The sequence below is a fragment of the Diceros bicornis genome, chromosome 22 (genome assembly GCF_020826845.1).
Source record: "Diceros bicornis minor isolate mBicDic1 chromosome 22, mDicBic1.mat.cur, whole genome shotgun sequence".
Taxonomy (NCBI): domain Eukaryota; kingdom Metazoa; phylum Chordata; class Mammalia; order Perissodactyla; family Rhinocerotidae; genus Diceros; species Diceros bicornis.
The window spans coordinates 15,137,863-15,282,041 of NC_080761.1; positions in this window are offsets into that span (position 1 = coordinate 15,137,863).

Consider the following 144,179-nt stretch of genomic DNA (forward strand, 5'->3'; position numbering starts at 1 on the left):
TTTTGCATCAATGTTCATCAGCGATATTGGCCTGTAATTTTCTTTCTTTGTATTGTCTTTGTCTGGTTTCGGTATCAGGGTGATGTTGGCCTCATAGAATGATTCAGGAAGTGTTCCATCTTCCTCTATTTTTTGGAATAGTTTGAGGAGGATGGGTATTAAGTCTTCTTTGAATGTTTGGTAAAATTCACTGGAGAAGCCATCTGGTCCTGGACTTTTATTTTTTGGGAGGTTTTTGATTACTATTTCAATCTCTTTACTTGTGATTGGTCTATTCAGATTCTCCATTTCTTCTTGGTTCAATTTTGGGAGGTTGTATAAGTCTAAGAATTTATCCATTTCTTCTAGATTGTCCAATTTGTTGGCATATAATTTCTCATAGTATTCTCTTATAATCCTCTGTATTTCCATGGTATCCATTGTAATTTCTCCTCTTTCATTTCTAATTTTATTTACTTGAGCCTTTTCTCTTTTTTTCTTAGTTAGCCTGGCTAAGGGTTTGTCTATTTTGTTTATCTTCTCGAAGAACCAACTCTTTGTTTCATTAATCCTTTCTACTGTTTTTTTGGTCTCAATATCATTTATTTCTGCTCTGATTTTTATTATTTCTCTCCTTCTGCTGGCTTTGGGCTTTGTTTGTTCTTCTTTTTCTAGTTCTGTTAGGTGTAATTTAAGGTTGCCTATTAGGGCTTTTTCTTGTTTGTTAAGGTGGGCTTGTATTGCTATGAGTTTCCCTCTCAGGACCGCTTTTGCTGCATCCCATATGGTTTGATATGGCATGTTATCATTTTCGTTTGTTTCCAGATAGTTTTTGATTTCTCCTTTAATTTCATCAATGATCCATTGGTTGTTCAGTAGCATGTTGTTTAATCTCCACATTTTTGTCACTTTCCCAGTTTTTTTTTCCTGGTTCATTTCCAGTTTCATAGCCTTATGGTCTGAAAAGATGCTTGTTATGATTTCAATCTTCTTAAATTTATTGAGGCTTGCTTTGTTTCCCAACATATGGTCTATCCTAGAGAATGTTCCATGCGCGCTTGAGAAGAATGTGTAGTCAGCTGTTTTTGGGTGGAGTGCTCTGTATATGTCTACTAGGTCCATCTCGTCCAGTTTTTCATTTAAGTCTAATATTTCTTTATTAACTTTTTGTCTGGATGATCTATCCATTGCTGTAAGTGGGGTGTTAAGATCCCCTACTATTATTGTGTTGTTGTTGATTTCTCCTTTTAGGTTTGTTAATAGTTGTTTTATGTATGTTGGTGCTCCTATGTTGGGTGCATATATATTTATAAGTGATATGTCTTCTTGATGGAGTGTCCCTTTTATCATTATATATTTCCCTTCTTTGTCTTTCTTAACCTGTTTTATCTTGAAGTCTACTTTGTCTGATATGAGTATGGCAACACCTGCTTTCTTTTGTTTGCCATTAGCTTGGAGTATTGTCTTCCATCCTTTCACTCTGAGCCTGTGCTTGTCTTTAGTGCTAAGATGTGTTTCCTGAAGGCAGCATATTGTTGGGTCTTGCTTTTTAATCCATCCTGCCACTCTGTATCTTTTGATTGGAGAGTTCAATCCATTTACATTTAGGGTAATTATTGAAATATGAGGGCTGAATTTTGCTGTTTTGTCACTTATTTTCTGGTTCTTTTGCATTTCCTTTGTTTCTTGTCCCATTTGTTTTGGACTGCCAATTCAGTTTGGTTGTTCTGTCTTATGATTCTTCTAGTTTTCTCTTTGTTTATCATATGTGGTTTTAATTTGATTATTTGTTTAGTGGTTACCTTGAGGTTTGGGCAAAAAATCTTCTGTATGAGATAGTCCATTATCTGATAGCCTCCTATTTCCTTATACTAAGTCAATTCAGTCACTTTCCTCTTCCCCTTCTAAGTTGCTCTTGTTATACCTTATTCTATCTTGTGTTGTGGCTGTGTGTTTACAGTGATGAGGTTAAATTTATTTTTGGTGAATTTCTTCCTTTGATCTTTGAGTTTAGTATTTAAGTGGTTGCTAACCTATTCCGGTAAAGATCTACTATTTCTCTGATTTTGTCTACCTACTTTTCTCCTTACTCCAAGCTTTGTGTTCCCTTTCTCTTCTTGTTTTCAGGCCTGAGGGCTTTCTTGAGTATTTCTTGTAGTGGGGGTCTCGTGGCCATGAACTCCCTTAGCTTTTGTTTATCTGGGAGAGTTACTATTTCTCCATCATATTTGAAGGATATTTTTGCTGGATAGAGTATTCTTGGCTGAAAGTTTTTGTCTTTTAGTATTTTGAATATATCATTCCAGTCTCTTCTAGCCTGAAAAGTTTCTGTTGAGAAATCCGCTGAGAGCCTGATGGGAGTTCCTTTGTACGTTATTTTTTGTTTTTGTCTAGCTGCCCTTAATATTGTTTCTTTGTCGTTGACCCTGGCTAGCCTTACCACTAGGTGTCGTGGTGAAGGCCTTTGTCTGTTAATATATATAGGCGTCCTGTTGGCTTCGCTTACTGGTATTTCCTGCTCCTTCCCCAGATTTGGGAAATTTTCAGCTATTATTTCCTTGAATAGGCTCTCTGTTCCTCTTTCCCTCTCCTCTCCCTCAGGAATACCTATAATTCTTATGTTACATTTTCTAATAGAGTCCGATATTTCTCGGAGTCTTTCTTCATTTCTTTTTAGTCTTAGTTCTCTCTCTTCTTCCATCTGGAGTATATCTGTATTCCTATCCTCTAAAGTACTAATTCTTTCCTCCATATTGTCAGCTCTGTTCTTTAAAGATTCCAGATTCTCCTTTATCTCCTCCATTGTGTTCTTCATCTCCATCAGCACTGATAGGTTTTTCTTTATGATTTCAATCTCTTTTGTGAAGAAACTCCTAATCTCATTTAATTGTTTGTCTGTGTTGTCTCGTATTTCGTTGAGTGTTTTTATGATAGCTATTTTGAAATCTCTGTCATTTAGTTTATGGATTTCTGTGTCTTCGGGGTTGATTTCTGGGTGCTTGTCATTTTGTTTCTGGTCTGGTGATTTCATATATTTTTGCATTGTGGTTCCTGTGTTGGTTTTGATTTTCCTCATCCTGGAAGTCTCTGGTTGCAATTTCCACCTGCCGCCACTGTCTGGTGGTAAAGGGCTGTGTAGTCTAAGCCCCCTGCGCTCTGCCCCAGTTTTTCTGCTGCGATCCGCAGTTTTGTTTTGTTTTGTTTTGTTTTTTCCCCACTGCGATCCACGGGTCCAGTCCAGTTTGTTCAGGTAGCCTCGGATCGCTAGATCTGGTCGAGCTGCAGACTCCGGGTTGCGGGGAGGGGGGAGCTCTCTCTTTTGCCCTCTGGGTCCCTGACGTGGGAGGCTTCTCGTTTGCCCCTCTTTATCCGCTCTCTGGGGTGCTCAGATGTTGATGGTAGCCCTGTGGCTCCTCTGAGCCCTCTGTGCGGGAGTTTCCCACTGGCTGAGAGAGCCCAAAGAGCTACAGTTTCCCGCCGAGGGCCGCCCCTCCCCCCTCTCTGGGAGCCGCGCGGACTGGATCGCTGATCTGATGGGGAGGGAGCGGAGTTCTCCTTACCTCTCCCCACTTCCTCCGGGGGCCCAGCACGTTCCGCTCTCAGATGTGCGGCAGTGTGGATCCCTCCACTCTAGCTTTTCACTGTCTGGGATTCCGTTGTTGGTCTGTGGCTGTTGCTTTTGTTGTATCTTTTGGGGGAAGAATTCACGGGAAAGCTCACTCCGCCATGATGCTGACGTCACTCTATTTTTCTAATTTTAATGCCTAAGTTTAGGCCTTTGGCATCTCTCATCTTTATATTTTATAGCTGAGAATGGATCTTCCTCCCATAAAATTTCCCTCAATTCAGTCCATCCTCCACACTTCAGACAAAAAACAAAAACAAACAAAAAATAAAATTCCCAAACCAGAAAACCAAAAGTCAAAAACCAACAAGAACAACAAGGAATGAAATCTAGTTATATCATGACCATGTTGGAAGATTTCATTGCCCCCTTAATGGTTATAGCACAAGGTACCAACTTCCTGGCATGGCAAATAACACCTTTCAATATCAAGCACCATACACTTGAGTCGAGCCAATTTTCTTCCTATTTACAAAGATATGATAATACCACAGATATTTTTTTCAAGTTTCTAAAAAAAAGAGGGAGGCGTGTTCTCCCATAACTTCTTCAATACCTGGGGAATAATAGACACTAGATAACTTATGTTATCAGGTCCAACTCGATGAATACATTCATTCAGCTCTTTAAGGCATACTCAGGCAGAGTGGTCTCTGTTATAGATTGGCTTTCTATCTCCCATAACCCCATGCAATTATTTGATTCATTTCATTTTGGCAGAACTGGGAGATGGTGGAGAAGAAAGGAGACGGTGGTTGCCTGTGATGAGTGGAAAGGTTTAAAACAAATTTCATTGGCTTCACGATTTCATTCCAGGTTCATCTGAGGACTCAGGAGTCACCATTTTGATCTACAAAAGGTGACATTTAATGATGAAAAAAATCTAGGTTAAGTGAGTTAGAATAGAGGTTGAAGGTAGCTTCCTTCTTTCTGTCCAACAATTCAGGAGAGGCCAGACTGAGATCTGCTACAGCTGCCAGGGCCTGAGCTAGTCCAGTTTTGCTGCCATCACGATAAACTCACTTTTACTGCAGATGGTGTTCCCTGCTAGGCTGTGGGGTAAGCTCAGGATATGGACAGATCATGACACAAGTTGACTTGAAGAGATCTAACCACTGGACAAGTCTGCCTTCTACAAACACAGATGGAAACTAGTAGAGCAGGCACGTGACAAAGTTGGTATTAAAGCAGCTTAGCCCTTTCTTTAATGAGTGTGTGATCTCATTGTATATTACCTCGTTAATCCTTGCAGATTTTAACGTGGTTCTACTTTGGATGTGATAAAGGCAAAAGTTTCTGTGAAGGCGATAAAAATGGACTCCCTTTTAGGGCTGGAAGAAGAGAGCTTTGGCGATTGCCGTGGACCTAGGGCCAGGCCAGCTCTTCATTGAACCTCATCCTCCCGTTTCTCAAGGCCCAGTGAGGAGACATCCCTTGCTTCTCTTTTTCCCTTTTGTGTAAACAGACGACTTAGCAGCAAGTGTGTTGGGAGGGGAACTCACAGGAGGCTAAGGAACCCTAAGGGATGGCTTTGGGCTTCCTTGCCTGCAATTTAGTCCCTCTTGTTCTGTTCTCCTTGGAGACAGCACATAACTGCTTTTTTTTTCTCTTGTGATCTCACTGGGTGACTTGAAAACCTTTGTTCACTACACTCAGCCCTTCCTGACTGCCTAATTAACCCTCCTTTTCAGTCTTCTCTCATGGGTGCTGGCCCAACCCTTTAGTCACTGCCATTTGTACTTCCCTGGATGCTCTCCAAATAGCTCGGGCACAAGATGGCTCACAACACAACGGCTTCCCCAAGGGTCACAGGCAGCTTGACATCTCAGTGAGAGAAAGAAAAGAACAGGACAAGGAAACCAAGGTGCACAGGCTGCCATTCAGGGCAACAGCTTCCTGGTGAGGATCTGATCCCACATGACACTCCGTTGGCAAGGCTTGGCTATTAGGCTGACTGGGATTTTGTCCAGAGCTCCCTCCAGGTGAAAAAGCAAGGTTTGCTTCAGGCTGAGGAGGTGCCATTAAGTTATTTTCCTATTGCCTTTCAGATCAGCTTTGAACTATAAATAAACCAAGTGCCCAGGAGGAGCTACAATGCTTGCTGTAAGGTTATTTGCATCCCTGTCTCTATCTGAATTCCCTTTATGCCAACTCTCCCTTTTAGAAACCCCACAAGGTTGGCAGGTCCACCACTCCTGCTGCCAATGTCAGTGCATTAGCACTTAGCTTAAGTGAACGCATATGCCAGGCAGGCTCACGCCTTCCTCCTCCCGCCCTTCCTAATGGAAACACTTCAGATAAAGAATGACACCACTAATATATTGCATATACTTATTGTATTGATCCTATTTTAGACTACTAGCCCTTGAAAATAGTAACTACGTTAGCTAAGATGTTGCAGAGTGACCAGCACAGGCACATGTGGTGGCAGCAATGAAGACATTGGTGATATAATAATAATAATAGCAGTGGTAGCGGTAGTGGTAATAATAATAACTTAGTGCTTACTGAGTGCTCCTACTGTTGGTCAGACATCAATACAGTGCATTTTGTATTACACTTTATATGTGTTGTTTCTAATCTTCACAATAACTCTGAGAGTTGTTCCTAATCTTTAGATGGAGAAAGGGAGGTTTGAGGCAGTGAAATTACTTGTACAAAGGTCCATCGGGGACAAGTAGGACAGTCTGTCGGACTCCAATGTCAAGTGGCGTTTCTGCTCTTCGCAAGTTACCTCTCTGTTTAACTTCATGTGACAAGGAAAGCCAGAAGGGTGTAATTTTTAAATTCATTCAAAAAAAATGTTAAAGCAGTTTACATCTCTTAAATTTCACTAGAAAGCCACAGAGACAACAAATTTCAAAATGTGAGAAGCTAAGGCCACCTTTCAGTAGATTAAGGTGGGTTTTTTCACAATCATGACAGCCTAAAATTAGAACATTTAATATTCTCTCAGCTCCATTGTCAAAGGTATTTACTCTCCATTCATCTCTTTTCTTGTAAGCTCTAGAGGTGTCACTGGTAATATAAAGAAGACAACATTGCAAAGGCTTACATGAGTTTAAAACTCCGTTTGCTTCTCTTTGACAATTTTTTTCAGTGTGGAAAAAACTGAGTTATTTTCTTAGTTAATTTCTTTGACTTCATGGATCCAGAGGATCTGTTTTTTGTTTTTTGGTTTTTTTTGTGGTAAAACCTGAAGAGAAGGAAGAACTGTAAACATTTATATGACCTGTGTGAACTTGTAAAAAATTATCATTCACATTTTGACCATAGATGGAATGCACATGGATATGACAAGAGCAGATTATTAACCCAGTTACCTATCCAAGATTTTCTAATCAATACAATGTCCATTGGACCACTCTGCATTTTGCCACCTTGGTTCACCAGTAAAATATTAGACTTGCTAGTGTCCAAGGCTTGATAAGATGCCTGGCGTCTACAGAAGTTAAGGAACTTAAACAATATCATGTCTAAAGAGGAAGTATTGGCCAGGAAAGGAGATTCTCTAAATGTTGCCTTCTAAAAATTAGACTGTTGACCATGAGGTCACTCATGTGATTTTGTGACTGGAAATATCAATGTTTAATATCCAACAGTGTGGTTTGGAAAGGGAATAACCAAGATTTATTAACCATCTTTACTAATTGCTTACTATGTACTAGTCATTCTTCTAAGTACTTGACATATATTTGCTTCTATTGAATCCTGACAACAATCCCATGAACAGTTGTTTTCATCATCCTATTTTATATGTAACGAAACTGAGTCACAGAGGAGTTAAATCACCCATCCAAAGTTACAATAGTTGAGGAAAGGTCAAGCTGGGATTGGAACCCAGGTGTTTGGGCTCTGAAGCCTCCGCTTCCAACACTCTTCCATGCTTCAAGTATCCACGGAGCACAGAGTGTGAGTTCAGGTGATCACAGAGGTCTCAGCTCTAGTGAAGTGCAGGTGTTGAGCTAACTCCAGTCTTCCTCCGTGTGTGGCAACAAGGTGCCTGATCTCAGAACACCCTAAATTCACAGCCTTGGCCCTTGAGCCCCTTGAAAATCTCATCAACATCTTCCCATGGGATCATTTGGCTGTCCTACTGGGCAGAGCCATTCTCACCCTACTAGGAATCCAGGATGATGGGACATCCCCCAAATCTATAGTTTTCTCAAATATTCTTTCAATAGATTTTAATGGGATTAAAGATCACTGATTTATTAAGCCTGATTGAGAAGAAACTGAATCCTGAGCTTGCAGATTCCGGCAATGGACTTCTCAGGAACACTGAGCAGTTCTTCTTGGGAGAATTGGTCATCCTCAATGCCCTTATTCCCTTTATATAATCACACTAGACCACCGACAAATCCTGGGGGCAGGTGGTACCCTTTAAATCTGAGGTGACACGATCCTAGCACATTACCTTCCCTCCGCCAAGTCACCTGCTCCTTGCTCCAAGTCACTAAAAGAAACTGTTTTCAAAAAATAACTCCTTTGAGTTTTTTCCTTCACTAATCAAAAAGGAACCTCTCATGGCCTTCTGCATATTTTAGCCTTATGACAACAATCTTTTTAACAGCCTTTTTGAAGCTTTTGTGCACTTCAATATGTTGTGCACTTCAATAACAAAAATATGTTAGAAAAACATATTTTTAAACTGCTATCTATGAAAGGTGGACCCATCTCATTATCAAATGAGGAAGACTTAACCATGACACACTCACTCCAAAGAATGTTGCATTTAGAACCTGCGAAGAAATTACAAGATGGCTTAATCAAGTCTGTGGTGCCGTGATAGCCATGGATGAAAAGGGCCAGAGAAGCACAGACTATCATTTATAATTTAGCAACATTATTTTATTATGATAACCTCTGCTTTCCTAGGTTTGTCTCACATCCTCCTTGGCATTTTAAACAAAAAGATGCTTTCTTCCAATTCTCCTTCTGTTTTTTACCAGGTCATGTTATGTCTTGTCATATCAAGTCATGTTTGATGTGACATGACACGGGGTGCCATGTAACTCAACCCAATCAATAGAGACATCAAGAACAGCCTTGGTGGATCTTTGCTGCAAACCTGGGGTCCAGGGCTGCTGACTGGTCTTCAAGACCCCCACAGTTCTTTTGGTACCCAGCAAGGACAGGGGTAGCAATATCCTCGTAGAACATGACAATGTTCTATTTGTTGTTTTCGTTTTCACTGCTACTGATTACCTAGCCAATGAGGCTGTGGATAAAATATTTTTCATTTGGACGTTCTCTAACTAGACAGCTATATATTGTCCATGTGGGACTGGCTACCTAATTTGTGGGACCCAGTGTAAAATAAAAATGCACATCCCCTTGTTCAAAATTATTAAGAATTTCAATTTCAAGATGGCGACATCAGAACATTTAATTAAGCGTGGAGCCCGTCTGAGCGCAGGACCCTGTGTGACACAGGATACATGCCTCATACACAGAAGGCTCTTGGATTTGGGATCATATTCAGGGGTCTTCTTGTCTTTAGAAAGTGTACCCTGCACGACGGTGCACATTTCTGATGATGGCCTATCGTGCCAGACACAAGAGGGAGAAGAGGAATGTCATTATAACTGCATTCAGGGATATTTCAATCGGTGCTGATTGCTACTTCTCCTTAAAGCACAGCAATTTGCTGCGCAGATTCTGTAGTGGTGAGAACAGCATTCACCTCTGTTTCCCGCCTCTGTCTGCCTTTCCTCTTTGCAACAGTTCCTTTATTCTCTTTCTTTCTGTTTTGGTTTGGATCGTAATGCTTTGGGCAAAGATTGCTTCCTTTACATTTTACATTGCAGCTTTTATTCGGAACCTAATCTATCTGCTGCATTTTGTTTTATTGGTCCTCTGCAAAATGGCAGCAGTGTCTTGCACATTAACTGGTGCAATTTATGGACTCAAAGAACTGACCCTTTTCCTTTGACCTTTAAGTTGCCTGTGTGAGTGTTTACATTTACATCTACACCCAAACACCTTTTGCAAACTGCTAATGAACTAGAACATATTCATTTGGTATATCAACACGTGGTTTTGAAGTTTGTTGAAATCTCTAAAAGTGCAGTGTACATGAAACAGGAAAGAAAAAAGAGAGAGAATGGGAACAGAAGAGATCTTTCACACCAAATATTTTTCCTCTTCAAACAGGTTGGCATAATAGACCCAAATCTCTGTTTTAAAACACATTAAGTAAAATCATTTTAAAATCCTAAAAGATTCAGTCCATGAATGAGGTCCTGGCTCCTCAGAATTGCCAACATTTTAACACCAGCTGGCACCAGAGGCCCTGCTCTGAGGTGCCTTTGACGCAGCAGCCCTGCTTTTGGAGATCTAAAAAAGAAATTACTCCATTAAGATGTAATGGCCCTCCAGCCTTCCCAGGCTGTGAGTGAGAGCAGGCATATTTGCAATCACAGCACACCGTAAAGTTTTATCTAGTTGTGCCAGATCAGCAGGGCTAAATTAGCCAGCCCTGTCCTGATGTGGAGCGCCACATGTGCATATGCAGACGAGGGTTGCAGGATGTGTGACCAGATGGGTCAACCTGTCAGGGAGAATTAGGAAGATGTCCACTGGACATGGGCTTGGGCTGAAGAGGTATTGGGATGGAACAGTGATGTAGAGTTTACCCAAGGGGGTTATTATTTGTCTCCAAAGAGATTCCGCTGAGCGAAAGCAAGATTTTTTTAAAGCATTATCTAGGCTGCATAGATATTTTGACACATTTTCTAGTAAAATTAACACTAATTTTTAAAGATTCATAACACTTTGAGTGGTTCTAAGATGACTTGGTTTTAATCACTTTTTATTTTTACCACGCTTCCTGAGAAAATTTCATTTTTTTCAGAGCATAAACGTTATTCATGTTTAGGAAGCCTGGAGGAGCAGGTCTGCCCCTCTCAGCAGAGTCTTCTGTTCCTTCAAAGGTCAAGGATGGTGTGGGAAATGGTCTAATTACTCCTCAGAATCTCTTTTTCTCATTCTTCTTCTCTGTCTTCCCCTTCTGCCTTAACAAGATCAGGGAAATGGTAAACAGAAACAACTCCAACCTTGTAAAAAGGCGGCATTCAGTCTTTTGCTTTGGAAGAGGACAGGAGGACAGGAGCACAGTTTGTTGTGAATGCAGTCCGTTCAATAATCCAAGCCTGCGTCACGCCCTCAGTTTACCGTTCAGGCCATTTAGGGGCCTTGCTCCACTGAGACAGACGACAGCAGCAGCATCTGAAAGGGGAGGGAGAGAAGTGTGGCTGGACGATTGTGCCCCATGGAAACACAGTGAGTGCAAATGTGAGTGTCTGTGAGTGTGTGTGAGTGAGTGTGCAGGAGTGGGAATGTGTGTGAATGTGAGTGTGTGTGAGAGTGTGAGAGTGAGAATGGATGTGTGTGAGAGTGTGTTTGGGTGAGTGTATGTGAGTGCATGTGTGAGTGTGTGAGAGTGACTGTGTGAGTGTGTGTGAATGTGTGTGAGTGAGTGTGTGTGAGAGTGTGAGTGTGTCGGGGCAGGGGAAGAGAGGAAGAAGAACAATGTGGGAGGGAAGAGAAGGGCACACAAGCAGCAGAAGCGGCTGCTCAAACACTCTGCAGGGGCCTCAGCTTCTCTGTAAGACCGCCAGTGTCTTACCAACCCGCATTTTAAAAGTGAGATTCTCTAAACCTCCGTCCTCCACTCCAGTAGCCACACTCACCACATGTGGCTACTGGGCACTTGACATGTGGCTGGTCCAAATGGAGATGTGCTCTTCTGTATAAAACACATCAGATTTCAAAGACTTAGTGTCATAAAGAGAATGTAGGCTATTTCATTAATGTTTACATCACTAATGTTAAACTGTGAATAGTTTGGATATATTGGGTTAAATAAAATATATTCTTAAAATTAATTTCACTTGTTTTTTTAATACTTTTTAATGTGGCTCTAAGAAACACTTAAACGACCTATGAAACTTGCATTATTTTCTATCGGACAGTGCTTCTCTAAATCTTTCAGTCCCTGATGTGTGTATGTGGGTGGGTGGGGGGATGGAGTGAGTTTTGGAGGGAGGGTAGTGAGTTTCCATCTACATATGTATAATTCTTTGATCTTGGTGTGCTAATCAACCCGAAACTTCTCACTCCATTACCCCCAGCCCAGGAAGATATGACACATTCCAGAAAGAACTATCTACAGTTGTCAGTTTCTCCATGTCCTGTAATCCTGTAAAGGAAATATATTTACAAGGCACTTACGCCTGGCAGCTCTCTTATCTTTCTTAAAATATGGGTGAGGGACTGGTTCTGTGATTGAGCACAAAATGAGAGCTGCTCTTTCGCGCCATCTTCCATGCAGGTGGTATTATGTGCCAGGCTATTTATACAATGAGTCCAGAGCCCAAACAGAAAGAGAGGAAAAAAAAGAGAGAGAGAGAGAGAGAGGAAAAAACTTGTTACCAAAAAATCCCTGATTTCTCCAGGAGCACACAGAGCAGAAAAAGACATTTGGTGTCAGCAGGAGTTCATTATCTAAATCCTTTGTAATTACTCTAAAGCTACCGTTAAAGATAAAAAGTGATTATATTATTAACGGTATCTTCTTGTATTTGTGTAGCTCTTTATAATTTAAAAAGCATGTCCTCAGCTATCATCTGATCTCTTGTGATGACTCCCATGACTTAGATGGTTTTATTCCCATTTGCAAATGAGGAGACACAGGCTGCATGAGCTACTGAAGAATATATAGAGTTAGCAGCAAGCCATGAGTAGAACTCCTGTCTCAAAACTGATTCTGAGAGTATTTCCCCTCAGTTCCTCTTATACTTATGGTTTGGTTCGTCTTGCTTAAACGTACTTTAAAATGTTCTTCCCTCCAAACTCTGTGAGATTCATAAGATAAGAATGATTAAACTCTTAGGGGGGTGGGGGCGGCACGCAGATCACTAAAGCCACTTGTCATAGCTGTGTCACTTGAAATCAGTTGGTTTCATTCACTATTGTGGATGTGATCATCAGAATGGGCTATTTGAGAACAAATTGAGGTCCAGAACAGTGGTCCTCAAATAACAAGCATCAGAATCATCTGAAGGACTTGTTGAAACACAGATCATTGGATCCCATCTCCAGAGTTTTTGGTTTGATAGCTCTGGAGTGGGCCTGAGAATTTGCATTTCTAACTCGTTCCCAAGCGATGCTGATGCTACTGTTCCAGGGACCACACTTAGAGAACCACTGCTCTAGGATATTAACTACATGTCAGTGATTCACGGGGACAGAGGACATACAATTTCAGTGACAGGAAGAAGTCAATGAAAACGGATGTTTAGAAGCTGAGCTGGGTTTTCTTGGAGATCCTTTTTGGATACGTATACCTTACACTAGTGAATTTCTGGGATATAGGCAATTTAGGAAATTGGATCAAGAGGTAGCAGGAGGTAGATGACAGTAAAGAAGAGACAGAGACAGAAAGGAGAGACCAAGAGGAGAGACACAGAGTGACAGGCAGAGATAGAGAAAGACACAGAGAGAGACTGATTTGAAACAAAGAACCTTTGATCACCAACTTACCAGAGAAGAATAGAAGAGCAAATCAATACCACAGTTTCCTGTTGTACACATATTAAGAATAATCAAACAATAAAAAGGTCATTAGTTGGCTATTTAAATGTTTGCAGTGTTTTACCTATGAAGGGAAATGATCATTTATCATGATGGTTGAAGTCACTTAAAAAGTCTAAATACACAGTTATCCAAACTGGCCATGCCGGCAGAATCTCCGGCCTCTCCAAATCATGATCAGGCAGTAGGACTTCGAAACAGTCTTTTATATAAAATTCTGAAAGGGAATTACCATTCAAGAAATGCAATTAACCAGAGGTCTTTTTCCTATGACATATCGTGGTGTTAAGTAAATAAAATAGGTAACCCCAATGTTTCCCACCACGACTCCCCAGAGCAGGACAGGGGAGAGTCTCCCATTCTTCTGAAATGTCTTCTCTCATCTTCATTTTTCCTCACACTCTCTCATTTGTTTTGTCTGTATAATTCTAAGATTAAAAAAATAGTGGAATGAAAAGTATTACGTAGCAATGGTCAAAAATTAAATTACCCAAAGCACATTAACAAAACTCCTTGCTTTAAGAAAATCACTTTCATTTCAAATCTGGGACAAATGAAATTTTCAGCCAAATGGTTTTTGAGGCATTAAGTTGTTCGTAGTGACAAAGCGAAACAGCTGGATAATTATAAAGCAGTGTGTCACTTCAGAGAGTAATTTTCCATTTAAGAGAGAGCACGAAGCCGGTTTTCACAGGAAGTGCTTTCTGATTTGGTGCTTTGGAGGAAGGAAGTAAAGTGGTGCCTGGCTCCCGGTTGTCATGTATACATACCTGAATACACATTGCCCGCACTTGCACGGTCTCAGCACAATTTTGGAATGGGCTTCCCTTTTGCCCTGCTTGGTTAAAAGTTGGAAGGACTGTAGCCGTAGAAAGCTATGGCTAGCACATTTTTTTATGGGTAAAATTTATAGCGTAATGTATCTACTTTTAGCATGACTATTGTTAAACCTGGAGATCAAGCAAAGTGACACCGAGTATATTGCTTTATCAATTGGATTCGTTCGAGTGAGAAATGCTGATCAGGCCATGTCTATCCCTTGGGTGCAGAAACCCTACTTCAACTCTTGAATGGTCGATACATAAAAGTCAAATTCATTATAATTTGTTGCTTTTTTTTTCTTGAAGGAGCACACAGTTCTCAGTACATCAATATCAACTCTTAAATCCACATCGGACGGAGAGAATACAGCACAGTAATTCAATCTCTTTACACTTAATATGGTCAGGAAGGGAGAATGAAAACAGCCTCTTGTAAAATGATGGAAAAAACAGGATGCAATCACTCTGATGGAGCAGCGCAAAGGAGTCATTTTACACCATCCGTTACCAGGGCAACAAAATACAGTGAGCCCTGTACATCTCACAGGTGACATTTAGCTAAGAAATTGCTTCTTTGGTATTTTTTCTGTCTATGAAAAACAATGTTACCAGCGTTTTCACTTGTCATGTACTATAGGGCAACATATTCCTGCTGACAGACCCATAATGGAAAAATCGAGCAGTTAAATAGTATTACAGTCTAACTTTTTGGATACATGTTAATATGCTCTTTAGAGAGATTTCAGACATTTTCAAACACCCTGGAGATTCAGGGACTGGAATATTCTGCATACATCCATGCATTCGACTTGGTTTTTAGATAAGGGAAAAAGTACTTAACTGTGTTTCCAGAATATGGTGTAAAGTCCTGGATATACTTTCAAGAAAAGTAATTAATATAGTTGTCTCACAGCATGAGGCCCACTAGCTTGCAAACTTGACGTATTATGCCCAAAGCCCTCTCTTAAGGAAAGAGTAAGAAAATGATGTTTTCATAGCAGAATAGTCTTTTCTTTTCAGCTTACCCCAAAAGTGATCTGGTACAGAAAAAGTAGAAAATGGGGAAATTAATTTCCTCAAGAAGACCATATAGAGTTTTACAGCAAGTAATGTGACTGTTTTCTCAAGTAACTGAAGGAGATGATCACTTTTCCCCCCCAAAAAATCATGCACTGTGGTCCTTAGAAAATATGTGTTAGTCCTCCCTTGGATTTTGGTTTTTGCCCATTGTTACTGCCCCAAAGCTACTCTGGTTCCTCTAGGCTGAGATTGCAAAGGGAAACATTCCAATTTGTGGCTGGGTCATCCTTTGCCCTTCTCATTATGTTCGTTCAGAACCACTGATGTAGAAGAATAGAAATTGAAAGCTAGGATAAAGTTCAGGGAATATAGTACAAACTTTCCTCCTCGTAGATCAATAAACCAATGTTGGAGGAGGGCAGAGAGGTAGAAATGGGACTAGAATCCAGGTCCCCTAAGGCTGGGGCCAGTGCTTGTCAATTACTGCAATGTCATTCACGAATTTACTGAGCACCTGCTACATCCCTGCCTTCTGGGATTCAAAATGGAATAAAGCACAGTCCCAGCCTGCCAGGAGTCCACAACCAGATGGGGGTGACAGATAGTTATAAATGCAACAGGCTAAGTGCTCTAATGAAGATATCACCAAGGCACTGTTGGGAGTCAGAAGTGGGAAAGCTCATGTTTATAGCAAAGGCTATACGTTAACTATGTGGCAATTTATCAGCTATCATAACTAAACTGCCCAATTATTGGGCTCAAATGGGGAGTGACATAGAAGCCAGAACATCTGTGTCAAGGATCAGAAATATCTTTTTTCTTTTTAATTATTATGATAAAAACACATAAGATTTACTATCTTTCTTAGTCTTTTCTGGCTGGTATAACAAAAATACCATAGCCTGGGTGGCTTATAAACAACAGAAATTTATTGCTCACCATTTTGGAGGCAAGAAGTCCGAGTTCTAGTGATAGTCTTCTTCCAGGTTGCAGACAGCCTACTTCCCACTGTGTCCTCACATGGCAGAAGGGGTGAGGGAGCTCTCCGGGGTCTCTTTTATAAGGGTACTAATCCCATTCTTGAGGGCTCCACTCTCATGACCTGATCACCTCCCAAAGGCCCCACCGCCTAACGCCATCACATGGCGGTTATGATTTCAACATATGAATTTTGAGGGAACACATTCAGTCTCTAGCACTATCTCACCTATTTTTAAGTGTACAGTTCAGTAGGGCCAAGTATTCACACTGTTGTAAAACGGATCTCCAGAACTTTTTCATCTAGCAAATCTCAAACTCTATATCCATTAAACAACTCCCTTTCTTTCCTGTGCTTCCTCCAGCCTCTGGTAACCACTATTATACTTTCTGTTCCTATCAATTTGACTACTTTAGATACCTCATATAAGTGGGATCATACAGTATTTGTCTTTTGTGATTGACTTATGTCACTTAGCACAATGTCCTCAAAGTTCATCCATGTTGTAGCATGTGACAGGATTTTCTTCTTTTTTTAAGACTGTATAGTATTCTATTGCATGTATATACCATTTTGTTTGTCCACTCAGTCAGAGGACATGTGGATTGCTTCTACTTCTTGGCTATTGTGATAGTTCTGCTATGAACATGGATGTGCAAAGGGGTTAGAAATCTCTTAACAAGGAGAGAGGCCAGACATGGCAAGGAGAAAACTCAGAAAAGAGGAGGAAAAAGAAGAAAAAAAAAAATGTGTATATGTGTGTGTGTGTAGGTAGGTAGGTAGGTGAGATAAAATGTCCAAACAATTGCCTTAAGAAAATAATTCTCTCACTGCAAATTTGGGATAAATCAAATTATCTGGATTTCATCCATTATGGTCCCACCAAGAAAAGATAAATACTGAAAAATTAAGGTGGCAACATTCAGTAAATAAACATGTAGTAGTTTGGGAAAAGGAAAAAAGAAGGAATTTTCTTATCTTATAGTTTATGTTAAATACTAAGACTCCCAAGAAATAAAAAGGACCAAGAAATGTAAAATGCCTGAGAGAATCTGAAACGCAAAGAAATTGTGTTCTGATAGAGGAAAAAAAAAAACGGGTAAAAAAGTGGAACATTTTAGATAAATTCTCAAGCATATTTTGCCCTCTGTGGGCACTGTTGAAGTCACCAGTCTTAGCCGCTGAACATTATTTGACTACGATACTGCTGGTTATGTCACAAGGAATTAGAAATAATACATAGATAGATGGATATAGATGTGGATATATAAAACAGGACAAGAGAAAGTCAATGGATGCATTATGAAGTTAGAATTATACGGAGGAGAGAGAGAGGTTTACTGGGTTGGGGCCAAAACTCAGAAACTCAAGGAATAGTTATGTATGATTACAAACGAGAGCATGTAATAAAACCCAACTAGACAAAGATGCAAATTTCTTCTTAAGATTAGAAATAATTAAGTACAAAAGTAAGAAGGAATATATACTATTTTTGTGCAATTTTCCAAGCTGTGTTTCTATCATTTTCTGGAATGCTCTTTTGTGTTTCATGTGCATTTAAGTGGCTGACCTAACATGAACGCCTGTCTTCCCTGTACGGTAAAAGCACCGAGCTGTAGGACTATAGAGGTCTCTGTGTTCACAGCATCTGTAGGGTTAATGATATCCGCTCCCTCGGCCCTAAGGCCTCCCTGGAGGTGGTGGCTCCTGGGTAGGTGTCTGTCCTGTTTAGAATCACACATTGTTACAGGAGACTGATGGAATTGGCAGCCCTTGGATAAGCTCCAGAACCACGTGCTGAGTAATATGTACAGCAAATAAATGTAAAGTGATTTTTCCCCAGGGTAAGAATCCAGGAGGCAAGAATTTGTGTTTCCTGAATTTTAAACCACGTCAGTCATTTACCTTTTGTTTTTAATACCTGATTTAGAAGGTTTAAGTAGTTTCAAATTTTGAGCTTACAAACTTGGATGATTTCATTAAAATAAACAAACAAACATGGACAAAGTAACCTAAAACAACGACAAAAAATGTTTGATGAGAGAGTTCCCAAAAAAGGACTTGGAAAAGAAAGATGTAAATGCTAAAATAATTCCTATATTGTAACAGGTATTTTTAAAACATTTTGTAAAATTAACAGTATCAGAAATAATTTTACATATTTATATTCATTTGGTGTACGCAGTTTTTTTTAATCCAGCTTTGTTTTTCATATTAAAATCTATGGCTTTCATGTGTCGTTATGAAATCTTTAAAAATATTACTTGTCAGGTCTACAATATTCTGGGTGGATTATAATTTCTTTAATCTATACTGTATTATTGACTGTTCTAGGATTATTTTTATATTTCTCCTATTAAAAATGATGCTGTGGGGGCTGGCCCAGTGGCGTAGTGGTTAAGTTCATGCATTCTGCTTGGGCAGTCCAGGGTTCAGATCCTGGGTGCCAACCTACACACTGCTCATCAAGCCATGCTGTGGCGGTGACCCACATATAGAGTAGAGGAAGATTGGCACAGATGTTAGCTCAGCAACAATCTTCCTCAGGCAAAAAGAGGAAGATTGGCGATAGATGTTAGCTCAGGGCCAATCATCCTCACCAAAAAATAAATAAATAAAATAAATAAAAATGATTCTGTGGCTAGGTGTGAAGTTTATTGTTTTATTTTTGTTTTTTGATAGCAAATAGAAGCTATTAATTGCACAGTTAAATCTATCAATGCTTTCCTTTGGGATGTCCTTCATTGATCCTAAACTTGGAAAGTTCTCCACATTTCCAGAACTATAATAGGCATTCACTGCCTTTTCTTTTAGTTTCTTTTTAATAGTTTTGAGAGTTTTTTTTCTTTCACTCTGTAACTTTTTATGTATCCTGTAAGGTATGTATGTAGACAATCCTTTTTTCCTAAATACATAATAAATTTTCAATAATTTTTTATTGAATAATCATTTTCTCCTATTGATTTGTGACATCACCTTCCACATTTATTTAATACTAGCAAGGCCTAGGGTCTTTTTCTGAGCAAAACAGCTGCACTTTGGATAGTCATCAATCTGTTCAAAATATAAGTAGGAAGAAATTATGAATGAGATAACATAGCTTTGTGTGTTATTAAATGAGAATCCTAATTATCACTCAACTAGGTTTTAAATATTTTTTTTTTGTATTTTCCTAAGTAAACAGTAATTTTACAAACCTCCATTTGTGCATTTGTGAACTCGAGTGATAAGCAGTACCTTGTCTTTCAAGTTTATATTTTTTAATTTTAATTTTTTGAGGTATAACTCACAGTCCTCTTAGGGTTCTTGTGACTAATGATAGATGAAATGTTCATCACATATTCTGGTTATAAAAGGTTTTATGAAATGTAATCTATAAAACAGCAACAACGAAATCTGTGATGAGCTATAGGGAAATATGACCACAGCTAATGTGAACACCAGATTGCCAGTATAGTAGGGAGAGTGGAGTACTATTTAACCTATTATTCTTCCAAGTTTTTTAAGTTTCTCAAATGAAAGCTGTGAGTGAAGTAACAAGTGCTGTAGTTAGAAATGAAGATGATGCCAAAAGAAGGGGGTAACTCATAGACTATAAATCAATTCCTGTAACAGTTTGATCACTGATTTCCTGACCTTTTCATTTTAGGTGGGGGGAAAGGTAGCAATATTCACGGAGGAAAAAGTGAGAGCAAAAGGTGGGCTACTATCTTTAAATTGTACGTCAGTAAAATTATATTTTTTGTCAGTATGTCAATAAAAATATATTTTCATATTGAAATTTTAATTCTAGTAAAATGTATGAAGGATGCAACCTTTACTTTTAACTTTCATAACAAATATATAATTTTAGTTGGCCATATCAACAATTATAAAGAATAAATGATAATTATTTAAAATTAGACCACATTTTTCTCCTTTCCTATACCACTTTCTTTTCTGTCCAATTTCAACTATTAAAAAAGAAATCCTACCACATTAGAAGACAAGTAAAGATGGATTAATCCTTAGCGACTATTTTAATAACCTCCTTAACACTAGTGCCCCTAACACTCTTCCCATTTGCCTCCTTCTTAATCATCTTCCATTCTGCTAACAGAGTGATCTTATAATTCACAGATCAGTCACTATTCCATTTATTCAACAGAATAAAGTCCAAACACCTTGGCTTTATGTATAACATGACCATTAGTTACTTTTCTATCATGATCTCCAGTTCTTAACAGCCTTTCTGCTCTATGCACTCTGAAAACCTGGTGTTCTATGGACAGATCTTTCTAAACCCTGTGCCTTTGCTTATCTTTCTACCTGGGCTGCTATTCTGCAAACCTGTGTTCCTGGAGAATTGCTGATGGGATGTAAAATGTTTTTTAAAAAGTCTGCTAATGTTGCATGAGAAATAGACATAAGCAAAGAAAAGCCAGCCTTGCCAAATAAGCTGAACCCAAAGTACAATGACAGTGAAAAAAAAAGTCAAGTCAGCTTAACCTCAACTGGCATTTACAAGATTAACAATATAGTTTACAGTGCACTTGGAAGGAAACCAACCAGCTTTCAGATAATTAAGTGCTACCATCAAGGAAGGACCATGCAGGTGCCACATAAGTTTGTCTGGGACACCAAATCTCTCCCTATCTTACAATGCCATAAAAATATGAAGAACTTGAAGATGTGAGGCCCTAACAGTGTTTGTGACACTATAATTCTGACTGAGGCAAGACTTAGATAGAAACCTAGATGGAGGAAAGAGAGCAAACAAAATGAGGAATACAGGTTATTATATCTTTTCATTTTAGTACGTAAATCCAAGCATGTCTTCAGTACTGAAGACCATTTTATTCTCGCTCTGGATCTTATCAAGTTAGTATAGGCAATAAATCCCGTAGCTGTCCATCCACATTGCCTTACCTCTTCTACAAAAAAGACACTACAGACAGGAAGGAAAAAGTGTGCTCTTCTGGTTTGAGAAATGAGAACAGTCTTGTTGGCATACCCTTACCAATGCCCAGGTGGGTGGGGTCCACCCAGTATGTATGTGCAGTGGAATCAACTGCTACTATCTCATTCTTTAGGGCCAGCTTGAAAGCCATTGCTCTCTGGAATTTTAAAATTTTTCTTTGATTCTTCCAGAAAGGTTTATTTGCTTCTTACATTTGTCTGCAGCACTTTATACAAACCCACAACGTAATAATTTGCATTATATACATAAAAGAAAAACTATTTGAATTCCTTAAGGGTGGGATCTAGAGCTTCATCTTTTTATAATTTCAATGCCTTGCATACAGTCTGCATTAGAAAAATGTTTTTTAGAGTGAATTGTCAAATTAAGCTTTGAATCTGTAAGTTTCTAAGTGGCGTTCTATCTTCTTTATTCATCAAGTTTATTTCAACAGTTTCATGAAGCCCTTTTTCGTACCACAGCCTGTGAGCAGCGACCATCTTTGTCTGAACTCGCATTGAATTTATTCTTTTTTTTCAATTATTTTATTGAGATCATAATGGTTTATAACATTGTATAATTTCAGGTGTACGTTATTTGTCAATTTCTATATAGCTTGCATCATGCTTACCATTAGAAGTCTAATTTTTATCCGTCACCATATATATGTGCCCCTTTACCCGTTATGCCCACCCCACAGCCCCCTTCCCCTCTGGTAACCACTAATCTGTTCTATTTATCGATGTGTTTGTTTATCTTCCACATACGAGTGAAATCATGCAGTATTTGTATTTCTCTGGCTTATTTCGTTTAACATCATACCCTCAAGCTCCAACTATGTTGTTTCAAATGGGACAATTTTGTCTTTTTTTATGGCTGAGTAGTATTCCATTGTATATATATACCACATCTTCTTTATCCATTTATCTATAGAAGGGCATTTGCGTTGCTTCCACGTCTTAGCTATCGTGAATAATGCTGCAAGGGACATAGTGGTGCATAAGTCTCTTCGGATTGTTCATTTCAAGTTCTTCAGGTAAATACCCAGTGGTGGGATAGCTGGATCATATGGTATTTCTATTTTTAATTTTGTGAAAAATCTCCATACTGTTTTCCATAGTGGCTGCACCAGTTTGCATTCCCACCAGCAGTGTATAAGGGTTACCTTTTGTCCACATTTGTTATTTTTTTTGTCTTGGTAATTATAGCCTTTCTGACAGATATAAGGTGATATTTCATTGTAGTTTTGATTTGCATGTCCCTAATAATTAGTGATGTTGAATATCTTTTCAAGTGTCTTTTGGCCATCTATATCTTTTTTGGAGAAATGTCTGTTCATATCCTCTGCCCGTTTTTTGATCTGGTTGCTTTTTTTTTTGGTTGTTGTTGAGTTGTATGAGTTCTTTATATATTTTGGAGATTAACCCCTTGTTGGATATATGATTTGCAAATATTTTCCCCCAGTTGGTGTGTTGTCTTTTCATTTTGTTCCTGGTTTCCTTTGCCTTGCAGAAGTTCTTTAGTCTGATGTAGTCCCATTTTTTGTTTTTCCTTTTCTTTCCCTTGCCTGAATAGACATGGTATTCAAAAAGATGCTGCTAAGACCAATGTCATAGAGTGCAGTGCCTATGTTTTCTTCTTTATGGTTTCATGAAAGTCTTACATTCAAGTCTTGAATCCATTTTGAATTAATTTTTGTGTATGGTGCAAGACAATAGTTCACTTTCATTCTTTTGCATGTGGCTGTCCAGTTTTCCCAACCATTTTTTGAAGAGACTTTCCTTTCTCCATTGTATATTCTTGGCTCCTTTGTCGAAGATTAACTGTGCATAGATGTGCGGTTTTATTTCTGGGCTTTCAATTCTGTTCCATTGATCTGTGTGTCTGTTTTTGTGCCGGTATCATGCTGTTTTGATTGCTATAGCTTTGTAGTATATTCTGAAGTCAGGGATTGCGATGCCTCCAGCTTTGTTCTTTTTTCTCAGGATTGCTTTGTCTATTTGAGGTTTTTTGTTGTTCCTTATAAATTTTAGGATTCTTTTTTCTATTTCCATGAAGAATGTCATTGGGATTCTGATTGGGATTGCATTGAATCTGTAGATTGCTTTAGGTAGTATGGGCGTTTTAACTATGTTTTTCTTCCAATCCATAAGCATGGAATATCTTTCCATTTCTTTATATCTTCTTTAATTTCTTTCAATAATGTCTTATAGTTTTCAGTGTATAGGTCTTTCACCTCTTTGGTTAAATTTATTCCTAGGTATTTTATTCTTTTATTCTTGAGATTGTAAATGGGATTGTATTTTTGTCTTCTTTTTCTGCTAGTTCATTATTAGTGTATAGAAATGTGACTGATTTTTGTAAGTTGATTTTGCACCCTGCAACTTGGCTGTAGTTATTGATTATTGCTAATGGTTTTCTGATGGATTCTTTAGGGTTTTCTATATATAAAATCATGTCATTGGCAAACAGCAAGAGTTTCATTGCTTCCTTTCCAATTTGGATTCCTTTTATTTCTTTTTCTTGCCTAATTGCTCTGGCCAAATCCTCCAGTACTGTGTTGAACAGGAGTGGTGAGAGTGGGCACTCTTGTCTTGTTCCTGTTCTCAGAGGGATGGCTTTTAGTTTTTCACCATTAAGTATGACATTGGCTATGGGTTTGCCATATATGGCCTTTATTATGTTGATGTACTTTACTTCTATACCCATTTTATGCTGAGTTTTTATCATAAATGGATGTTGGATCTTGTCAAATGCTTTTTCTGCATCTATTGAGATGACCACGTGATTTTTATTCCTTATTTTGTTAATGTGGTGTATCACATTGATTGATTAGCAGATGTTGAACCATCCCTGCATCCCTGATATAAATCCCACTTGATCATGGTGTAAGATCCTTTTAATGTATTGCTGTATTTGATTTGCCAATATTTTGTTGAGGATTTTGCACCTATGTTCATCAGCGACATTGGCCTGTAATTTTCCTTCTTTGTGTTGTCCTTGTCTGGTTTTAGTATCAGGGTATTGTTGGACTTATAGAATGAGTTAGTAAGCATTCCGTCTTCTTCCAATTTTTTGGAATAGTTTGAGAAGGATAGGTATTAAATCTTTGAATGTTTGGTAGAACTCTCCAGAGAAGCCATCTGGTCCTGGACATTTGTTTTTTAGGAGGTTGTTGATTACTGTTTTGATCTCTTTACTTGTGATTGGTCTATTCAGATTCTCTATTTCTTCTTGATTCAGTTTCGGGGTTGGTATGAGTCTAAGAATTTATCCATTTCTTCTAGGTTATCCAATTTGTGGGCATACAGTTTTTCATAGTATTCTCTTATAATCCTTTCTATTTCTGTGGTATCCATTGTAATTTTTCCTCTTTTATTTCTAATTTCATTTATTTGAGTCTTCTCACTTTTTTCTTAGTGAGTCTGGCTAAGGGTTTGCCAATTTTATTTATCTTCTCAAAGAACCAGGTTTTTGTTTCATTGATTCTTTCTATTGATTTTTTAGTCTCTATTTCATTTATTTCTGATATAATTTTTATTATTTCCCTCCTTCTGCTGACTTTGGGCTCTTTTTGTTCTTTTTTTACTTCGGTTAGGTATAGTTTAAGATTACTTATTTGAGACTTTTCTTGTTTGTTAAGGTGGGCTTGTATTGCTATGAATTTCCCCTTAGGACTGTTCTTGCTGCATCCTATAAGAGTTGGTATGTTGTGTTTTCATTTTCATCTGTTTCCTGGTGTTTTCTAATTTCTCCTTTGATTTCTTCATTGATCCAATCGTTGTTCAGTAGCATGTTGTTTAGTCTCCATATATTTGTGACTTTCCCAGCTTTTTTCTTGTAGTGGATTTCTAGTTTCATAGCATTGTAGTCATAAAAGATGCTTGATATGATTTCAACCTTCTTAAATTTATTGAGGCTTGCCTTGTTTCCCAAGACATGGTCTATCTTTGAGAATATTCCATGCGCACTTGAGAAGAATGTGTATTCTGATGTTTTGGGAGGGAATGCTCTCTATATGTCTGTTAAGCCCATCTGATCAAGTGTTTCATTTAAATCCACTATTTCCTTGTTGACTTTCTGTCTGGATGATCTATCCATTGATGAAAGTTGGATGTTGAGGTCCCCTAATATTATTGTGTTGCTGTTAATGTCTCCTTTTAGGTCTGTTAATAGTTGCTTCATCTACTTTGGTGATCCTGTGTTAGATGCATATATATTCATAAGTATGTCCTCTTGGTGGACTGTCCCTTTTATCTTTATATACTGCCCCTCTTTGTCTCTCATTGTCTTTTTTATCTTGAAGTCTGCTTTGTCTGATATAAATATGGTAACACCTGGTTTCTTTTGTTTGCCATTTGCTTGGAGTATCATCTTCCATCCCTTCACTCTGAGGCTACATTTGCTTTTAGAGCTGAGATGTGTTTCCTGGAGGTAGCATATTGTTGGGTCTTGTTTTTTAATCCATCCAGCCAATCAATGTCTTTTGATTGGAGAATTCAATCCATTTACATTTAGAGGGATTATTGATATATGAGGGCTTAATACAGCCATTTTTTCTCTTGTTTTCTGGTTGTTCTATATTTCCGTTGTTTCTCTTTCTTTGTATTTTTGACTGACATTTCATTTTGTTGGTTTTCTGTGGTGGTTTTCTCAGCTTTCTCTTTTTTTATGAATTGTGGATCTGCTCTGATTTTTTGTTTAGTGTTACCGTGAGGTTTGTATAAAAGATCTTGTTGATGAAGTAGTCCATTTTCTGATAGCCTCTTTTCTCCATTAACGTGAGCAGGTTCCATCCCTTTCCCCTTACCCTTCTGAGTTAATGTTACAAATTATTCCATTTTGTATTGTGAGTTTGTGACTAAGTTGAAGTGTTTATACTTACTTTTGATGCTTTCCTTCCCTTTATCTTTTAAGTTATAATTAAGTATTTGCTACCCTGTTCTGAAAGAGTGCTGCAGGTTTCTGATTTTGTCTATCTATTTATTTCCTTGCTCAAGGCTTTATAAACCTTTGCCTTTTTGTTTCAGGTATGAGGGCATCCTCGATCATTTCTTGTAAGGGAGGTCTAGTGGTGATGAACTCCCTCAACTTTTGTTTATCTGGGAAATATTTTATTTCTCCATTGTACCTGAAGGATAGCTTTGCTGGGCAGAGTATTCTTGGCTGAAAGCTTTTGTCTTTCAGTATTTTGAACATATCATTCCATTCTCTCCTAGCATGTAAGGTTTCTGCCAAGAAATCTGCTAAAAGCCTGATAGGGGTTCCTTTGTAGGTTATTTTCTGCTGCCTTGCCACCCTTAATATTTTTTCCTTGACATTGACTTTTGCCAGTTTTACTATTATACGCCTTGGAGAAGGGCTTTCAGCATTGATGTAATTAGAGTTCTATTGGCTTCATGTATTTGTAACTCCAGTTGTTTCCCCAGGTTTTGGAATTTCTTGGCTATTATTTCCCTGAACAAACTCTCTGCTTCTTTCTCCCTCTATTCTCCTTCTGGAATACCTATAATCCTTATGTTGCTTTTCTTAGTTGAGTGGGATATTTCTCAAAGAATTCCTTCATTTTTTTTTTAAATGATGGTTTGTTCTCTTCCTTGACCTGAAGCATTTCTATATTTCTATCCTATAAATCATTAATTCTTTTCTCCATAACATTGGCTCTATTTTGTAAGGATTCTAGATTATTTTTTTTATCTCATTAGTTGTGTCCTTCATATCCAGAATTTCAGCTTGTTTTTTTTTTATAGTTTCAATCTCTTTGGTGAAGTATTCCTCCTTCTCATTAATTTTATTCCTGAGCTCATTGAACTGTCTTTCTGAGTTTTCTTGTAACTCATTGAGTTTCTTTATGACAGCTATTTTTAATTCTCTATCATTTAGATTGTAAATTTCTGTGACTTCAGGGTTGGATTCTGGAGACTTGTAATTTTCCTTCTGGTCTGAATTGTTGCTGTAGTTTCTCATGGTGTTTGATGAACTAATCCTTTGCTGGCACATTTGTGGTAGCATCAGGTCACATATTTCACCTGCTACCACTGGGAGGAAGCAAGAGTCGTGTGTCTGATCCCACCCTTCCTGCTGGATGTTGTGGGGGTACGGTGGGCACTTCTACCAGTCGGGAAATCATTTGTGTGTGAGATCAGGGCTGCCGTTGCCTCTTCTTGCAGTCACACCAAAGTGTGTTCCCATTTATGGGGCCCATTATGGTACTATGGGTGCTCTTGCCACCTGGGAAAGCATTTGCCCATGTGTGGAAATCTGCCACCACCTCTTCTTACGGTAGCACCAGCCACTGTGCTCAGTGGGCAAGGCTTCTTCACTACGGCAAAGCCTGAGCCACTCATTGGGACCTCAGCAGTGTGTTGGGTTCTCCTGCTGGCCAGGAAAGCATTCGTGTATGGGCTCAGGGCCAGTGCCACCTCTTCTTACAGTCTCACCAAGGTGTGTTCCCGCTTGTGGGACTGCAGTAGCACTGTGGGCTCTCCTGCCAGCCAGGAAAGCATTTGCGTGCATGCACAGAGCTTCCAGGGAAGGGTCAGGAAGTTCTCACCTATCTCTGCTACTTCCTGGGGGCCCAGTCCATGCATATTCAGATGTATAGCTGCATGGGTCTCTCAGGCATCTTATTGTGCTGTGTGAGTATCCTCCACTGGTAAGTGAATGTCCATTTAGTTGTAGTTCAAAGGCAGAGAGATAAAGGGAACAACACACTTTGCCTTGTTGTTGATGTCATTCCTTCCTGAATCTTTTTAATGAACCATTCACAGCCAACTGCCCTGACTTAAAATCCTACAGAAATCATCCCCTGCTTTAGTTTTGGTTTCTTTTCTGCAGAGGAAGCATGACAATATTCAGTGTGTTGTGAGGAGAGCCAGCAATTTGGGGTTTGGGGTAGCATGGAGAATCTGCAGCTCTTTGGCTGGGGTCACCAGGAGCCTTCCTCTCCAGCCCCTCTAGGAACCTGTTCTCAGCCCCTAGGTGCAGCCCTCCTTGAAGAAAAGAAGCAAGGGCAGAGGAGATGTAGGGTTGATCATAAGCCCTGTGTGGCAGCTTTGTCCTTCAGATTCCTCAGGTCCAGTCTCAGGATTGGTGGTGGGAAAGGGCTCCTGGAGGATCTCATGGAATTTAGTCTTAGTATCTCACAGTTTATAGTGTAATTATTTCTCATAAATTCATTCTCATTTCTTTGGTAGATAATTTGATTCTTGAAGATAGCACCTACATTTTATCCTAAGAAATGTCTAGCACAATACTGACATCTGAGAAGTATTCAGTAGATACTTGTTGATTGGTGTACTTAGGTCAATGTCCTAGTTTTCACCAAATACATTAATATCTCACCTATAAATTTTAATAGTAATGGTGACAACAAATAACCTACACATCACAGTCAGATATTATGAAATTCTGAATTGCTTCCTCTGCTGGCATCATGGTTAACAGCAACACTCTGGAATCAGACTGACATTGACCTGAATCACATCTCTGCCCCTTGCTACCAATGTGACCTTGAATTTAATCTTTTTAAATCTCAGTTTTCTTGGGTATAAAATGAGGATAAAAGGCAATATGCATGATTTTTCATTTGTAACTTCTCTTTTTTCCTATCTTATTTAAAAAAGAGTTGAATAAAACAATTATAAACCTCTATTGATGGGCACACAATGTGTAAAGATGTAATATGTGAAAATAACAGCTCAAAGAAGGGGAGAGAAAAGAACTATATAGTATATTGAATATTATTAAAATTAATTTGGTATTAATCTGAACTCAATCTAGATGTTAAAATTAAGTTGTTAATTGGCAATAATTAAGAAAATAACAAACAATGTAGTAAAAGAAACAAGGGAATTAAAAAGACACACTAGAAAATACTCATTTCACTCAAAAAGAGGCAGTATTGGAGTAATTGAAGAACAAAACAGGTATAAGATACAGGAAACAAATAGCAAAATGGCAGAAGTCCTTTCTTGTTAGTAATTACTTTAAATATGAATGAGTTAAACTTTCCAATTAAAAGGCAGAGATTGAGGGAATGGATTAAAAAATCATCCAACTGTATGCTTTCTACAAAAGACTCACTTTAGATCCAAAGACACAAATAGGTTTTAAGTGAACGGATGGAAAAAGATATTCCATGCAAACAATAACCAAAAGTGAGCTGGAGTGGCTATATCAATAATAAACAAAATAGACTTTAACTCAAAAATTATTACAAGAGACAAAGAACATGATATGATGATAAAAGGGTTAATTCATCACATAACAATTATAAATATGTATGCACCTAACAACAAAGCTCCAAAATATATGGAGAAAAACTAACAGAATTAAAGGGAGGAACAGTTCAACAACAATAGATGAAGATTTCAATATCTCATTTTCAATAATGGATAGAACAACTAGGCAGAAGATCAACCAGTTAATGGAAGACTTGAGCAACACCATTAACCCAATAGGCCAATCAGACAATTATAAAGCACTCCATCAACAATAGCAAATAAATATTCTTCTCAAGTACACATGGAACATTCTCAAGGTAGACCATATGTTAGACCATAAAACAAATCTCAATACATTTAAAAAGACTGAAATAATACAAATATGTTCTTTGACCACATGGAATAAAATTATAAATTAATAACAGAAAAATTTAAAAAATTCACAAGTATGTTAAATTAAACAACACAGTCCTAAATGACTTGTGAGTCAAAGAAAAAATTTCAAGGGAAATTAGAAAATACTTTGAAATGAACAATTAAAATAAAACATACTAAAACTTACAGGATGCAATGAAAGCAATGCTCAGAGGGAAATTTATAGTTGTAAATGCCTACATTAAACAGAATTAAGGTGTCAAATCAATAACCTAACCTCCCACTCTAAGAAACTAGAAAAAAGAAGAACAAACTAAACTCAAAGCCAGAAGAAGGAAGAAAATAGTAAAGATTAGAGCAGAGACAAACAAAGTAAAGAATAGAAAAGGAATACAAAGAATCAATTAACTCAAAAGTTTGTTCCTTGAAAATATTTTAAAAATTGACAAACTTTTAGGTGGACTGACAAAGAAAAAAATAGACTAATATCACTAAAATCTGGAATGAAAGTAGGGACATTATTACCAACCTTACAGAAATAAAACATGATTAAAACAAACTACTATAGACAATTGTATGCCAACAAACTGGATAACCTAAATGAAATGGACAAATTCCTAGAAACACCCAAGTTACCTAGACGGATTCAAGAGAAGTAAAAAAATCTGAATAGACCTATAAGAAGTAAAAAGATTGAGTTAGTAATTAAAACACTGCCAACAAAGAAAATCCCAGGACCACAATGATTCAGTGGTAAATTCTATCAAATGTTTAAAAAATTGACAAATTCAAACTCTTCCAAAAAACAGAAGAAATGAGAACACTTCCTAACTCAATCTAAAGGCCATATTATCCTGATACTGAAGCCAGAAAAAGAAATCAGAAGAGAAGAAAACAATAGACCAGTATCCCTTATAAATATAGATGCAAAAACTCTCAACAAAATACTAATAAACCAAATCCAGCAGCATATATTAAGCCATATGAACCAGAAATCTCACTTTCATGTATCAACCTAAGAGAATTAAAAACTTATATTCACACAAAATTCTCTATTCAAATGATTGTAGCAGCTTTATTCATAATTGCCAAAAACTGGAAACAACCAAGATGTCCTTCAACTGGTGAATGGATTAAAAAAAAAACTGATACATTCATACAATGGAATACTACTTAGCATAAAAAAAGAATAAACTATTGATTCATGCAATGAAATGGGTGAATCTTAAATGCTTTTTCTAAGTAAAGAAGTCAGTCACTAAAGGCTATATATTGTATAGTTTTATTTAGATGACACTCTGGAAAAGGCAAAATTTGAGGAAGGGAAAAGGTGGGGTGAGAATGCGGGAGGGGTTGTGTATAAGGCAGCAGTGTGAGGGAATTTTAGGGGTGATGGAACTGTTCTGTACAGAACTGCAGCAGTGGACACATGACTCTAGGCATTCATCAAAACCTGTGGAAACGTACATCTCAAAAAGTGAATTTTAGTGTGCGTAAATCTTTTAAAAATCAAGCAGGATATTGAGGAAAGATGGACCACAGATTGTGACAAATGCATCTAACTGTATTGCAGTTGATATAATCATACTGTGGGGATGGAGAAGAAAGGAACTGGCCTAAATAAATTTGGAAAGAGTATTTTGACTGTATTTTTTTTAGAGACAAAAAAACCTGTATAAACATTGTACTTTAGTTTTTAAGTTTATTTCTCACAGAGATTTGGGTATGGATTCTGAAACTACTTTGTTTGTATACTAGGGTTGAACAAATTAGTATATGTATTATAGATAATGAGAGTCAGATTTCTCACTGCCAAAAAGAGAAGTTACAATTAAAGAAAGAGACAAAGGAAGAATGAACCTTGTAGTGCTGGATTGGAAATTAGAGGTATTAATATGGGCTCACAATAGGTATGTGTATGCATGTGTGTGTTCACGTGTGTGTGAGTGTACACAATCTATCCTCATAATTTGTGGATTCTTTATTTGCAAATTTGCCTATCTGCTAAAATTTATTTGGAACCCCAAAATCAATACTCATTGTGCTTTCACAGTCATTTTAGGACATGTGCATGAGCAGTGATGAAAAATTTTCGTCTCCCAGTGCACACATTCCCAGCTGAGGTTGAACAAGGCAATATTCTGCCTTCTTGGTTTTAGCTCTGATATTGCAAACAGGTGTCCATTTTGTGGTATATTTAGTGCCACATTTTCTTTTTTGCATTTTTGGGCTTTTTGTTGGTGATTTCGCTATTTAAAATGCTCCCCAAGCGTAGTTCTGAAGTTCTGTCTAGTGTTCCTCAGTGCAAGTGGGTTGTGATGTGCCTTATGGAAAAAAATGAGTGTGTTAGATAGGATTTGTCCAGGCATGAGCTATAGTGCCATTGGCTGTGAGTTCAATGTTAATGAATCAACAATACCTATTAAATAAGGTGTCTTTAAACAGAAACACACACAAAACAAGGTTATACATTGATCAGTTGGTGAAAATGTGACCAGAGGTGCACAGGAACCTAACCCTGTATTTCCCCTAGAAGCAATGATTCGGTGTTGTTGGGGCCCAAGTCAGGCCACCCCAAAATATCCCACAAGACATATTGATTATTTTGAATTAAAGTTACCTGAGAAGCAGCCAATGCAAAAAGAGCATTTCCCTCACCTCTCTCTGTTGCCCCTGAAAGCAGGAAATATATCTCCTATGTTAAAGGTACTCTCCCCTCACCAGGAGGTAGACATCCTTATCACTAGAGCTAGGGAATTCAGGGCTGAGAAGCCTCATAAACAAACCTGCTACTTTTACTAATTGAGTAGGAGATGGACAGTAAACAAAGTAAACAGATATGGAAATAAGACAGTTTAGACTGGGGTAAGTGCTAAGAAGAAAATAAAATGGGAATGTGTAATAGAATGAGAATGACATAATTTGAATCGTATATTTAAAGTAGAGGTACTCAGTCCAATTAAACTTACCAAATGCTTAGGGGCCAGCCCGGTGGCATAGAGGTTAAGTTCGCGTGCTCTACTTCAGCTGCCCAGGGCTCATGGGTTTGGATCCCCGGTGCCAACAGATGCACCACTTACCAAGCCATGCTGTGGTGGCATCCCAGATAAAGTAGAGGAAGATGGGCACGGATGTTAGCCCAGAGCCAATCTTCCTCAGCAAAAAGAAGAGAATTGGCAACAGATGTTAGTTCAGGGCTAATCTTCCTCAAAAAATGAAACAAAAAAACAAATGCAGGGGCCCGCCCTGTGGCGCAAGCAGTTAAGTGCACGCGCTCTGCTGCAGCGGCCTGGGGATCGCAGGTTCAGATCCTGGGCATGCACCGACGACACACAGCTTGGCAAGCCATGCTGTGGCGGCGTCCCATATAAAGTAGAGGAAGAAGGGCACGGATGTTAGCCCAGGGCCAGTCTTCCTCAGCAAAAAGAGGAGGATTGGCAGATGTTAGCTCAGGGCCGATCTTCCTCACACACACAAAAAATGCATATAGTACTCTAGTTATTGAGGAAACTTGAAGTGTAAAATGCGATGATCATTTAGTGATGTCTGCCACAGCCATGAGAAGGGGATCCAACACTAGGACTTTGTATTTCTGGCACCACACTAGAGGGGGATAAGATCTATTTAAACTCGGAACAATACCCTCCATAAGCATGTTATTTAAAACTATTCTCAAAATTCTTGACATTGGTACAAAAAAAGAAATAAATATAGCTTTTATTGTATCATCATCTGTAGATGATAAAATTATCTACCCGGAAAAGCCAGAAGAATCAATGAGGGAAAACTATTAGAACAAAATATTTTAATATGGGTTTAATGCAAAATAAATGTATAAAAATTAATAGCTTTTATATATACCAGTTAGAAAACATAATGAATCAAAATATCCTATCACATTAGGATAGGTAACAAAGTAGGAACGATATTAACAAGAATTATATGAAGTAACTCTCCTATGCAAGCAAAAAGGAAATGATTGAGGAAACAGGCCAGGCTCCTGAATAGAAACGGTAATGTCACTAAATATTTTCCATAAATTTGTCATTAATCCAGTTCCAATTAAAATCCCAGAAAATTTTATAGAAGAGATTCTGAGGTACATTTGGAAAAATAAACAGGTAAGACTACTCAGGAAAATTTTCTGGGGAAAAAAAGGAGAAAAGTGGACATTTCCTACAAGCTATGAAACCTAGGCACACAATTACCGGAACGATGTATTTGTTCTTCAGGAATCCACAGAGAGACCAGTGAATCTCAATAGGAAGCCTAAAATTCAAATGTATTTTCATGTAAAAATTAAATATGTGATAGAAGTGATATTATAATTAAGTGGGAAAATCAATCTTCTTTTCCCCTCACTTCTTTGTTCTGGCAAAATTATTCAGAATTGGACAAAAACAGTGAAGACAGGTTCACACCTCACAACATACACTAAATTAATTCCGAATGACTTGAGGAGTCAAGTACAAAAATGAAAACAAAGAAAAGTAGAAGATGCAGACAAACCTGGAGTAGGTCTTGCAAGGAAAAAAATATAAAGCAATGGAAAAAGCTACACATTTAAAAAGCTGTTATATTGTGTCTATCTACAGAGTTTTAACTTTGGAATGCAAAATGGAGACCATAAAGATACTTAAAGGAAATTTACAACATGTAGTAAAATATATGCCACGAATTTGACAAGTTAATTTGGTTCAAGATTCCTGTGATATCAAAAAGAGCTCTTAAAAGGAAGAAAAGAACATAAGATGCAGTAAAAATTGGTCAACATATGAAAAAATAAATACAAATTAAAAATGATAGACAAAAATATGAAATTATTTAACATTGATTCCTTGTTCTATGAAAGGACTAAGTACAAAGAACTAAAAGAGGTTTCTGTCAGAAGGTACCACCAGAAGGACAAGGATCATAGGAAACAAAAAAAGTTTCACAGTGTTTAGCGTCAAGCAGTAATAACTTACAGGTAATTTCTGGCTCTTAGCATGGTTTTCATCTCAGACGACATCAGATGGTCTAGAAGAATATCAACTAGCATGAGAGTCATCACAACAAAGAACTAATACAGAACCACACGTAATATGTCTTCAAGGGAGGGACTCGGTAGAAACCTGGATAAATTAAGGAATGGGAACACAGGAAGAAGATTTTTGGTGTGTACCATGGACCCTCAGTATCTGCGGGGGATTGGTTCTACATAAAATGGCATAGTATTTGCCTATAACCTATGCACACACCCCCATATACTTTAAAGCATCTCTAGATTACTTATAATACATAATACCAATGTAAATGCTATGTAAATAATTGTTTTACTATATTGTTTAGAGAATAATGACAAGAAAGAGAAGTCTGTGCATGTTTGGTACGGATGCAACCATGGCAGGCCTTTCAATCCGTGGTTGGTTGAATCCGCTGATGTGGAACCCACAGATACCGAGGGCTGACTGCACAAATATGGGAATCCAAATATGCCTATTTGGGAATTCTTGGTTTCTCACATTTCTTGTCTCTCTTGTAGACGCTGAGCAGTGTAAACCATCAAGAAGTTGCAGAACCACTTCTCCCCAACACCACAGGTGAGAAATGGTGGACAAGGAAGCCATGAAGGTAACCTCTTCAGTGCTCTGTGACAAAGACCACAGGTACTTATGTTTCTCCCTCTGCTCTTACCATTGCCCTAGTGTGGTACGAACTCCAGAGACAGGCCTGGGATGCTGACTGAGTTTTCTTGTTGCTAAAGCAGAAATAATCCTACTTTTATAATTTGTATTTTTCCCACCCCCAGACTTCACTACTGTTCACTAAAATAATAATTAAAATAATCATGTGTCACTTTTCCATATAAAACTGGCAACAACTTTTTAAAAATATACTATACAGACTTGGAAAGTGTGCCTAAAAGCAGGCACTTCAGTATATTGCTTGTTCAAGTATATATTTATATAAGCTTTGTGATGGAAAAAGTATATCAAGAACTGTATAGAGTCAAACCCATAATACTTCCTAAAGGAGGAATTTACTCTAATAATGACACCTGCAATAAAGAATGATGTTAAAGCATTTGTGTTTTTAATAATAGCAAAAATACTTTAAAAATGATAATACAATGAAGTATATTTAAATATGCCCTACAGAAAAGGAGAAAAAGGTTCACCACAAAACTCATTGCATTTTATCATGTACATACAATATTTTAAATTTGAAATCCCTCAGTCGTGTTGCCTTTTCTCTCTCTCTCCCCAGTGGCAGTTACTATCATGAATTTTGAGTTTTACAATTTAATACATATATAACTCATAATAAACAATAATTCATAAATAATATATGTAATTTTATTTTAACTAAATTACATGTAATAAACTACCTTACTTTGTTATTCTATATTATATTTTTGAGATCTAACTGTATTGACACATATAGATCTATTTATTTTTCACTGCAGTATTCCATCTGATAAATGTATCACAATTTATTTACCCTTTTCCTTACTGTGAACCATTTGAATTGTTCCTAAATTTTCACTATAACTGTATCATAACAAACATCCTTTGTTATATGATGCTATTTCTGTAAGATGACAGTTCACAAACTTTTTGTTCCAGGACCCCTTTACATTCTTAAACATTCTTGAGAACACCAAAGAGATTTGTTTACGTGGATTATATTTATCAATATTTCTGTATTAGAATTTAAAATAGAAATTTTAAAAATATTTATTAATCAACTTAAAATAATAAATTCATATATCTTAACATAAGCAGCATATTTTATAAAAATATATTTTCCAAAAAAATAGATGAATGTAACTTTTCACACTTGGCAAATCCTTTAATTAATGTCTAGCTTAATAGAACACAGCTAGGTCATAATACTTGCCCTGCACGTAACCCTGTAGTGATACGTAACTTGGGTTGAAAGAAATCCCATATTACACAGACGTGTTGTTAGAAAGGGAAGTATATTTCAGTAGCCTTTGAAAATCATTTTAGATCTTCTTCTTTGATGCTACACCAAACCTCAACAAGTGGTAGTTTGTTATGAGAGGTTCGGGGATTCGATCGGAGACGTAAAAGACACTTTCCATTCCAAACAAATGAACTGAAGGTATATTTTATTATATAGTATAGTAAAGGCGATAGTCTGCAAACAGATCCAAATAGGTCAAATATTAAGAGGGAAAAAACATCAGCTCGACTGGAAAGGGAAAACATCCACATCGGCTGTAGAGAAATGACACAAATCAACCGGAAAGAGAAACACCAGGTTGACCGAAAAGAGAACCCATCAAATCAATTACTTCACATCAAATCAATTACTTCACATCAAATCAATTACTCACAATATCCACGCCCCACTGCCGGGAGAGCCCTGTCAATCGACGCGGCTGGGCAAGGATCACACGTCCTGGGCAAGGCATCCCTTCCACAGGTGGAACTCTCATTAGGTCTCAGTTTCCAGCAGTTTTTATACCATCAATAATTTTCAGAGTAAGCAATCACAGAGTTTGCAGAGCAAGCATTTAGTGTCTCCAGGCACAAATGGTTATCAGTGGCGTATGTGCACTGAGCCCCCTGGCTAACGTCCCAGCCCAGTAATTGTGTACGTGCATTGTTCTCTTTGGTTATCGTTCTAGCCCGGCACAGATAGCCAGTCCATTCCGGGCTACGACGCTCCAAGAGCCTTGAAATGTTACAACTTGCAACTCTCTCTGTGGGAGAAAGGCCAGTTCCCGGGAAAAGGCCAGTTCCCACCACACAGAAAGCAGCTTTATATTTCTTTGTGTGCTGGTGGCTGTAGGTCAATGAAGCGGCCAAACATGGCTGTACTCATGTAAAGACATAGTTTCTAAAAGATTTATTGCAATATGGAATCTGAAAACATATCAATGAACTTTTCATACTTTGTTTTATTAAAATCTATTGGTTTAGCTTGAATGTTGAATTGATCTTTTACCCATGGAATGATTTTATAACATCAGGCATTGGTCATTTGGAAAATATTGGTTCACTGAGTTTGCAGACCTTCCAAATGAGGACATGTTTCATTATACAACATTAAAAAAATCGCATTTGTTAATAACACCAGTCTCATCAGAAAAGCTTGTAAATATTAGAAGGCTATTAAGCTCACAGTAGCTAATACAAGTTTTTCAGAATTCTAATTTTTGCCTAGAAACTTGAATTTTATCGTTGGCACAAATATTATCAGTTGTTTTCCTTGAAATGACAAACTCACTTTGTTCTTTTTCATGAAAGTGTCTGCCAGATAGATTCTTGAATAACTATAGGTTGTCTGTCAGTCATTCTTTCAAGTAAAAATGGTGTTCCATAAATAAAAACAGCTATTTCAGCTCATAACTCAATCACACAGTGTGGTTCTTTGCTCTTCAGTATGCAGCAAAAATACTTCATGCTTAATTGCAATTTTATCACACAGAATATTAAAAAGATATGCACTCAAGAGTCAAGAAATTTAATACTTTTCAGTGATTTATCAAGGACATTCCTTTCTTTCTTTTTTTTTCTTTTGAGGAAGATTGGCTCTGAGCTAACATCTGTTGTCAATCTTCCTCCTTTTTTCTTTTTTTCTCCCCAAAACCCCAGTAGATAGTTGTATGTCATACTTGTACATCCTTCTAGTTGCTCTATGTGGGACGCTGCCTCAGCATGGCTTGATGAGCAGCCCCTACATCCATGCCCCAGGATCAGAACCAGCAAATCCTGGGCCGCAGGAGCGGAGCACGCAAACTTAACCGCTCCGCCACCTGGCCTGCCTCCTCAAGGACATTCTTTTTGTAAAACTAGCTTTCTATTTTTTAACTGCAAGTGCCTGGTGGTGAAGAATACAGTAAGGACACATTTTGATGCTTCTGCCTTGATTTGTGTTAAGGCATCAGCAGTTTTATCTTTCATTACTTTTACACGATCAGTGCCAAAGTCAACACGGGGGCCAGCTCGGTCATGTAGCGGTTAAGTGCACAGGCTCCCCTGCGGCAGCCTGGGATTTGGGGTTTCACAGGTTCGGATCCCAGGCGCACACCCACACAGCGCTTGTCAAGCCATGCTGTGGTGGCGTCACATAAAAAGTAGAGGAAGATGGGCACGGATGTTAGCCCAGGGCCAATCTTCGTCGGCAAAAAGAGGACGATTGGCATCAGATGTTAGCTTGGCATCAGGGCTAATCTTCCTCACCAGGAAAAAAAATAAAGAGTCAACACAGACAAAAAGACAAATAAGGTATTATTATTATTATTATTATTATTATGATGATGATGATGATGAAAGTAATTTTGACTTGCAGACACCCTGGAAAGATCTCAGGGACCCCCAGCAATCTGTGGACCACACTTAGAAAACTGCTGCTCCAAGAGGTATACCTAGAAAAGAAATCATTGGGATGGAGTGAGAACTTGGTCAGCTTTATTAAATTTGCTAAACTCATGTTTTTCTCCTAGCAGCCATGCTTGAATATTCCCTTTTTCTGTCCATCCTTGATAGCAATTGTAATATCATATTAATAAAATTTTGCCAAGCCAATGGGACTATACTGGTGACTGTGTTTTAATTTCATTTCTATAGTCACTAGCTTTTGATAATTTTTATGTATCTATTTTACCTTTTGGTGTCTTCCGTGAATTTTGTGTATATAAACACTTTGTCAATTTTCCTTCTTTGTGGTTTGTTTTTTTCCTTAGTTATCCATGAGGTTTTGTATATGCTTTTGTTACTTCTAGCCCTTTGCATGTTTTACATTTTGAAAATATATTCTCCCAGTATTTTTCAGTGTTTATATTTTTATTATATCATGGTTTCTTTTGTTTTACAGAAGTTTTAAATTTTGATTTGATCAAATTATCAGTCTTTATCATATAATTTCTATTTTTTAGAACTCATTTTAAAAACCTTTTTGTAAGACCAAATTCATAAACATAATTCCCTTACATTTTCTTCTAATAGTTTTAAAGTTTTGTTTTGTACACTCAGCTCTTTAAACCAACTAAATATACTTAGTAAATCAGCCTACTAATTATTTTATCCAAACTGTCTACATACTTAATAATTTTTTTGTCTGCTCTCTCTATTAATTTTGGTAAGAGCAATGTTAAAATCATCTTTATTTTTGGATGCGTTTTGGAAAATTTGGAATTTTTTTTTTATTTTTGGAAATAAATTATTTGGAATTTTGTTTCTTTAATTCAGTCAGCTACTGCTTTATACAGTTCAAAGTCTTGTTGTCAGGTGCACAGAAGTTAATGATTCTTATGTCTTCTCGGAGGAATGCTTCTTTTTAACATTATGTGTGTCTTGACATGAGTACAGCCATGTCTGGCCGCTCCATTGACTTACAGTCACCAGCATACAAAGAAATATAAAGCTGCTTGCTGTGTGGTGGGAACTGGCCCTTCTCCCACGGAGATAGTTGCAATTTGTAAGAATTTCAAGGCCCTTTGGGCATCACGGCCTGGGGCAGACTGGCCGTCTGTGTGGGGCTGGGACGATAACAGGGAAAACAATGCACGTACACAACTGCTGGGCTGGGATGATAGCCAGGAGGCTCAGTGCACGTACGCCACTGATAACAATTTATGCATGGGAGCACTGAATGCTTGCTCTGTAAAAGCTCTGTAACTGCTTACTCTGGGAATTATTGATGCTATAAAAAACTGCTGCAGACTGAGGCCTGGTGAGAGTTCCACCTGTGGAAGGGACGCCTTGCCCAGGACGTGTGATTCCCACCCAGCTGTGTCGATTGAAAGGACTCTCCTGGCAGTGGGGCGTGGATGTTGTGAATAATTGATTTGTTGTGAAGTAATTGATCTGTTGTGAATAATTGATTTGATGTGTTCTCTTTTTGGTCAACCTGGTGTTTCTCTTTCCAGTTGATTAGTGGCATTTCACTTCAGTCGATGTGGATGTTTTCCCGTTCCAGTCGATCTGATGTTTTTCCCTCTCATTATATGATCTATTCAAATCTGCTGCTATCTCAGTCGACATGGATGTTTTCCCTTTCCAGTCGAACTGATGTTTTTCCCTCTTAATATTTGACCTATTTGCATCTGTTTGCGGACTATCGCCTTTACTGTCCTCTATTTAATAAAATATACCTTCAGTCCATTTGTTTGTAGTGGAAAGTTTCTTTTACATCTCCGATCGAATCCCCCAAACCTCTCATAAAAACGTGGTGCTCCTCTTCATCCCTGATAATACTTTTGAAAAGTATTATTGTTCCACCCACCTGCTTTTAGTTAATATTTGCCATATTTCTTACCCTAATTCAGTGACTTGTACTCTGTTTGTCTGATGTTAGTTTGCCTCTACCAGGCCATATCTTTCATTAATTATTTGCTTGGAATATATTCTTTGCCTTTTATTTTCACCTTTTCTGTGTTCATATGCTTTCTATGCTTCTCTTATAAACAGCATATAGCAAAATGTTATGTATGTACACGTACATGCTCATCCAGTCTGGGAATATCTGCATTTTAATTGGTGAGTTAAAAGACTTTGACTGTGAAATTGACATTTGTAGATTTATTTGTATCATTTTTATTTAGTTCTTCCTATATACCATGCATTTTTATGCTTTTCCTCATGTATATAATCTGCTTTGCAGTAATTTTTTATTTTCTGCATTTTTATGTTTTCATTCTAATGTCTGCCATGATTTAAAAGTTATACAAGATATATCTATTCCTTTAAAAGTAACCTTAGACATTTTAACAAAAATATTTAATTTAACATACACATGTGGAAGTTAGTCAATATACTTAAGTTATAAACAATACAAGGATCTTAAGAAGTTTTTTTCCCTCATCTGCTGTGGTATTAAATGGTATTTTATCCAATATTTTGGTTCTATCTTGATTAATAACTCTCAGATTATTCAATATTGTTATTTTATACAAAGTTTGTTAGACTTGTCAATGTTGAACAGTTTCTTTAATAACGATTTTTTCTTGAAACTCAATTCTTCTTTCTGGGTCCAATTGCTTTCTTCCTGAAATACATATTTTTGTAATTCCTTCCCCAAGTCTGTTGTTAGTAACATCCTTTGGTATGTGTTTGTCTGAAAATGATTTCTTTTGGCCTTGTCCTTCCTTGATAGTTTAGCTGGATATAGAATTTAGATTATAGGTTATTTTCCCTCACCATCTTTTGGTAAAATTTCATGATATTCTGGATTCTAGTTTAGTTGACATTTAGATCTCTGGTTTTTGACTAATTGTTGCTTTTTGAAGGGCATCTCTTTTTCTGGTATTACCTTTAAAATTTTTTCTCAGCCTGTGTTACAGAGAGAGTCTAGGAGCACATTTAGTTTTCTTACACTAAGCAATAATTTGTGCTGTTTAAATATGTTTATTTACGACTTTTCTCAACTCTAGAAAATAATCACTTTATAACTTCTCTCCCATTCTCTCTGTTTTGTCCACTAAGAAATTTCATGAATATATATTGGATTTACTTCATATATTCTTCATATATGTTAATCTCTCTTTAATTTTTTTTTTCATCTTGTCTCTTTTCTGTTTTGCTTCTGGGTAATTTCCTAAGATCTGTATTCATGTTTACAAATTCTTTGTTCAGTTGTGCTTAACCTGAACAAAGTTCAATTTTAAATGGTTCGTTGAAGTTTATTTCATAAATTGTGTTTCCCATTTCTGAAAATAATCTATGCTTTGTCCATAGATCTTGTGTTTTTCCATGTTTTTATCCTCTTTTCATAGTGCTAATCTTTTTTTACACATTTATTTCATAGATTCTATTATCCGACATTTTTAGGGGCCTAATCCTGCTGTTTGTTATTACTTTCTTTTGTTTAAGGTGAATTGTTTTTGCTTATGTTCTCTGATACTAGATAGTGAGCTCATTTTAGAAGAGTTTCATCAAGTAAGATCTTGTGAGGGGTGTTAGGGCGTAGCCCTCCAGAGCAGTTTTAGATTTAATTTTTCCAAATGGTCTTGGTGTATTACAAGCCTGGGACACTTTTGGTTGGTTAATTTCTTAGATTGTGGATTCTACATTAAGATTTTAATCTCAGAATCACATGATGGTAAGCCCTTGGTTATAAAATCTTACGTGGATTTCTTCCCCTACATAGAACCCTAGCATGACAGATAAACTTCTTCAGTGCCTTTCTGAGCCAGCAATGGGTAGAGGGGTTTAGCCTTTCTTTTTTACTGAGAGTACATTTCTTGGATTTATGTGAGTTTTCTATTTAAATTCTCCATCTTTTCTGACCAAGTCCTCATCTCCAGTCATTTTCTGCACATAATTAAGTCTTCAGAAACCACACCTATTTCTCTTCATTGCTTCTAAAACATGATGCTTATCCTCAGGCTCCTGATTCTATTTTGGTTTTGGCCCCTAGAGATAGTCCTACTTATGAGTTCTACTATGTGTTTATGAAGATGCTTGTTATACTTATCTGGAATACATATAAATGTTGTTTTATAATTGGGGCTTTTTTGTATTACCTAGTATTGCCTCTTAAGTATGTAAAATTATTATTACTTTTAGTCAACAATTTATTAGATTTATAAACATTTTCCAAATGTCCATGCTTATCATTGTTTTATTCACTCCATTTCTTTTCTATATTCTTTTTTTCAAAGCATATTAATTCTTTTAGCATCTTTTCAGGATTTGTAGGAAATTTTATTCTTTTAGGTATGAAAAACAAATGGTCATTATTTTACCCTCACTCTTGAATGACAGTTTAGCTGCATATTTAATTCTAACAGTTTATTTTTCCATATACTTTGAAGATATTACTGCATTGTTTTGGGCATCTACCATTGCTAATAAAAATCTGCTGTTGCTGTAATTGTCATTTTACTATATTGTGAAAGAAAAATCAAGACATAAAAACTGCATTCATAGTGTAATTCCAAGTTTCTGAGAATATATGTGCAAGAATGTTTTGCTATCTAATTACTACATTCTCATAGTGAGAGTTCAGATAGCAAAGGATACTCATTATCTGAATTCATTCTGTTTCCAAGATTCACATTGTAACCAGTTTATATTTACATAACTTTCTGGAAGCCAATTTAACAATGTGTCAAGGGCCTTCAAAAAGCTTGACCTGATAATTTCATTTGTAAGGGATACAGATAGACACTTATTTATAGTTACTCATTGCAAGATTCCACGTCAAAAAATGGAAATAGTATAAAAATCCATGCTGTTTTATTAGAATATTATATAGCCTTCAAGATAATCCTTTTGAAAAATTATTTATATGCAGTGGTATTACATTATATTTAAAGTCACTGTTAAAATTTTATTAAAAGTATCAAACAATATCTTATGATCACATAGAGTTAAGGCCTAAGTGCGTGTATATTTCTATGCGTGTATCTCTACAATTTGTTAAGAATGTTTACTGTTGAATTTTGGGGTTGCATTTAACATTTAGTTTTTTGTAATTTTTTAAAAATTTTCTAAGTTCTACATAATGAAGAGATATCACTTTTATAATCAAAAAATGAGAAATTATTAAAGTATATGCTCATAATAACCCTTGATACTAAGTAGCTTAGAATGTAATATTGTTTGTTACATCATTAAATGATGGCAATGGGAATGCAGTTTCTCTACAAATTTTTTTTTCTCATACTCAAATGAATGCAGGCTTGCAATAGTGCCTTTATGGTGTTTCCACCCATGCTAGAAGTGCGTGGCCCATTACATGCCCCCTTCACACAGATAAGATCCTGAATCCCTGTCTCACTCTCACTTGTTCCGTGCCTTCTTGCTTGATCTATTTTTTGCTCCTCCTGTTACATAATCGTTATGTTACCTTCTACCTTTAACTCCTTATTGCCTCCATTATGTTCACATGCCTGTCCTTCTCGGCTAAGACTGCCCGTCTCTACTTGGCTTTTATTTTTTCTGTATTTCTGGTTCTTCTTAAGACAATCCACCTCCTGAAAATCAGACTGTCTAGACCATGCTTGTCATTTTCTACTCCCATTTTCATCCCTTCTCTCCCATCCACTTGTCTTTTCAGCAGCTATCTTTATAGAAGGCTATACTATACATGAAACCGTTATCAACCAAATGTTTTTCTTAATTAAATGCTTTTAACAATTAACCTAAAGGGAAAATTACTTCACTTATGTGTCTATATTTTTAAGAAATCTGCAATGTCTTAAATTTTGAAAGTGCTCTTTCTTTAGTGAAATATATAAATGGAGTGAAAGATTTTATTTCTGTTAACATTATGAAACTTCTCAATTTTCTTTTTGCCAAGGTGAACTGATGTAATCCAGGATTTTCTTCTTTTCAAGAGAAGATGAGCAACTTTATAAGAAATCTTAAGGGAGAAGGAAAAAAGCCTTCTTGTATAACAAGTACAGCTTGGGTAACCGATATTTTTACACGAGGATTTTTGGCTCAATCTAAGGAAGAGGATTTTATAGCCCCAAATAGCAATCTGAAATCCTTCAAACTCATATGAGCAAGTTTGAATATTAGGGATTCCATACAATTTCTTTTTAGAACTAGACAAAATTGAATTTTGATATTAATTTTTAAAAAGTAATCTATTTTGAGGGAATACCAAACAATTATACCCAAACTGTATATACATCTGAGTGTTTCTATGTTTCCTACTAGAAAACTGCATATGGTTTTGATATTGATGATAAGACTAGAGATGCACAATCTGGATTCAAGTTTTGGCTTTGGAACCTAGTTGTTATATGTCCTTAATCTTTCAAGGTGCTTCTTTAGAAGGGGATATTAGTGTCTATCTTGGCTTTCTTACAGCATTATTGTGAGGGGGAAAATTCAGACAATGCATATAAAAATGCATCATAGCCTTCAAGCCCTCTATTGATCCATGATTGATATCCAGATAGGACACCCTTGCTTATGAAATTTTATGTAACAATAATATACCTCCTCCATGTCTAACCAATTCTCCTTGGCCAATAAAGTTTTTATGCATCTGGCTTTAATATTCAAACACTGATCTTCTTACTAGAAATATTCTATTACCTTCTATAGACCAAGTGGATTCTCTTTTAGCTGTCACTTTTCTGCTTCCCAAGTACTAAGATAATTGGTGACAGCAATGCCCCGAGGCACCAGGATCACCCTATAATATGCCCAGTGATGACATTAATAGTCACAACAACAACAGTTCACCTTTGCTGTGTGCCACCTGTGCTTCAGGCACTGTCCTAAGCACTTTTACAGGTATTATTTTATTTAATACTCAAACTCAACCTATGAGGTTGGCATTATAATTACCCACTTTCACAGAGAGGAAACTAAAGGCAGGTTCATTCATTTGTTTATTTAAAAAAAGTGCGTTGAGTGCCAAGAATTTACCAGATACTGAGCTAAATGGGGGAGAAATAGCAGTACCCAAGCACCTATAGAATGTATCTTATGGTGGAGGGAAAGACAAACAAAGAAATATATACATCTCAGAAAGTAATAAGTACTACGCAAAACACCGAAACTGAGTGGCTACTTGAGAAAATGGTTAGGGAAGATCTTTCTCAGGAAATGTCCTGGAAGATAAAGCCTGAATGACAGGAAGAGGGCAGTCATGTGAAGAAGGTCAGCAGAGAGTCTACTGGGCTGAGAACGGTAGGTAGCAAGTTCCTGAGATAGGAATAAGTTTGAGATGATGATAATAATGGAGAGATGTAGACAGAATTGGGATATTTTTTGGAATTAGAATTGATGAATTTTCTCCTGGATTGGAGATGGGGTGAGGGCAAGAGATGAATCAAGGGTGAACACTTTGTTGGTTTGTTAAGATTAAAATAGGTTGTCGATGTGCTAATTTGGGAGAGATGTCAAGGGGTGGGCAGGTTTGGAGAAAGATCAAGAGTTACCTTTGTTTTCTTTTTAAACATTTTTTTAAATTCTGGTAATATACATACAACACAAAATTTCCATTTTAACCATTTTTAGCACACGGTTCAGGGGCATAAAATACTTTCACATTATTGTGCAACCATCATCATCATCCATCTCTAGAAGTTTTTCATCTTTCCAAACTGAAACTTTGTACCCATTAAACAATAACTTCTCATTCCCCTCTCCCTCCGGCCCCTAGCAACTACCATTCTATTTTCTGTTCTATGAATCTGACTACTCTAGGGACCTGGTATAAGTGGAATCATACAATGTTTGTCCTTTTATGATTGGCTTATTTCACTTAGCCTAATGTCTTCAAAGTTCATCCACACATCAGAATTTCTTTCCTTTTGCTTTCTTTCCTTTTTTTTAAATAGACTTTATTTTTCAGAGCAGTTTTAGGTTCACAGCAAAGTTGAGCAGAAAGTACAGAGTTCTCATATACCACCTGGCCCCCACCCCCCAACACACATATAGCCTCCCCTGCTAACAACATCTGCCACCAGAGAGGTATATTTGTTACAGTTAATGAACCTACATTAAGAGTTGCCTTTTAACTTGATAATCTCAGGAAGCCTAATAATGGCTGATGCATGAGATACAAGGTGTGTTGTGAAAGTATAGCTCAGAATCAGAGATGATATTCAAAGCTAAGGTCTGAATGAGATTACCCAGAGAGTGTGTAAAGGAAAGAAAGGAACTCAAGATAAAAAATTTGTGACATATCTGTATTTAGGAGTCAACTAAAAGTGAAGCAGAGACAAAAGACACAGCAATAAAGACAGAGAAGAAAAGGCAAGGTATAGTATAGAAGAAAAGCCAGGAGGAGAGGAAGTGTCAGGGAAACCAAGAGAAGAATCTCTTCAAGAAAAGCATCACCAAATGTAGCAAATGCCAATGAGAGGTCGTTGAGGTGAAATTTGCAAGAGAGGAGACCACTGAACTTAACAATATGGTGATTATTAGTGACCTTGACAAGAGCAAACTCAGTGGGGTAGGAGGGATGGATGCCCAATTTAACCAGAGGCAAATAGCTAGTAAGTGGAAGAGTGTGATTGCCAATATAGGTAGTCTGTCTCCAGATCCTATGTACTTAGCCTTTCATAATATAACCTCTCAAAGATAGTGTATTATTAGTGGTGAGCACACTCTATTGTAATGCTCTTTGAATATCAGTACCTAGATACTGTGTACAGAATATCTGAACAACCAGAACGTGAACAATCTCTCCGCATATGCTCAGTATTGCCTTGGGTACTTCTCTGACAACTGTGATTTTGTTTGCCATTCTGGAAGAGGTTCCTGTGCTGTCCAGTTAATCTCCCCGAATCCACGGCTCCTTTCTGTGCTGCAATGAGCATTCTCCTTCAGTATTTCATTAAGATTCCCACAGATTTCTCTCATTTTTCTTTTTATTCCTCTAGTTGTGATGGAGAGTTTCAGTTGGCTCTCAGCTCCACATTTGCCCATTTCTACCACCAGAACCGAAGCTTGCAAACTACGTTGCCCAGACTCCTTTGCCAGCTGGCTTCCTGCTAGGTTCTTCCCATGGGAGATATGGTAAGAGACTGGAATTGGGAGGGGGAAAGCCACCATTTTCTTTCTTTCGTCAGCACCTGCGGGAGTGACAGCCCAGAGCGGGCAGCTGTAGGGGGCTGTGGGCTCCACCGGGGTCGGTGGGTTTGATCATTGTTATCAGGGTTACAGTGGCAGTGGGATGTGTAGATTCCTGGGATGCAGCTCAGAGGGAAAAGCAGATTCCTAACCTTTTGACAAGAGCATCCTTCTCTCTTTTGCTCCTCAGTCTCACTTTCTAACAACTTTGTAGTCAGTTCCCTGACTGTATTCAATTCCTCTCTACTGGAAATATCCAGATTGGCTTCTGTATTCCTTGTACACACTGACTTATAGACCAATATAACAACATAATAGAACACTAAATTTTAAAAAAATGGCAAAAATCACATACTTGCCTTGACGACAAATAAAACTATTTTATTGTCTCACGTTTCCTTCCAGGTTTTGTCCATAAGACTGAATACATTTTAGACGCTCATTTCTCTGATAGTTATAAACTTTACTTTAGAGATCAGTATATTAACTGGTTGGTGGTAACATTCCCAGGGATACACATGCCTCGGAGTCCAGATTATTATTTAATTCGAACCTTTTATTTGCGGTACTACCTAAACAATATACGCCCATACACCATCCCTAACTACTCACTGTTCCAGAATCCATAGGGTAAAAAAGATAAAGAAAGACAAGTTGAAGTTGAAGCTCTATTTGTGAAGACTGACTATCTCGATTTCTACAGCACATGGACACATGGAAGAAGTAGCAGTCATGTAGGTGTTACGAGCCAGTGTGTAGATTTTCCCCTTCCAGCGAAACATCACTTAAATTAAGGGATTAAAAATAGCAAACAATTTTTTGCTTCTTTCAGGTTTTAGATTAGGAAATTCCTGCGTTTGGATACCTGATATATTTTTAGCTCAATGACTTGAGAAACTTACTTAATGCTCTCATTCTCAATTTCCTAACTAAAAAATGGGGATAATAATGCCTAGCAATGGGATCATTTAGAGAATTATGTAAGATAGCTGTGTGCCTGGTAACTGGTATAATTAATAATATCATAGTTCCTCAGTTCTAAATTGCTATTGATTTTAAAATGCATAGCTGCACTGAAAGGTTTTTAGGACTATGAGGTGGTATGAAGAACTCCAATACAGCAAATGTATACATAAAATACAAAAGGGATCATTTAAGTATCATTCAAATATAGAAAAAATAGTCTTTGGTGGAGGGCAAGATATGTGTCAGTTACCTTTCTGGAGGCAAACATCTGATTTAATTAACTTAACTTTGCTTATTTTTGCACCTCCTTTTATGGAGGACAAACGATTCTATAGGTTAAAAATTATTGGGTCTCAATGGGAATGTAGGAAGAGGAGAGAAAGATAATTAATAACATCTTAGTTTTTTCTTTCTCTAGACCAGCTCTGTCCAATGTAGTGGTCACTAGCCCCATATAGCTATTAAATATGTGGAAAATGGCTAGTCTGATATGCTATAAGTATAAAATAAACACCAATTTTGAACATTTAGTAAGAAAGTAAGAACAAAAAATGTTGCATTAACAATATTTTCTATTAAGTAATTGTTGAAATGATAATTTATTTTCATTTTTTAAAAATTGTAGCATAATGCACGTAAGGTTTACCATCTTAACCATTTTTGGGTGTACAGTTGAGTGACATTAAGTACATTCATATTGTTGTGCAATCATCACCATCATTCCTCCACAGAACTCTTCATCTTGCAAATCTGAAACTCTATACTCATTAAACAACTCCTTATCCCCCCTCATAAGCCCCTGTCAATCACCATTCTACTTTCTATTTCTATGAATTTGACTATTCTAAATTAAAATGATACTATTTGGGGTTTATTGGGTGAAATAAAATGTATTTTTAAAATTTACTTATACTTTTTATTTTTGTAAATGTGGCTATTAGAAAATTTAAACTTACAATATATTTCTGTTGGACGGCATTACTCATCATATATGGCTATTTAAATTTAAATTAATAAACTTTAAATAAAATTAAAATTTCAATTCCCCATTTGCACCAGCAAAATTTCATGTGCTCAGTCACCACATGTGGCTATTGGTTACCATATTGAACAATGCAGATATAGACTATTTTTATCATGACAGTAAGTTCTGTTGGACAGTACTGCTCTAGAAAACCCAACTCAATAAAGAAAGAACCAAAGAAAAACGAGGAAATCTGAAACAGGTCAGGGTGGTTGAGCAAATAGTTCTTGTGGCCAACTAGAGAAATGACAAATAATTTATTATGCAACAATCGAAGAGTATTGTGAAATTTGCAAGCTGCATTATTTATTCTAAAACACTTGGGCAACAACAGACAGCATCAGATGTTTCTCCCATGAAATTTTAGATGTTGCCACCAAATGTACAACACAGTACTGTGTACTGTCACAAGTCAGCTAAAACACATGTAAACATATGTCACATCAGTCATTAAGAAGAAGGGTATAATTACACTTTTAAATGTGGGAAAGCATTTTGAAAGTAGTGTATAATTTTCTAGAGCAGGAACCTTTGTGAACATATCTTTCCCTGAGTGTTTGTACAGCCTGACATCTTCAGGTTTGTTCAAATCAAGAGTCCCACTGTGAACAAGCCAGCTGCAGACAAAGGAAGCAATTTGTTCTTTAGATGCCATTTCATTGAGAGAACCAGAAAGAATAGTGAGGTAGGCATAAGGCACAGACAGACAGAAAATCAGGACAGGAGAGGATACTACCAGATTAGAGCAAGCAGCTGAAAGCTTTTTAAGGTCTGCTTATATTAAAAGGAACAAATTTTTAATAATTGCTTGTAACCAAGATGCTGGCATAACAAATATGTAGTTCATCCTATAAAAGTTGATATCTTTACACCTTTTTTATAGTTCTATTGAGGTATTATTGATACATGCAAAAAAACCTGCACATATTTAACGTATACAATTTGACGAGTTGGGACAAATGCGTATATCTGTGATACCATCATCACAAGCAAGGTAATAAACATATCCAACACCTCCCAGAGTTTTCTTGTGTCTTTTTGTCTTTTGTGTGTGGGTGGTAAGAACACTTAGCATGAGATCTACCGTTTTACATGTTTTTAAGTGTACAACACCGTATTGTTAACTATAGGCCCTATACTGCGGAGCTGATCTCCAGAGCTTATCCATCTTGTATAACTGTAACTTTATAACCACGGATCAACAACTCCGAATTTCCCTGTCAGCCCCTGGCAACCACCATTCTATTTTCTGCTGCTATCAGTTTGACTATTTTTAGATCCCTCATATAAGTGGAATTAGGCAGTATTTGTTCTTCTGTGACTGACATCTCCCTTAGCATAATGCCTTCCAGGTCCATCCATGTTGTTACAAATAGTAGGATTTCCTCCTTCTTTAAGGCCAAATAATATTTTATATATATATACGTGTGTGTATATATATAACATTTTCTTTATCTCAGATTCCTCTGAGGATACTAATTATATTTTTGTTGTACTTCTTCTATACTCTCCTTTGGATTAGATTATAAATTTTATTTTCCTAAAGTTTTAGTTCTCCTGCTTGTATTTCCCATTCAGTCTAATGTTTTTCCTAAAATGTTTGTGATTCTTCATCACATGCTCATCTTTTAATCTAAATTGAGGATGGCATATGGCACTTCATATTTCTTTTCCCGTTAGAGCACGGCCACTGAACCAGACAATCTTGGGTTTGAACCGTGACTCTACTAATTTAAAAAAATATGTAAATTACTATAACTTTTTTAGAAGAAGAAAGTCAATTTCATCAGTTCTAAAATGAACCTATAAGGAGAACAAGACTAATTATTATAATTTGAGAATTTGAACTTATATTCATTTTCTGATACATGGAACTATGAAGTGAGAATAATTGACTACTGGAGAAATTCAGAGAAGTATTTACTATATAAGTCCTTGAAAATTATCAGATTTGGTTAGTAGAAATAAAGTGAATAAGTAAAATAATTAACAAACAGGTACTGGAATCCAAGCTAGATATCATTAAATGGAGACAAAACAGGAAGTGAGAACAGCCAGAATTGTGGAATATTTTGTCTCACTGATGGCAGGAATGAAACGAGCCAAGTACTCATTGGTACTTTTGCAAAGTGACTTTAAGGTTTTAGTAAAGCTCGCACCACACATGAATCAATCCTTTTATCCCTGGAAACAGGGCCATCTCTACAGGCTACAAGCATGTGAATGAGAAAAAAAGATATACAAATTAAAGAAGCAGTAATTAGCGGGGGAGGTTCTTTTTGGCAAAAAATCTGGGGAAGAGTTTGGGAAGAGTTTATATCATGTAAGGAAAGTCATGAGGGAAAGAATTTAAGTCATGTTTATAAGGGTTAATCAGAGACTACAGACCTGCCAAGTGTTGGGTTTGGTACATATCTTGCTTGAACCACGTGGTTGTACTTCATTGTGGTATTGTCTGTTCTGTACATTGGCACAACTGGCTGGAGGGAATCAAGTCCTGAGAAATGGGAGCACTCACTCTGCTGGTGGCCTGTAGAAGTCATCTTGAGCTAGGTATGCTTGTAGCAATCCACTAGACGCACTGCTCTTGCCCTCTTGCCTTGCAGCAGGAAGATTGCCCCTGTCTGGGGTATTGGGAGAAGAAGAGGGCATAGAAGAAAGAGAAAGAGAAAAGTCTACCATAGAAACCAAAAGTTGCATAATACTCTTCAGTCTACAGGCAAGAATTTAGAAATACCTTTTCTTTCACAAACAGTATTCTCTTGACCTTATCTATCAGACATTAAGATTTTACTAAGCTATGTAATCACACCCCAAAATTTCTAAATACTACTTCAATGTTGTTAGTCCGATTTTTGTTCGAGAACAAATGACCCTCCTCAACTTGAAGAATGACTTCCACAAGCATTCTGGTCAGAAACCTGTGGGTTTTGTATGTAACTGGATTCACAGCTTAGGTCATGGCTTACCCTTGGGGAGGTCTGTTCTATAAAAGACCCCTAGAAGCACATTTTATTATCTATAGTGGCCAAAGCACCATTGATACTTGTGATGCTTGGAGCATCTTCACGGATATGTCAATTATTGCAACAATCTGCATAACAATAGGACCCTTTGCAGAGATAAGTAACTGGATTATTTGCAATTTAAAGTGCATGGGGGGCCGGCCACATGGAGTAGTGGCTAAGTTCTTGCGTCCCACTTCGGTGGCCCAGGGTTTGCCGGTTCGGATCCTGGGTTCGGACCCTCTCACCACTCATCAAGCCATGCTGATGCAGCTTCCCACGTAGAAGAACTAGAAGGACCTACAACTAGGATATACAAGTATGTACTGGGGCTTTGGGGAGGAAAAAATAAAAAAGAGGAAGATTGGCAACAGATGTTAGCTCAGGGCCAATCTTCCTCAAACAAAACAAAACAAAATAAAGTACATGGGACTATCCTCTGGAATACCTCCCTTCTTTTCCCTTACTTTGTCCTTGGTTTTCTAGGGAGGCCTGAGGTATCGTCATGACTACCTAACTGATATTCCTCCATCTACTCTCAATCTTCTAGATTAATCTGTTTTTATCAGGTGAATCTGCATTCAACAACCTTCAATGGTTCCCCAATGCCTACAAGATAAAAACCAAACTCCTTGCTCTGTATTGAAGTTGCTCCCTAAAATATACGTCTCCAGCTTTTTCCCCTAGGTGGCTTATAGTATTTTCCCTCCTTGCTTTTCCTGGTGCAATTTATTTGAGTGGAACACTCTAATGCATCCCTTCCATCTATGGAAACTCTACCCACACATTCAAGCCTATACCTTTCTCTCTAATCACCTAGGGAGTTGTGGTCTCTGCTGATCTCTCTTTCTATTTAATTGAGGTATAATTGAATACCAAATTATATTCGTTTCAGGTGTACAACATCATGATTCAATATTTGTATATATTGCAGAATGATCACCACAATAAGTCTAGTTAACATGCGTCACCATACATAGTTAAAAAATTTTTGTTTCCACTGATCTCTTTTAACACCATTCCACGTAATACTTATTATAAAGAGCTTAATAGAGTACTCATTAACAAAATTCTTGTAAACAGCCATGTTTTCTACTTTTCTCTCTTTATGGTTATGTGTTCTCAGGATCATCTTTAACTCATCTTTGAAAGAGCACAGTATCTAAGCCAGTGCCTACTCAAGGTAGTTCCTTAACAAAGATTTATTAAACAACTTAAATAGTGCTATTTGCTATTCACTGGCAATTGTTTATAGATTTTTTTTCCACTGGCACAACTGGAAAAATATTTACGAGAGCTATCTGTTCATTGAATACATAGATAGATATGGCTTTGCTGCTGGCAACTAGGATTGCCCTTTGGTACCAATTCAGTATATTGGTTAAGTCATAATAGCCTTTTTCTTGGCTCTTTCTGTTATTCATATTTCATCTCACTTAGCTTTTGGCTCCTTTAGCATCAATTCTGTTCTCTTCGTATTCTTGCCTCATTCCTTACAATTGATGCCACTCTTTTCTCTCCAAGAAGGGCCTTCCTCCCTCCCAATAAGGATTTAGGAGAACTGCTCCTTTTTTTGCCACATTTACTATATCCTTAACACTCTTAACATCCCCCAATCCTTGTTCTCCCAATTTTATTCCCTCCGGGGACTCTCAACCAACTTCCATTGTCCAGAGGTGAGACTTAGTGATTTGATAAACTTGGGAGAGCCTTACCTTTCCATGTCTCTCAAAGAGGAATATACATGCTTTGTTTATGTCATAGAAATATCAGGGGAAATAAGTAAATCAACGTGTAAATCAATGTGTAAGATAATGTACAAACTCTAAATTCAGAGTTATACAAATCCAGGCTTATACAAATAATTAAAATTATGCCATTATACATATTCCTTGGTAGCATATTTTCTGCAGCACCTAACAATGCAAGTTATCTTTAGCAAGAAAAATACAAGAGATGCAATTTTTTATCTTGCAATGAAGTTCTCTGCTTAGTTTTGTCTTTCTTGTATGGCCAGGCCTAGGCTATAAAATTGGCATTAGTCAAGGCAGTAATGACAATTAGAGAAACTGAGCAAGAAAGAAAGAGTCCTTTTCCCAGCTAGATTAATGGGAGAAAGCTTAAACCTCTGAGGGAAAGATTTTGAAAGTGTACGTGAAAGTCCCTCTTACTGGGTCACCATTACTCAAAGAAAGGCCTGCTGAAAATAAGAAATTCACAGCTATCCTGCTGACATGGAGAGAAAGAAAACTTCAAAGTAAACCTTGAAGAAACGATTTTTAAAGTAGTGGAATTGAGGCTTGACCCAGTAATAGGTTTTGAAAGGGTGTTTGGTATCTCAGTGGTTAGCCGGGATGCCCAACAGACAAGGCTCCAGACCCGAATACAACAAGGCTGGAGGCACCTCCACAGTGATATTGATTGACTATGAACAAAGACAGACGAAAATAACCAGGAGAGCAGAGAAAAATGTATTTTGGGAAAAAAGGTTATTATCCTCCTTTGGGATAACTAATACTACAGCCATAGAAATTCATTTTACAACAAATATTTTTTCAGATCCTACAATGTGCCAAGCACTGGATACAAGACACGTTTCTAAGCCTCCGGGCATTTTCAGGCTAGGTTATGTGTTGTAGGGAGGTTGGTGGAAGGAGGGAAGAATCCACCACCTATATACAAAAATCAAACCTGACACTTTAGCATTGTCAGTACCCCACACCCTATCAAATTGCTCTGAAAAAAGAACTATATCACACAAAATGACTCTCATTTTGTTTCTGTCACAAAATAGCTGGGTAACTTAGAGCCATCACTTCACTTTTCTGCGTCTTAATGTCTTCTTGGCCAAATACGAGGCAGGGAGGGGGGAGCAGGGGGAGGAGGAAGACAGTAAACAGAAGTTATTTCTAAATCTTCTAATTCTATAACTTAAATTTGGTTGGGAATTGATATGCAACACAGTGTTAGGATGTGATCTCTAACGATCTCTGTGAACAGAGTCCCTGTGACTCTTTGCAAGAATCAGTTTGCACCAAATCTGTTGGTGGAGTTATTGACGACAGGTGGGGGTTTGCCGCAATGTCACTTTCCTTATCACTTACCCCGGTTTCAGGGTTCCTGGCTCTGAGATAGATGGAAGTAGCCCGGCTTCAGCCTGGGGAAAACGTGGAGGTGAGTGAAGCCTCTTTTCCTTTGTTTCCCCTGGATGGCTATTTTCCAAAGGCTGGGATTTAACTGGTTATTTTGGAGTCATCCAATCTGGAGTAACTCTAGGGCACAGAATACTTAATGGCTGCTGGGGTTTCTCGTGATCTGTGCATACAGTTGCCTTCCGGCCCTTGCAATGGTCTCCTGTCCAATCTGCTGTAGCCAGAGGATCTCCCCACCAGCACACTGGGTTAAAGTAGAGAAAAACCAAAAAACCTAGTTGGAACCACTGTCTTAAAGAGGCGACCTTGTCCATTGCAGACACTTGGGATTTCACAGTCACTCATCAACTCAAAAATGCTTAAGCACCAAGTATATAAGGCAAGTAGTGCTCCAGAGCTGAAGTGATAGACAGTAAAACAAGACAATTGGATCTTGCAATCTAAAAGGTGAGAGAGGCAGTACACACATGTTAAACAAAAAAGTAACTTCAGGGGGCAGTAAATGCTGTTATAAATCACAGCTCCACACCTGAATCTGGCTATGGCTGTGGCAACGGCTTCCATGCAAGCTTCAACCAGCTTCATACAAGCACAGCTTTCTGGTGCCTCCTCTTGGGCCTGATGCCTGCCCTAGAGCTTCTCACCTTGGAAGCCTATGGGAGCCTGCTAGGCACTTATTCATGGAATTGCCACCCTGAGCAATGGGCAATGGAAGATGAATGTGGTTCCCATTTCATCTCCATGGAGGAAAGTTCTGAGATGCATTTCATTAAGCACTTCAGAGTGTTCCACCTATTTGAAAATGCGTTCTTGTATTTGCTTTCCTTCCCTACTTCACTCTCCTGTCTCTCACTCCTGCCCCTTGAGATCCTTCCCAAATAAACTGCCTGTATGCAAGCTTCTGTCTCATGTTCTGCTTTCTGGGGATACCTAGGCTACTGTACAACACAAAATACTTGTGCTTCTGCAACTTTATCTACTGATGTACTTCTTATGGTAGTGCAGAATATACTGAGGGCAGGGTGGGGGGAGAGGGAGGTACAGCGAGGGGGCTGGAGGAAGAGATGTGAGAATTATGTTACAAGTATAAAATATTTTGAAGTCAGGTGATTTATATTAAAAATTCATGTGAATTTTGCATTCTTCACAGTATTTCCATATATTTTTTAATATAAAAGTATTAGCATTGTAACATCTCCGTAATAACTAATGTCCTACAACAGCTTATTGGCCGGCCTCACTGCTTCTAGTATTGCCATATCCAAACCCTGCTTCATAACATTCTAAAATGCAAATTTGATCAAGTCATTCCTTTGCTTTTACTTATAGCTTTAAAAGGGACAGACCATTTGATGAAGTTCTGATGAAGTTCAAACTCCTTAACATGATTTATGAGGGCTTGCATAATTTGGCCCATGCTTATGTCCCCAGCCATTTGCTATCCTCTCCCTGACATTTATCATCCAGCCATAATGAATTTCTTTGAATCCCTTAAGCTCTCCATGTTCTTTTGCCTCCAGGCATTTGCTCATTCTGTTAAATCAGTTGTAGTCCTCAACCCACTGCTCTACAATCTGCCCTTAAATCAGGTCTTCATTCCTCAACTTCCTCCTAGAAAAATGAATCCCCATCTGAGTCTGAGTTAGATGCTCATCTGTGTGCTTCTGTTACATCCTAATCTTCCCCCATCATAGTACATGTTTCACCCTCTTGTTCTTGCCTATTAGCCTGGATCTCCCATGGAACAGAAGCATAGGGCAATAGGTCACTCCCTTGGTCCCTGTTGACTAGTGCCTTGTACAGCACTGAAAACAAAGCTAATGACAGTCAAGTTAAGGTCCTCAGAGTCACTGAGTTCAAATATCATTCCTCACACCTGCTAGCTGTATGACTTTCAGCAACTCTTGCAGGCTCTTTTAGTCTTAGTTTCTTTATCTGTAAATTGTGGGAAATAATAATATCCTGATTATAGGGTGATTAAGAATAAATGAGATAATTCATGCAGTTTAGTACGACTGACCCATAGACAGCACTTAATAAATGACAGATACTATTATTCTAATAATAATAATTATTATAGTTATTAGGTATTCAATACATACATATGAAATGACTGAATTAATGCAAAATAAAACAAAAATATTTCATATTTTTTCTCACTTTTTAATGAGCAAGTTAGTTTTTAATTGTCTATCAATTTACTAAAAAACAGAGCTGAACTTAAGAAGCTAATAAAACACATAAGATTCAGCATCCTGGAAATTTTTCTTCACTGCTCCATTGTCACAAAGGCAGACACATATGTGGATATGACTGGCATTAGTTGTTTCAGCCTCGTTATAACTAGGTAATTGGGATAATAACAAAGGAGAGTGTGGTAGGCTGAGGAACTCTACCTCCCCTCTTGCCCTCCAAAGATGTCCATGTCCTAATCCCTGGAATCTGTGGCTATGTTATTTTACACCGTCAAAGGGACTTTACAGATGTGATTAAATGAGGGATCTTGAAATGGGAAGATTATCCTGTATTATCTAGGTGGGCTCACAAGGGTCCTTATAAGAAGCAGGCAGGAGGACAGAGTCAGAAAGAGAAGGCGATGTGATGATAGAAGCAGGCAGGTGGCAAAAAGATGATGTAACGTGAAGCCAAGAGCCAAAGAATGAGGACAGCGTTTAAAATCTGGAAGAGGCTAGGAACGGATCCTCCCCGAGTCTCCAGAAGGAACCGGCCTGCTGACACCTTGATTTTAGCTCCATAAAACTCCTTTTTTCAATTGAGATATAATTGACCCATAACATTATACTAGTTTCGGGTATATATAAGAATCACTTTAGACTCTAATCTCCAGAACTCTAAGAGAACAAATCTGTATTGTTTTAAGCTACTAAATTTGAGGTAATTTGTAATAGCAGCAACTGGAAGCAACCACAGATTTGAGATGTACAGAATATTGACTACAAAGTGGTTTAAGATGGTATGTATGGATTTCTGAGGATGGGGAGATTGGCAAGCATAAATTTATACTGAAGAGATACTCTCTTATGTGAAAAGTACGGAAGACACTCTGGAGACAGAATTCCATGTTTTGTTGGCTATTTAAACCAGTGACAAGTGCTAACCTTTTCTTATTCTAAACTCCAGTATACATATTGGGATCTGTAACCATGCCATTTTAACTACTGTGGCTTTGTAATATATTCTAATATATGGTAGGACTAGCCTTAACTCATTATTTTTACTTTCAAAAATTATCCAGCTACACACATTTGTGCTTCCAGGTTAATTTAGGAATATTCTTGTCATCTTAAAATAGTAGTATTTTAATTTTCTTTTGGTTTTAGTGGACTTGGGAGGATTTTTAGGAAGTATAAGCATCTTATTTTTATTGAGTCTTCTTATTCATCAATAATGTATATTTATGCATTGAACTAATTTTTCCTATAAGTACCTATTAGAATATTATCTTTTCTTCAAAATCAGTCTGCATATTTAACACTTGGTTTATTTCTAGATGTTTTGTTGTTACTCTTATGAATGGAAGCTTTTCTTCCATTGTCACTGCTATAAACTGAATGTTTGTGTCCTCCCCAAATTCACATTTGAAGTCCTACCCTGCAATGTGATGGTATCTGGAGATGGGGCCTTTGGAGGATGATTAGGTCACAAGAGTGGAGCCCTCAAGTGATTATTAAAGCTCTTATGAAAGAGACCCCAGAGAACGCTCTTGTCCCCTCCACCACGTGAAGACTCAGTGAGAAAACAGCCATCCAGCTATGAACTAGTGAACTAGGAAGTGAACTCTAACTAGACACCAGATATGCTGCCGCCCTGATCTTGGACTTCCCAGTCTCCAGAACTGTGAGAGAGAAATTTCTGTTGTTTGTAAGCCACACAGTTTACGGTATTTCACTATAGCAGCCCAAATAGACCAAGACAGTTACATTGTGTTTTTCTTAGCACTGACAGCTTTCTTTTCATCTCATTTTGTTTTCAGAGGAGCTCATGTGTGATCTCTTCCTTTTCTACCTTAGTCTACTACCTTGCATCATCTATGTTCTCTTTTATTTCCATGAGAAATGCATTTATTGTCCACAATTTTCTTTTGTTTCCTGGGATAAATATTTTGCTAGAGTAGATTCTTTCTCTTTCTCTTGTATGCTATATTCCTTTCTTTTTTGCCTTTTTATTTCTGAAGAAATTTTGCCTTCAGTGCCTTGGTCCATTTTTTAAACAAGGAGTTTATTTATTTCTGATGGGTGCAATTCTGAGCATTCTGTTTGCTCTCTGAAGTGTCTGGTTTTCCTCTTGACTTCTCCCTTAGATATCATACTCCATTGCTATCCTTCACTTAAAACAAAACTTAAGAGATGGGCTGGGCATTTTTTTTTCCCTCCAGATTTCCAGCAGCTTGGGAAGGGCAAGGTTGGGCAGAATAGCAGAACTTGGCAGCTGCAATTGGTAAAACAGACTGTTTTCCCCAGACGAGTAATTTGGTATTAAAAGCCTTGTTCTGAGATATCAGATTATGGAAGGCATGTGGAGCTCTGTTCTCACAGCTCCAACTACTGAGGGTATCGGTATGCCCCCACCATTAGTGGGATCATACCATCCCAACCAATCACAGAAGACCCTTGGCTCCTGGCTTTTACCACATATCTTTACATGACAAAGTAATAGTATTTTAAACTTTTATTAAAGATTTATTTTTTCACCTGACAACATTTTTTAAAAAATAAAATGCATTTGTGTTACTGCATATATGAAATTGAGTGAAGAACATAAAATTTTGTGCAGATGCTGTGCCATAGTTAGTTGCTCTCACTAGCAAAGTGACTTTCACACAAACTAGCATCTCAGTCTATGCCAATTTAATTTCTTGTTGCAGCAAAATTATCAAGCACTCTATGTCATGGACCTTGAGTCTTCTGCAAAGATAATCAAAGTTGTGAATGCTGAATCTTGATTGCTGAGGGTTCACTATATTCACTGTAGCTTTCCAGACTTCAAAATTGCAGAGATAGGTAAGATTTTCATGATAAGCCCTGTAATAATGCCAGTTGAGATCATTTTGTAGATAGCAGAGTTTTGAACATAAATTTTATCATTTAAGGTAAAAACCATTATACATGCAGAGATAGCTCTCATATAAATATAACTTGGCCCTCCTGAAAAACTCCTATTCATAAAATAGACCCCCTTTTCCATGTAGTTGTGAGGAAAATATCTGAAATATGGCTTAAGAGCCCAAAGACTAAATTGATATGGTGACAGACAAGATGGGGGAAGTTAGAAAATATTTAGACTATGTAATTTTTTCGTGTTGGTATTGAAGTGTTCCTGTTCACAGACCCAAGGAAACCACTCTTTCCTGATACCTCATCCACTCAGATTTGCACATAGAGCTAAAATAAGCCTGGCAGAGAGAGTGTAAAGGTCAGTGAAGGAGAAAGCCTCCAGCATTCAGCTCACTGCACAGGACCACTGCTTAACTGCTTTCCTGTGTCACTGCTAACAAGTTTTGAAATCCCACATCTAAAGGAAATAAAAGGATTCCTGAAGAAAGTTTTCCTTTGTTCCCCTTGGAAATGATACTGCACTTATTCAAGAACCCAGTGTAGTAGGTATTTGAGCAAAGTTACTACAAAGAAATAGTCAATGGAATAGGACAGGCGACATTCAGTAACATCCTCTGAGACGTTCAGTAAGAAGGCAAGTTTAAAGATGACCATTTCAGCTTCAAGGAGGCAGCCAACTAGTTTTTAAGTGCTGTAAAATATAGAAAAATGTACCCCAAATTTTGATGTCATCTTAGACTTTGTCCTGCACGTGTAATCTCTCTCACTCCTTAAACATATCCTCATTCTCCTTTATTGCGTGCTAAAATAAAAACACGTCTCATTCAACACAAATGAAATCCCCTGCAAATCTAAGAGAGACTGATGGTTATAAGCTCTTGGACATCGATTCCAAGCATCCTGTTACGCTGTAGGAAACCTCATTGCTGGAGGAAAAATTATTGCATATCAGCAGGCGCCATTTTATTTGGGTGGGAATATCCTTGACTAAGTAGATACTTGCAGTTTTCTGAAGTACCAACCTGACAGCTGCTTCTGTGACCTTCAGTTCCCTCCATGCCATCCACAGTAGTGCTATTTTTTTGACTCCCAACGTATTCCATGGTTGTGCTCACCATTGACAGATCTGTATGGATATATGTCTTCCTTCACTTCAGAATGAAAAGATGAATCTTGAAGGAAAACCCTCTTGAGTTGACATTTAAACAAGTAATTTGGTTTGGGGAGAAAAAATAATTTTAATTTATCGTCATTTTGAATCTGTATCATCCTAATGAAATTGACAGCAAGGCAAGATAAAGCTCTTCAGAGGTTATGTGTAAGAATGTCCTTGCTTTAAAGGATGACGTGTACTGTATTAAGATGGTTTCATACATATGTATACATGTATCTGAGTATATATGTGTATATATGCACATGATTATATTTGTACACCTATAGAATGCATACATATGAAGAAAAAATAGGAAATACTAACAATTGTTAAGCCTAGGTATGGATATGCAGGAGTTACTTGTATATTTATTTCAATTTTTGAATGCTTAACATTTTTGTATGATTAAAAAATTTCAAATACTGATATCCATATTAAAATTTCAAGGCACAAACAATTTGCATTAAGATTTTTTCCCCTTTATGTAAGGCCGTGAACTGTAGAATGAAAGATACATATTAAAATCAGGAAAGCAACCAGCCAAACCAGTTTGCTTTTTGAAAGAGGCTGCAGCATGGCACGGCGGGACTCAGGATCTTGAAACAGCAGTCAAGTACACACCCTTCCTTTCTTGCCTCCTCGCTTCCTGATTCCGTCTGCTGCCTGCTTCTCTGCAGTCACAGCCAATAACATGCTTGGGATAGAATCGGAACTTTTCTCAACTGGAGTCTCCCATATGTTCATTACAGAAAATGTGTTTGCATTTTCACTGCAACACACCGCATATACCGACGCTGCCTGACTGCGAATTCATAGCTGGGAGAGAAGCGGCACTGGCAGATGAAGTGAAAGAAAGTTGGTGAGAAGTAGAATTCCAGCCCAAGAGAGTCGCAGAGTTTCACAGGACTTTCTGCTTGGCATAGTTCTTATTACAGAATGCCTTGCCGTTGTTTACCCGCCCCAGGGCCCCTTTCCGTTTAGACATGGCTATAATTTCATCAGTTATAGCAACACATGAACTTTCTCAGCGTGAGACCCTAAGTGAGACAAATGCGTCTAACTTCTTATTGGTTGAAGTCTGTCTTTAAAGTGATTTTCTTTTTTCCTAGCCACTGATAGTATTGATTCTTATTTCATGGAGGCCTTTAGATTCACTGTCACTAGCATATTCCACTTTGTAGAAGGGATAAATGTTATGTTACGTAGATGGATATTATGTAGATGTATACATGGATGGATGGTTGGATGGATGGATGGATAGCTGAGTGGATGGAGAGAGAGAGATTGAGAGAGAGAGGTAATCATATTTTTGTCTTGCTCTTGGCTGATCCTAGAGCCTACTATTAGAGAACACATGGAAAAAGTCTAATATGCAAAGAAATGAGAAAACTTTATTTACTGAATCCACATTTCTGTGCTGCTTCCAATAGATAGCTGTTTGGAGCTTTGCAGCACCTGTCTTCATAAAGTCCATGACCTTCCTAAGGTTTCTAACTCCTGTTAGTCAGACCAATGTTGCCATATTAGGACCAAATTTATTTTGTCATGGATTAATTGAAATTTTCAGTTGCCCACTATATTAGTTTGCTAGAGCTGCCATAACCTAGTACCACAAACTGGGTGGCTTAAAACAACAGAAATATATTCTCTCATGGTTCCAGACTAGAAATCTAAAATCAAAGTTTCAGCAGGGCCACGTTCCTTATGAATATTCTAAGAAAGACTCTTTCCTTGCCTCTTAGCCTCTGGTGGTTGATGGCAACCCTTGGTGTTCCTTGGCTTGTAAATGCATCATTCCAGTTTCTGCCTCTGTCTGCACATGGCCATCTTCCCTCTGTGCATATTTCTGTATCTTCACATGGCCTTCTTATAAGGACACCAGTTGTTGGATTTAAGGCCCACCCTAATTCATTATGACTTCCTCTTAATTTATTACAGTTGCAAAGACCCTATTTCCAAATAAGGTCACATTTTGAGGTTCCCAGTTGCAATGAACTCTGGAGAAACACTATTCAACTCCCTCCATCCACCAAGAGATAAATATATTAAAGGGATCAGTCTTTGGCCTCAGGTTCTCTGAGTCATCTCCCAGTCACCATTCTCTACCTGTGTGACTTTAGAGAATTTACTTAGCCTTTCCTGGGCCTTGGTAAACTGAGGATAATAGTATCTATTTCTGTGTAAATTGCTTAAAATAATGCTTGGCACAAAGCAAGAAGTCAATAAATATTAGTTCTCCTTTGTAAGCATCTTCTTGTTTGTCCTGTGGTTATTGGTGAACAAATGTGTATGCTCCACTAGGCAGGGAACTATTGGAAGCCAGGGTCTGTGCTTTATCTATCTTAGCATGCCATATGCCATCAAGTACATGCTTGTTATGTGGCTGTGCTCAGTACATTTTTGCAGATTTGATAGAAAAAGGAACACTTTTCAGATTCTGTCTGAATTCTTAACTAATACGACAAGTTTTCTCTTGTTCTCTAATGGAGTTCTGGTAGAAAACTTTTCCATCTGCAGAGATCACATGTGAGATACACAAGGCAAACATTTTGTGCATTTTCTTTTTTGATGTGTACATGAAAGAATGCTTTTAAGATAATTGTAATATCAGTAAGTTTTCATTTATTAGATACTTAATATGTGCTAGGCACAGATAGTACGTTATTTCAATTTCTCATCCTCACAAGAACCATGTAGTGTGTTTGCTATTATTCCAGATTTACCGAAGACAAAATGAAGCTCAGAGAAGCTAGGCCAGCTATGATGCAGAAGGCCACAGCTATAACAAGGGACAAGGCTGAGATCTGAGCCACCTTAAGCTGGCTCCAAAGTCCTTAATCTCCTCCCTCTATTGTGTTGTCATCTTTCTTTTTTATTATAACATTACAAAAAACTTGAGAAGTAAGGGGAGGGAATTATCTACTATAATTCCAACACCTCATCACAATTTCTATATACATTTTGCGTATTATCTTCTAGTCTTCTCCATTAGTCTATTTTCTATCATTGATATCGTGGTACACCACGATTTTGTGACTTGCTTTTTTCAGCATCTCAAGTGCTTTTTCACTATGTATTTGCCATATACCATGCATCAATTATCACCATTTTTCTTTTTCTTTGAGTGGTAAATAAAATATGTGGTCAATCAAATAAAAATCTTGGTATGTTATTCATACTCGCTATGTCTTGACCTAATTTGGAAGATTTTGGCGGGGGGGGAAGAAGGAGAATTCAGAGGGAAATTCAGGGAAATCACAAATAAGAAAATAGCCATAGATGGAGACAAGGTAATTTTTATTCTGAACTCTGAAGGGATAGTTTCCTATCATTGTCTGAATAATATTTTCACCTGTTAAACACTTCTGGGTTTCATGCTCTACAGAAAAGCCAAAACAGAACAAACTATCACATAGCACACATACACACACACACACACACACACACACACAGACATTAAGATCGAGAGGGAAAGAAAGAGGGGCCAGCCCAGCGGCATAGTGGTTGAGTTCACACGCTCTGCTTTGGGGGCCAAGGGTTTGTGGGTTTGGATCCTGGATGCAGACCTACACATTGCTTTATCAAGCCATGCTGTGGCAGTGTCCTACATACAAAATAGAGGAAGATGGGCACAGATGTTAGCTCAGGGCCAATCTTCCTCACGAAAAAAAAGAGAGAAAGAAAAAGAATAAAGATTCCCAACAAAATTTAAAAGAAAAAGGTAGAAACTACTGAATCTGTTGGGTTAGCTCTATTCTAAAATTAAACAGGAACATAAATTATTAGATGCCCAAAAGGAAGAGAAAATCTTAACCTGTGTGGCAGGTAACTTACTGAATTATTTTTGACTGATATTCACTATTATGAAAAAGAAAATCAGGGGGCTGGCCCTGTGGCACAGTGGGTAAGTTCGGCGCACTCTGCTTCAGTGGCCCAGGTTCCTGGTTCGGATCCCAGGCGCAGACCTACACCACTCGTCAGCCATGCTGTGGCAGTGACCCACATAGAAAATAGAGGAAGACTGGCACAGATGTTACCTCAGGGACCATCTTCCTCAATCAAAAAGAGGAGAATTGGCAACAGATGTTAGCTTAGGGCAAATCTTCCATAGCAAAAAAAAAAAAAATCAGGAAGACTGAGTGTTCTCTGTATTTTTCCTTTTTTCATGTCAAGATCTTGATTAGACTTTTGATTTAGGGGCAGTTGGAAAATCAGAAGATATTTGAGACAGACCCTTTTCTAGGCTTGGTAAAAGCCTAAATCTATGGAAGACATTGTGCCAGGAGACCCAGAGAAGAAGAGAGAGAGGCAGAGCTCTGTGGGGTGCGTGGAGGGGAGAGCGGTGCTGAAAGCCAGAGGATGTGGAGAGAGGGGAAGGGAAGAAGAGAGAGAGGGAAGGAAGTGGGATGGAGGAGGAAGGAAAGGAGAAGATGCTGCCTTTGTGGTTCTCTCCTTTCTTTTGAGTGGCTCCAGTTACTGAAGAGCAAAAAATGTTCTTTTGAAAACTACATATGTAATTTTAATTTTAATTTTCTAGTAGCCACAGTAAAAAAAAGGAAGAGGAAACAGGTGAAATTAATTTTAATAAGATATTTTACTGAACCTTATATATTAAAAATATTATCATTGCAGCATGTAATCAATATACAAATTATTAATTAGATATTTGATATTATTTTTGTCATCCTAAGTCTTCAATATCAAGTAATGTAAGTTTAAGTGTAAATGTAAGTGTAACCTACACATCATTTCAGTTCAGACTAGCCACCCTTTAATAATCATCTGTGGCTAGTGGTTATTTTATTGCCACACAGCTCTTTGTAATAGATATTTGAATTTTTAACTCTTGAAGTTACCCTAAATATTCTTTTTTTTTTTTTCTACTGAGGAAGATTAGCCCTGAGCTAACATCTTTGCCAATCTTTCTCTATTTTGTGTATGGAACACCACCACAACATGGCTGATGAGCAGTGTAGGTCCACGCCTGGGATCCAGACCTCAGAACCCGGGCTGCCAAAGCAGAGCTCGCCGATCTTAACCACTATGTCATGGGGCTGCCCCCCACAAAGATTATTCTTAATCTAATTATCACACTTTAAAAGTGAAGTAAAAAATACTTAGAGAAGTTCAGCAAGGAAGATGAAGCAAGATAACCTAAATCTGAGAGTCTGGGGCTGTTACTACACAAGTGGCTCCAACCCCGCAGTATGCCATATTTGCTTCTCTTTTGTTAAATGCTGCTAGATGCCTACCAAATATCCATTCTCTTTTTTTTTAATAACTAAATATAATATTGAGAGAAAGAGGCATTAATATGATCAGCATAAACCTACATTTCTCAGCTTCCCTCGTGTGTAGGGCTGTTCATGAGGCAGTTCTGGCCAATGAGTTAAAAGCAGAAATATGAAGGCAATTTCAGGGTAAGATTCACTTTTCTGAAGTAATGGCTCGTCTCGTGTTCTTTATTGTTTTCTTTTTCTAGAATGCAGATATGAGACTAGAGGACAGGCTGCCATCCCATGACACTGCGATGACCAGGGGAATGAAAGCCACACTCTACAGATGATGGACGAGAAAGATGGAAAGAGTGTTGATGACGCGGAGCTGGTGTGCCAGCCAGAAACTGTAAACTATCCAACTTCATATTATGGAAGTATAAGCCCTTGTATGGAAGTTACATGCAGCAAAGTGTAATTCTTGACTGATATTTTCATTTCAAACATCATTAAATTATTTCATGATCAATAGACTTTTAAAGTAAAAATTTCAACTAAATACTGATAATTCTCAGCAGGCTAATGTTTATTAGTAAATATACCAAATATAGGAACAAAAAAAAATAAGAAAAAGAGAAAGATGTATTATTTTCCCCTTATAATGTACATAGGTCCTGAAAAGCATTTTTTTAACCCTCTACATTGCTATACAGTTTACCAGAACGAAATATGTTTATATCATAGTCATGGTACAACACCATGTTCACATACGTTAACGACTGTTAAAATGGAGAAAGAGCTGTCTTCCGGGCTGGTGATGTACTAGGAGTTACGAGGTCTTAGTTCTTTTCATGCTTCTGTCACAAACAAGTTGTCTTTGGGCAATTCAGGTGTAACTCAATTTTCTCATCTGTAAAGCAAAAGATCAAGGTAGTGGAGTTCTGAATTCCCGGGCAGCTTTAGCATCCCGCACATCTATAGCAGCATTTCTTCCAGGAGACAGGATTCACAGCCTGATTCCCTCCCATGTTTGGCCTCTGGGGCTGTGCTAGTTTAAATTGTTAGATTAAATTTTTGGCAGCGGTAACTCTTAACCATCCACCATTTGCAACTCTGACAGTATTCCTTCTGCTATGGAACCTACCCTTTTAGAAGACTCAACTTATTCAGTATTGCACGAAGCACCTTCACAAAATTTCAAGTGAAGAGGATTTCAAGGAAGTCAGATTTAGTACCTATTTTCTCTTTCAGAGATGCTGAGAAATTATTTTTGGTGAGCTAAGAAAACAGAGACTATTCATACAATTGAACGTAATCTGCATGTGTGTGTTTTAAAATATTAGAATCCGTTCCTTCATTCTATTTACTAGTAGGCATTATTGAAAATTCTACCTCTTTTCATTTGCTCTGAAAAAAAAAACCCCAAAGAGTCTTTTTCCAATTTTAAAACTCTTGGCTAAATACCGGTGCTATTTTCAACTTAGAGTAACTGGCAACTTCACATTTTGTAAAGTTCAAGAAGAGCAGAAACTCAGCTTCTGAATACGCCACTCTGTCAGCCAGTTAGAATGAACAGGAAGCAGACAATGAAAGGCAAATTTCTGGAAGCCAAACCCTCCTTTCCTGTGAAGAGCAGACTCAACGAAGACTGGTTTTCAAATCTCATCCTTCAGATGGTCATGTAGATGGGTGGATGGGGCCCACTTCTATTCTTTCGTCTTCCATCCAGGTCATTTATTAGACCTCCAACTAAACCTTCTATTATACTTAAAATCATTTGTAATACTATTGCTATCAAAAAACATGTATTCTACCTCACAATATGCCTGCAAACCGTGATTCCAAGGAGGCAGTGTTGCCTAATGGTTAAGAGTGGAGGGATAGTAGAACACCAGATCTGCCACAATGAAAAAGTCACTCACTCTTTACTAACCCTTAGTTTCCTGTTTTCCACCGTAAAATGGGGATAATTAGAGTCTCCACCTCATATAGGAGGATTGTGATGACCATGTTAGATAATAATGTGTGAAACATTCAGTTGCTCTTGGTCATGGTCAGTATTCAATAACTGATAACTGTATGTCAGTATTATTACCTTCATCATTATTGTTTGAAGTAGTCATAATATTAATAGCACTAACATTTCTTAACATAATTTTCCTTGGTGATAGCATTAAATACTCCCTCTCTGCTGTTACATAAACTAAGTAGATTTCTAGAGCCATCCCAATATATTTAATTTTAATGGTTTTTATTTATTGATTGATTTATTGATTTCTTGAAATAGTCTATGCAGGATTCTTGAGAGTAAAGATAAGACTGTATTCATCATTGTATGTACAATGTCCAGTGCAGTGCCTAATGCATAAATGTTCATGGAACATATCACTTTTGGATGACAAACAACAGAAATGCTTTCTGGTGGCAGCTACCTGCATTTTTACTCTATATCATAAAAAAGCTATCTATTGATACTAAAATAACAAAATGTTAAATGGGACTCTTTCATTGTCTTATAACTGATGCAAAATCTCTAAACTGAGAACAAAAGATATCAAGTACCTCCTCATTCTTAAGAGAGCAACGATCCTAAAAACATCCTTGCAATTCTTATTAAAAGCAGCAAACCTGGTGCTGTGACCATTACTGCCCATCCTCTCCAAGCATCTGTAAGAGACACATACAGAGAATCCAAGGGAATGTTAAAGGCTTGAGTCAGAAAACTAGGACACGTGTACTTCCACGAGGAGGAGGGTCCACCCCTCCTAATAAGCCAAGGGAGAGGTCTGCAAGAGAATTACTTGCAGAGATTGATGTTTTCAAGAAGGTGAAGTTGGCTTCTCATTCCCTGATATGTGTCTGCTTAAACAGTGGACTTTCTGTGCCTTCCTCTGCCCTGGAAGAGAGAGAGAGAAAAAAATTAGTGATAAATTGCAAGGAAAAGTGAGAGAGGTGAGGAGCAGACTCCACTATCACCTTCTGACAAGATAAGGTGTAGGAGTTTCCCATGGGCCAAAGAGACCCCTAGAAAGTGGCCCACCCTGAGCCATCTGCTGATGCCTCACTCAGGACGGCTCCAACAGTAAAAATTGAGAGTGGGGAGTTTCTCAGTGACCTGGAGCTGAAGAGGGTGTCTGAGGAGGTCAGCTGGAGAACATATTCACAACAGGGTCCTGCGAAGGAAGTGATCAGTCTGAGGACCGCGCACAACTGCCCCAGTCAGAGAAAGCAGCGCTGGGATGCTGCCCCGAGGAGGGCACCAGGCAGAGAAAGACTTTGGCTCTTTGCTTGAATCTTCCCTATCCAACTCCTAATTCAGAGGGGCGAGCAGAAAGAAAGGAAGAGGCAGAGCAGCCGAAGGGCATGGAAGGGAAAAGTCTCGAAGTGGCTATAAGATGGAAGTTTTAAGACCGGACTGGAGTTTTTTCATACTTCAGTATAAAAAGATCAAGATAAGACTTAAACCAAGGGTAACTGGTTCCTTATGGAACATGCTCGGATGTTATCAAGGGATGTGAAAAGAAAGTTTGAAAGAGCAAGAGTGAGGGCAGAGATGGAAGAAAAAATAAATCTCTTTCCCATGTGCCCCTATGTAGAAAAGGCTGTTCATTGCATCCATTACACTCACAACCCTGTGGAGTAGCTGGGTGGGTAGGCAGGTCGGTCAAGGTTCGCTGTTAAATGTGTCCCCTATTGTTACAAAGTAAATGAGCAGAAGTGGGGATTCTGAAGCAGAACTTCTGACCGTGCCAAGTTCTCTTTCCGCTACAGGGCACTGCCTCCTGTAATAAGCGCTTCCGCTTATATTGCACCTTGAAATTAACAAGCACTTGGGTGAACCACTTCCTTGCCAAGAATGTTTAGTCTGAACAAAATTCCGTTGAACAAGGTGTCAAAACAACCATTAAAGATGTTTCTAAGAGCATTATCTTAGCACTGCAGGGAGTTGACGTGATGTAGAGAAAATACAGGATTGGGAATCCGGAGGAGGCCTGCATTCGGGTCACAGCTCAAGGAGGAGCATTGCAGAAGGGGCATGGCGTTTGTAGTCAGATTGAGATCCAAATTCTGGCTCTGTTATTTAGCGCTGTTGTTAACCTCTTTAATGCTCTGTTTCTTCATGCATAAAATGGGAAAATGGCACCTATTTATAGAGCTGCTAAGAGGAATAATGAGATAATATAAAGGCATAGGAAAGTGACTGGATCTGAACCCAGTAAAGGTCCAATAAAGCATGAATGTTATCAAATCTTCATCAGTACATTTTCTGCTCTGCTGAGCTAAGAGAACTCTTGTGATCATGAAATACAACAATATAAATGAGAAAAAACTTTTTAAAGTGAAAGTTATTTTAAAATATTTATTTTTCTTGTTCTTTCCCTGGGAGATGTCTCTCTTCGAACTCCAGGAACACAGGGTGAAGATGAAATGGGGAAATTCCTTCTCCTCTTCTTAGAAAACAAATTCTAATCTCTCAGAACCAATTTGCTCTGTATTTCCTAGGCTACAGTTACTTTTATTAGTATTTTTATATATACCATATCTTCTCAATTATAAAAGACACGCATATTCATTGTAGAAAATGTGGGAAATATTACAAAGTATTTCCTTTAAGTTTTTTCTAGATAAGAATATTTTTAAGAATCGGGCTTATATGCATATACAGTTTTGCATCCTGCTTTTTTAAAGTTAACCTTATGCAATAGGACTTTTTTATTAGGATCCTTTGAAGCTTGGTTGAATAGCTGAGCCAGTAAACAATAAAAAGCAGAATTGTAATTCATTAACAAGAAATAGAGAATGTAAAGAGAGTCCTTTAAAGGTGTTTATTATTGCGAATAACAAATACTCACAGAAGAAAATGCAAAATGTATGGGTACAATTTATAGAAATATAGGAAACCAAACACCCTGTGTAACTATCTCACAGATTTAGGAATAAAATATCTTTAGCTCTTTAGAAGCCCACTTGGGTATTTGCTCCCAGCTGTATCCTTCTTCCTTACAATCCCCCGAGACGTAACCTCTTTCCTCAAGAGTGAGATGCAAAATGTTTAATAACTGTGTGGCATGTCATTTATCACAGCCAAGGGCGTTTTCTCCCCATCCAGGGTCTCAGAGGCCAGAGGCACCAGGGTGTGGGAGCCGTCTCCCTGCCACTTTTCCTGTATTTTGATTTTGCTTATAGGGTTCTTTGCTATGTCATTTATTTAAACTTCATATTTAATTGAATTTAGCTATCTTTTCTCTTATTGCCTGTTTTTTTAGGGATAGCTAGAAAGTCTTTCTCCACAGCTAGGTTATAAAGGAATCTATTGATGTTTTCTTGTAGTACTCACATGATTTCATTCTCTACATTTAGATCTCTGATTGGTTGGCAGTGCTTTCTGGTATATGATGTGAGGTATGGATCTAGTTTTCTTTTTTCTCAATAATTTCAGATGACACTTTTATTATAAATTAAATAGATTGGGTCCATTTCTATGTCTTTTTTTATGTTCATTATCGTGTTTGTCTATTTGTGTGCAAACACCACACTGTTTTAATTATAGGGACTTGATGCCATGTTTTAATGTCTGGTAGAGCTAATCTCCCTTATTGTTCTTCTTTTTGAGGGCTATTCTAAGTGATTTTTCAGGTTTATTTTCCATGTAAACTTTATAATCAAGTTGTCTAACTACAAAACAAAACCAAACAAAGCAAAGCAATACATGTTTGTGTTTTATTGGGATTCCATTAAAATTATATATTAACTTGGGGAAAACTAACATCTTTATAATGGTGCAACGCCCACTAAGAACAAGATAAATCTTTGTATTTATTCAAAGCTAGTTTTGTGTCTTTCAAAGATATTTTGAAGTTTATCTCTTATAGATTTTTGTCTGTTTCATGTTAACTTTATTACTAAGAATTTTGTCACTATTATGCCATAGGGTTTTTCTTCTATTATATCTTCTAAATGGTTATAACGTATACATAGTAAGGTTATTGATTTTTTGTTAATTTTACAGTATGCTACTTAGTGATTTGTTTATTGTTTCTGTTAATTTTGTCATTTATTCTCATGGATTTTCCAGGTGTACTGTCATCCCATGTACTAATAGAGATAGTTTTACTTCTTTTCCAATTCTCACACCTCTAATTTTTTATACAGTAGTAAAGATAATCAGTATCCTTGCCTTTTTGTTGACTTTAGGAAACCATTTCTAGTGTTTCCCCATTAAATTAGATGCTGGCTTTAGAATTGATAAAGCTAGCTCACACACACACAAATCTGCATACCAATCTTAGATATATATGTATGCAAAATTTTTAAATAAAATATTAACAAATGGAATCGAACAACACATTGAACATGTGTATTTTTCTAGAAATGCAGAGATGGTTCAAATACAGAAAATCCTATGACATATTTACCATATTCATAGCGCAAAGAAAAAGCTCATGTGATTAGTTCTCTACATGCTGATCATAAGTTCAACAAAATTCAACCATAATTCTCAATAAAAAAACTTAATAAAAATAGGAATTTATGAATACTATCATAACATGATTAATCTGTCCATATCTATAATTATATTCACAGATAGATATAGATAGATAGAGAAATAGAATTCAGCTCTAAATGCGGAAATACCAGTTTTCAAGGCAGAAAGACCATGGACATTTCCTTGAAGTCAAGGATTATTGTTTAACATTGTGTTAGAAGTATAGCCAATGCAATCAGATGGGGGTTATGATGTTATTTAAGCCTGAACAACTTGAATTTATGGAAACGTGCAATTATGACTGGTTTGCCTGTGGGTTGGTTATAGCTTGGATGATACCCATGTGAGTAGTAGTAGAATGGGGATGGATTTTTTGTGAAACAAAGGGACGTTTTTACCTTCCAGAGATTTGAGGAATAGCTTATCCTGGGATCTGAATCACCCAGGGAGCTTATACATGTCTGCTATAGAGTGAATGTTTGTGTCTGACCAAAATTCATGTTGAAACCTAATTCCTAATGTGATGGTATTAAGAGGTGAGCCTTTGGAAGGTGATTAGGTCATGAGGCAGAGCCGTATGAATGGGATTAGTGCCTTTATACAAGAGATCCTAGAGAGCTCCCTTGCCCTTTCTGCCATGTGAAGACACAGCATAAAGACAACTATCTACGAACCAGGAAGCAGCCTCTCACAACATGCCAAATCTACTGGCACCTTCATCTTGGTCTTCTCAGTTTCCAGAATTGTGAAAAATAAATTTCTGTTTTTATAAGCCACCCAGTCTATAGTTTTGTTATAGCAACTCGAATGGCCTAAGATAGAAATTGGTACTGACAAGTGGGATGTTGCTATAACAAATATCTAAAAAATGTGGAAGTGACTTTGGAACTAGGGTAATGGGTAGAGTCTGGAAGAGTTTCGAGGTGAGTGCTAGAAAGGTCCTACATTGCTACGAACAGGACTTTAAAGACAATGAGCTATAAAGCATCAACTTATTAGAAAATGCCTAGGTAATCCTGAACAGAAATATGGATCATAAGGCTATTCTGATGAGGTCTCAGACAGAAATGAGGAACATGATTGGAAACTAGAGGAAAAGTGATCCTAGATATAAAGTGGAAAACCATTTGGCTGAACTGTGTTCATGTTCTAGTGTTTTAAAAAGGGTAGAACTTGCGAGTGATGAAATTGGATATTTAGCTTAAGCTATTTCTAAGCAAAGTGTTAAAGGTGTGGCTTGGCTCCTCCCGACTGCTTATAGTAAAATACAAGCAGAGAGAAATGACTTAAAGATGGAATTGTTAAGCAAAAAGCAAGCAGAACTTAAATATTTGAAAAATTCTCGGCCTATCCATATTGTAAAAAATGAAAAAGCATGGCAGGAAGAGAAGACTAAGGGTGTGGCCAAGTGACCATCTGATAAGGAGATTAGTGTGATCAGCTGTCTCAACAGAAGCCAGGAACTATTCTCCAAGACAATGGAGGAATGACCCCAAAGACAATTCAGAGATCACCAGGGCTATCTCCTTGGTTTCAAAAGTGGGGCACCGTGGCCTCGTTTTCAACAGACCAGATAGCCTCCATCCAAAGCCAGGGGGGCAGGGCCTCCCAGAGCCTTGAGGGGCCCAACCTCTGCCGGGCAAAGCTGTGGAGGCAGAACCACCACCCCAGTCGGTCCAAAATGTGGGACCTGCACCACCATGGGTCTGAGCCAAAAAGGATTATTCTTGAGCCTTAAGATCTCATGGAGTTTGCCTTCTAGTTTGGACTTACTTGGGATCAATTACTCCTTTCTTCTTTCCTATTTCTCCCTTTTGGAATGGAAATGTCTATCCTATGCCTATCTCACCACTGTATTTTGGAAGCTCATAACTTACATGATAGTTTCACAGGTTCACAGCTGGAGAACAATTTGCCTCTGCATGAATCATACCTTGAATCTCATCCATACCTAATTTAGATATTTAGTTGAGACTTTGGATTTTAGACTTTAGAGTTGATACTGGAACGAGTTAAGACTTTTGGGGTTGTTGGGATGTAATGAATGTATTTTGCATGTGAGAAGGACAGGAATTTGAGGGACCAGAGGTGGAATGCTATAGAGTGAATGTTTGTGTCTCCTCAAAATTCATAAGTTGAAATCTAATCCCTAATGTGATGGTATTAGGAGATAGAGCCTTTGGGAGGATTAGGTCATGAATGTGGAGCCCTCATGAATGGCATTAATGCCCCTGTAAAGGAGACCCTAGAGAGCTCTCTCACCTCTACTGAATTGTAAGCACATAGCAAAAGGCAGCTGTTCATGAACCAGGAAGCTGGTCCTCACAAGACACCAAATCTGCCACCACCTTGATCTTGAACTTCTTAGCCTCCAGAACTGTGAGAAACAACTTGCTGTTTTTATAAGCCACCCAGTTTATGCTATTGTTATAGCAGCCCCTAACAGACTGAGATAACGTCTATGTATCATATATCTCTTTTATCTGGAAGTGTAGATTTCCAGACCTGATCACTGAATAAGTAGGTCTAGGACGCTACTTTGGAAGCTCTGTTCTTGCTATGAGTATTTCAATGGACAGACACAGTTTTAAATAACATTATTTTACAAAGCTTTACTTATTTGATTGATTGTTTATTTCCCACCTTGTTTCAGAATGGATTTAAGGTGGCTTACTAGAACACATAAAACATAGCAAGATCGATTCAAAGTAAATTTAAAAAGAGAGAGAGAAAAAATTAAAACTAGGAAAGTGAAATGTTGGCATAGATGAAGCTAATACAAAAAAGTCCATGCCAGTGAACTAGAAGCACCAGGGCTCTTTGCAAAGGTTGAGACACAAAGCCAATCCTGGGGTGTTGTGTGGAGTAAATTACATTGCACTCTCTCTCTCTCTACAACTTGTAGTATTTGCATGTGCGTAAAATGGTTGAAAACAAAAACCAAGAGCTGCCATAAGGAAAGAGGTGGCATAAAAAGTTTATCACAGCCTGAGAAGTGCATGTGCAAAAGACTGGTATAAATCCCCAAACCTTGGTTATTAGACAGGGGTCTGGAGCCTGGATCGTGTGCATAGCACCTTAGATTTTTATGGAGTTAATGTTTTAGCGTGGGTCAGCAGGGTCAACTATTTTATCTCCAGGGTCTGTATCTATGAAGCTTTATTTATTATCTATGCCTTATGGATACTAGACAGAATTTAAGGAAGGTTAAATGACAACAAACACACAGACACATGTATGTATATATACACTTACAACACAATTCACATACAGATGGAAAAAGCAATCAGAAATCATTAAGATAGGGAAAGACAGACACATCTACTCGATACTTCTTATACAGTTTTGACTGCAATTGATTATTATATTTAGGTTTTCATTGACTAGCCACTAAAGCAAAAAAGGAAACATGATAGAGATTGTTCTTCTCTGATAAAAAGAATCTTGAATCTCTTTAGGAAAGAGATTCTTTTCCTGCTATTAAATTCTAAGAGAAATTTATCGAATGGGGTGATCCTTGAACAGTATTGAGTCATAATTCTACAGCCTTTACCACCCTCCAACATTAGGAGATTGGTTTTTATCTCACTGGTTTCTAGTTAGGGCTTTAGTTAGTTTCTTACATGTGTTTCTCCTTATTTAGATAAGAGCTCTGTGAGAATCAGAATATGTCTGTTCATCTTCCTGATGTTTCACTTTTCTTGATATAGTGGCATTAATAAATGCTTGTCAAATGAAGGAATGAATAACGAATGAATAAATGAACAAACAATGCTTTTCATATCGAACCAATTGCATTTCTCAGCTGTTACCCAAAGATCTGGGCTTGGGATCGTTATTTAACAGCTCATTGATTTAACAAGCATTTATTGAGCACCTACTATATGGCAGGCACTATTTTTAGTATTGGGATATGGACAGTAAACAAAAGAAGTTTAAAAAATCCCTTCATCATAGTGCTTATATTCTAAGATGGGTTGGGTAATAAATAAATGATTAAAAAATATAACATGTTAGATGGCAAGAAGTGCTTTGGGGGAAAAAAACTGACAATGCAAAAAAGAAGGATAAGGAGTCCTGGGCTCTGTGAGAGAGAGAGAGAGAGAGAGAGAGAGAGAGAGAGAGTGTGTGTGTGTGTGTGTGTGTGTGTATGTGTGTGTGTGTGTGTTTGGAGACAGAGAGGGAGAGAGAGGTGTGGAATAGAATCCAGGACAAAAGGCATTACTTGGGCATCCTGGCTTCTTAGAGAGACTGATCTACATAGGAATAAAAACATAATGAGTTAGCTCTAATTGTTCCAAGGCAGGTAATAGTATTGATGGAAACAAATTTAACTTGTGTCCAGAAACACAGAGAACTACAGGTATTTCTCTACTTCGTTGCACAGAGATATTTGGGGTACATTCGAGTCATACCAAGCTGGTTAAGTGCACGCATTTTGGGGGAATGGGCTACGAAGAGTGGCTGGGGTGAAGGCTAAGAGGAGGAAGAAATTCTTGGGCATGTTAGGAAACCCTGCAGCACTGCAACAGTCATGTTTTTCAGGAAAGGACTTGAGAATTAATTTCCAATTGGAAGTCTAAGTGTAATTTAGGCAGGCAAAAAGTAATTTCCTGGGTTGGATTTGGGCCAGGGCATTGGAATTAACACCTCATCTCTTACAAAAATTGCCAGGGGATCTTTAATAATCACAAGCAAGGCTGCTCAGATTTACAACTCCCCATGTAGGCTGATATCTTAAGAAGGCATCTTCACTTAGCGCTCTGAACAAAGTCCAGGTGATGAACAACACCTAAATGCCGCTTACTGGTTTACATGCACTGTGTTCCCAACAGCCCCTGCGTTCTTCTAGAGAGCTCCTGTGCCTAAGGATGACCAAGACTTTGCTCTGTCAACTAGTACAAGATCAGGTCAATTGATATTAAAGGATCTCTGCAGCCAAGAAAAATGAAAAATAAAAAAATAAAAATAAAATAGGTCAAGAGATTCTTGCTTTGGTGACTCATGTTTAAGCAGGTAAATATGTCAGTATGAATATTACAGAAATCATACAGGTGGTGAACACTGAATTACGCATCCCAAACCGAGGTTCGTCTCTCCAGCTATGACACCATGTAAACTCCAGCAAGTCACCTCACCTCTTGGAGCCTGAGCTTCCTTGTCCATATACACCCAGGATGAAATCCAAGCAAGTTCCTTGTCCTAAAAAACACCACCTGATTTATCACCTGATAGTCTCTCTAACTTTAAAATCTGTTCCTATTCCTCTCTTCCTGTGATCCCAGCCACATTGGCCTTCTTTCTGTTCTGCAAATCCGCCACGCTTGTCCGGAATCAAGCACTTGCTTTTCTTGCCATGTGAAGCTCTGCTCCCCGACAGCTTTGCATGGCTGGCTACATCCCATCATTCAAACATTACCTTCTCAGAGGCTCTACCTCATCACCCAATCTAATGTTGCTCCTCGCTCCATTAATTTTTTCTCTTATAGCATCTCATTTTATTAACTTCACTTTCCAAAATTATCTTTTTATGTAATTGTTTACCTGTTTAATGTCCATCCACAGCCCTCCTCCCATAGAATCAGAGTTCCCATTAGGAAAAGAGTCTTGTGTATCTTTTCCACCAGTTTATTCCCAGGATTTAGACAGTAATTAGTGGAGAGCAGATCCTTAGCAAATACGGATGAATAGAGGAGACTGGACTCAATGATGTCTTGGGCCAGCCCCACTCCCACAGTCTGGGGCCCACACATCTCTAGCTAGGATAATTCTCAGCTCCAGGCAATACCATAGAAGCTGTTTTTAGTGTCTTTCCCCACCTCTCTCCTCCCCCTACCTATTCTAGATATAACCTCTTTCTCCCAGAGACACTATTCTCAGTTACAATCACATAGAGAGGAAGATTATGGGGTAAGGGTAATATGAGATGGAATGAATTAAAACACCCAAAACAGTGCCTAGCTTGTGGTAAGCACTCAGTGTTTTCCTTATTTCTCCCTACTTAGCAATGGTGACATTTGATATAAATTTTAAATAAAATGTGGTGTAGTTGAGTATGCTTTAATAAAATAAGAGTGAAAACTTTGATTATAATAAACCTTCAAAATAATGAATTTCTAATAGGTGATTTTCAAATGCCACACATTCCTCACGACAGTATGGGAAGGACAGGGCTTGGGGAAGAATGAGTGGGGTTGAGATTGAGGGACAGGACATAAGGGCAGAAGGATATTAACTGACAGGGGTGGTGGGGTAGGACCCATGAATCCACGAGATTCAAGGCAAGAATGTGACTGATCATGGTGGTGGGAAGAGTGGCAGAGAAAAAAATGGGAATATGGAAGATGGGCAGGGGAGTGCTTCTTGCCAAATGGAGCAGTCAATGAATAAGTCTCACTCTGGCAGCCCAAAGGGCCAGATTTGGCAACAGTTGTGTTTTGTGTGGCTCATAAGGAGTCATTAGTTTAAAAACAAAAGTTGAATGCCTCTAGTCAAGGCACATTAGTTTATCAAGATCTCCTCCACCACCTTTTCACTGACTTCCGTTATTTTTTATGCCCCAAAGTTATTTCAGCTTGTAACTACATGGCTTGAGGGTGATGTGATGGCAAAACAGCAAGAAGCAAGAGTCTTACTGTCTTCAGGAACCTCTGAAGGCTAGGGATGTTGAAGCCGGGAGGTAAGACCAAAACTGGTCAAATACAACAGCCACTATTTGCATTAATGAGATTTCTGGAGCAATGCTGTCTTTTTAAGGAGTTGGTCTGAATATCTAGACTTACCTCTGTTCTGTCTAATGTAATGTCTAAATTTGCCTCCTTATTCTTAAAAAGGCACTAATATCAGATGGGTTCTAACAGATTTAATGTGAAGTCACAAGAGACATTTTGCAGGGCATAGGAAAAAGAGCTTTGACTGCACCTGGAGAACTTCTTCGGCGAAGAGAACTTCCATGTGCGTTTTATGAGGCAGAGATCATCTGGGAAAACAAAGCTTACCACACCAGGTAATTCAATAGGGTTAATTTAATCTGAGTAATTGGGTACCACGGGTTAGAAGAACTAGAAGATGAACCAAGAGAAGATGAGGCAACACAGAGGTTAGCAACCGCAGGAAGCTGCTACCACCTGAGGCCTGGAGAGTGGAGGCAACTGGATGCCAGGAGCCTGGGCCACAGGTGGATGCTGGGACCATGGCGGATCTGTGGGGGGAGCTGGAAGGTGGGCCAGAAATGTTTGGTGCTACAGCCATTGTGGGATATATGTCTGAAGCAGAGAGGAAAGGAAAAAAATCTTCTGATTTATATCTTCTTCCTGCCTTCCAGCCTCCAGCCGTTATTTCCCATTGCCCTAAAGGAGCCAGAAACTCATTGGTAACAGAGACTGGGAAGCATAGTTTGCAGGCAGTAAATCCCTGAGATGCAGTGGAAGAATAGGAAATGGACCTGAGAGCTACCAGGTCCCACAACAGCACAGGAGAGGGCTGAAACATTGGCTCCAGTCTACCAAAGCATAGTTTGCCCACAATTGGCTGTTCCATCACCCCTCAGGTGTTCTCTTTCTTGTTTACTTGTTTTCATTTATGAGACGTTCTTTATGGGTACGCTGTCAGCACAATATTGCCATCTCACTTTAAAAGTTTCCTTTTCACATAAGTGAAACCATTCAAGCCCATTCTACCTAGATAGGTAGTTTCTTTCAATGCCAATTTATTTTCATAAATATATATGCATTTGAAACCAGGGAAGAAAAGAAAAGGAACCCGTTTGAGAAGAGAGTGGAGTACTAACACAAACCAGAAACCCATTACAGTATACTTTGCAAATACTGTAGGTAATTAAAGACTTTTAAGGGCAACTACAGTATTATGTACTTGACAGTGGAATTCTTACAGGCTATTATGTAAATACACATTGAGCACATTTTAAAAGTGCATGCTATTTACTATTCATAAGTGTTGTTAATATGTATTTCATTTAACCCTAAGGAGCCATTTCAGTCTCTTGTGTGAATTTACATTTATGAATGTTTTTATAAAATGCATATTATTTACCCAATAGGCAGCTCTGCCACAAGAAATGCTAGAGCTGATTGCCAATTTAACTTCACATGCATTTCCATGCAATTGTTCCTTAGGTCTGCCTGCATGGTTGGGCATCACTAAATAGCCCTTCCTTTCAGATTCCTGCACGTCAAGACCCATGAACTGTTCAAATGAAGGAATTTTCCAGTCTGTTTTGGTGGTTCTGGGTATTTTAGTATCACATAAAAAAAGGCCAGGATATGTTTCATCTTAGAAAAGAAAATAAAGATTTCAGCACTGAAGATGGCAGTCTATAAAGTATATGTGTGTGATCACCTTGTTTGCTCTGTGTGCTGATGTCAATATCCACAAAATAAAGATGAGTGGGCTCCAGAATGAGATACTAAAAACATGAATTTCCTTCCTTCCTTCCCTCCCTCCTTCCTTCCCTCCTTCCTTCCTTCCTTCTTTCCTTCCTTCCTTCCTCCCTTCTTTCCTTCTTTCCACCTTCCCCCCTCCCTTCCTTCTTTCTTTCTTTCCTAACAGGATGGAATCCTTCCTGCCCCAGTCATTTTCACTGAGACATCAATATGATCCCCGACCCCCATCCCCCACACACACACCATATGCAGAATTTACAAAGGGAAGAAAGATTCCCTGCCAATACACACACCATATGTGGAATTTACAAATGAGATCTGTTCCACGACTCCTGTACCCCTCAGCCAGATCAAAGACATTAACAGGGATCAGAAAAAAAATGAAAGAGAACAGACTAGTGAAAAGATTTCTTAGGAGAGAGTCTCTATAAGCTGAAAGTCCCTGCTCCTTCCTTTGAGAGAAGAGTGGATGATAGTAGCACCTCCTGACCCAAAGCCTGGAGGGACACGTTGAAAGCTTTGAAATTTGTTTGATTGGGAAAAACAGAGCCTTGGTGCTATTCTTATGACCAATAAAGCTAACATAGGTTGAGAACAGAGGTCTGAGTCCCAGCCAGGAAATCTGGAGGGCAAGAGACAGGCTGCTGGCCCGTTTTGGTGGCAGATCCGGGAGACTGTTGCTGTGTTGAGATGGTCTTGCAGTTCTGGAATTTGTCAGAACAAAGACATGGTAGTGTATTCTATTGACCTGATGTGGGCCATGCTGCAGAGAGAGGGCAGGCAGCAGGTTGTCTTGGGTTCAATTCAGGAGGCTGGAGCTATAAAACTGGATGCCTGGGGCCAAGGGAGAAATTATAAGCAGCCACCCAGACTACAAGTGCATCTGGCCAAGGTCAAGGATGAGAGACATCTCTAGTAAAAAGAACCACTGTAGGGGGCCAACCTGGTGGGGCAGTGGTTAAGTTTGCATGCTCTCCTTCAGTGGCCCAGGGTTCGTGGGTTGAGATCCCAGGCGTGGACCTACACACCATTCATTAAGCCATGCTGTGGCAGTGTCCCACATACAAAGTAGAGGAAGATTGGCACAGATGTTAGCTCAGGGCCAATCTTCCTCACCAAAAAAAAAAAAAAAAACAACCACTGAGGAAAGCATGACTGTGTCCCATATGAGTCAACTTTAACATCTGCCAGATCCAGGCAAACAGAAGCCACCTAGCTGAGTAAACACCCATTCCTGCATCTCTCTGCCCTCCTCCTTTTTATGACCCTAGCAGAGAAGGAATAGTAGCCAGAGAAATGGAGCCGATATGAGAAGGCAAAAATATTGAATAGAAATTCAAATTCTTTGTGGTAGATTGTAAAATTGGCCACATATCCTCCCCCTTGAAATGCAATATTGCAAATCCTCTTATCAAAAGGTAGAGTCTGTTTCTCCACACCTTGAATCAAGGTTGACGGGTTGACTCGCTTTGGACAAGTCTGGTAGATGTGTAAAACATTTGCTCGTTGGGGGCTTGTCCTCTCTTGCTGGTCTCGGAAATCCTGTGACCACCACTGCATGAATGAGCTTGAGTGAGCCTGTTGGATGATGAAAAATATGTATCACAGTGCCCTGGCCAATAGTCAGCCAACAACAGGATGTGTAAGTGAAGTCATTGACCACCAGCTGACTGCTGACCCATGAGTGAACTCATCTGAGAACAGTAAAAGAACCACATTACTAAACCTCACCCAAATTGCTGATCCATAGAATTGTGGACAAGTAATGATTATCGTTTTAAGTCCCTAGGTTTGGGGTGAATTTATTACGCAGCAGGAGTTAACTGATAGAGCCTCTCTCCCTCAGGCAGATTTTTAGTCTAAAGCAAGCCTGAACTGGGAAAGAGAAGTTCAAAATGTTTGTGGGCCTAAATATTTGAATTTCTCAATTGAGACTGTGTTAAGACTTAACGTGACTGTAGGAGCATCTGTTATCTAAGAATCATTAGCCTGCACGAGTTTTCGTCTATGCACAGGAAAAAATCACTGCCAGTGAATACAGTTTAGAGTTGCTAAAACATAAAATTGCATTTTGATCAAAATCCACGTGAGTCTTGTTTAACGCATTGATTACACTTAATAAACAGGTGTTATACTCCCAGTATAATATATTCTGCATGACCTCAGAACTAAACACATGGCATTTCAGAACTTCATTAAATTCAATAACTTCATTATTCATTTACTGTTTATCATATGGACTCAAATATGGATTTTTTCCAAAGATATTGGAATTAGAATGGACTGTATAATATTTGACATTAAGGCTTTATAGTTTATTTTCTGAGTACTTGGTAACAGGAGAGGTACCTCTATTAACAGCTTTTAATGTAAGTATTAGAGTAAGCTCTATGAAATTGCCATTTTTATAAATTAACAAGGTGCAGACATTAGAAATTTTGTATTGTTCAGTCTAATATAATACTCACATTGCTTAGGTTGACCAACATGAGAAAAAATAGAAAAGAAAAAAAAATAAGTGAAATTGGGCAGACATTGTTAATTTGTTGATTGGTAATTCAACACTTTCCCTATATTTCTCCACCTCCTCTCCCTCACACTTCCTACAGAGTTTGGAAAAGAAAATTTACCTTTTCAGCCATAGTCAAGTATAGTCATATGACATTTTTCTGACATATACAACCTAAGCTGGGGCTTCTGGAAAGACATTTGTTCTCTTAATAAAAGGGATGGATGAGGCTGGTACCACGCTGTCCGTTCTCTCTTCTTCCTATCCTGAGTTTGATGCTGTAGCTGTCAGCTGGCTAAAAGGTTAAAAATGCTATCAGAAGGATAGACAGAAGCTGGGTCCATGATCACATCACAATGCCATCACACCTGCCCTGGGCTTTCTACCTCCAGGCTATTGACATGTGAGAAAAGCCAATCTATATTTACTTAAGCTAGGCGTACCTGGGTTTTCTGTAACATACAGATGAAAAACAATCCTAACTAATACAGTAGTAAACATGAATATGTATGTAGACACACACAAGAAATCATGAGGGCCTGGGTAATAAGATTTTCTGTTAAAAAATCCTATTACTGAGAGTTAGCAATCTTTATTAGAATTTGTTTTAAATATGTCACATTTCTCTGCTTTAGTGAATATAGAAAGCACGATTTGACTGTTTTTTTTATAAGATATTTCAACCATACTTTAGTGTCATGGGCTCATCTTTCTGAACACCAAAGATTACTAGTAGGTTAAACCTTATAAAATAGCTGCTAGTAGCCTCCTTTTGACCAACGTCGAGGACAATTTCAGAAGGTTCAGCATAATATACAGCCTATAGCTGTAGGTGTAAGAAGTTTCTGAGGTTTGGCAGCAGCTGTGTGGATCCCAGGACATACTCTGGAGGTAAAAATTTTCCATTTTATTTATTGAATAAACTAAAATTTTGAACTTCACTTGTTTTTCTGAAATTTTCCTCTTATGCAAAAGGGAAAGTTTAACAAAACTTCTAATTAATTATGGTTTGAGATCTCATAGTACTCAATATAGTACACACACACACACTGGATTGTGTTCAAATCCTCAAAATATTATTGATTGAAAACTGATAATCAGAGATGGGTTTGTGTATCTAAGCATATCGCACACACATATTCACGCTTACACACATATAGATCTTGTATATTTTATAAATATTCTCTTTAGACCAAATTATTTTAATTTTCAGGCCACACTAGAATTTCTTCAAAATAAGAATTTAAAAACCAAATCTCATATTATGAAATGCCAGTAATAGTGACACCATCCTTGATGAGAGATTAGGAGTGTTTTATTGGTTATTTATTGATTTGTATTAAAATATAATAAATATTATTAAAGTGAGTTTTTTAAATAATACATTCAGTTTTGAAAGCTGTCTGGAATGTCAAACATAATGCATTTTGCATTAGTTCTATATAAATTTTCATTGAATTCAAACTTTTAAATAAATCTTCCAATATCCAATGTATCGTATTATCAAAGCACAAAAAAACCATTATATGATTATAAGAAGAACCTCAGAACTCACTGTCTTCAAATTTAATGGACTCCCAATGCTTTTTTCCCCCCTGAAAAGACTGTTTTTAAGACATTTCCCAGTATTTTATACATTATAAATGGATTCCATTCTTGGCTTAGTAATTCACCTAATGGACAATGGATACAAAAAAGCTGTAACTCCAGGGACATTAAATTGGTTCTAAACTCTGAAAATTACAGCTTTTACAAAAAGAAGAAAATACTAAAAACATGTCTAATGCAACACTGCATCTAATTTCCAACTACCTCCAGATTGTGTCTAAAAGCTCCTAAACTTCTTAATGACACAATATGTTAAAATTGTGTTCCTGTATATTTAGATCTCAGAAAGATCTCATCCATTTTATAACCCCAAGGAAGGCTTACCAGCAAGAAGGGTGTGTGTGTGGTGTGTGTGTGTGTGTGTGTGTGTGTTGGGGGGCAGAGAGAGGGAGGAACAAGTGTGAGATGCCACATTGATCCCAGAGATGGTGAATTAACATACTGAGGTAGGAAACTAGCACCCTTGTATGGCATCCTTTCACTCATCAAGGCAATTACAAATCCAGATTCCTATTTTAAGCACTGATCAATGGTATTTCAGTAAAGGAAGAAAAGGGGAACACAAGAAAATGCTTTTCTAGATATACCTAGTGATCAACTTTAAGCCTTAAGACTACCCTCTCATTTGATAATTCTATCATTTAGATCCTCATTCATTCAGAGAACATGAGCATTTCTCTGAAGCTAAACAATGCATTCTAGCAGTGAGGGTAGTTATTGCATTGAACTTAAAAGCAAAATGCTTCACATTTTGTGAATTCACATTTGACTAGAATAAAATATGACTAATGTCTGAATGCAGAGTCTATGAATTGGCACAGATTTTAATAATGCTTAGCATTGGGTTAGTTAGCTAAGTTCTTCTACAAGTTCTGATTTTAAAGAGGATACTTCCCCACCCCCTTTTATCTCTCCCTGATGAAGAAACAAGTGATCAGAATATTTTCACTGTAACATAAGTCCCTCCATTTAATCCATTTATCTTTTTCTCTACCTTATTCTGGGATTAGGAAGTTTCTTTCTCCAAGTAATTATTTTTTTGTGGATTTCTCCCATGTCTTCACAGTTGACATAGGCACTGTATGGAGAGATGCCTGTCTTAAATGTTCCTCTGATATCTTGAGTGTTTTACTTTACATTGATTCTTTGTGTTTTAGAAAGTGCTATTTCGTTCAAGCTTTCACTAACTCCTTTTTAACTGCTGATGGATCTATGATAAAGTTTGCACATTTTTTATAGAATTTGTGTTTCTTTTAAATTAGCACCTTTTGACCATTTAGGTAAATAAAAACTTCTCTTTGACTAACACCTTTTATTACTCCAAATCTGACCTATTATAACAGAAATTTACCTAGTCTAGGCCTTTTAGTTGCCTTGACTTCAGTATCTCATCGTCCTTGTAATATGTGGATAGTTTCCTAATCTTTTTTTCTTATGCTAAAGAAAGAAATCTTGTCAAGCTTTAATTCCCAGCTTCTCTTTTAATTTGGACCTATTCTTTCTTTAGAGGCCACACACCACTCTCCAGTTCTCAAGGACAGCTCTTGATTTTAATGAGAAATCACATATTTTTGTTAGAGACTTACTCTGTTTTTCCCTTGATTTGGTCTGCGAGTTTGCCCCAAATGAATTCTTCGTCTTGTGTCTTGAAATTTCTTGGAGATCTTTCATCATCAGTCATACACACCACAACTTCATGTTATGTGAGATAACCGTGGCAAGCATTTCCCACCATTTTTATAAAAAACATATGTGTGAAAATAGATCTTAGTTTCTCTGTGTTCTCTCTGTGCCCTTTGTTCCTGAATTCACCACCTATCATTTAACATTCCCCTGGATGCTATTGAATCTAAACATTTGAAATGTTGTCACTGTGTCTCACCACCATCCAACAGTGTCACAAAAATCCTGTGAATCCCAGCCCCTAGATACCTCTAGAATCTATTCCCTTTGCCCTCTTCCCTATTATTTTATGCACCTATAATGATAATGAACAAATATTGCAAATATAAGAATGTATTAACGCTGTTTTATTTTATTCTACATTATTTTGTTGCATCAAGTCATTCTATCATTACAACAACTCTATAACATAGCTACATTACTTTTCTACTCTACAGATGAGGAAATTAAGGCACATGTAAATTAGGTAATTGTTTGAGGTCCCCAAACCAAGGGAGAAATCAATGTTTGAACCCAGGCCAACCGATTGCAGAGCCTAAGCAACATGGCTCTTTTCCTGCTTGGACTAAGATGCTCCAAAGGGCTCTTCCAAACTAGTTTCACCCTTATCCCTTTAATCCTCCACAAAGGCACCAAGCTGACTTTCTGAAACATAATTCGGAACAAATCATTCTTCTACTTAAAACACCTCAGCGGCTTCCCATTGTCTACGGGGCAAAGCTCAATCTTTTCAGTGAACGTATAACGCCATCTGCAATCTGACCTCACCTCTCCCACCCACGCCGTTCATCCCACTCCTTCTACCCCACGCTGATGCTCCAGTTATGAAAGCATTGACGCCCCACCCTTGCACGTCTTTCTACCAGAGTCCACCCTCTGCCCACGGTCCTCTTCTCTGAACTAACAACCTTGCACACTCCTGCTCATAGTGCTGCACTCCTTGTGCATGCCTGGTCATCAATGCGACCTCTGCTGTGGAGACTTCCTGAAATGACTTGTCAGAAATCATCTTCCCCTCCTCTGGGTTGTCTGAGAATTCTCTTCTTAACTCTATTGGAGCACATACTTGTGATCTCTTTCCCTTGATTATGAACATGTCAAGGGACAGGATCACATATGTAAGACTTTTTTCGTCTCTCCAGTGCCTACTATATAATGTGGGTGCCCAATATATATTTGTCAAATAATACCCAAATCCTTCTCCTTCATCCCTTACCTTTTTAATAGCACTATCTTTTCCTTGAATAAAAATCATTTGCTTGGAGATATTATCCAGGGATCTTTAATAGAAATATCAACTTTCAATCAGACAGAATTTACACCCGGAGGGATGCTATTTGATAATTTTTTCCCTTGGGTCATTTAGAGTTCCTGTGGCTGAATGTCCTGGTAATCTTCCAATTACCAACCCTGCAGCACAGCAGTTCTCAAAGTGTGTTCTGGGGACCACTGGAGTCCCTGAGACCCAGAGGTCTGTGAGGTCTAAACAATTTCACAGTAATACTAGGAACTTATTTGCCTTTTCACTCTTATTCTCTCGTGAGTGTCCAGTGAAGCTTTCTAGAGGCTACCTGACATGTGATGATGTTGTCAATCGATGGCTAATGGAATGTGTGCTTGTGTATGCTCGAGTTTTAAAAATTTCTCAGTTTTCATTTCTAATTCAGTAAATATTGGTAGGTATGTTCCTACATAAAGAAAATCTCTTTGGCCTCTTCAATAATTTTTTAAGACTCTAAAAAGGTCCTAAAACCAAAATGTTTGAGAAACGCTGCTCTAGCAGTATGCTGGCCTACAGTGAATCCTAGTATGCTGATAAGAATGGCACATAGAACAGAATGAAAATTCTAAAGATTGCATGTACAGTTTCATTGCATATTTTTAGTGTAACCCGAAATACATTTTTATCATATTTGAAAAATGTTGCTAAAAATCTGCTTTCTGGAAAGCAATGTTGACTGTGACCCAGGATGTTGTGCTTTTATAGGGGATTACAAACTACCTGGTGATTAGTTCCAGCATCTGCCCAGGTAGTAAAGTTAAACTGGCTTCCCTACAAGTATAAGATTTGTCCTTTATAAAAAAATAAGGATGCATACACATTTTCTTTATTCAGGCTCTCAGAGAATTCAGTGATAGTAAATAGTAGTTCTTTCTTTTTGTATTATGCTAATTCCTAAATTAGTCTCTGAGATATGTAATACCTGTTTATACAACCAAGAAAACTTTATAATTTCTAAAATTTTCTTTCATTTAGTCTAAATGTAGAAACTTTTCTCAAGGTTATACCCATTTCAACCAGCTGCTTCACATTCTACATTTATGCACATTTTAAAGTGAATTATCCTGCCCTTGTGTTCTTACGTTTTCTTAAATGTAGTAACAAGAATGACTATGTGAAAAAAGTCTATTCTAGGATGAACATTTAAGCTTTCTTTCTAATAATCCAGATTTAAAATTTATGATTTTTCTTATGTAATTTCTTCTTTCACTAAGGCATACACAGAAAGAAGTGCTAAAAAAGATTTCTACTTATTTCTATTTTCTAAAAATATCATGCATACATTTATCTTGGCTAATCTTTCTGCATGTAATTTCAGATAGATTACTTTATAATGCTTTAACTATAATAAAAATCCTTTATGAATTTTCACTGATATTAAACTCATACAAGACATAAAATGCTTACAAAAGAGTGTTTCCTTTCAAAGTGATGCATTATAAACTTGGGCTAAATGAAAAGACAATGTGACAGAATTCAACAGAAATAATGAATAATTAGAAAATTCAAGTGTTTGCTATCTTCTGGCATTTGGGGGAGCCATCAAAAAACTGTGTATTGATTCTAGCACAAAAGTAAGAAAATTAATTTCCTCCCACCACCTATCATTCTCATGGAAATATCTAACTTTTGAAGATACAGCTAGATAGGGTAGGAAAAAAAATCTAAAAATCGGAAACCACGTTGAGATAAGTCTTGTCAAGTCTGAGCCTTCCAGCATTACACCTAATTCGCAAGCTCATTGCCATGATGTACTCTTTCACACATAGCTGCCCTTTAGGGCTCTGCCCAACCCCACATAGACACCCTGTCGTTTCTCACATTTTCTTGTAATTTGAGGAGATAAATGGTGCCAGCTGGCTCCTGTTTAACTCAAGGCAAGATGATATTCAGCTCTTCAAGAACTTGGTACACACCTCAGAAAACTTGCCAGGAGAAATGAGGAGTGATGGGTGTGTGTATTCAGTCTGGGAGAGAGGAAGTGTAGAGGAAGAAATACCTGAATCAAGTTGCTGTAGAAACATTCTTTGGGGATTTAGTAGCCAGATTAGGAATAACGCCTTTAAATCCTAACTGAAGCATATGGAGATGGACTGAAGTTCTATACACAAATGTGCAAAACAAATATCTAACATATTTAGGAAAATTTTTACATCAATTTTCCTCGATTAAATCACTCATTTTCTCTGTTGGACAGATCAGTTGGGGAAAAAAGGTGGGAGAGGGCTGTAATTATGGTAAATCTTTAAATTGCTTTTCTTATAGGAAAATCTATGTTGAAATAAATGAGGATATGTGCAGTTGAATATCAACAAATAATAGCTGACTGCTTGAGTGCTTAATATGTGCCAAGTACTCTTCTGCAGGGTTCATGTAGAGTCACTAATTTAAATCTCACAAACACTCAATGCTGTGAGTAACAATCATTATCCTCATGTCACAAATGAAATGAAAAAACTGAGGCAAAGAGAGTTTTAGTCCTTTTCCAGAGAGCACAGATAGCAAGTAGTAGCACTGGGATTTGAACTCAGGAAGTCTTGTTCCAGAAACAATACCCTTAGTCATTTCCTATTGTCTCAAGACGATGTATAACGCCAAGATAAAATTTCTTTTGTAACTCTCTCATGATGTTTTATATTCTATAATTTCGTATGTTTGAATACTTATTACTTTTAAGTATTCTTTTTTTTTAATTTTTTATTTATTGCAGTAACATTGGTTTATAACATTGTATAAATTTCAGGTGTACATCATTATACTTCTATTTCTGCATAGATTACATCATGTTCACCACCCAAATACTAATTACAACCCATCACCACACACCTGTGCCAAATTATCCATTTCGCCCTCCCCCCTCCCCCCTTCCCCTCTGGTAACCACCCATCCAATCTCTGTCTCCATGTGTTTGTTTATTGTTGTTATTATCTACTACTTCTTTATTGTTCTCATTTTCATCACTCGGATCCTCTTGCTTCTTGTGTTGAACAAGTCAAGAGAACAAGCCATGTAACAAATTCCACAGAAAACTCACAGACTAACTTGTACATAATGGTGGCTAGGAATCCATTTTCGTAGTGATTAGATCACAGCTTAGCAATCAACACCATAAAACAAGTGTTCCACTATGCCTTCATTCACATGTGTTTTTAAAATTAACATTTAAAAAGTTGACTTTAATTTTTCCTAATGATAAAAATATTGCATGTTTATTGCAAAATTTGGAGAAAATACTAAAGTGCGAGGAAAAGATCCCATGCTGAAAAAAAGATCCCATCCTGAAAAATCAGCGTCTGTTACTACTGTCTGACTCCACAAAGAGATGCCTAAGAATCAAGACTGTCAACAGCAGGTTGAGGAACGAGCTCAATGTTACTGGAATCAGAGCCTGAGAAGACAGGGAGACCACTTAGCCCAATTTGTAGGTTACATAGCGTCCATGGGGTGCTGGTAAACTGGATCTTGGGGGAGTTGGGTGAGTCCTGATTTATAGTGTTTGCTAATTTCCATGGTGTAAATACTTCCACCATGGTTGATTTCAAGACATCAACATATCATTGAATGTTAGGCTAGAGGTACACATCAGCTCTTGAAAACCTGTATAAACCAGACCCAGTACAACACTGATAATGTTCTCTAAGATTCTTGATAATTCTAATTGTCTAGGACTCTTTTAGCCAAGATATTATGGCTCCTATCTCCTGGATGAAGTTCTTTTCCCTCTCTCCTTGCCAGGACCCCTGCATTGTCCTGCCAATTGGTTCACCAACATAAACTTGGTCCTCTTCCTGTTCATCCTTCACAAGGCAATCACAGTGACGTTTTAAAGATACAAAACTGAACATGCCATTTTTCTAGGTTAAATAAATGCAATGGCTTCTGTGGTAAGCTGAATAATGGCCCCCAATGTCCTCATCCTAATGATCAGAGGCTATGAATATTTTCTTATAGGCAAAAAGGACTTTGTAAATATGGTTAAGTAAGGGTCTTGAGATGAGTAGATTATCCTGGATTGTCTGGGTGGGCCTGCTATAGTCACAATGGTCCTTATAAGAGAGATGCAGGAGAGTTCGGGGTCAGAGTAGAAGGTGATGTGATGACAAAAGGAGAGATTCGAGTGATGCACTTTGCATATGGAAAAAGAGACATGAGCCAAGGCATACAGGTGGCCACTAGAACCTGAAAGTGCAAGGAAACATTCTTTCCCTCTGAGAGATTCTCCCCTCAGAGCTTCCAGAAAGAACTAGACCTGCCAACACCTTGTTTTCAGCCCAATGAAACTGATTTTGGACTTCTGACCTCCAAAACTATCAGAGAATAAATTTGTGTTTAGGCCACTAAGTTTGTGGTAATTTTTGACAACAGAAAAGAAACCTAATACGTGCCCCTTCCTGTGACACAAAGACAGAAGCCTTTCAAATAGCCTATGCGCCCTATATAGCTTTGCCTCTACGTACTCTGCCATATCAAATCATATCACATGCTCTCGTGTTCTTTCTCCTCCAGTCTCACCGTATTTTTTTCAGTCCACTATATTTTCCATGCCTTGGCTGTCACAGGGCTTTTTCCTATGCTGTTATTTCTGCCTTGAAAGCTCTTTCCTTTAATTTTTTTCTAGTTAATTCCTAATCTTTGTCAATTCAAGCATCACTTCCTCAGAAGGCTTTTTCTCAATTGAGCAGAACAAATCTCCATATATATATATATATATATGATAGATACACACACACACACCCCCCCAAGAGTATCTCTCTCCTTCACTGTATTTATAGCAATTGGAATTTTACATGTGTTTGTATGATTTTTTATCACCTGCGCTGGGTAGAGTCCATGCTAGTTCTTACCTACCTTTGCATCCTAGGGGCCTGATACATAAGAGACATTTAATAAATATTTGGTATGTGACTGAATATTTCCCAGCTCATTCCTCTCTAACAATTGTGATCAATATACTCTTTGTTCTTTTATCATGCATCCAACCAACATTTACTGAGTCAACTTTACCTAAAGCCCTGATCTCATATATCCATACAATTTCTCAAAAAATTATAAATTTCGTTTATAATAATAAGTAAATAGTAAAACAGTTAATCTCTACTGGGAATTTACTGTGTGTCAAGCACTGTAATAAGTGCTTTAAATATACAAGTTCATCCTACCCTTGTAAGATGAGTATATTATAATTATCATTTTCACATCAGAAAAAAATAGGCCTTAGAGCATTTATGTAACTTCCAACAGACCATATGGCTAGAGCTAAATTTAGTATACAGATCTGGCTGACTAAACCTTTCTTTCTTAGCACAATATTATCGTTTGTCCTTTCAAGGCGCCATACTTGTTTACAGGAATTATTTATTTATTAACGTATTCTCTTTTACCCCATTCTCATTCTCTCTCTCTCTTTTTTTTCACTCAGCATTCTGTTTTTAAGAACTATCCATGTTGCTGTATACACACAGTTCATTGATTCTAACTATTGCCACATTTTATTCAACAATGTATATTTATCATAATCTTACAGAGCCAGAGAGGGCTAATTCTTCTCCAATACCCCTTCCTCCTTCTTCCTTTAGAAGTAGTGTACAGCTGAGAACATGGCTGTCCAGCTAGAAACTACATTTCCCAGAGTTCCTTGAAGCTAGATGTGGGCCACATGACTTATGTTCTGAATAATGACAAATCAGTGTCAGTAATTTGTCTTTCCCCTTTTCCCTTCACCTTTTCCCTTCCCCTTTTCCCACGGACTGGAGCCAGAGCAATCGTTTTAGACCACAAGGCAGAAATATGTGTTGGGATGGCCAAGAATCAAAATAGGAGTAATGTTTGCCACAGACACCATGGACTGCCATATTAGCCTTGGAGTACTGAGACTCAGATGTCTATTATATGGAGAGATATATAAGATACATTCTGTCTTGTTTAAGCCACTATTATTTTGCCTTTTCTTAGCACAGTTGTACTGGTATTCAAACCAATACATTTATTCAGTCTTCTGGTGAGAGACATTGAGTTTGCTCTAACTCCCCACCACCACACTAATAATGCCATATAACACCTTCACACATTCTCCTTATGAATCTATATGAGACTCTATCTAAGCTAGGTACCCAAGAAGTCGTGGCTTATAAGAATATTTAATTTGACTAAAAACCGTCAGATTGCTTTGCAGAATGACATTTTGTTCTTAATCATTAGCTTATGCTTGCTCCCTCTGAAATATCCCCTCAACTCAACTCTTTTATTTTCTTTCAATGTAGAACGTTAGTAATCCCAACCCCTACTTAGTTGTGTAAGTTCTATCAAGGGATAAAAAAAGAGGATAGAGTAAAATTTGTGGGAACACACGGAAAAATGATAATTTTTAAAGATTGGACATAGTTTTTAACAACCCAAGACAATCAAAGACACATTGGTTTCTGAGTATAAATTCAGGCTACAAAATTATAAAAGATTATAAAATTAACCTGTTCTGATAATAAATAGCATATTCATATTACATATTCCTTCATTATAAGATGCAAATCTAAAGTCCAGGCTACTGGAGAACATTTCCCCACTGACCAAAGGAGACTCATTTGGTTTGATTGTCTTGGGTTGTTAAAAACTATTCCCAGTCTCCACCAAGAAGATTTTACTCTAGAAAGCATCACACTTGATGAAGATTTGTGGCCTTGGGGTCAGACTGAAGAGCTACCACTGCCTTTACCACTAAGGGGACAGAACTTAGGCAAGTCCCTCCCATCATTAGCCTTTATTTATCTCCCTATTCATAAGAGAAGCAGACCAAAAACATCTCTAAGCACATTTGCGTGCATGCTTCACATTAAAAAATAAAATGACATAAGTGTTCACTAAATCCTAAACACTGTGCTAAGTGCTAGCTACGCCAGGATTAATGTGATATAGCCTCTCCCCTAAATGGTTTTATCCTCTAGGGATCAATGTAGTAAAATGAACAAATAATTCAGTACAGCACTGTATCAGATGCTTCTTGTGTCCCCCTCACATTCCTATAAGCCTCACTTCTGATTCTAGCCATGGCAGGACAAATAGTTCTGTGTGGACCTATCAGGGAGCCCACAGAATGTGTGGATTTTGTGTTTCATGTTAGTGCTCACCCCAGATCATCCACTGCAGAGAAGCCATTAAACAGTCAGATGAACAGGATGACTTGCCTTCTAGAGTCATCATATATAATACCACTTTAAAGTAAGGGACCTGTTTTATGGCAAAGAAAGTGAGCGATTGGGCACATGATCACAGGATCCACTAATCCAGCTGTATACTACATCATCAGAAGGAGCTAACCTATAATAAAATGATGACTAAGGTGCCAGCTTGATAAAAATAGTCTGCAATGTTGGTTCCATCATCCAGATGCAGCATAACTTGAGGCCAAATAACCAGCACTCTGGCCTCAAATGCTAGACTACACGAATCCAGGAATCAAGGGGTAGAGATCGCCTATTTCACCTTTGTTTTCAGTGACCTGAAGAATTGCCGCTTCCTGTCCCCACACCTTAGGATCTTCTCAAGTAGTCACCATAGTTCCCAGGGAAGGAATGCTTCTATCAGAAGATATGGTAAGAATTGTACTGAACCTGAAGTGGCAACTACCACCTGGTCATTTCAAGGAACTCATGCTGGTAGATCAGCTGCCGAAAACAATAACAACAACGGCAAAAGGAGTTACTCTTAGGTGTAGTTGACACAGACTGCCATGAAGAGCGAGGGTTGCTGCTACAAAATAGGGGCCGACAGAAGCATGTCTGGAACTCTTCACTGGGGTATTTCTTGTTTCCATTCCTGGTGGTGGCAATAAGCAAAGAAGTCAAACAATGGCAAAGAATCTAAAGGCTCAAACCCTTCTGGAATGAAAGTCTGGGTTACCCCACTAGGCAAACAACTCAGACCAGCTGAAGTGAGGGAATCTAGAATGGGTAATTGAGGAAGGAGATAGTTGAATATCACTGATGGGCTTGGGATCATTTACAGCTGTGGAAACTGGGGCTTGTTCCACTAATCCTTGTGTGTAAACTATTTGTAGAGATTGAAGACTCACAGACAGATTTGACTTAATGTAGGCATGAATGGTATGAGCAGTGTAAGAGTTGGACTGTATCAAACACCCTTTTGCCCTACTTCCTCACTTTGGCCTCAACTCTGCTTCCAGCCATGGCTTCATTGAGCTGTTCAATGTGAATGTCAACGAACAACGCAATGACATCATCTTGCTATTTCTTGGTAAGCAGACATGTGCAGCCTGGAAGGACAGAGGAGTTATCTCAAATAACCGGGGCATATACCTCAACAGGGAGCAGGAGCCAACATATATCTGCATTTCACTTTCAATCCTTAAGTGGAAAATCTGAAGACATCCTATAACCTTTTCAGAAAATACAGGCAAAATTGGGCCCCAAGTGTGCTCCATGGTGATCAACTTGACTACGCATGCTTATACTGACTTTTCCTTCTTCCTTGTTCCACTCTCTTCATTCCCTCACTCCAACTTCCCGGCATCATCTCCAGCACACAAGTTCTTGGCTCAGCCTCTTCTTTTGGAGAGAACTCAAGCTAATTGATTAAAGTGTATATAATGAAGGGTCTCAACAGCCCTTATCAATATCTTGGTAATTGTTTATCACCTGTATGCCCCTATTAGAATGGAAGTTTCGTGCAAGCATATTTAATGACTTTTCCTAGTGCCCAGAATAGTGTCTGCACATAGAAGCTAACCAAAAAATATTCGTTGAATGAAAGAGTGAATAAATGCATGAGTGAATACTCAGTGTGGAGATAATAACACTCTAGGGAAGAAATACCTCAACAGTTCATCGAGCAGATGAAGCCTTAGACTGTCTGGCATGAAAAAAATGTCATGAGTCTTGATCCTCCTGGATGCGGCCAAAGAAGTAGCCAGAGCCAGAGCATACGGGCCCCAAAGGGCTAGCTGGATAAGGCCAAGGGGTTGCTGAGACATGAATTGTATGGAAGGACCACCGAAGACCAGATGAGACAACAGATCCTCAGGAACACCTGTGTGGACTGGCCCACCTGCCCTGATGCTTGGTAAAAAGGTAGTAATCAGAATTTAGACTCAAATCCACCAGAACTGGCTGATTCATTTGGAAAAACTGCTCTCTCCTTTGTCTCAGTTTTCTCATCTGTTAAATTGGGGTGTGAGGAAAATTGGAGAAAGATTAGAATAGGTCTTGGAAAAGTATCTGGAACATGATATGATATGTAAGCGTTTGTTAAGTGGAATAAAATATATCTCATACATTCAAGCTGTGGAGTGATATTTGACCCATTCTGCATGCAATACAATTATTTTAAAAAGGCAATCTAAATTATACTAGGCACTGCAATGAAAAGACCATTTAAATTAACTCTTACTTTGCTTCACTCTGTTGAGGCAAATAATTATTGTAGTTAAAAAGTTTGCAAAGAGTCAAAAGTGAGCTATTAATCTATCTAATTACCTGATTTTTACAACATCCCAAACCTACTAGCATTTAGGAAACAAAGCAGTATTTCTGGTAAGTTTGCATTGGGAAGCTAATTGATTCACACTTAACCTCCTCAGATGATGTTCCCCCCCATTCAGGGGCCCGGCACCCCCAAGTTATCACTAAAGGTGCTGATGCTGGAATCTAGAGAGGAGAGGAGAGGAGAAATTCTTTGTTAACCTGATCATGAGGCAGGCCTCTGTCCCTCATGCCTGTGGTGTCACACATACAGAGTTCCAGTTGCAAATGGCTTCTGATCACTCGATAATAGGCTGGCTGCCTCTGACTGAGCCTTGCTGGAAGGAGAAAGTCATGCTGGGAGAGAATTTTCATGTCATTAGTGGCCTGTGTTATAACTCAGGTGGAGGTGATCAAATAGATCTTTCTAGGACTGTGCAATAGCCTCCAACATCTTGGCCTCATGCCTAAAGGCTCTTTTTATTTTAAACAATAAATAGGATTTGACTCTACCATAAAGCTTCACACCAGTACTTCTCCAAGGCCATTCAGTGATTATAAAAAGCTTCTGTAGGAAACCTCCTGTAATAAAAGTTGTGGAAAATTCTGATTTTATAAATGAAAACAGGCAATCCCTGTCTCTCTCCATATGGAAGGCTCATCTCCTTTGAGCCCCACTTCAAGGCCCACAGTGATCCACCATTATCCTCTGTATAGAGGCAGATTTCTTCCTCTTTGCTCCAAATGCTTTCATCACTATTGTCTTGGAATGAATGAACATTTTTTTCTCATTATAACCTTTTAATACCCAGCTCTTGTATTCCTTTCCAGCCTTCTCTCAACTCTGCCAGCAACCATTCCTCTCCCCACCCCTCCAGCAATCCTAACCTACTTGAGGGTTGTCTCAACTTGCTATGGCTTGATCCTTCTCCCTTCTGCCCCTTTGCACATCATGCCCCCACTTCCTGGAATGTTCTTTCTTCCACTTCCCCCATCCCACATGCTGAGCTCATTTCTATTTATCACTTGGACTCAGGGAGAAGTGTCAGTTAGGCAAAGTGTCCCAAGTCCTACCTGAGTTCTGAAGGGTGAGTCTGTGCATTCAGGTCTCTCACATTTCAGACAATGTATTAAGTTTCTCTTGGAACAACTGGGTGAATTCTGCTCCAAGCAGAACATGTCCTCTTTGTAAATGTTTAATGGCAAATGCAATCGTGCAAACCAAAGAAAAGTTTAGTGGTAGATGAACATTAACTCTTCTGACACATTCTAGACACTTAGACAACTGTGTTTTTTTTTTTTTCCTTCTGCTGGCTCCTAAGTAAACACAAGGCTGATATTCAGCAAGTATGCACTGATATTGAACTACTCCATACCAGATCCTGACCCTGAGTGTCACCCCCCACCATTGCCTTGGTTGCCTTGCCATTTCACTTCAGATACTTCCAAGAACTCTCCTGCAGCTAAAGGGTTAAAGCTTGGCCCAGCAGGGGGCCTCCAGAACCCAGCCCCAGGGCTCCTGCAGATATCCACTCTAACTGGTTGGTGCTATACTCCTTGTCAAGATATCTTGAATATCGCTCCTGCAGATCAACAAATTTATCCAAGTTCTGAAGAAGCAATTGCAGGGGCACTCTGTTGACAGGTATAATAGCAATGCACAATGAGATAAGCCTGAATGTGACCGAAAATCAAATTTTCAGCTAGAAAAATATTCAATATAGCATCGTGTCAGGAGCCAAAATGATCCAAGAGTCATGTTCAAACTACCAAGGAAAGGCAGATAGGATTGGGAAAATGAATGTTTTAAATCCCACATCTGAAATGGTTTAATTGAAATGATCAAATAGAATAAATACCTTTTATCGTCAGAAACTTTTATTTACTGCAGCAGTTCACACACGTAGGTGTCGAAGCACATTTTGGTTTAGTATTTAATAACTTGTCAAATGCGTATTGAGCTTTTGTGAATTTAGATATATCTGGCATACACAAGAGATAATAATTACAGAGAATTTACAACTGGGGCAGTCTCATCATGGGGCTTATTGGCATAATTAAAGATAATGATAACAAATTGAAGAGGTGGAGACAAGATGAGGTACAGAAAGATTGTAAAGACGACTTCAAGCTGCCCAATAATGCTTCTGACTGTTAGAGATGTTTAATAGATAATGTTGCTTCCATTGTTGCATTATCTGTGAGAAATAAAAAGAAATATGTGACAAATAGATCAGAAATGAATAAAATGCAACAATAACGCATACACACAGAGAAATAAGTCCATAAACAAATGTTCTAGGATCCACGTTTATTTAAATGGAATCTATGCTGGCACTGGTGGGGGGGCAATCAGGGGAGGGCGTGAAAGGAAATTTTATCTCAGACACCATTTTCTGAGAGTGGGGCCTTAGGAAAAAGAAGTAGATGGACTGGTGAAGAGAAGGTGGACTTTCAGAGCCCAAGTGGACGTGTCAATTCTATGAACAGCTGCTGAGATCCTACCATGTGCCGGGCACTCTGTTCAGCAGTGAGGGATAGCAAGATGCACGCAGTATGAGCCTGTCCTTAAAGAATCCACAATTCAGCAGGGCAGACAAAGAAACACAAATCCCTATCATCTGGTTCAGGCTGTAATGAGTGAGGCAATAGAGAGCTATGAAGACACACAGAAGTGAGTCATTAATTCTGACTGAGAAAATTAGGCAAAAGGGATGTTTTGAGCATGGATATGGACAAATGAGAAGGGGCCTTACTAAGCAGAAAAGGCGAGATGTGATTCAGAAGTGTAAAAACATTTACTTAGAGTGATGGTGAGCTAACCAGTCATATATAAAATCTATACAAAGCAGGGGAGGCTTAAAGAAAGCTTTTTTTCCCCACACAGTGAGAACCAAATCAAGGTGAATTGCAGAGTATTTCTACAATATTTTAGAATACAGGGCCATCCAGAGATCAAGTCGTCTCTTTGGTCATAGTACCTATGGCAGCAACACCTGCGTGGTGTATCTGTCTTTGGGACATCCTTCTGCCTTCAGAAGTGCACAGTGGAAACTGGAATCTGTGGCACTGGGGCTAGACAGAAAAAGAGTGGGGTATGGAGAGAAAAGGTGGAACGGCGGCCTCTTCATAGGGGAGAGAAATCAGGATGGGAGAAGGGAACTGGGAGACTTGAAAGGCAGCTGGGCTCTGGCACCAGAGAAAGACTATACAGTCTGATACAGTAGCTGCTAACCACACATGGTTATTTAAATTTAAATCAACTAAACTTGAATGAAATTAAAAAGTCAGTTCCTTAGTCCACTAACCACATTTCAAGTGCTCAGTAGCCACAGTGACTAGTGGCTACCATACTGATGGGCTCAGATACAGAACATTTCCATCCTCGCAGAATATTCTATTAGATGGTGCTGGCTTAAAACTATGAGTAAACAAGAAGAGAGTGTTAATAAAGAGTTAAGCAGTGATAAAAATGAAAACAAAACAGAACCTAGACAGAAATGTTGAAAAAAGTCCTAAGATTATCAGAGCGCAGGACTGGCCACGTGCATCCAGTGCTGTAACGGAGGATGGACAAATGACAAAAACAGGAAGGTGGCTCTTCTCATTTCCTCCCCCAGCTGAATAAGCTCTGTTTCCTAGCTGTGTGGTCTCAGCCAGACCACTTAAAGTCTTAGAGTTCACATTTTCACTCATAAACTTGTGCTAATAACCTCACTTCAAACAATGTTTTAACAATCCAATGAGATAATGCCAATGAAAGTTCACTGTAATCTGCGTGGTTCTATGTAAAAGTTACTATAACTACTCATTCTGACATATTTTAGTTATTCTTTGACATCTTTATTAATTTTTTCTCTCTCCTTAGATTATAAAAGAATTTGAGAGCTAAAATGCATTATAAATGACATAACCTATGCAAAACTATGATTTTTACTTTTCTGACATCGTAGTTACTTTTTCAATGTTTTCTAATCATTTCTTTCTCATTAGATCGTAAAGTGTTTGAGTGTGGAAACTCCAAGACAACTCCTCATTTCTGATAAGGCCAGATTAATAATTTTCAGAATGTTCATGAAAATTATTTAATTTTAATTTGAACAATTTAGTGGTCCATTTAGTCAAACATTTCAGGGGTACTGCAGATTGGGTTCCTCAGGAAGCAGCCCAAGATGGAGATTAGCATGCAGGATATTAATTAGGAAGATCTTGTGGAGTGTACACCTGTAGAAGGAAGGGAGAGGAAATATGATTGGACAGAGGGCAAAGCTGAGCAGCGTTACAGTCCCAGCTGAGTTGCTTGCAAACCCCAGCGAGCTGGAATTAATTCTTCAGACATGAGGTTAGGGGGTCTCGATGGCCCTGTGTTGATCAGTGTTTTGTTGTATGCTCTCCCTTGATGAGGCATGATCTCAGGTGAAGCAGTGGTTTGCTACCAAGGCAATGCCCAAAAAGGGCTGGCGGCTGAGGGCCATCTTCTGGCAGCACTCACAAATGCTAGGGGGAAGAGTGCTTCCTTCCTTAAGGGTGATCTGGATGGTGCATTGGAGCATTCTCCCCAAGGGATGAACAAAGTGAGTGAAATACATAAAGAAGAAGGAGAAACTGCATTCAGAGATGTTGGAAGAACATCAGAAGTAACAGTTGTCAGGAATGCCCAAGAAAGTGAAGGCTCTAAGAAGAGTGAGCGGCCAAAGGCATGAGACTAAATAGAGGTCAGTAAGGCAAGGATTGGAAAGTGTCAGCTAGATTTGACATTAATTGTTGACTTCAGCAAAACCAGATGAAGTAGAAAGGGGAGAAAGGGAACTGGATGGTGTCAAATGGAGGAATAAATGCAAGATGCCTATTTTTTCGATGAGATGAACTGTGAGATGCATAAAAATGGGATGGTAATTAGAAGTATGCATAACTTTAAAGGAGGCTTTATTTTATTGTGGTTTTGTCAGAAAGCATATTTTATTGGCTGAAGGCAAGAGCCATTTTCAATAGACAAGTTGAGGGTAAATTGTGGAGGTTGCGAGTGCGGGTGGGGAGTAGGGCAAAATTGATGGAACAAGGTCCCTTAGGAAGACGTAGAATCCAAAACACAGGATAAATCTCATTCTCTGACATGGGATCTGAGAAGACAAGAATGTGTTGTGGAGAGAGGAAGCTGTAGGGGATAGATCAGGGAAGGAAATTGGGGGTGGTCCCTGCCTACTAACTTCTGCATTCTCTGAGAGTAAGAGGTGGGGTAATCAATTCCAATAGACTGTGAAGTGGTGGAGTTATTTGATTGATTGAACACTAGCAGGATACGTTTCTTTTTTAATCTTTTCTGACAAAGCTTCATTCAACCAACTTGATTTTTTGGTAAGAATCAAAAATGATTCTTGTAATGATTTACTCTGGAAGGCCAACTGGCTCACCAAGAGAAGACATGTAGCTCAGAGAGTTTGAAAAGAGAGGACAGCACACCAAATGGGTCTCTTTAGGACAGGCAAACAGTCTGTGAGAATGCCTGATCTGTGAATATTGGCCATTTTCACACCAGACCCAGAAAACTGCCACTGAATATCTTTTTGTCCCAGGATCATCATCACTTGTCAAAATGGAAGAAATGCATGGGCCAACTCTGCTGATGTCCATTATTTTATATACACAGACATGGCCAACAATTTATTTGCATAGAGACTATCTATGTGATCAACAATGCCTTTTTAGAGAAGGACTGAAAGCAGACTCTAGATGTATTTCAGGAGTCCCCTAAATCAGATAGGTGCCTATAGTTGATCAGGTCTTTCCAATTCCCCATTGACCTACCTCTAACTCATTCTCAAATTTACAGGAAATTGTTTTATTTCTCCATCTAAAAAAGGAAGAAAGAGAAGGAAGAAAAAAGAGAGAGAGGGAAGAAGGGATGGAGGGAAGAAAGGAAGAAAGACAAGCCACAATTCAAGATAACATAACACTACATAGTATTATGAACACAACCTTCCTCCACTCGACTTTCATACAGTCCCCCCACATCTCCACCCCTCACCCACCCTCCCCTGCCCCTGCAGCCGCCAACACACAGTGTTAACATGGTACCTTTAAGGAGATGTATTTTTACAACTCCTTGCAACAGATCATTTGTATGCCTTGCCTTTTAAGTCATTTAAAATCCTTAGATTTTCCCGCATTTTCTGATGGCATTAACTTAATAGATTGAGCAGTAAAATGAATAAAAATGTCAAAACATTTTTTAAAGTTAAAATATCAGACCTTTCCATATTGTATTAATAGGTAACTCAACATATCACTTTGAAATTTTGCCCAGAATTTTAAATAAAAATGAACGATTCTTTTAAAAAAATGTGACAAATGGAAAAGATAAAACAATTCTTAATTTTTATTCTCAATTATTCTTTCTCTCTAGCATCCAAAGACAAGCTACTTAAAATATAGCCGTAGACTTTGAAACATTTATATTTAATTCAGAAACTTACCTGTTACAATGTTGAATAATATTTTTCAAGGAATCAGTGTTGGTTATTTTATTTTTAACCAAGTGCATATACTTTAGATTTCCTTATTACAGATACATTTGCTTCCACATAGATAAATGTGCCTGTTTTCTTATTCCACCACTACTGTCATTGACAGCAGGGAACAGGCTAGGAAATGTGAAAACCATTCTTAAGAGATTCTGTTCCTTTTCAACTTGGAACGTACTACTGGTGTTTTTAGTCTAAACCTAATGCTTGGTGTTTTCTTTCAGACTCAGGCAATCTCCTAGGAAGAACTTTCCTCTGGTTGGAAACAAAAATGAAAGCTTCCCTTGCTACTTAATATTATTGTTTATTACATGGCTCAAAACCTTACATCACTATAAATCACTTGCATTTTTATTTTTAACATCTAAAGCAACCTGAATTAGTAATACTTTGGAACAGGTCTGAAAAGTTTGATGGTTGTGCTGCAAAATCACTGCATCACAAGTACATTAACCAAAAGAGCAGAGAAAGAGAGGAAGGATAAGCATGGGTGGTTTTCAAAATTGGGGAAAGCCAACCAAATGAACATAATGACATCTGTCTTTTTAAATCTTTGACCAGGAGGGCATCTCAAGAACTGTAGTTTTACTCTTCATGAACTTTAGTTTTTTTGCAGGAATTCTGAACAAAGCCATGTTACGGACTGAATGTTTGTGTCTCCAAAAAGTCTATGATGAAGCCCTAAACCACAAGGAGGAAGTGGGGCCTTAGGGAGGTAATTAGGTTTAGATGAAGTCTTAAGGTGGGCTCCTCATGATGGGATTAATGTCCTTATAAGGAGAGACCAGATAGCTTTCTCTCTCTCTTTCTCAACCTCTCTATCTCCACTAAGTGAGGATCCATCAAGAAGGCAGCTGTCTGCAAGTCAGGAAGAGGGCCCTCACCAGAACCTGACCATGCTGGCACCCTGATCTCAAACTTCCCAGCCTCCAGAACTATGAGAAATAAATTTCTGTTGTTTAAGCCACCCAGTCGATGGTATTTTGTTATAGCAGCCAGAGCTGACTAAGACAGGCTACTATTCATCAAAAATAAAACTTCATTACTTTAGCATATAATAAGTCATAAATGGTACACATAGAGTGACATCTTTAATGATACCATATCTAATATTTTTTTGTCCCATTTTCTTTCTTCTAGGTTCTCATTGGTGCTATTTCTTTACCTACAAACATGTTTCATTCACTTCTACACAACCTAATTCTACTCAACATCAAAGTCCAACTAAAGTGTCTTCTCCTCTAAAGAGCCTTTCCTTCTCCAAAGTTTTCTAGTCCTTTATCTGTGCCTCTCACAATGTGTTTATTAAGTGGCAACTCCAGTGTGGTAGGTAGTCTCTAAGGTGGCTCCCATGATCTCCACTTTCTAGTATTCGTACCCTTGTATAATCCCCTACACTCAATTGAGGGCTGTACTTAGTGGCTTCCTTCTAACAAATAGAATAAGGCGAAAGTGAGGGGTGTCACTTCTGGGATTAGATTAAACAAGAATGTGGCTTTCATCTTGCTCACTCTCCCTGACTCTCTGGCTTGCTTGCTCTGAGCGGCGCCAGCCGCCATATTGTGAGCTGCTTATGGAGACTCCCACTAGCCCAGGAACTCAGTCCAGTAAACTGTGAGGAACGGAATACTTCCAATAACAAGGTAAGCTGCATCTAGATCCCTGCCTCACAGAAACTGTGAGATAACAAATATTTGTTCTTTTAAACTATTATATTTTGAGGTAATTTGTTATATAGCAATAGATAACTAAAATATAGAGCTAGGTTTTTTTTTTTTTTTTTTGGTAAGGAAGACCAGCCCTGAGCTAACATCCAATGCCATTCCTCCTCTTTTTTGCTGAGGAAGACTAGACCTGAGCTAACATCTGTGCCCATCTTCCTCTACTTTATATGGGACACCACCACAGCACGGCTCAACAAGCGGTGCGTCCATGCGTGCCCAGGATCGGAACCGGCGAACCCCGGGCGGCCGCAGTGGAGTGCACGCACTTAACCACTTGGCCACCAGGCCAGCCCCTACATTTTTTTTAGTATTGTCATTTTTTATTCACGTCTTCTGCTCGCTATTGGCTTGCAAGCATCTTGAAAACAGGATTCTGCTTTGATAAAACAAAAAATATAAACATGAGAGAGTTCACAATGTTCACAAAGTGCCCTCCTTCACCCAGCCCACCAAAGTAAATCCTGAAGTTGCCATCTCAATTTTCTCTCTTCTCATCTTCTCCTCCAACCACCTTTTTTCCGCATCCACTACACAAAAGTGTCTATTTTACCAGAAAGAGTCAAAGATTTTGTAATGCTACTCCATGGAAGGGATTAGAAAGATGGACCTGTGAGGCTGGAGGAGGAAGAGAAAGACTTAACCAAAAATGTTAAAGAGCTGGGAGGAAGAGGAGCAAGAGAGAATGTAAGTCGTCTAGCTGGGAACTGAGAGGGAGGGTTTTGTTGGTTTGACAAGAAAGATGTGTTTAAAAAGAAGGCCAAAGAGGATATAGTAAAATAGCAAAAACAACAACACTAGCCTATTTAGAATGTTATCCTACAACCCAAACAAGGGACCCTGTTCAATAGCCTCACTCATTCATTCATCCAATCTGCAGATATTTATTCAACACACTCTTCCTGGAAAGCCTTCCTGGAGCTTACATTCTGGTGGGAGGTACTGAAAACAAATCAATAAAATATTAATTTATGATATAATATGATAGACATATCTACATAATTGATTCTTTTTTGTCTTTTGCTGCAACCAGTATACTGCTTTAACGTAATAAAAGATAATGTTTGTTGGATGAATGAATAAATAAATTAGAACCTACATTTGCATGTTTTAGTAGAAAAAACTAAACTTTTGTTTATTATTATATAAGATGTCTCATGCTATACGTATTAGCTTGCTAGGGCTATCATAACAAAGTACCACAGGCCACATGGCTTAACCAATAAAAATTTATGTTGTCACAGTTCTGGAGACTAGAAGTCCAAGATCAAGATGTTGGCCAATTTTTTTTTTCTGAGTCCTCTCTCCTTGGCTTGTAGATGGCCATCTTCTTCCTATGTGTTCACATGGTCTTTCTTCTATACACGTCTATGTCCTAATTTCCTTTTCTTATAAGGACATTAGTCACATTGGATTAGGGCCCACTCTAATGACCTCATTTAAAATTAATTATCTCTTTAAAGATCCTATCTCCAAATACTATCACATTCTGAGGTAATGAGTGTTAGGAGTTCAACGTATGAATTTGGGGGGGGCACAACTCTGCCAGTAACACTATATGAGATGCAGTCATTTATCTCTGACCAGATAGAGTAATGGTTCAACTTAGGCTCTGCAGTCAGACAGCCTGAGTTTCAGGACTGACTCCACTAGTTCCTAGCTATGTGATCTTAGGCAAGATAGTTAAGCTCTTTGAGCCTTGGTTGCTCATCTGTAAAACGGGATGACAACAGAGTTTTTATCAAAAGTAAATGAATTAATCACTAAATGTTGTTCAAAAGTCACTGACAGATAGTGGGAATTCAATAAGAGTTACCTCTGCATTATCTTATTTTACCATTGGAAAATTTAGATATCAAAAGTAAAATGACCTGCCAAGATGTAAAAACAATCAGCGACACAATAAAGAAGAAAACTCAGGTGTCCTAACCCTAAGAGCAATGCTCTTTCTTTTCACCAGAGCACATTAGTTATGGTTTCCTGGTAGGAAGCACAAGAACCTCCTAATACCTCCTAATGAGAGGCTGGTTTATAATGACTTTGAGGGTTACATTTCATTTTTCATCTTATCAAAATCAGCTTAAGAGACATGTCTGTAAGTACTCACTCCCTCCAGTAGGGAGTAACTACTAAATCTATCTGAATGTAGTTCTACCTTCTTTCCTTCCTTCTTTTGTATGTTTATCAAGCACCAGATATGTAACACAACACAGGCTTGGCGCTATATAGATACATATAAGATACACCATTCCTGCCTGTACGGGGCTTAGAGAATAAGGAGGAAGTGGGCATATGAGCACATAATCGTAGCACAGTGTGATGAGAATGATCAGCAAGCCATGAGAGGGGGGAAGAGATGGCACTGAGTCAGACAGGAGGCAAAGATGCTACCAACAGGGCCTTATTATGACTTTCATGGATCCTAGGCCTTTTTACCTTCATGGATCCCTTCTTCCATATATATATAAAGTGATAACTTATGACTGTGTATGTATAAATATGAATATATTAATATTATATTGAAACATTTTCTTCAACCTAGTAGTTCACGTTTTTCCTCTGATTTTAAAAGAAATTAAAACATTTTCAAAAGTCCCTAAAAGTATTGTGGGCCTTTGTCTCTGTCCTTCTGCTGATAAGTTGGTCCTGGCTACCCAAAGGAGTGGCCCTTGAGTTGAATTTTGAAGGATAAATAGTTGTCTAGAGCAGTACTTCTCAAACTTTATAGAACATGCAAATCATCCAGAGTCTTGTTAAACTTCATATTCAGACTCACGATGTCTAGGGTGGAGTCCGAGATTCTGAATACCTAAAAGTTCCCAGGTGTTGCTACCAGTGTTGGGACCAAACTTTAAATAGTAAGAATCTACAGCTATGTTTTCCAATACAGTAGCCACTAGCCATATGAGGTTATTTAAATTTTAATTTACATTAATTAAAATGAAATAATATTAAAAATTCTGTTCTTCAATTGTGCTAACCACATTTCAAGTGCTCAATAGGCCTGTGTGACTGTTGGCTACCTTATTAGATAGTGCAGGTATAGAACATTTCTACAATTGCTATTGGACAGAACTTATCTACAGGGAAACAGTGGGGAGGAAATAGGATTTTGGTATAGAAGTACAGGGAGAGGCCAGGTAGGATGAGCCACATGATTGAAGGCTGTCAAGCCAAGTGCAAGAATGCATTTTTGTGAAGTAAAGCAATATTACAGGCTTAAACAGAATACAGTCATCTCAATCCAATCTATTTCTCTACTTCTAGTTGAACCATTCCCACAAATGTGTTTCTTGCTAATGCTAGTAAATGTTCAATCTTCGAATTAAGATACCCATATATGCACTCTCAAATGCCCCCTAAATGGAAGTTTAATCAGACTAAACCACTAGACTTCAGGATTCTGTTTAAGGCAACAAGGATTTGAAGCAGAGATAGATGAAACCAAAGGCAACTCGTGTGTATGTGCGTGCCTGTGTGTGTGTGTTTAACGACTAGTGGTTTCCTCCTTTGAACTCTGTTTCAGGAAAGCTAAATGTCCTTTCTGAGGGAAGTGAAATGAATGGTCCCTGTCAGCAATCCTTGTGACTTCTCCTGCTCGTTTCCCACATTTGTCCTACAGATGTGCTGTGCTGATGAATTGTTTTTCACTTGGTGGCTCATTCATTTAATTGCAACCTCTGTTCTTTTTCAAGTTTATAAAGGGAATCGGGATCTATGAAGAGAGTGTATTTGATGTAGTCAACATGACAGAACATACCCAGATCATTCATCCCTCTGATTGCTCATGCTCTAGGTTTTCATCTAAAGCAGGACCTAACCACGCAGAAATCTCAGTCCACAACTCCTGGGAAGTGCATGGAACAGCAAAACTAATCCTTAAGCATTGCTAGGACCTCAGATTAGGTTGGACATCTCCCTGTGCTGCTAATTGTCTTTGTGATAAACATCCCACAATGATGAGGTGTTAATTTTATTTTTCTCATATGGCTCATTAAGTCCAGCACAAATAATAAGACCCAAAGGCTTTGTGCTTTGCATAGTGTCAAGTGAATCTCATCACTTTACAGTCCATCAACTAAAGATTTCACGTCAGGGTTGGTCCTGCTGGGGGAATTAAAAAAACTCAAAAACTCCAAAGGAATATGATAGCATTCTTTGGCTGCAGGACATGTGTGAACACAAAGAACACATTGTCTTATTCCAGCTTAAAGTGCATCTGGCTGGGAATTTCTGCTGCAGCCTCTCTAATTTATCACTAAAATACGTATGAAGAAGCAGAATAAGATGAAAATTCACACCTTCCAAAAATAAAGACTGATAGAAAACCTATTACTTAAGTCTGGAATTTCCAATTGCTACTCAGCTCTAGGTGTTGGATTAAGAAAAATACACTTGTAGGTTTACAAACAATGTTTTATGAAACAGAGAATAAATAGGGTAGGAAGTTATTTCATCTCTCCTCACTGTCTGTTCCATGCCAAACAACAAAACCAGGTATATATTCCTCCACTATTAGAAGCAGACAGAGAATTCTGCCACCCACCATTAATCTTTCTACATCCACTCCAGGACTGAAATGGTACAAAATAATAGAGAATCTGTGTTTGGTTGGGGAAACACTGGGAGCTAAGGAATTACGTCAGTAGTTATTTTGTCCTCAAGTATTAGGTACAGCCACGTGCCGCATAACAACGTTTTGGTCAACTACTGAATGCATATACAATGACAGTCCCATGAAGTTAGTACCACAGCCCACTTGTGGACTAGGCTATACCATCTAGGTTTGTGTAAGTACACTCTCTGATGTTGACACAATGACAAAATCGCCTAACAACACATTTCTCAGAACATATCTCCGTTGTTAAGCAATAAATGACTGTACTGCAAATGCAAAAATTTTACCATTTTGGAGGGTTACAGAACCAAATACAAGGGTAAGAGAAAAATCCTACCTCATCTCTGCAGTATTCACAAGATGAACATTGACAATTGGGGTGCAATCTCTACATAGCTACCATTGCTTAAGCCAACATTAAATAGAGGATGTGCCCTGCCCAAACAGAAAACTATGCCCCGTACATAGGAACAAAAGTAATTAATAGAAACTATCTCTGAGGAAGCCCAGATATTGGATATTAGAGCAACTGTAATAAATATGTTCAAGAGTTAAAAAGTACCACAGACAGAGAACAAAAGTAAACCATGAAAATGGGTCTCACCAAATAGAAAATATATATTAAAAAGACAGAAATTAAAAAAGAAGAGAAATTCTGGAGTTGATAGCTATAATAATTGAAATGAAAAAATTCACTAAAGTTGCTCAACAGTAGATTTGAGAAGGCAGAAGAAAGAATTAGTGCACTTGAAGATAAGTCTATTAAGATTATCCAGTCAGAGGAGCAAAAAGACAAAAGAATGAAGAAAAATGAAAGAGAGATAGAGAGGGAAAGAATAGAAAGAATATTTGAAGACATAATGGCCAAAAACTTCTCAAATTTGCTGAAAAACTTTAATCTACACATCTTAAAAGTTACACAAACTCCAAGGAGGATAAACTCAAAGAGATCTACACCAAGATACATCATAATCAAACTGTCAAAAGATAAAGATAAAGAGAGAAACTGAAAGCAGCATGAGAGAAGCATCTTGTTATGTACAGGAGATCATTAATAAACTCAACAGCTTATTTCTCTTCAGAAACCATTAAGTACAGAAGCCAGTGGGATGGCATGTTCAGAGTGCTGGGGGGAAAAAGAAATAAAAAAAACCCTGTCAACTAAAAATTCTATATCCAGTGAAAGGACCCTTCAAAAATGAATGAAAAATTAATACATTTTTGTATAAACAAAAATTGAAAATTTGTTGCTAATAGACCTGCCTGACAAGAAAAGCTAAAGGGAATCTTTCAGGCTGAAATGGAAAGACGATAGACAGTAATTCAAATCTTCAAAAGGAAATAAACAAACATGGGTAAACGTAACTACAGAGGAAAATATAAAAGTCAATATATACGTATTTTTGTTTGTAACTCTTTTTTTCTATGTGATTTAAAAACAACTCATAAAACAATCTTAAATCTATATTAATGAGTACACTAATGTACTAATAACTAATAACATAAAGAGGGGACAAGGGCTGTTTGGAGCAAAGTTTATGTATACTATTATAATTAAGTTGTTATTAATCTGAATAAGATAGTTATAAATTAACATGTTAATTGTAATTCCCAGGGCAACCTTAAAAAATAACTAAAAAGTATATAGTAAAAGAAATTAATGTGAATTAAAATGATATACAAGAAAATAACTATTTAACCAAAGAAGGCAGTAATGGAAAAACTGAGGAACAGAAAAGATATAAGAGACGTATAAAACAAACGGTAAAATGACAAAAGTAAGTTCTTCCTTATCAGGAATCACATTAACAATACATAGATTAAAATCTCCAATTAACAGATAGAGTGTCAGAATGGATTAAAAAAAAAAAAAAAGCACATGATCTAACTACAACCTTTCTAAAAGAGACTCACTTTTAATCCAAAGAGACAAATAATTTGAAAGAAAAAAGATTGAAAAATATATTCTATGCAAATAGTAAAAAAAAAGACAGTTGAAGTGGCTATACTAATAACCAACAAAATAGACTTTATGGCAAACATTGATTTGAGAGACAAAAAGAAGCATATTATATAAAAGGGTCAACCCATAAAGGAGACATAGTAAATATAAACACATATGAACATGACAACAGAGCCATAAAATATATGAAACAAAAACTGACAGAATTGAAAGGAGAAACAGCCAGTTCAACAATTATGATTAGAGACTTCAATAATGAACAAAACAATTAGACAATGATCAGCAAAAAAATATAACTTGAACAACACTATACCACCTAGAACTAACAGATCTAAAACACTCCTTTCCACAACAGCAAAATGCACATTATTCTCAAATGCACAAGGAACATTCTCCAGAATAGACCATACTTTGGGCTACAAAATAAATCACATAAATTTAAAAATACTGTAGTCATACAAAATATGTTCTCCAACCACAATGGAATAAAATTAAAAATCAATAACAAAAGGGAATTTGAGGAATTCACAAATATATTTTTATTAAAAACACTCTTAAATTTCCAATGGGACAAAGAATAAATCACAAGGAAAATTAGAAAATATTTTAGGATGCATGAAATGACAAAAAAAATATACCAAAAGTTATGGGATGTAGCTAAAGCAGTGCTCAAAGAGAAATTATAGCTCTAAATGTCCACATTAAAAAGACAATAAAGCTCAAGTCAATAACCTAACCTTCCACCTTAAAAAACTAGAAAAAGAGGAACAAATTTAACCCAAAGCAAGAAAGAAGAAAATAGTAAAATGTAGAGCAAAGATAAACTAGAGATTCAAAAAATAGAGAATTTTCAACTACTATGAACAGTTATACAACAAATTGGACAACCTAGAAGAAATGGATAAATTCCTAGAAACATACAACCTACCAAGACTGAATCATGATGACACAGAAAATCTGAACATACCAATTACTAGTAAAGAGATTGAATTAGTAATCAAAGCCTCCCAAAAAATATAAGTCCAGGACCAGGTGGCTTCACTGGCAAATTCTACCAAACATTCAAGGAATTATTACCAATCCTTCTCTAACTCTTCCAAAAATACAAGAGGAGGGAAATCTTCCAAATGTATTTTATGAGACCAGCATTACCCTGATACCAAAACCAGACAAGGATGCGACAAGAAAAGAAAATTGTAGGCCAATATCCTTGATGAGCATAGATGCAAAAATCCTCAACAAAATACTAGCAAACCAAATTCCACAGTACAGGAAAAGGATCATACACCATGATCAAGCAGGATTTATTCCAGGGCTGCAAGGATGGTTCCTCATTCACAAACCAGTCATTGTGATGTAGACATTAACAAAATGAAGGATAAAAATCACCTGATCATCTCAATAGATGCAGAAAAAGCATTTGACAAAATTCAACATCCATTTATGATAAAAACTCTCAACATAATGGGTATAGAGGGAATGTACCTCAACATAATTAAGGCCATATATGACTAGCATAAAGCTAACATCATACTCAATGGTGAGAAGCTGAAAGCCTTTCCACTAAGATCAGGAACAAGATGAGGATGCTCTTGGCACTTTTATTCAACATAGATTTGGAAGTCCTAGCCAGAACAATTAGGGAAGGAAAGGAAATAAAAGTCACCCAAATTGGAAAGGAAGATGTCAAACTGTCACTATTTACAGATGACATGGTATTATATATAGAAAACCCTAAAGAGTCCATTAAAAAACTGTTAGACTAATAAACAAATTCAGTAAAGTTGTAGGATACAAAATCAATACACAAAAATCTATTGTGTTCCATACACTATGAACTATTAGAAAGAGAAATAAAGAAAACAATTCCATTTATAATTGCTTTAAAAAAAATAAAATACCTAGGAATAAATTTAACCAGAGAGCTGAAAGACCTGTATATTAAAACATTACAAGACATTAATGAAAGAATTTGAAGAAGACACAAATAAATGGAAAGATATTCCATGCTCATGGATTGGAAGAATCAATATTGTTAAAATCTCCATTCTACCCAAAGCAATCTACAGATTTAATGCAATCCCTATCAAAATTCCAATGGCATTTTTCAAAGAAATAGAATAAATAATCCTAAAATTTGTATGGGATCACATAGAAAAAAATGTTGAATAGCTAAAATAATCTTGAGAAAGAAGAACAAAGCTGGAGGCATCACACTCTCTGATTTCAAACTATATTACAAGCTACAGTAATGAAAACAGTATGGTATTGGCATAAAAACAGATATATAGATCAATGAAATAGAATAGAAAACCCAGAAATAAACCCATGGATACATGGTCAATTAATTTATGGCAAAGGAGTCAAGAATATACAATGGGAAAAAGACAATCTCTTCAATAATGGTGTTGGGAAAACTAGACAGCTACAGACAAAAAAAGAAACTCAACCACTATCTTACACCGTACAAAAAAATTAACTCAAAATGGATTAAAGACTTGAATGTAAGATCTGAAATCATAAAACTCCTAGAAGAAACATAAACAGTAAGCTCCTTTATATAGGTCTGGGAGATGACTATTTGAATCTGACACCAAAAGCAAAAAAAAAAATACTAAAGCAAAAATAAATAAGTGGGACTATATCATACTTAAAAGCTTCTACACAGCAGTGGAAGCCAACAAAATGAAAGGCAATCTAATGCATGGGAGAAAAGATTTGCAAATTGTATATCTGATAAGGAGTTAATATCCAAAATATTTAAAGAACTCATACAACTCAATAGCAAAAAAAAACAAAAAATCTCATTTAAAAATGGGCAGAAGATCTGAACAGACATTTTTCCAAAAAGATATACAGATGGCCAAGAGGTACATGAAAAGATGCTCAACATCAATAATCATCAGGGAAATGCCAATCAAAACCACAATGAGATATTAGCTCACACCTGTTAGAATGGCTATTATCAAGGAGGGATTACTTCCTATCTCATTCTATGAGACCATTATTACCAAAGCAGACAAAGACAGCACAAGAAAAGAAAATTATAGACCAATATTTCCCATGAATATACACACAAAAATCATCAACAAAACACTAGCAAACAAAATATCTCAGCATATTAAAAGGATTAAACACATGACCTAGGGAGATTTATCCCAGGAATACAAGGATGGTTCAACATAAAAAAATCAATCAACGTACACCACATTAACAGAATAAAGGGGATAAAAAACCCACATGATTATCTAAACAGACACAGAAAAATCATCTGATAACATACAACACTCTTTCATAATAAAAGCAATCAACAAACTAGGAATAAAAGAGAACTCTCTCAACTTGATGAAGAGCATCTATGAAAAACCCAAGCTAACATCGTACTTAATGACAAAAAGAATGAAAGCTTTCCCTTTAAGATTAGGACCAAGACAAAGATGTCCACTCTCACTTCTATTTAATATTGTATTGGAAGTTCGAGACAGGGCAATTAAGCAAAAAAAAAAAAAAAAGAAGAAGAAGATATAAAACGGCATATAGATTGGACAGGAAGAAGTAAAACTATCTATTATGAATAGATGATCTATTAGGAATCATGCAGATGGCATGATCTTTGTATAGAAAAGACTAAGGAATCCAATTAAAAAACTATTAGAACTAATACATAAGTTCAGCAAAGTTGCAGGATATAAGATAAATATACAAAAATAATTGTATTTCTATATACATGCAATGACTAATCTGCAAATGAAATTTAGAAAACAATTCCCTTACAATAGCATCAAAAATATTAAAATATTTAGGAATAAATTTAGCCTAAAGATATGTAGAAAACTACAAAACATTGTCAATAGAAATTGAAGAGGATATACTATGTTCATTGATTCGAAGACAATATTGTTAACATGGCTATACTCCCTAAATTTATCTACAGAGTCAACGTAATCACAATCAAAATTCTAACTTTTATTAAAGAAAAGGATAAGTTGATTCTAAAATGCATATAGAATTACAAGGAACCCAGAATAGCCACAATAATCCAGAAAAAGAAATACAAAGTTGGAGGAATCACATGTTCCTATTTCAAAACTTAACACAAAGCTACAGAAATCAAACCAGTGTGGTATTAGCATAAGGACAAACATAATGATCAATGGAATACGATTGAGAATCTGGAAACAAACTCACACATCTATGATCAATTGACTTTCAACAAGGTTGCCAAGACCATTCATTGAGGAAAGAATAGTGTTTTTAACAAATGGTGCTGGAACAATGGAATATCCACATGCAAAAGAACAAACTTTGACCCTAACCTCATACCATATATAAAAACTAACTCAGAATCTATCAAAGATGTAGATGTAAGCAAAACCTATAAAACTTTTGATGGAAACATAGGTTCAGGTTTTTGTGACTTTAGATTAGCTATTTCTTAAATATGATACCAAAAGCACAAGGAACAAAATAATAGTTAGATGTATTGGACTTTGTCAAAATTAAGAACTTTTGTGCTTCAAGGAACACTATCAAGAAAGTGAAAAGATAATCCATAGAAAGGGAGAAAATATTTGTAAATCATATATCTGATAAGGCACTAGTATTCAGAATATATAAAGAACCTTACAATTCAACAACAAAAAGACAATTAATAAATGGACAAAGAACTTGAATAGAGATTTTACCAAAGAATATATACAAATGACCAGTAAGCACATGAAAAGATGCTAAACACCATTAATCACCAGGGAAATGCAAATGAAGACCACAAAGAGATATTACTTCACATACATGAGAGTGGCTATATTTTAAACAAATAGACAACTCAGAAAATTGCAAGTATTGGTGAGAATGTGGAGAAATTATATTACTGGTGGGAATATAAAGTCCCCTATGAAAAACATTTTGGTCTTTCCTCAAAGAGTCAAATATAGAGTTACTATGCGACACAGCAACTCCACTGGTCCAAATAGAGACAGAGGGTAGATTAGTAATTGCCAGAAGTTGGTGTGAGGGGCAGATGGAGAGTGAATGCTTAATGAGCATGGAGTTTCTTTTTAGGATAATGAAAATATTCTGAAATTTGATAGTTCTGATATTTGCACCACATTATGAATATAATAAAAACTACTAAATTATACACTTTAAAATAGTTAAGATGGTGACTTTTATGTTATGTGAATTTTACCTCAATAAAATGAATAAAGAAAAATTAATAAAAAATAAAAAGGAATAGTATTTCTAATTAAAAATAAGTAAGAAAAACACATTTTATTCAAAATAGTAGCAAAAAAAAATCACAAACAATTCAAAGACCAAATGAGCATCTTTTTAGGCATGTTATCTTTTAAGGTGTAAGGAAATAGAGGAATCACTCTCAACTTAATTCTAAACCAAATTACTAGTCTTTGCCTCTCCCACCATCACAGAAATAGAATTTGGAATGATCTTCCTAGACAATATTCATAAGAAATTTCTTGGAGTTTCTCCAATACTGAGGCAAATACTGAGTCAATACCAAAGGGAATAGAAATATTCCCAGAATATTAGCACCCTCAAGATCCCCTCTTCTCAGAAGTGATAAAATTTCAGATGCTTGGGAACATAATTCAGGAAGATAAATTGGGGGATATTCCTGGGTGGCTAAAACAGCACTGGTGGGAAATGGTGGCCTGACCAGACATACCCTCTGTGGGGTGAAAGGCTGCTGTTTACCCAGCTGTGATCTCAATTCAGTCCTTGGCCCCAGCTGTTCTCTTTCAGTCATAATAAATTAATACTCTTGAGGGGCAAGTTTAAACATGCCACCTACAAATTGTCTCTGAATATATCCAGGGGAATATAGTCTTTAGTTCTACTCCTTAATCTCCCTAAATGTGATATTTTTCCATCATATAATTGTATACTTTTATTGACAGAAAAGATGTTGGGTTAGGAAAATCCTGCTGTTTTATTAATTTCCAACAGCATTTCTTCATAACTAAAGTCACAGTGTAGTTTGCTTTCATTCAACAAAATGAAGCTTTGAAAATGAATTTGTTTGGCTGAATTGGATGCTATCCACCAGGAATAATCTGCATCCTAAAGCTAGTGAACTTCAGATATATTTGTTTATCACTTGTCTGGTAAAATTTAAGTGGCAAGAAGTTCTCTCCTGAGATTATCAGGCAACAAGTGGGACTTAAATGGGACAGAGGAAGACTTTTTAAATAATAAAAACAACAAAAAACTGTGAAGAAACATTAGATGTCAAATCAGATGAAGGTAACTATTTTTCTTCTGAAGGTGATTTTTAATTTTCATATCTAAAATGTAAATAGTATAAAGAATTCTGAAGTATAGCATAACATACTATAAAGTATTTTCAAATACCGTATTTCATTTAATCATTACTCTTTTTCAAAATGAGAAATGAAACGCTCGGCAAGTTATGATTTACCCAGCATTTTGCAGCCAATAAGAGATAGAAGTGGAACTTAAATCTGGTCTTTTGAAGTAAGCCCAGAATTCTTTAGAAAATGTTTTTTTAATAAGAAAATTATCATTTCATACTTTTAAATGACTCAAATCTGTATAGACCAACATTACATTTTATCTCATTTCTATAATTCTGGGTTTGGAAATACATACAATAAACACAGAAAACTGCATAAAATATCATGGCAGAGATGAAGAGTTGTTTTAATTATAACAGTTGATTTTATCTTCTTACTGGGCCATATCCTAACTCTCATCCTTTTTGAAGAATTAAAGGTGGTGATATCAATACATATGGGAAAGAATATTACAAACATCATGTTATGAGTTTTAACTCAAGAGGAAAATGAGTACATATTAATTTATTCCATACTAATGACCAAAACTACTGCTATTCTTCTTGTATGATTTATCTATAGTAGTAAAGTAAATTTAACCAAATATTTGCACATGGTGACAATACTATTCGTCTATGAAGTCATAGAATAGCATTATTTATTACATATAGGTCCATCCATGTACAAGCATTGTCTTTCACATACTCATCATAATCTACTGAGTTAATTGTAAATCAGTAATCCCTAGATATATTTCTTTCTATGAGAACTCATGAAATATCATCTAAAAATGCTGGACAACTAACTAAAGGCAAGACCAGACATAGACAGTTGGAATGCTTTCTGACTCATGGATTACAGTTTTATGAAATCCCAGACCAAAATGTCTACCTTTCAAATAGTGCTAGAAGAAAAATGCTAACCAGTTGATGAAAGCCAACCAATAAATTCCTACAATTTCACCTTCTCTTTTCTTTATCGATTTCTCTTTCCATCAGTCTGAACATGCCTGATTATCAAGATCTTTTCCCCATTTCTATTGTAAAAAACCTATTTACAAATATGGTATGATTTTAAATAATTTTAATAAAGTAAATTTATGCATATCACACTTCAAGTTTGAAATAAATTCATAAACAAGAGAGAGCCTGGGGCAATGATGCAGGAAGGCAAATTGAAAACAACAGACACAATGATATCAGACATACTCACTGAAAAGGCACACAGAGCAAGAGAAAGATATCTTTTGGCTGTTAGTAAAAAGAGATACTTTCAGAATGACAAAGATGAACAGATATTACCTGCTGTGAGAATAACGAAAGATTCAAGTGTGGTGATTTCAATCCTACGGGCTTTATAATACTTTAGTAAATAATACTAAAAAATGTATTTAACAACTGGGACTTCGAGGGCTTGAAACTAGATAACAAAAAGCTGAGAGAAAGTGCTCAAGAAAAGTTATCACAATCAAGTTGAAAAGAATATATATCAAATCATTTTGTGCTTTGGATTTTTCTTTGTAAATCCTTGCTTCCTTTGGAACTATGAATAAAATGTATTTTTTAATAGTAGATGTACTTACCTACATTTTGGTAGATCATACTAAAATAGTGGCATTTCATTTCTCCACGATACTTAGTTTTCAGGACACATTTAATTTAGTGAATTCACTCAACAAAGTTTTTGGGGTATCAATTGTGTGCAAGACACTTTGCTAGCTGCTGAAAGAGATATAAAATTACAAGGTCCCTGTTTTTTTAAAAAAAATCGAATTTTTGAATAGTGAAAATGAAACATGTACCCAAATATTTTTAGTAAAAAAATAGCACAAGGCAAGACCATTGTAGATGTAATGGAAGATAATAAAGGAGGGAATAAACCTTACTTGGTGGTCAGAGAAGGCACCAAGGAGATGATATTTGAGATAACTTGAGAAGCAATTGGTTAAGTAGAAGGTAGGAGGAGACAGGGAGCAAAAAGTTAGGGGAAAGAAGAAGCAAGGCCAGGTGTGGCAGAGGCACCCTGCTCATATCTCTTGGGCATCCTACTTCAGTGGTCAACTTCCAACCACTAGTATCTTTATCCGTTTGCTTGCATGCTTTCCCTGAAGTGGCAGAATGCCACTCTTCCCATAAATATGACTGGCCAAAGAGCTGAGGAATTAATACCTCCTGGAGTTGGTGTGGAAATGTCCAGCTCCCTTGCCTTTGATGATTCTACACTGCCTCTCAGAGTTTTCCCAGTGGCATTAAGCTCTAGTTGCCTGTGACAGAAGAGACTCTATAACTCTTTATTCATAACCCTTTATTGGCTGCCCTCTTTTCTCTGTTTCACGTTTCCATTCTTCTGCTATTTCCTGCACCTCCCAAATAAACTTGAATCCTTGCCCCAAGACTGTTTTGGGGGGACATAAATGAAGAAAATATGAATGCTCAAGAATGAGGAAAAATTCAAAAGGCTTGTGGAGCACGGTCCATACTGGAATATCACAGAAGATATGACTGGCAAGATAGGTTGTACCCATAGGTCCATGATTCAAGCATTGTATCTACTGTATTACTAGACAAAGGCATCAGTCATTAACTAAGGGCAGTGCACAGAGGTAAGAGCAAAGTCAGGATGGAGAAATAAAAGAGTTCTTTACTTCAAGTCATAAGAATGGAAACAGCATCTCTCTCCCGATACATCAATGTTTTGCTGTTGATGAATTCATAGTAGTTGAGTTATGGAGGGTGGGGGCTGTGGGAGTGGAAGGGGGGTTGGCGTAAGGCTGTTAGAAGATGCTTTTTTTTGATTTTAATTGGATTGTTGGTACTCGTTTTCTAAAGAGAACTAATATATGATATTTCCTTTTGTTATTTAATAGAGATATGCTTTACACAGTGCTTTAAACATAGCAGGTCCTTAATAAATATATTCTACATTATTTTTTTAAAAGTGGTTAATTTTTCTTTCTAAGGTCTACCACAATGTATCTTTATTTCTTGAGATTATCTTTTAGGTATCATGGTATCTCCCAAATAGGTAAAATATGAAAAGATAGATATTCGTTTCCTGTTATGGTTATTGCCCTTAAGCCTTTGAACAAATGTATTTCCTCTTTGTTACTCTTATATGTCCAAATTTAATTGAGTCTCTCCCAAAGTTTTGATTGTATCTTAGTGTTTGATAAATACTAAATTAACATCTATTAGCTCTTTCATACATAAGCATCAAAAAATACTATCAAATAATCTGTAGACATTTTACAAAATGATCGAAGAGACCATAGATGATATCTCAGCCTTCCGTGGAGATTAGTATCTTCACAAGCCACTTTTCTTATCTTCAATTTTAAACAATTCTGAAATTTCTATCTCAGAATTTTCAATGTTCTAGGAGGGAAATGAAAACAGTGACAAGTCTAATCTGGATTCATTTTAAACTCTTACAAGAAGACAAAAAAAATGAAAGCTTCTTCATCACTGTACCGGAAGCTGCAGGTATCCAGGCAGCTAAAGGAACATCTAAGAATGGTGGACTTGAAACTTTTCCAGAAATGCTCAGGCGTGGGGGTATGGAAAGCTTGTGTCATTTTTAAAATTGAAATATGCAACTTTGATTTACAGTAGTGACATCTCCAAAAGAAAGTCAGGGTCATTAGGAGGAAATAAACCCAAAAAGATGCTTCTTTCTATTTTAATGGTCTCCACCTTTCTCTCTTTCCATTTTGGACTGCTCTTAAAGTCAGTGAACAGACAATTTTTTTTTAAACACTATTTTAATTTTATTTTTATTATTATTATTATTTTGTGTGTGTGTGAGGAAGATCAGCCCTGAGCTAACATGGCTAACATCCATACTAATCCTCCTCTTTTTGCTGAGGAAGACCGGCTCTGAGCTAACATCTATTGCCAATCCTCCTGTTATTTTTCCCACAAAGCCCCAGTAGATAGTTGTATGTCATAGTTGCACATCCTTCTAGTTGCTGTATGTGGGACGCCGGCCTCAGCATGGCCGGACAAGCAGTGCCTTGGTGCGTGCCCGGGATCCGAACCCGGGCTGCCAGTAGCAGAGCACGCGCACTTAACCGCTAAGCCACGGGGCCACCCAGACAATTTTTTATATATATATATATTTGTGTGTGTGTGTGTGTGAGGAAGATCGGCCCTGAGCTAACATCCATGCCAATCCTCCTCTTCTCGCTAAGGAAGACTGGCCCTGGGCTAACATCCGTTCCTATCTTCCTCCACTTTATGTGGGACGCCGCCACAGCATGGCCTGACAAGTGGTGCATTGGTGCACGCCCGGGATCTGAACCTGGGCTGCCAGCAGCGGAGTGCACGCGCTTAACCAGTACGCCACGGGGCCGGCCCCCTATATATGTTTTAAAGACCCTCTCTCTAGAGGTGAGTGATATAAAAGAGGCTGTAGTTTGTTGTGGTTCTAGGTATGACTTTGCATTTCAGTGCCACAAAGGGAGTAGAATTGAATTGTGTTTACCCTGTAGAATTTATAAAGGAAAACCGATTTGTTTTCTGCTTTTCCTTCTGAATTTTATTTATTTTATGTTAATGTGCTTCAGAATCAGTTACAGCAGTAACAGAAGCAATAACTGATGTTTCCTGCCATCCTTATTATTCGTGGACATCACTAAAACCAAACAGGTAAACAAAAACACCCCTCTTCATCCCTGTTCATCACTTTGGAAATGAATTCCATGACCAAAGCCACAGCTGCTGATACCAAACAGATGTGTTCTGTCAGAGCCTGACTGGCACAGCAAGTTCAACTTACCCTGACTTTATTCTCAGGGCATAACAGGAATAAATTGCTACATTTATGATAATTTCTTTCCAGAAGGGAAATGATTTTGAATGGAATTGAGTAGAAAATTCACCTTCGGGGACTGACAGAATAGTGACAGCCCTAGACATCAAAGTCAACCCCTATATAAGGGAAAGCATTTCTTGAACTTAAAAATGAAACATAATGTGCCTGCGTTCAGTAAACACCCATCCCAACTTCTTTTTTAATGCAGAGAAAGCTAAAAATTATATTTCCCATTGAGTTAATGTTAAAATTCTTGGATGTGTTAATGATATTGTGGTTATAGAGGAAAATGTCCTTGTTCTTAGGATACTCATGTTGAATTATTTAGGGGTAAAGTGTGATGTATGCACCTTACTTTCAAATGGTTCTGCAAAAATGAAGTCATGTGTGGTGGGCCTTAGAGAGTAAAGCACGTATTTATGAGAGAGAGAGGGGAAGAGAGAGATGAAGAGAGACAGAATGCAAATGTGGAAACAGTTGAATAGTTGGTGAAATAAGTAATCAGGCATTCAAATACTGTTCTTTCAACCTCCCTGTAGCTTTCTTTTCTTTCTTTTTTTTTTAAACAAAATTTGGAGAAAAAGTGCTAAATTTTTTAAAAAGTGAATAGGTAAATAAAAGTATATTTAACTTCATGTCGAATTTTAATCAGCTTGATGTCTCTTTAAACAAGAGTTCATTAAATGTAAATCATTGCTAATTTTGTTTTGCTTTATTGGCCTCAGAATAGAATGTCCTTCAATTCTTAGGACTGTAAATTTTCCACCTAATATACCCCACTTCTGAAAAAAGACAATATAATTCAAGTGTGATTTTTATCAAATTTCTAATTGTTTTGTTTCTCTTTATTTGTGTGATCAGCGTAAGTCAAAAGAACACTGTAATCAAATAACATTATTATTATAAAGATTAAATAAAATATTTGTGTTACAAAAAAGAATACCTTCCTAGATTGTCTTGTTGCTAGGTTTCTCAATGTGGCTTATATTCTATCAATTAAGCGCTTGTGTAAACTTTGATTCCTAAAAACATCATGTGAGGAGACAGGGAAAAGAGCATATATTTTGCTGGCACAGAATATAGCAGGTAAGATATGGCTCTAGAGCTGTATTAGCAGCTTCCCAATTTGCAGTTTATATTCCCGGTCATGGCAGAGGCAGTGTATTTTGCAGTCAGCAGTGAAGACAGCAGCTTCCTGAATTGTCAGCTTTCTGCAAAAGCAGAAGTAAATTTAACAATTGCAGCAGAGACAGATCAGTACTGAGCCTAGAAATTGTTCCTTAAATTTAGCCTAGAACCTGTTCCTAGTCTTTTTAATCATTTTGTAAGATTTATTTCTGGGTATAAAAATTCCCTTCTGATTAACTAGAGTGAACTCTGCTGTCTGCAATTTAACCCTGATCAACACACCAGTCTTCCTGTTTAGTCATGTAAGGTCAATAATAATTAAAATTTCTAAAACTCTGCCAAATTTATTTTGCATGTACTTTCATTGTTTTTTTCCTCAATCTTTCTACTCTGTCTTCTAAAAGAGTCATTCACATTTTATTTAATTAAATATCAGTTTATTGTTCCAAATTATTTTTTCTCCTTCTCTTTTAGAGACATATTTCGTCTCACACATTAATGTTAGCTTGGCCCTCGGATTTTCTTTGGCAATGGAATGTGAGTAGAACATAAGCTATGTATGACTAGATGCTTTAAGAGCCATTGGCTTGTTCACCATAGCTATTTCCTATCTCCTACAAGAATGAATTGCCTCAGATAAGGGATGCTTCCTCAGCTTGGAACCAAGAAAAGTGAAGATACAATGAGATAGAACCAGAGATGACCCAGAGATGAAGATAATGTTAGCAAGATATAAATATTTGTTTTTAAAAACCATTTTGGGGTTTTAGTGAAAGCTGTGCTACCATAGGTACGATCTTTGAATTTATTCCTCAGTTTTTTTCTGCCTTGTCTTCTCTGAAATTCCTTTAAGTATATTTTAATTAAATAATTTAATTTAGAATTTATTGTCACTTATTAATAGCTACTTTAAATGTCAATGGACGGAATGCTCCACTCAAAAGACATAGGGTGACTAATCAGATAAAAAAACAGGATGCATATATACGCTGCAAACAAGAGACACACTTCAGACCTAAAGACACTTACAAACTGAAAATGAGGGATGGAAAAAGGTAATCCATACAAATGACAATGAAAAGAAAGCTGGGTAGCAATACTTATATCAGACAAAATAGACTTTAAAACGAAAACTGTAACAAGACACAAAGAAGGGCACTACATAGTGATAAAGAGAACAATCCAACAAGAGGACATAACACTTGTAAATATCTATGTACTCAACAGAGGAGCACCCAAATATATAAACCAATTATTAACAGACAAAAAAGGAGAAATAGACAGCAACACAATAATAGTAGGGGACTTTAACACTCCACTTACACCAATGGATAGATCATCCAAACAAAAGATCAGTAAGGAAACATTGGCCTTAAAGGACACATTACACCAGATGGACTTAGTAGATACATACAGAACATTCCATCCAAAAGTCTAAGAATACACATTCTTTTCAAATGCACATGGAACATTCTCCAGGACTGATCACATATTATGCCACAAAACAAATCTTAATAAATTTAAGAAGATTGAAATAATACCAAGCATCTTTTCTGACCACAACAGTGTGAAACTAGAAAAACTACCAGGAGGAAATTAGAAAAGCCACAAATATGTGGAGATTAAACAAAATACTATTGAACAACAATTGGGTCAATGAAGAAATCAAAGGAGAAATCAAAAAAACCCTGGAGACAAATGAAAATGAAAATACAACATGCCAAAATTTATGGGATACAGCAAAAGCAGTTCTAAGGGGGAAGTTCATAGCAATACAGGCCTATCTCAACAAACATGGAAAACCTCAAATAAACAATACAACAGGGCACCTAAAGGAACTGGAAAAACAAGAACGAATCCCCAAATCAGTAGAAGGAAGGAAATAGTAAAAATCAGAGCAGAACTAAACAAAATAGACACTAAGAAAAACGAGAAAAAAATCAATGAAACTAAGAGTTGGTGCTTTGAAAAGATAAATAAAATTGACAAACCTTTAGCTAGACTCAACAAGAAAAAAAGGGAGAAGGCTCAAATAAATAAAATCAGAAATGAAAGAAGAGAAATTACAACGGACACCTTAGAAATACAAAAGATTATAAAAGAATTCTACAAAAAGCTATATGCCAACAAATTGGATAATCTAGAAGAAATGGATAAATTCTTAGAATCATACAACCTTCCAAAACTGAATCAAGAAGAAATAGAGAATCTGAATAGACTAATCACCAGGAAGGCGATTGAAACAGTAATCAAAAACCTCACAAAGAATAAAAGTCCAGGACCGGATGGCTTCCCTGGTGAATTCTACCAAACACTCAAAGACGACTTAATACCACTCCTTCTCAAACTCTTCCAAAGAGTTGAAGAGGAGGGGAAGCTTCCTAACTCATTCTACAAAGCCAACATTACCATAATACTAAAACCAGACCAGGACAACACAAAAAAAAGAAAATTACAGGCCAATATCACTGACGAACATCAATGCAAAAATCTTCAATAAAATACTAGCAAATCGAATACAGCAATAAATTAAAAAGATCATACACCATGATCAAGTGGGATTTATTGCAGGGAAGCAGGGATTGTTCAACATTTGCAAATCAATCAACATGAGACACCACATTAGCAAAATGAAGAATAAAAACCACACGATCATCTCAATAGATGCAGAGAAAGCATTTGACGAGATACAGCATCCATTTATGATAAAAACTTGGCATAAAATGGGTGTAGAAGGAAAGTACCTCAACATAATAAAGGCCATATATGACAAACCCACAGTTAATATCATCTTCAATGGTGAAAAACTGAAAGCTATCCCTCTAAGAACAGGAGCCAAACAAAGATGCCCACTTTCACACTCCTCTTTAACATAGTATTGGAAGTCCTAGCCAGAGCAATCAGGCAAGAAAAAGAAATAAAAGGGATCCAAACTGGAAAGGAAGAAGTGAAACTGTCACTATTTGCAGGTGACATGATTTTATAAATAGAAACTCCTAAAGAAGCCACCAAAAAACTTTTAGAAATAATAAATGAATATGGTAAAGTTGCAGGATACAAAATCAACATACAAAAATCGGTTGCATTTCTATACACTAACAAGGAAGTAACAGAAAAAGAAATTAAGAATACCATCCCATTTATAATTGCAGCAAAAAGAATAAAATAGCTGGGAGTAAACTTTGCTGAAGAGGTGAAAGACCAGTACACTGAAAACTATAAAACATTGCTGAAAGAAATTGAAGAAGACATAAAGAAATGGAAAGATATTCCGTGCTCTTGGATTGGAAGAATTAACATAGTTAAAATGTCCATACTTCCTAAAGCAATCTACAAACTCAATGCAACCCCTATCAAAGTTTCAATGACATTTTTCACAGAAATAGAACAAAGAATCCTAAAATTCATATGGAACAACAAAAGACCCCAAATAGCCAAAGGAATTCTGAGAAAAAAGAACACAGCTGGAGGCATCACACTCCCTAATTGCAAAATATACTACAAAGCTATAGTAATCAAAACAGCATGGTACTGGCACAAAAAAAGATACAAAGATCAATGGAACAGAATTGAGAACCCAGAAATAAACCCACACATCTATGGACAGCTAATTTTCAACAAGGGAACCGAGAACATACAATGGAGATAGGAAGGTATCTTCAATAAATGGTGTTGGGAAAACTGGACAGCCACACGAAAAGAATGAAAGTAGACCATTATCTTATACCATACACAAAAAATCAACTCAAAATGGATTAAAGACTTGACTGTAAGGCCTGAAACCATGAAAATTCTAGAAGAAAACATAGGTAGTATGCTCTTTGTCATCAGTCTTAGCAGCATATTTTCAAGCATCATGTCTGACTGGGCAAGAGAAACAATAGAAAAAATAAACAAATGGGACTACATCAAACTAAAAAGCTTCAGCATAGCAAAGGAAACCATCAACAAAACGAAAAGACAATGTAACAATTGGGAGAAGACATTTGCAAACCATGTATCTGATAAGGGGTTAATACCAAAAATATATAAAGAACTCATACATCTCAACATCAAAAAAACTAACAACCCAATTAAAAAATGAGCAAAAGATCTGAACAGACATTTCCCCAAAGAAGCTATACAGATGACCAACAGGCATATGAAGAGATGTTCAACATCATTAACTATCAGCACAATGCAAATCAAAACTACAATGAGATAACACCTCATACCCATCAGAATGGCTGTAATTAACAAGACAGGAAACAAGTGTTGGAGAGGATGTTCTCCATGAGAGAAGGGAACTCTCATACACTGCTGCTGGGAGTGCAAACTGTTGCAGCCACTATGGAAAACAGTATGGAGATTCCTCAAAAAATGGAGGATAGAACTACCATACGATCCAGCTATTCCAGTGCTGGATATTTATCCAAAGTACATGAAAACATGAGTGCATAAAGATATATGCAGCCCTATGTCCATTGCAGCATTATTGACAATAGGCAAGAATTGGAAGTAACCTCAGTGCCCACCAAGGGATGAACGGATAAAGTAGATGTGGTATATATACACAATGGAATACTACTCACCCATAAAAAAGGATGCAATCTTACCATTTGTGACAACATGTATGGACCTTGAGGGTATTATGCTAAGTAAAATAAGTCAGACGGAGAAAGTCAAATACCATATGATGTCACTCATAAACAGAAGATAAAAACAACAACAAACAACCACATAGAGACAGAGATTGGATTGGTGGTTAGCAGAGGGGAAGGGAGGAGGAAGGCAAGTAAGGGGGGTTAGGCACATGTGTATGGTGATGGATTGCAATTAGCTTTTGGGTAGTGAACATGATGTAATTTACACAGAAATTGAAATATAATGATGTACGCCTGAAAAAAAATAAATAGGTAATAATTATGCAAAAAAAAAATGAATTTGTTATCAAATTCTTTCTTCTTCATAGATGTGTTTGGAAGAGCTCCACTAGGTCTCAGGGTCTTCTGTTTTGAACGAATAATATGTCAGGGAAAATAAACTATGCATTTCTTTATAAATTATTCTTATTCTAATAAATATATTTGGCAATTGTTTTTGTCTGCATTTTACTCACCTTTGAATCTCCAGCCTCTATCCCAGTGCTTGACAGAAAATAGATGCTTAATAAATACGTTCAGTGCATGCATAAACAAAGACATGACAATTAGTAGGATGGCAGGATTTTTGCATCCATTTATTCTAACATGATCCTCTTATAAAAGTTTTCATGTTGAGTTCAATCTCAAATGATGAAAGAAAACAAGACTTGTCAGTGAAACGGGATTTAAAATTCAGAAAAGTCAGATTTTTCTTTTAGTTTCTTTAAATCCCTCATTACGGACAAATACAACATTACATTAAAGTTCTTATTCTGAATATCTTCTATCAGCTCTCTCTTTTAAGGAGAAATGTGGGAGCTTGTAGTTACTGTTAGGACTTATTTTGTTTTCTTCTCACCTTATATCTTCTAATCTTTTGGAGGAAGATGGCATGCCACTAAAACTATCTCGGTGACATTAAAGACCTCAGGTTTGTAATTTAGTTCAGTTCTAGAAAAATCAAAGAGAGGTGTGGAATACTGAAAATCAGTGAAGTATAGGTCCAAGTAGGATTTTTTAAAATGTTATATTCAGGGCATAAGAGGAGAAAATGAGATAAAAAGAGACGAGGCAATGGTTGGAGAGTGGGATGCTTACAAAGTGAAATTATGGAAGAAGTGCATTTATTGGTAATGGAAAAGTCCAGGGTAAGATGATATAATGAGTTTTTGAGGTTGGATGAAAGATTAAGACCATTAGAGGAGAAGAGGTCAAGGAATTGAGAGTCAAGGTATTAAGAGGAACATTCCTGGATTTATTCAAATAACCAAGACTTAACAAAAGAGTGAAGTTTGGTGAAATGACAATGAGCATATTGCTAAAATCTTTTCTGAATGTAGAAAAGCAGCTTGGATATTCTGTTATTGCATATGTAAAAATTTAAGGGTAAATACTAAAATAATGGAAATAAATGTATAATTTCCAAACTAGTAGAAAGAAGACACAAGAATAAAAAAAGAAAACTCTCTCAATCCTATAAAATGCTGGAGAGGTAAACCAAAGAAGCTAAGAAAAGTGTGTCAAATAGAAGAGCAACATAAGGTGGTAGAGATATAAACAAATATATTAGCAATAACAATAAATATAAATGAATTAAAATCACCAAATATAAAGATTTTCAGATTCTTTTTAAATATATATAATTTATCTATGTGTATATTTCAAAAGTGACACCTAAAACAAAAATCAAAACATTTTTAATGTAAAGGGATAGTCAAAAAGTTACCACACAAAACCTACCCAAAAGACATAATACCAGACAAAGTTGACTCTAAGGAAATAAGCACTGTTAAGGACAAATAAAGGCATGACATAATGATAAAAGAGCCCTCCGTGCGCGTGCCTAAAATTTTGATCTTTCTAAGGCACTAGTGAAAGGTTGTTCAGCCACACTTTTGGCTTTCTCTCCAGAGCACACTTTCTTGAGAGTGAATTTCCTAATGGTAGCATCCTTTTCAGTCTGGGATAGACTGAGAACTTACCAAATCATCAATCTTGGTGTCTTTTTTTTTTTTTTGGTGAGGAAGATTGGCCCTAAGCTGACATCTATTGCCAATCTTCCTCGTTTTTACTTGAGGAAGATTGGCCCTGAGCTAACATCTGTGCCAGTCTTCCTCTACTTTATATGTGGGTTGCTGCCACAGCATGGCTTGTGAGTGGTGTATGTCTGCACCCGAGATCCAAATCTGCGAGCCTGGGCCACCAAAGCAGAGCACACAAATTTAACCACTACGCCACTGGGCCAGCCCCCTGGTGTCTTTTTGATTAACAGTTCTTCCTCAATCTAACACATTCCTCTCACATTTTACTATAAGCAACAAAAAGAAACTAAGCCACGCCTTCGACCATTTGAGTGGAAATCTCCACAGCTAAATATCCAAGTTCATCATTTACAGCTTTGCTTTTCACATAACTGCAGCACACAATTCACCTAAGTTTCTGCCACTAAATAATAAGGATCCACTTTCCTCCAATTTCCAATAACATGCTCCTCATTTTATTTCCATCTGAACACTCACTGGCAGAGCCTTTAATGTCATAATTCTACTAACAGTCTGCTCATGACAATTTAGGTATGCTCTAAAACAATATATGTTTTCTCTACCATGCTCTTCACTTCCATTTGAGCTCTCAGTAACAGTCTTTAACATCCGTATTTCTAACAGTCTCTTTAAGGCAATCTAGGTTTATTCTATCAGACTCCTCAAAATTTCTTCCTCCTCTGCTCGCTGTCCAATTCCAAAGCCACTCTCATATTTTAAGCTTACAACAGTCCCGTTCCAGATAACAAAACAGCAATTTCTATTGCTGCTGTAAGAAATTATCACAAATTCAGTGACTTAATACAAATTTATCATCTTACAGTTTTGGAGGTCAAAAGTCAGAAATGTGTTTCAGTGAGCTAAAGTCAAGGTGTCAACAGAGCTGCATTCCTTGTGGAGGTACTAGGGGACAATCCATTTCCTTGCCTTTTCCAGCTTCTAGAGGCCACCCAAATTCCTTGGCCATTGGCCTCCTTCCATCTTCAAAGTCAACAAGGGCTAGTAAAGTCTTTCTCATACTGTATCATTCTGACACCTTTAAGGATCCTTGTGATTATACTGGGCCCATCCAGATAATGCAGGATAATGTCCTTATTGTAAGGTCAGATGATTTGAAACTTTAATTCTATCTACAACCGTAATAGCCCCTTGTCATGTGACAAAACATACTCACAGGTTCTAGGGATTAGGACATGGACCTCTTTGGTGGAAGGGAAAATATTCTGCCTACCACAGACATGATGTGAGGATTTGAAAAGTTAAAGGCAGGTTCTATGAAAAGATTGGTAAAATGAAGACACACACACAACCAAGAGTGAAGAATGGACAAATCTCTGAATGCAGTCTAGATTTAAAATTTATGAGACTATTATACATTTTTTTTTTTTGATGAGGAAGATTAGCCCCAAGCTAACATCTATTGCCAATCCTCTTCTTTTTGCTGAGGAAGATTGGCCCCGGGCTTCCAGCAATAAAATTAAAATCTGAGATAAAATGAACAGTTTTGTGTAACCATATAAAATGTACCATGCCAAAAGTAACTTTAAAAGAAAAATAAAATCTAAATAACCCCATGGAAAAAAACCTATTCACAAAAACATAAAACACTAGGCCTAAAAGATTTAAATGAACATTACAACAAACTTTCTAAAAACAGACAGTGTCATGCAGAGTTCAAGAAAAACATAATAAACGAACAGGTTTTCAACTCATTTTATGACACTATTAAAATGTTAATACTGTTATCTGACAAGGACACTATGAGAAAGGACCATTGCAGACAAATTTTAAATAATATATTAATTTAAATTTTAAATAAACTGTAAACAAATTATAGTAATTCCATCAATGTGTTACAAACAATAATAATAAATCATAACCAATTTGAGTTTTTCCCAGAAACTGAAGGAATTCAAGGATGGTATTACACCAAGAACTATTAGTAGAATCTACCACATTAACAAATTAAAGGAGGAATAACATATCATCATCTCAATAGAAGTAGAAAATGTAATCTAAAAAGTGAATTGAATTTTCTCAACTACTATCCTTAACCCATAAAGGTCATCTTTCAAAAACTTATAGTAAATTTCCTACTCAAATGTAAAATGATAGAAACTTTCCTTTTAAGCCCGGTTAAAAGGACATGGATGCAAGCTATTACTACTTCTATTCAACAATGGACTAAAAATTTTAGCCAGAAAAATAAGACAAAAAAATGAAGTAAAAATGGTAAGAATTTTGAAGTGCAGCAAACATTGTTGCTAAACCAATAGCCCTTCCTCCACCTTCTTTACTGCTAGAGTTTGCTTCCCTCTAGAGAGGCAAAATATACTAGATATGTGTTTCCCAGCATCTCTTGAAGTTAGAGAAACAGAAAGAAAGTTTCTGTTCTTCCAATTATTAATTAAACAATTATTTCTCAGGCTGCATATTCTTCCAGCTCTCTGGAGCATTTAACATTGTAAAACACCCTTTTGGCCACAATGGAATTGATCTAACTTGTTTTGCATCTTACCTCATTACCTCTTTCTCTTTGCTGGTTCATTTTTGCCTCTCTTCATCATAAAAAGAGTTTTTCAAAAGGTTTCATAGTTCAACCTTGTATGTCTTTCTTCTACCAGTTTCCCAGCCGTATGCACCACCACTTTTACTCTCCATCACCTCTGTGGACGTAACTTTCACATCTGCATCTCCTGTTCCAACCTCACTATAAATGGCACACTTGTGTACTTGCCTTTCCATACCGTGAGTCTTCCCAGTAGCCCAGATTCAGCCACTCAAATTCGTAATCTTATGCTGAAGATCTGCTTCCTGACGTCATTCTTCTACGACCAAGTTACCTTCAGTCCTTATTTTGCATAAATAATCATTACTAATAATACCATAAGTGTTACAGCTACGCAAGCTCAAATCTTAGCTTTCTCCTTGATTTTCTCTTCCGTATATTCTACTGCCAAACTGATCACCAAATCTTAATTCAACCATAAAATGGTTCTGCAAAGAGAAAATGGTGTTTTTCTATTTCAATTTCCATTGACATTACATAATTTATCTTCAATATTGCTTCCTGGTGTAGCTACTCTCTAAAGATGGTCCCCAATGAACATCTTCTGATATTCACATACTGTGTAGTCTTCTCCCACATTGAAACTGGGCTGGCTGGCCCTGTGACACATATTAACCAATATGGCAGAGGTGCCAATTCCAAGACCAGCCTCAAAGAACAGGCAGATTTCACTTTCTTTCTCATAGAATGCTCACTTTTGGGAACCCTGAGTCACTATGTAAGATGTTCTGCTTTCCTGATGGACAGTCCACATGGAGAAACCATATGGAGAGGCCACATGAAGAGGAAGAGTGTTCCAGCTGTCGCAGCATCCTTGTCAAGCCTATGGATGACATCAGCCCCAGTCACCTTCTAACTGTCGTCACATGAGGGGCATCACATGAGAACAGCAAAAAACCCACCCAGTCAACCCCAAAAATCATGAGAAGAAAATAAGTGGGCTTGCTCTCTTAAGCCATTAGAGTTAGTTCATTTCACAGTAATAGATAACACAAACACTAACCTAAATCTGTGTGAAAATGATAATATTTGTATTCCTCACTGGAGTAAACAGCTGAGGCTGAGAATTGACCAGAGTGAGACTCAGCTTACCTGTAACTCCTTTACAGCATGTATTCTCTAAACATACCACACTCTCCTGTCCCTAAGCTGATGATCATGTGAGCCTCTGACAATGAGGTCCTTTTGGCTCCAAGCATGGCCAGCCCCATGTGCCTGTCAAAAATTCACCAATCCTTCAAGACGAGATTCCACAACTCCCCTTTGTTATGAACCTCCCCCAAAGCTTCCAGAGGAATGTGGTTATATCTATCTCTATTGAATCACCTTGCCTCTCATTTTTATGGTTGATTCAATTTTCTTTTAATTATATTTTTAATTTTTTTAAAGAATAGGTCTTGTCTACCTGATCAAAATATACTACTTCTTCTGTGCCTCTCAACAATGCCTTTTAGAAACTGTAGAATATTTGTTGAATGAGAGTATAAATCCTCAGTGTGCATCTAATTTTTCTGGGTAAAATATATTTTGGGGGCTAAAGACAAAGTAATTGAGTTCTGTTTAGCCAATGTTGAGATGAGGCTGAGTGCAATGAGGGGAGTGTCTGGAGGTAAGATAAATTTTCAAGACTATTTTGACATCACATTTTAAAGATTAGCTCGTCATATTTATCAAATTTCCCTGGAAGTATTTTTCTGATGTGATTTCCTGTTGCCCTACTAAACCATCAAAAGACGCTGATTTCTAACACTCTCACATTTTAGTGTCCTTGCTCTCCAGACTGCCTTTCATACCCAGAAGAAGCATGGCAATTTTTTGCCCTGCTACAAGTCTCAACTTGTGTTTAAGAGAATATAGTTACAAATCAAAGAATAAACTATTTAATTCTTTCTCTGTGTTTTATGATCATAACTATTAAACACTAGAGTAAAATATAACACAAAAAGCCATGCTTAATTACAAATAGAAATAGATGCTCATTTCTTAATACATGGGGAAAAACCCCAGAAATTTAAAGTACATGTGAAATGCCCTGAAAAGAATACCAGGGAAAAATAATGCCAAACCTAGAATAGTAGTTTTATAGTAATTGTGAATGAGGAAAACTGCATCAGCATCAATAACACAGCTGTTGACACCTCACAACACATAACAAGCTGTGTTGTTGCACAGCAGTCAGAATGAGCGGGAGCTTAATAAGTGCTATCCCTGATAATAAATTAACATCACATTTTGAATATGCACAAAAAATTGACCAACCCAAGCAAAAATTTTTCCACTTTCCTCCATGGAATTTTTCCTGACAGTAAAATAAATGAAATCATCATTTGACTCTCCTCCCCTGACCCCAGGGTCAGCTCTAGGTAAAATGCCGCCATATGAAAGCCTCTGATGTGTTGCTACTTAAGCAGCATCTGCATCCCCCTGCAGCTTCTTAGAAATGCAGACTCTCAGGCCCACTCAGAACCGCTGAGCCTGAATCAGCATTTGAACAAGGTACACCAGGAAATTGGCTTGCACATTAAAGTTTGAGAAGCCCTGCGCTAGTTCATCTCACTTGTTGGTTTTCTCTTTTGATCTACTTCCCTACAGGGTGTTCTTGCCTGGATAAATCACTCTTTGTACAGAGCAAGTACGCAAGTGGCTATTTTACAGTCAGAACAGTATGTTCATAACCTGCCCTTGCTGTTACTTTCTTCTTCTAACATTGTACCCATCAATGCCTTCCCTGAGTCATCATGCATGCTGGCCTGATTCAGGGCAAACCAAAAGATTTTCATCTCTGTGATGTTTCATCCCCTTTTCACTAGAGCACAGAGAAAAGAGGAGGCAATGTTGGCTGCCCTTACTCTTCCTTGCCAACTTCCCTCTCCCCTGCTGCCTTCAGAAATAGGGGCAATTAACTCCCAGGGTGAGTTTAAAGAAAGACCACAAGTATTTTCATCCATTTGCAAAATTATCACAGAAACTTCCCACTTTTAACAGAGTCATAGTAGTAGCTTTAAACAAGCACACTGCTCTCCAGAGGTCTGAACTTTTACAGATGCAGAAATTGTTGAATTTCCAGAGCAAAAGACAGTCTAATACCTTTGGTTGTTTATATGTAAGAAGAACACATGCTATGAATTGTGCTTGACAACTTCAAGTTCATGTTAAATAATAGAGTTTAACTAGCTATGATTTATTTTAATACCTCTGTAAGATTTTTTTCTGAAAAGGAAATTAACATGCTTCTGATATAGAAGAGTGAGTTTTTAAGAAACCAATCCTCCCACAAACAGTCATCAACCCTGGCCAAAAGGTAAAAAATGTATCTAACAGGAGGATCTGAAGGGATCTAGAGACTGAAAAGTAGGCATATTTGTGGGGAGAGTTGAAACTTGGAGAAAGTGACCTGCACAGAGTAAATTCCTTGTTTTGTTGCAGCTTTACCCTGAGGTCAGCCACAATTGAAGTAACGGTTAAAACTATGGTAAAGCAAAAAGACAAAACTAAAACTAATCATCTTTTAACTCAGAGCAATCAAAGAAAGGAGTCCTAAGGTAACCACAACCACTAGAGAGAGATAGAGGACCCCAGAATGGAGAGAGGCAGAGAAGGAAATCATTGGCTGACCCCTGTATCAGGCTTGCACAGGGATGACTGAAAGCAATTAAGACCCAAGGCTTAAATAACTGAACTCTAAAGTGAACCATTGCCCACCACAGGTGAAATAGTCTGCAATTTTCATCTACCTGAATTAATTGTCTGGCAAAACAAAAATATCAACATTTGTTGGAGCAATATAACAATTCAGATAATTCACAATACAATATTTATAATATCCAGTATATAATCCAAAAATTACTTGACATACCAAGAGCCGGGAAATTGTGACCCACTCTCAAAGAAAAAGACCATTGATACATGTTAACCCTGAGCTGACCCAGCCACTGGAACAACTAAACACGGACTGTAGAGCCACTGTTTTAACTACAAGCAGTGAGGTAAAAGAAAATACATTTATGTTGAACAAAAAAATAGAAATAGCACATAAGTAGGAAATGTGAAAAAAAAGAAGCAAATGGAAACTTTCAACTGAAAATATGAGGGCCGGCCCCGTGGCTTAGCGGTTAAGTGTGCGCGCTCCGCTGCTGGCGGCCCGGGTTCGGATCCTGGGCGCGCACCGATGCACCGCTTCTCTGGCCATGCTGAGGCCGTGTCCCACATACAGCAACTAGAAGGATGTGCAGCTATGACGTACAACTATCTACTGGGGCTTTGGGGGAAAAAAATAAATAAATAAAAATTAAAAAAAAAAAACTGAAAATATGAGATCTCAAAAAATTCACTGGATGAGTACAATACCAGAATAGACATGAAAAAGAAAGAGTTGGTGATCTTGAAGATAGATTGATAGAAAGCGTAACATTTGAAGAAAAGAGAGAAAAAATTGGAAAAAAATAAAAAGAGTCTCAGGAATCTATGGGACAGTTTCAAAAGGTCTTATATATAGGGATTTATCCCAGAAGAAGAGGAGAGAGAAAATGGGACAGAAGGAGATATTTGAACACATAATGACAGAAAACTTCCCAATTTGGTAAAAAACATACATTTATAGATTCAAAAACCTTAGCAAACCTCAAATTGGATTAATTCCCTGGAGACATCACAGTCAAATAAAGGAAAGCTAAAGGAATTTGCCCTGACAAGGCAATGATGCAACAAATAATAAAGGAAGTTTTTCAAGCTGAAGAGAAATTATACCAGAGGGAAATTCAGATCTTCAGGAATGAATGAACATCATCCAAAATGGTAATAAATGATTACAGAGATGATTACAAAAACATGGGCAGCCTTAAAAGACTATTTTGTCTTAAAATTTATTTAAAATCCATATGACTTTTAAAAAAATTGAGGAGTTTATAATGTATTCAGAGTTAGAGCTAAACAGTCAATAAAAGTTAAAATAGCATTCTATAAAATGTTGAGAAGAAGGTAGGAAAAGAAAACAGAGGAAGAGAAAATAAAGCTAACAAACTGAAAACAACATAATGGTAGACCTAAATCCAAACATAAAAATAATTCTATTAAATGTTAATAGACTAAATTTTCCAATTAGAAGAAAGTGATTATCAGAATGGATACAAAAGCAACATCCAACTGCATGCATAGAAAATGTTTAAGCAAATATATAAAAAGATATATGATGCAGACAGGAAGTATAAGAAAGCTGGCCTATACATACTAATATTACATAAAATAGACTTCCAGACAAAAAGTATTATTAGGAATAATGAGGTACATCTCATAATGATAAAAGAGTTAATATAGCTGAAAGATAGATCAATCATAAATGTATATAAATCTAAAAATCCTCAAAATACAGGAAGCAGCAATTCTGAGAGTACATAGCAGTGGTTCTCTGTGGAAGACTTTGGTTATTTGTGGGGATACTTGTGGTTTTTATAATAATAACGAGGTGCTTTTATAATTTAATGGGAAGACACTCAAGATGTTGAACATTCTGCAGGTCACAGTATACTCCACACATGAAGAAATGTCCCCCATCCAACACGACTTCTCAATCTCTTACCAGACATTCATGTGGTGAAAATCTTTTTTGAAGTTATCTGAGTCCAGAAATTACCAATAAATACAAAGAATTTTCAAGCAGTTTTAATTTACAGTGAATTCTCCAAGAATGCAACTACCATGAAAGTCAAAGGATGATTATACTTTCATTTGGTTTTTACTTTATTTTTTTTGGAACTTACCAAAAGTTCTGTGTAGTTTCATAAACAAAAGTCATAGACACTAATGACTCTTTTGGGATTTAAATCACCAACAAAACACACCTGCATTGGTTTGCATATGTTGCTGTCGCATTCATAATGATTCTATTACAGGAGCTAGTGTATATCTTAGCTGTCTTGATATACAATCATGCTCAAACATTTACACATAGAAATAAACATTTTATTATAAACTACTTTTGTTTATGGTAATATGAAAGGTAGAGCATTATTGATTTTTCAAATTACAAGTGTAGGGAGTTACATTTCAGGATAGTAAAACGGGCTTGATGAGACAGGTTGTTGGATCTGACAGAGTAGAGATCCAATGATCTAGAGGGAAGGCAAGTATACAAATGACTACAAAAGCATGAAACACTTGCTAAAATGGAAGAATGTACATTCTAGAGAAGGTATATTAGTTTCCTATTGCTACCATAACAAGCTATCACAAATTTAGTGGCTTAAAGCATCAGAAATTTATTCTCTTGTAGTTCTGGAGACCAGAAATCCAAAATGGATTTCACTGGGCTGAAATCCAAGTGTTGGCAAGGCTGTGCTCTCTCTCAAGTCTCTAGGGGAGAATTTATTTCCTTGCCTCTTCCAACATCTAGTGGCTGCCTGTATTCCTTGGCTTGTGACCCCTTTCTCCATCTTTAAAGCATATCACTCCAATCTCTGTGTCTGTCATTACATAGCCTTTTCCTGTAATCTCCCTCTTCCTCCCTTTTACAAGGACACTTGTGATTACATTTAAGGCCACTTGGATAATCCAGAATAATCTCATTTTAAGATCCCTAACTTAATCACATCAGCAAAGCCATATCTGTCATATAAAGTAAAATTCACAGATTCCCGGGATCAGGTCCTGGACATCCTTGGAGGTCATCATTTAGCCTCCCATGGAGGAATATATAACAAGGTCTGCCCAAGTCAACCTGGGTAGTTAAGAAAAGCCTCACAAAGGAGCGAAGTTTTGGTATAAGACCTTGTGAGCATTTAGGTTATTAAAAATTAATAACAACAGCAAAGTAGGGGAGGGACTAGACCGAGTTTGAAATAGAAGGGTTTTTCCAGAGTGAAGAAAGCAAAGGCAAACATGTAGGGAGGCATGAGAAAGAATGTCATAGTTGAGGGAAGGGCAATATTACTGCAACTAAAGAAAAAATGGACAGCGGAATGAGTCACATACAACTCTGTAAGGGATGCAAAACAAAATGTAGTGGATTTTTTTTCCTGTAGACAATGATGAATTATTGAGGAATTCTAAGAAAAGTAGTAACAAGATCATATCAGAAAGAGCCCTCAGATGGAGATCACTTAGTCAGGAGGCTGGTCACGCATACTGGACAATAGCACAGGCTGGAGATATTGAGGACCTGAATAATATCCTCTAAGAACATCTTCTTTTTTTGGCTATTTCTATTTTCAAATAATTGTCTTATTTACAGCCCTGTGTCTTTTTAACGACAGACCATAAATTGTATTCTTTTTTAAACTCATTACTTCAGAATTTTAATAGGCTGAGTGTCGCACACCAGGTCACCCCATCTCTGAAGATAGTCAAAGAGCGGTAACAGTCCAATTCTCAGAAACCTATGGGAAAATAAAAATGAATCTCACTCTTGGAAAGATCCACGTTGCTGAACCTTTGCCCTACTTGATGGGAAATCACCTTTGAGAAACTTTAATTTCAGTCTTGAGAGCCCAAAAGGGGGGCTGTTTTTCATATCATTGTATTTTTAAGTGTTACACTATTTTGCCTCTCAGAAAACTTAAAAAATAAAGAAAAAGAAAATCTATATTTCAATGCTCCCATTGACAGTATCAGAGAATTAAAATATGACTGCATTTGAAAAATGCTCCAGAGGCTTCTTTTCCTATTCCCTTTGCAAGAAAATTAAGGTTAAAAGTTGGAAAACTTGTTCTTGGCAGAAAAATGTTTCGTTCATTCAACATGATATTAAAAAGCACACTTCTGTGTCTAAAGAACAGTTAAGCTCCCAGAGCTCCTTTCTTCATTCGTAAAGTTGGACGCTTTATATTCTCCTCAATTGGTCTAAAATTTTACCAATGGGCAGTAGTGGATCGTGATTTGACATTCTCAACTGTTTCCCACTATCACTGGAATGAAATTTAACACACAAAGAATACAGGCCTCCTCACAAAATCCCTTCAGTCCTTCTAGACTTCCTTCCTTCCTTCCTTCTTTCACTTTGTGCTCTTTCTCTCTAATCTGTTTTTAATCTGACTAATAAAATTAAATTAAATATCAGTTACAGAGAAGGCAGTTTGGAATTGGAGGCATTCACTACCTCTCTTGATAATGTAAATCTATCGTTGCCCAGGCGCTCACTCTGCCTCATTCAATGAAATGGCGACAGGAAGGCAGCTGCAATGTCACAGACCAATGGTTCTCGAAATGTAGTCCCTGCAAGAGCAGCACCAACATCGCCTGGGAACCTGATAGAAATGCAAATTCTTAGACTTACCTCAAATTTATTGGATCAGAAATTATGGGGGTGGGGCCCAGCCATCTGTGTTTTAACTAGTCCTCCAGATAATACTGATATACCCTAAAGTTTGATGAGCACTGTCATAGACAACACAAGAGTCTCAGATTATCCTCTGCAAAATGAGGATAATAGAAATGATAACTACAGAGGACTATCGTCATGCTTAAATGGAATGAAGATCTGAAAACTATCTAGCAATGCAATTGGAAAGTGTAACAAGTGCTAAATACATGTTCATTCAGAAATTGTGTACCTGCCGAGCATAAGGCCCGGGAGTAGGCACTGAAAGAACATGAATCAGAAACAGACCTCAAGCAACTTTGGTCTTGGCTGGGGATGAGGAGTGAGTCACATGCAAAACTATAATGGAAATTAGGAAATAAGTGCCCTGATGAAAGCGCAGACAAAGGATTGGCCTGGGAGGAATCAGGGTAGGAGGCCGTGTCTGGATAGAAGGCATTATTTGAGGGAGGCTTTAAAGAGTTGG